The 127,798-nt window shown below is 40.6% G+C and overlaps 7 protein-coding genes, 1 long non-coding RNA gene and 1 other non-coding gene across 12 annotated transcripts; 4 read left to right on the top strand and 5 right to left on the bottom strand.

Annotated features, from left to right (window-relative positions):
• Positions 1-4,977: 4,977 nt before the first annotated feature.
• sid1 (secreted immunoglobulin domain 1) lies at positions 4,978-8,794 on the bottom strand. Of its 2 annotated transcripts, XR_005608436.1 has the most exons (4): positions 8,170-8,794; positions 6,954-7,280; positions 6,592-6,659; positions 4,978-5,932 (listed from the first exon to the last, which is right to left on the bottom strand). XR_005608436.1 is itself a non-coding variant. In XM_039599251.1 (2 exons), the coding sequence occupies exons 1-2, from the start codon at positions 6,773-6,775 to the stop codon at positions 5,547-5,549; spliced, it is 570 nt and encodes a 189-aa protein (XP_039455185.1). In that variant the 5' UTR covers positions 6,776-6,922; the 3' UTR covers positions 4,978-5,546. The 2 variants fall into 2 exon arrangements, 1 of the variants encoding a protein (XP_039455185.1); XM_039599251.1 differs by lacking the exons at positions 6,954-7,280; positions 8,170-8,794 and having other exon boundaries at positions 6,592-6,922.
• A 3,765-nt stretch (positions 8,795-12,559) lies between these two features.
• si:ch211-1a19.3 lies at positions 12,560-30,411 on the top strand. Its single transcript, XM_031756246.2, has 5 exons — positions 12,560-13,170; positions 19,308-19,404; positions 26,573-26,726; positions 26,817-26,962; positions 29,023-30,411. Coding segments are annotated over exons 1-5 (726 nt in total). The 5' UTR covers positions 12,560-12,843; the 3' UTR covers positions 29,025-30,411.
• On the bottom strand, positions 29,701-32,921 carry LOC116333040 (cocaine- and amphetamine-regulated transcript protein-like). The gene is made up of 3 exons (XM_031756166.2): positions 32,265-32,921; positions 31,171-31,254; positions 29,701-30,745 (listed from the first exon to the last, which is right to left on the bottom strand). Exons 1-3 carry the CDS (start codon positions 32,394-32,396, stop codon positions 30,638-30,640), a joined length of 324 nt encoding a protein of 107 aa, XP_031612026.1. The 5' UTR covers positions 32,397-32,921; the 3' UTR covers positions 29,701-30,637.
• Positions 32,922-33,054: 133 nt separating this feature from the next.
• LOC116333100 (survival motor neuron protein-like) lies at positions 33,055-45,152 on the bottom strand. 3 transcript variants are annotated; one of them, XM_039599232.1, is made up of 10 exons: positions 45,081-45,152; positions 43,259-43,336; positions 42,115-42,246; positions 41,596-41,784; positions 40,095-40,289; positions 39,182-39,292; positions 37,272-37,415; positions 36,514-36,666; positions 35,303-35,339; positions 33,055-33,345 (listed from the first exon to the last, which is right to left on the bottom strand). In XM_039599232.1, the coding sequence occupies exons 1-9, from the start codon at positions 45,135-45,137 to the stop codon at positions 35,304-35,306; spliced, it is 1,095 nt and encodes a 364-aa protein (XP_039455166.1). In that variant the 5' UTR covers positions 45,138-45,152; the 3' UTR covers positions 33,055-33,345; position 35,303. The 3 variants fall into 3 exon arrangements, with proteins under 3 accessions (XP_039455166.1, XP_031612111.1, XP_031612110.1); XM_031756251.2 differs by lacking the exon at positions 45,081-45,152 and adding an exon at positions 43,601-43,645; XM_031756250.2 differs by lacking the exon at positions 45,081-45,152 and adding an exon at positions 43,519-43,643.
• A 127-nt stretch (positions 45,153-45,279) lies between these two features.
• Positions 45,280-45,352, top strand: trnak-cuu. The gene has a single exon. It is a non-coding gene; the product is annotated as a tRNA-Lys (tRNA).
• A 3,786-nt stretch (positions 45,353-49,138) lies between these two features.
• Positions 49,139-49,781, bottom strand: LOC116333094 (growth arrest and DNA damage-inducible protein GADD45 beta-like). Its single transcript, XM_031756241.1, has 3 exons — positions 49,681-49,781; positions 49,367-49,586; positions 49,139-49,252 (listed from the first exon to the last, which is right to left on the bottom strand). Exons 1-3 carry the CDS (start codon positions 49,779-49,781, stop codon positions 49,139-49,141), a joined length of 435 nt encoding a protein of 144 aa, XP_031612101.1.
• A 1,815-nt stretch (positions 49,782-51,596) lies between these two features.
• LOC116333057 (growth arrest and DNA damage-inducible protein GADD45 gamma-like) lies at positions 51,597-52,775 on the bottom strand. The gene is made up of 4 exons (XM_031756187.2): positions 52,682-52,775; positions 52,270-52,371; positions 51,944-52,163; positions 51,597-51,749 (listed from the first exon to the last, which is right to left on the bottom strand). The coding sequence occupies exons 1-4, from the start codon at positions 52,696-52,698 to the stop codon at positions 51,597-51,599; spliced, it is 492 nt and encodes a 163-aa protein (XP_031612047.2). The 5' UTR covers positions 52,699-52,775.
• Positions 52,776-67,605: 14,830 nt separating this feature from the next.
• On the top strand, positions 67,606-69,289 carry LOC116333084 (growth arrest and DNA damage-inducible protein GADD45 beta). Its single transcript, XM_031756229.2, has 4 exons — positions 67,606-67,864; positions 68,083-68,184; positions 68,300-68,522; positions 68,644-69,289. Exons 1-4 carry the CDS (start codon positions 67,821-67,823, stop codon positions 68,755-68,757), a joined length of 483 nt encoding a protein of 160 aa, XP_031612089.1. The 5' UTR covers positions 67,606-67,820; the 3' UTR covers positions 68,758-69,289.
• Positions 69,290-119,322: 50,033 nt separating this feature from the next.
• On the top strand, positions 119,323-122,643 carry LOC120432991. Its single transcript, XR_005608249.1, has 3 exons — positions 119,323-119,590; positions 120,504-120,635; positions 122,431-122,643. It is a non-coding gene; the product is annotated as an uncharacterized LOC120432991 (long non-coding RNA).
• The last annotated feature ends 5,155 nt before the right edge of the window (positions 122,644-127,798 follow it).

The following is a 127,798-nucleotide window of genomic DNA, read 5'->3' as shown; positions in this document are numbered from 1 at the left end:
CTTTCTGTATAAAAGCCTGGATTTATTACTGATTAACCCATTAATTAAATTCAAACTGAAGATGCTAAAATATCACAGCCTGACCATCATGTCCAGTAAAAGAATTCGTTTAAATTATTTGCTGTGATTTCCTCTGTACACCTTCATAGCAGAGAATCTGAGAATCTGTAATCGTAATATTACAATTTTACCATTTGTTTTATGGTTTCATGAATTATTCCTCATAATTATGTTTGTTTGTTTTACCTTACATAACAGTCCCCATCAGAAAAATACTGAGTTTAAGTAATGTGAGCTCAAATCGTGATCAAGGAGCGCCTAAATGTCATTGCAGGAATTGAACCTGTGGCCTCCAAGTCATTAGTCAGTCCTCTGAGCAGAGTTTCTGTCTGTACATTTTCCCTCCTTGCATTGTTCCACACCAGTATGAAGATGTGAGCCTCCAGTCTGCTGTTGACACCTCCCTCACTGAGGTGGCACTGTAGCCCCGCTTTGACTTCTTCCATGGCTGCTCAGGGCGCACTGATGTCACCACCATATCGTTCAGGCCCCACAGGATGTGCTGCTGAGGAGAGGTTAGTCCAGTCAGAAGGCAGACCAGGAGTGGAGCAGATCGTGGATCCTGAGAGAGCCGGACGGATGACAATAACTGAATAGACGGAGTGTTGGAGGAACCTGAAAACAAAGAACATTGTAGTATTTTTTCCATATTTGAAACTTGTTAACAGAAAAAAATGGCAGAAGTGGTTATATTTTGGATGGGTTTAATATTTTAGATGAATTTCCAAACTTCCATTATTAGGTAAAATGGACTGAAACAACAGATCCCAGACAGGCGTCTTTGTACTGCTTACTGTGATATTTACAGTGCCATGAACAAGTATTTGCCCCCTTCCTGATTTTTTATGGTTTTTTCTTGTTTGCATAGTTACATGTGTCAGACCCTCAAACTTCCCTTATTAGATAAAGCAGGGAAAGTGGTAGCTACTCAACTGAAAAAGTTCAAAGTTGTTGTCTGTGGTCCCTCAGGGATTAATGTAGACTTAAAACATATTTTAAGGTCAGAGCCACATAGATTTTAAGATTATCCAAGTCAAAGCAAAATAGTTTTAAAATGATTATTTCCGTCTATGAAGGGTGGAAAAAGCTCTCCTAAATGGCCCCCATGGGGGATTTCCAGGGTCATCTCAAATTTTCCAATAAAAACATCAACATCTGTAAGATTTTTGGGAAAATGTTCAGTAGACTCTCGAGACAAAAGTTGAACTTTTTGGAAGGTTTGTATTCTGTTATATCTGGGGTAAAACTAACACAGCATTTCATAAAAAGAAAATCATATGAAGAGCCAAACGCGGTGGTGATGTCTCGGGGCAATTTTCTTTCCTGGACATAACCGTAAGTTCTACCAGAAATTCCTGAAGAAGAATCTCTGGTCATCAGTTTGTGAACTGAAGCTCAAGCAGACAGACAGTGATACGAAACACACCGCAAAGTCCAACCCCTGAATCTGTGGCTCCAAAGAGAACCAAAATGAAGTTTTTTAAGTAGCCAAAATCTGGACTTAAATCAGACTGAAATGTTTTGAATTGTGTTTTGAATTGTGGCTGAATTAAAGTAATTCTACAAGTAACAGTGGTGCAAAATCCTTCACAACACCTTGAAAGATGGCACGAGCAGTTATTAGGTTTAAGGGGAAGTTTCTTTTCACACAGTGCCAGGTAGGTTTGGATAACTCTTTCCCCTTATTCAATGATATCATCATTTAAAAACTGCATTTTATATTTGCTCTGGTTATCTTTGTCTTATATTAAAATTTGTTTGATGATCTGAAATATTTAACAAGCCATTCATGGCATTGTATTTTCAGTTTTTTAGTTCTAAAGTCCAGAGAGGCCTGGAGTCAACAACATTAAATCCCTGACATACTGGTCTTTGGATTAAATCTAAAGGGAAAAACAAAGAAAAAAAGAAGATCTTTCATCTTATTTTATGAATCCATGTTTTTGTTATCTTTTTTTTTTATGCATATGTTGCTAAAGAGAAATCCAGACTGAAACAATTGCAATTTGTCTAGCATAGCTGTACCTGTTGACTTGTTTTGATGGTTAAGAAGGTCATCATCAGCATCAAAGTCTTCGTCAACATGCACCACCAGCCGGGTCCCAGGGCCAAAAACCATCGAAAAAGAGAAAGACTGTCTGGTGGGAACTGAGCAAACAGTCCAGCAGCTGCAGCAGCAGCAAGAAGCAAACCACCATTACTAACAGTGAAACAAACGTGAGTGTTAAAGGAACAGTTCACTATTCTGTGCAGCGTCTTACCTTATGAGGATGATGAAAGTCACTGCAGTTTCCATGACGATTCCACTAAAGATTTAGCTGAAGAGAGAAAAATCCTGGTAAACAAAGACTGGACATTAAACTAAAAAGCCTACATCACTCATAATGCTGTTGAATAATACCTAAACATCTTTCAGATTAAAGTCTGGTACTTCAAGAACATTTCTAAACCATATAGTTTTCCTTAAATACTGATATTAGTTTCTCAGCTGCCTCGACCTCAGATATTTACCTTTGATAAGTGTGTCCCTGTGGTTCCTGCTGTCACTCTGATGCCCACAGATCTCCTGTGTCGTATCATCTCTCATCAGTGAAATCAGGAAACTTCAGGGTCTGGAAAATAGAAACATGAGAAACTGCTGGAGCAGAACAACAACAGTCTCCAGAGGAGAGAAACTGCTCTTGGATCACATCGACCGTTGGTTTAGTCAGTTGGTGAAGGACAGAAAAACAGGAAATTTTCTGTTTTATCTTAATTCAACTGTTGGACCCCAAATAAGATCCCAGTTAAACCGTCAGTTTGCATGTTCACAAACACTGTTTTTATGATTTATTAGCTGAACATTTCCCATAAAGATACACTGTAACACAACATATAATATAATATGATATAATATAATATAATATAATATAATATAATATAATATAATATAATATAATATAATATAATATAATATAATATATTTGAATCTACAAAATTATGTTCCTTTTCTTTCCAGTGAAGTTGCTAAATATATAGACTTCAAGTTATACATACGATCTTGTTACATTTAAATAAAATGTAACCAATGCAAGAGATTACTGACAGTTTAAGGAGACTGACAATAAACACAGCGGTCATTATAACTATGACAATTATGTTTTTGATTATAATATTCTTGAGATGCCTGATGTCGAATGTTTATTTCCTATTTCAAGTAAAAAAAGTTGATGAATATTTTTAAAATATTTGACATAAAAACATAATACAATTACTTTGGGGACCTTAAGGACAAAAATAGTTTTTCAGAGCAAATAAAACTGAAAGACTACGTGTGACTAAACATTTCATTTAACATTTCACTTTGGTTGATTTTTGTTTTACAGCACAAACACAAAAAACACCAGAACTATAACAACTCTGCATCAAACACATTTATAATTTTATTTCCATCTTGTACTGAGTTTTTAAAATGGTGTAAGATTGTCTTGAAAGAAAGTTTCATGTTATATCAGCTTACAGGGAAAAACATCTTTAAAGGGTGCATCCACTTAGAAATATGATTTTGATGCATCCTTCACTTTATGACATCTGCGCAGATGTTGTTCTTCTGAAAGAGCTTACTTCAACACCTGCAGCTTTTATGACCTCACAGCTATTTTTCACTCACTTTATTTTTCGAGCTTTAATATAAAAATATGAAGCCTTTAGGTTAGGACAATAGAAGGGGGAAAATTAAGTTGTAATAATGCATTTATAAGTCATGCCTAATCTGTTTTTTCAATTTCAATAATGTAAAAAATATCTGGTTAGATATTAAATGATATGAGGTGCGTCAGATTTTGACAAGAATGACAAATTATCAGCTGGCTAGTTGATGGGTGGAACACCTGAAGGTAAACATGCTGTAGTTGGGCAGGTGAACATGGGAGTCAGGGGATTGACTCAGAGGGACTGCAGTTTTTCATTTTTTCATCTCTAGAGGTTTCTGCTTAATAATGAGAAGTTTGACCCCATTTTTCTTTTTTACTTTAATAACTAATAACTCTTTTTTTAAAAGACTATTCTTCGTTAGGTCAGAAAATGTTGTTGCATGTGTTTTCCTGTGCATATTATTAATATAAAAGAGAATGTAAAAAAAACCTTTCAGATAACCTCAACATTGGTGGTATATATTTATGAGTGGCAGAGAAGTACATGAAGGTTGTGCAGTACATGTATGAGGATAGGGAGGCAGCGCTGAGGTGTGCAGTAAGAGTGACAGATGGCTTTGAGATTATGCCAAGGCTCAACTCTGAGCTGCTTCTTGTTTGCAATGGTGATGAACAGGTTGTCAGATGAGGTCAGGCAACAGTCTCTGTGAACTATAATATTTGCAGATGATATTGTGATCTGTAATAAGAGCAAAGAGCAGGTAGAAGAAAGCCTGGAAGTAAAAGGAATGAAATGCCCTGGTATTACAGCACACATCTGTGAATGAGAAAAAGGTAGGTGTAACAGCGAAGCTGCACGGAGCACAGGTAGAGAAGGTGGATGAGTTTAACTACCTGGGGTCAGCCATCCAAAGCAGCAGTCAATTCACAGGAGAGGTGAAGAGGAACGTGCAGACAGGGTGGAGTGTGTGAGTGCCAAGGGTGGAGTGTGACAGAAGGACAATAGCAGGAGTGAACGGGAACGTTCATAACCACCAAATCAAAAAAAACTAAATTATGCTGAAAACACAATAGACACCAACAAAAACACATCACTGCTGTGGGAGCACACCAGTACAGCTCACCACTCTCAAACTAATCCACATTCACAGACCAAACACAGCCTCGATACTGTTGGGTGGCTAACTGCTGCAGCTGTGCAATGGTTTCTCAGGGGAAATGGGTGGCAGAGGAGTTCAGGGAAGAGACAGGACACAACTACAGACACACAAGGCTTAAACGTATGTTTGGATCAACAGTTTTTATTGCGGAAGGTATCGACAGGAAGCAACCATTCTTGCTGGGTGAGCAAGTGTGTTTCCTATATTTGGCAAAAACAGAATCAAAGAAAAGGTACTGCAGTGTACAAGAAATGCAATTTTTATTTATGCATTTTTAGCTTTGCTGATGCTATAATCTAGCAATAAATCTGCCAGCAGAAATGGTGGGGGAAAGAAAAAGTAGTGCCACAAAACCAAATACCTTTACAGCAACAGCTTCATTTGGCCGGACTGTGGAGCAGGGGAAAGCACAGCCTTTAAATCACTGTTAATTCAAACACAACTTAATTAAAAATCTCAAAAAATTGCAGTTGTACATGTAAGCTCATTGTTTTCAGTCACTGAACAAAAAAGCAAAGCTCAGCCACATTTATCAAACTGTGAGATGGGGTACAGGTATTTTTCTGGAGTATGATGTTCAAAGATGAAGCTTAACAAATGAGGGAAACTTAAGAACAGCCGAGAAACAGTCTGAACAAGCAGCTAAGTAAAGCCAACTAATTCATGACCAACTGGCCGATCTTCACTCCTGACATTATTTCCTTCTGCGGGTCCGTAGCCTTGGTTCTTTCTTCCGGTCATCTCCCCGGCTGATTCCACAGTAATAAACCGCCGAGTCGCTCTGCTTGGAACCTTGCACCACCAGTGAGCCATCGGCCGCTATAGAGACTTTACTGCGGGGAACACCGTTGCCGTATTTCACTTTGAGTCTATCCATAGACCTGAGGGAGACAAGAAGCTGTGGTCCCTGTCCTGGTGCTTTTCTGTACCAGCTGAGGGTGGTGGGAGCGGTCGGGGCAGTAGTGGTGGTGAGCACGGTGAAATTGGAGGTGTCCAGCAGAGGGCACTGCAGGGTGGCGTTCTCTCCAAGCCTCACCTGGATGGTCGATGATGGATCGACAGCTGCATGGTTCTGTAAGCCTTTAAATCAACAACGTTAGAGCGTTTGATATTACTCACATACAGAAATGTTGTGTAAAATAATATGAACACGTGAAAAAAATACAAGCTTGTAGTGGAAATTCAAAACCTACAAAGTGAGTGTTAAAAATAAAAAATTTACGTGGGAAATTTTTTATAACATGTTATAAAATCAAGAACAAAATAGCTTAAAAATTAAACTATGTTAAAAATGTCAAAATATTACCATTATGATCAAAAACTTCGCTTTAAAAAAACATAAAAAAATCGCCTGTTTTCTTTGCATTTAACTTTAAACAGCATAAGTGTTTAATTTGTTTGACCAAGATTTAACACCCAAAGAAAACAGAGAAAAACCTTTTAAATTATTAATAAATAAATGTAACTAACTAAATAAATTAATAAATGTTTATTCAATCAAACCTGTAAGTCTGTAAGCCAATAAACATTTTCTCTTTTGCAGTCTAATCTTTTAATCCTGCTCAGAGGAAGCTTCATTTTGAAGAGTTTTTCACCATAAAATCCCTTTAAATTGGCCTAAAGTGACAAACAGATCTTCAGCGTCTTTGTTAAACACCCAGTTTTAAAGTCGGTGAGTCAGTGAAGTGTGAATTTGAATTCATTAATTGATGACAGAAAAGACAGAAAGTAGAACTCACCACTGAGAGCGAGCAGGATCACCCAGACCAGCAGAGACTCCATCATCAACTGACTGAGGAAGCTGCTGCTGTTGTTAATGAAACCAGCAGAGTGTTTCAAAACAAGACTAACGGATAACAACACGTGGCTGACAGTATGTGAATGCTGGATGTTTTTCCCCTGATGTGAGCCTTTAGTTCTCATGTATGTAAATGTGGTAACACTTCATTCATATGTTAGCTAAATAAAAAAAATGCAGAAAATTTCAAAGAAGGTTTTTGTCTAATCAGAAGACAGTTTGGGGCTAATTGTTATTTTTAACATTTAACATAGTTAGGTCCATATATATATTTGGACACTGATACAAGTTTAGTTTTTTTACCTTTTGACTGAAACATTCCAATTACAGTTGTATAATGGACATGGACATAATTTGTAGACTCTCAGCTTTCGTTCGATGCAGGGTTTAGGAGTTTCAGCTCCCTAACATGTGCTACCCGCTTTTTAAGGGCGCCGAAAGTAATTAGACAACTGACTCAAAAGGTACTTCATGGGCAGCTGTAGGCAAGAAAGAAAGCACTGTCCATGTCCATGGAAGTCAACAGTGGTGGACGATCACAGAATCATTTCCGTGGTGAAGATAAACCCGATCACAACAGCCAACCAAGTGAACACTCTTCAGGAGGCGCAGGCGTATCGATATCCAAATCTACCATAAAGAAAAGACCGCGTGAAAGTAAACACAGAGGGTTCACTGCAAGATGCAAACCACTCATAAGCCCCAAGAAGAGAAAGGCTGGATTTCACTTTGCTAAAAAACATCTAAACAAGTCTGTAAGTTCCACACTTCAGACTTTCATCACCAGCAAAAGGTTTTCAACCAAGTATTAAAAATGAACATTTTATTTTCAGTTATTTGATTTGTCCAATCACTCTTGAGCCCCTGACATTAAGGGACTGTGTTTAAATAAATGCTTTAGTTCATCATATTCTTGTTCTTTTTGTTCAAACCCCTGAATTAAAGCTGAAAGTCTGCACTTTAACTGCATCTGAGTTGTTTCATTTAAAATTAATTAGAAAAAGTTTGTCTCTGTCTAAATATTTATGGACCTAACTGTACATATGCTGGTAATGAAGCAAATAAATATTAATGTTTTTTTTAATGTTTTATTTAATAAGAAGCTAGATAATTATTTAAAAAGTGCTTGTTAGTATAATGCTCTCTTGTGCAAGATTAGGGTCTTCAAATGTTTCAGCTTGTTTATCTATCCCCCAGTAAAAGCTTTTTACTGTGATATAACACAGAAAAATATTTCAGACAGCTTTAAACACTTTGTGAGAGAACTTCTGCTTTGTCCATGTTATTCTGTTTAAGCAGCCTGAGTCTCATGTATATTTCAACTATCTTTACAATAATGGGAAAATGTGTAAAACTGAAATAAACAGAATGCAATAACTTGGAAATCTCAAAAACCAATATTTTATTTAGAATAGAACACAGAAAGTATGAAATGCTTAAACTAAGAAAATGTACTATTGTAATTTCAATTTGATGGCAGCAACACATTTTTAAAAAGTTGCGACAGGGCTATATTTACCTCTGTTTAGCACGCTGTCTTCTTTTAACAAGTCTGTAAACATCCCCAAACTGGGGAGACCAGCTGACTTCTGGCAGAGAAATGTTCTCCTATTCTTGCTTGATAAAGGATTCGAGCTGCTCGACAGGTCTGGGTCTTCTTTGTTGTATTTTTCATTTCATGATGTTCCAAATGTTTTCAGGTGGTGAAAGGTCTGTGCTGCAGGCCAGTTCAGCTCCTGGTGTATCTACAAAGCCTCGCTGTTGTACGACAGGTGTAGTGTTCAGTTTTGCGTTACCTTACTGAAATATTTAATGCCCTCTCTGTAAAAGTCAAGACGAGAGCATATATTGCTCTGCACACCTTTCAGTACTGATCATGCTTATCCAGACATGCAAGCTGCCAGTTCCATATGCACTAATGCACCCCCATACCAACAAAGATGAGGGCTGTGGACTGAGTGCTGATTACAAGCCAGATGGTCTCTTTCTCTGACCTTTACCTCGACTGATGCAGCAGGCATGTTTTACAAACAGAATTACAAATCTCGATTCTTCTGACCACAGAACAGGTTTCTACTTCCCCACATTTCATTTGAACCGAGCTTTCGCTCAGAGGAAGGCAGCATTTCTGGATCATGGTAACAAATGGCTTCTTCTTTCCATGATAGAACTTTAACCTGCGTTTATTGATGGCATGGTGGACTGTGTTCACAAACAATGATTTCTAAAAGTGTTCTGGAGCCCATTCAGTCATTTTCACGACAGAATCATGCCTGTTTTTATTGCAGTGCCGGCTGAAGGCCCAGAGATCACGAGCAAACAATACTGAACGAATACCCAGATCACTGTTGATGGTCACTATGTTTTTAAATACAATTTTAATAGAATTTTGTTAAATGATCACACTGTATAAAATAATACTATGAATAATTATTGAACTCTTGTCTGTGTTTCAGTGGGAGATTAAAGGTGCAGAGTCTGTGATTTTCCAGCAGGGGGTGCTGTTGCTCTCATTCAGCTTTGGAATCAGTCTGAGGTATGAAATCATGAGATGATGAAGCCTCAAGGGGCACACAGGGACTGGAGACTGTCACAAGCCAAAAACAACTTCAAATCTGAGAGCTTGTGCAAGGCGTTGCACAAATCATTCAACTTTCTCTCCTCTGACACAAAGTGACATTATTTCACTCACTGTCGCACCTCGGACATGCCGGATTCTTATGTGTTCTGTTAAACTGAACCACATTATCTCATTAGTGATGTCTTAGTGTCAGCAGTAACACAACACTGAACGAAATAATTAGAAACAGAAATGAAAACTTTGGTTGTATTTAGTTAAAGTGCAGACAACACAATCAGCTGCAGAGCACAGCACTGCTTTTATTGGTAAGCTTGAATATGAAGCCACTAACACACAGCCAGCATGAAGTGTGACAACATGGACTATTACTTACAGTATGACACTGTTTTAGTTTAACTGAGTCACCCTCGATTACCCACACACTCACACACACATTCATCCAAGCACACGCTCACACTCCTGGTGGATTGGGGGCGTTTCAGGGTTTAGAAACATATTCAAGGTTACTTTGGCAGACAGGGAGAGCTCGGGACTGAACAACTGACGTTCTGATGAGTAGATTAGCTGCTCTTCCTCCTGAGCCTCTGTTTCTGGTATATCTGCTGCTAACATCAGCACCATTGTTTCTGGTTTGAATTAGCTCACTTTGCTGAGACTGCTTTGCACTAAACTTTAAACGTGTTTATTTGTGCTGTAAAGTTGTGCATTTTAAAATCAGAGTCAGTGGAGATTGATTCACTTTTGACACGAACACCAAGTGGCCATCAGAGGGACTGTAGATTTGTGGCACTGATGGGCTCATCTCTTTTACATCCAGGAAAGGGAGGAAAACAACCTGAACCTTATCAAAAAACACATGTTAAAATGCATTTAGATTTCAAAGGTTTCACAGAAGTTTAAAATTGTAGGTTTGAATTGATGCAACCGTGTCTCTGACCACCATGTTTCTACTGTTGGTTGATACTGCTGCACCATCAATACATGATTCATAAGACAAAATTCACATTTAGATTATCCCAGAGTGACAGAGTACAACACTGTATATGCAGTTGGGTTACTCTCATTATATGGAACTACAGGGTTAATTTAATAAAAAAAAATACAATCACTTACATATTATTTCCGGTCTTGGCTTAGTATTGCCATGCTGTGTGAGAGTGCGGTTAACCCCTGACCTCATCTGAATGCACAGCACTTCCTATGTTTGGACAGTAGAAAGGAGGGTCAGAGATCAGCTGGCTGTCTGCCTTCAAGCCAAAAACATCAGATCTGAGAACAGAGGAGTGTTTTCTTTCTCTGTTCTCATGTTTTCTCTGCATTATTGGGTCTTTACCTAACAACATGAAGCCCCTCGAGGAGACCGATGTTGTGATTGGCCCTGTATAAATAAAAAGAATTGAATCGGTTCACAAATCTTTATATAGTGGCAAGAAAGTGATGCTGATTAAACATTTCCTGTTGGTTTTTGCAGCAGCTTTTGAAGGTTTGAAGAATTCAGATAGTTTTGTGTTGCCATTTGTGTTTGCAGGTGGTTCGTATTTTTAAAACATACACATCATTTGGCTAAAGTGATAGCTACTCTCAGTTTCTTAGTTTAAACGGTGATTTTGAAAACCTGCATTAAGGGTGTCAAAATGAGAAAAACATATGGTAATTTTAATGAATGATTTATTGCTTTAATCAAGAAAAATAATCAGTTTCAGCTTCTCCAAAGTGAATGGTTGCTGCTCTCAACTGTATCGTTGTATATTTAATATTTTTTTTGGCCCTAAATGAACTAAACCTGTGAATGTAAATGTCTCTTTCATGGCACTTACATTACATATAATTAACTAGTGTACCTGAATTGTAGCTACCAAAGCATGCAGAGGTGCACAGCATTGTTAAACTTGACTTCCTTTGAGTCTCGATTTCTAAAAAAGATAAAGTTCAAACTGGACTGTAGCTCTGATGTGACTAAATGAGTGTAGCTCTCATTTGAAAACTAATTCTAACGGGACAGTAGATTGCTGTAAAGCGCAGAGAATTCCTAACATATTTTACATTTTTCAGTCGGTTCTTTTCTCTTTTTAACAGAAGAATACACAAAACACCTGCAGAATAATAACAATGGGATTGTTTTTTCAGTATGAAAATGTGCATGTTAAACTAAAGCATCCTGTATAATGAATATAATTCAATACAGTTCTAGGATTGAAACAAACCAAACCTGTTGAAAATCAGCTGAAATTGTAGAGCAACCTATTTTGTGTACAGATGTCGTTGCTCATAGATGCACTCAGCCACCCAGCACTATGGCAGCTGTGCTGATGCAGCGTACCGATGAACAGGCATATTTATCATTGACAATGATGGCAGAAAGCCACTGTTTCCTGCTCACTGTTTTTCTCTGCTATTTATGGACTTGGCCCAGGACACCTTCACTACACTAACTGTTTATCTGTCAGAGCAGTTAGCACACACAGAACTACAGGCAGAGGTCAGTGCATTATTGTTTGGACAGGAAAATTAATGTTATTTACAGTCAGATTTGAAAAAAAAAGAAGCATTTTTCTTTAAGCTGTAATGCATTTTGATCCTAAGATCTCTCTAAAGCTCTCCCATCAGCAACAATAGTTTTGTGTTTTCCAGCTGTGAGCAGCTGCTCCATTTACCAGAAGTCAGTGGTGTTTGGTCTTAAGGCTCTTTGCTTTCAGTAAGTCTCCCTGTTTCATCTATTCTGCAGACTCTGCCCGTAAACCTGCTGAGAAGTATTATCCACTGGCTTCTTTATGAAAACAACCTGCATGTGTTTGGCTCCATCCCTGAAATGTCTGTCCTGACGGGGCGTGGTAGGTGGGTGTTGTTAAAGGAGTGGCTAACCCTAGGTGATTCAGGGAAATGGAGCCACAGCTGGATTAGGTTCCCTTAAAGCTCCTGGTAGGAGTCAGCCACAGAGACTGTTGCCCCTGAGCCAATCACAGCGAAGGTAGACATGGTGGGTATTAACGGCTGTGGTCTTGTGAATCAGAGGGTGGGGCTTGTGGGATCTATGTGCCAGCAGCTGGCAGGTGGTCATGAAAACATGAATGCGACTGTAAAGTCGGTTTTCTTTCTGATGCTACGTTTCTTTGTCTTTCTTTTCTGTCTGTTTCTGTTTCTCTTTTCTGAGTTTCATTTCTCTGCCTGGAGCATATTTGCAGTTTGAGTTCATCCAAGTTCATCACTGGCAGGCTGGGAAATAGAAACAGAAAGCTTCAGTGTTCGACACACACCCACCCACAGACACACTCCCTCTCTCTTTACATGTAACTTTCCAAGTTAGCTCTGTGTGAGTGTTAAACTCTGCTGGCTTCACTCTGATATTGTAACTTTCCTGTTGATCGCTGCATGCTCTGATAACACCGACACAGAGAAGGAGGAGGGCGAGGTTCAGGGTGGGATGGTTCCTGGGGGTGGAGATGGTGAGGTTTGCCGTCCTCCTGTCATCGTGTGAGGGAGCCCCTCCCTGTGTCCCTGCCCAGCCTGAAGGGAAACTCCAGCTCACTTCAACCTGAGAGACTCACTGAGAGCAGCTGCTCACTCCACCGTTCTTCATCTTTGTCATCATTTTCATCACCTCCAATCCCCCCGATGGCGGCCGCCTCCAAGTCCTCCCAGAAGGTAAAGAATGTGGTGATTGCCCTGCTGGCGCTCTGGTCCATCATCTCTCTCATCGTGATCGTGGTGTGGGCGACATCTCCCGGCATGAAAGGCGCACCCCAATGCCGCGCCGAGCTGCAGGAGGTCACCGAGAAGATGGAAGGGGCAAAGGTGGTGTATAACAAGAACAAGGAAGCTCTGGAGATGATGGTGTCGGAGGAAAGGAGGAAGACAGACCAACAGAGAACTGAGAACCTGGTGCTCCTGGGCCAACTCAATACCACCAATGCCACATTGGAGGAGTGCCGGCAGGAAAACGTGAGTTCAGTCATTTATTTATTTATCATTTTAGCACCCCCTCTGCTACCCATGGGTGGCATTTATGTCAGACTGATTATGTAGTTTACAAACAATGATGTAGACTTAGTTGAAGAAATAGAATAGAATAACAGAATAACAGCACACCAGTTGGATCAGTTATCAGAGCCATGCAAAGCTGCCCTCCTGCTGTACCTATCTTTGCATAGTATGGTTGTTTCATTAACCCTGGAGAACCCATGGGGTCAAATTTGACCCCATGGGTTCCCTTGAAAACCAATGGGGTCGGATCTGACCCCATTGGTTCTCCAGGGTTAAAGTGGTAAGCCAGCCTTTGCTTCATATTAGAAAATGTTCATATATCGTTGGACCAACGAGTAATTTTCTTTGAGGTTAGTTTGCACGATGGTCGGTTAGCCTTACTACACTCTTAACTCCACAAACCCTTCAGAAGCTTCTTATTGTTGTATCTGAGACATTATAATAATTTCCAGCTGCAACATTACAGTCATATGCACATGAACGAATTACTAAATATTATCCTGTAATATCATGTGCAGGACTTTTCATAGAGGTTTCAATTAATAAGCTCTACATCTTTTTAAATAGAAATATGTTGTGTAGGTTGGCCTGCTGCTACAGCGGTTAGCACTGTTCCCACACACCAAGAAGGCCCTGCGTTTCTGTGTGGAGGTTCATGCTCTACTCATCTCTGGGTACTCCTGCTTCCTCCCACAGTTTAATGATGATTCCCAATTGAATGTTAGTGTAAATGCAAGTGTGAATAGTTGTCTGAAGGGCATACCTGCCTCTTGCACTTTGATAGCTGTGATAGCTAGGCTCCACAAAGTGGAAAGGGGGGAAAGGTGGATGTTTTGGTGGCAAATTTAAACTACATTAAATGACTAATATGCTCCTTTCACTTTTGAGAATTTTAAACTGGTTTTTAAAAAATGCTCTCTTTATCTTTAATACTGCGGGAATAAAGGTCAAAATCTTTTTGACTGGTTCCTTTCATCACAACCACCAATAGAACCTACGGGCATACGTCGACACTGCAAAGAGTCGTATAGAAATGCATTAGATTTACCTCGGTTTTTTATTCTTGGCAGCTTTAGACTGAAGCTGAAGTTGTACTTAACTCACAATGAGTACCAAACATCAGCAGACTTCCCAGCATGCACCGGAAGCTCCCAAGAATGATAGTTTGACTTAAATTACAAACTTAATACTGATACTGAAAATAGCATCTTTTTTTAATCCAGCTTGCAAAATTGAAACCAAAGCCGCCCCACCCACCTCACCAAAACACTAATGGCTTCCATCTGTCCTCAAAAAGAAAAAAAAGCTGAGACATATCAATAAATCTCATCAGAGAGGGTAGACAGAGACCAGAGTTTAGCATGTTTAGGCGTCAAAATGTAAAAGTTGCAAATATCCACAGTGAAGGTGCAGAGCTGAGTTTGACGCAACAAGGATTTCTCTGAGTGTGAAAATGAGCTCAGATATGAACAGACTGGGATTCTCTCCCTCCTCTTTACTCAACTGTTTCCATTTCGGGAGACCTGATTTTCCTTCGCGTACAACAACTTTTTCCTCCCTGCAGGCTTGACTCAGTGTTTATAGGATAAGAGGCATTCAGTTGCTTCCAACATTTCCAGCTCTGTATTCTGAGAGTTGCTGGTTGGAAAAAATGAGTGTTTGCCTTCCCTCTCCCTCCTCCTGTGGTTCGTCCTGACTCACTCCTACTCTCCACTTCTTCCTCTCCTTCACTTCTGCCCCACTCCTCCCTCCCTCCCTGCTCCTTACTTTTCCCTCAGTCTAACTTCTCCCCTCTTGACTCTGACTTTTCTACTCATCCAGTAAAAATGTTTGGCTTGAGCACACATTTTTGTGCTGAAGTAGCTGCAGGCGTCATTGCTGCTAGCTGTCCACAGCTATTGAGATCATGGAAATTGATGCATGCACAAATACACACAGCATTTTTTAGAAAAATGAACCTGAACAGCTCACCACTGTGATGTGTGCAGATCAGATCCTCGCAAACATAAAAGGAAAATGAGGAAACAGAATCTTATGTTGAAGCTGCTTTTAGGGCTGAGTGACAATGAGCAAAGAGCTCTTAAATATGCATGTTTATGAGAATTATAGCAAGATGTTCATCTACACTGACAAAGCAGACATTTTGGAAAGTACCAAAGAAAAAAAGTTCATTCTGTTCTTCCTGTGAGCTTCCTGTGCTCAACTTCAAGCTGGTAGAAAAAATCCTGTCAGATATCATTTAGCTCCTTTTCAGAGTTTAGCAGTTATTCTCAACTATCTTCATTAACATATCCCCATTGCAGGCTTTTTCTTTTTGCAGGTGTCCTGTGGCATCCCCACACAGACTTTCAAAGTTTTAACAAAGTCAATCTAAACATTTACATAAACAGGGTTACCATTGTGAAGAGTTTCGTTTTACCCCAAAGTGTAGTGGCTAAACCCTTCCAGGAAATGAAAGCAAAAGTAAAAAGTGAGGCACACCAAACAAACAAACAAAATCCTCTTCAGAAGCTTTGAGCCTTGGATGCAAAGTGCAAAATACAAAGTTTTCAAAGGGACCTGACAAAGTTGCACCGCCTCTATCCCGCCAGTCTTCTAATGTAGATTTTGTCTGTCTATAAAAAGGAAAGGTTATCTTATATCACTGCAGCTGGTTAATCAGGACATTTTGTGAGTCACAGTGAATATGCAGAGGGCATCTAACAACAAAGGGGACTGAGAAACAAAGCTGGAATTTCTCCAGCACACTTACGACCTTTTGGAGGATTTTTAAAGGAGATATCTGAAAGATAATTCTTAACTTTACTAACATGTCCAAGAAGTTTGGGCTGAATTCATAGTAAATGTCAGTCTGCCCCAGGGCAGCTGTGGCTACAACCGTAGCTTGCCTCCACCAGTGCATGAATGTGAGCGTGAATGAATAATGGCATTGTAAAGCGCTTTGGGTGCCTTGAAAAGCGCTATATAAATCCAATCCATCATTATTATCATTATTATTATTATTATTAAATGAAATTATAGTGTTTTTTATTTATTTGTTTTATATTTTATGTATTTGTTACTTGTTACTATACACTGTATGCATAAAACACCCACACAGGCGATGGATGCAGCTTGCTAACAGAGGCAGCTAGCACTGGCTGATAACGCCATCCTCTAAATTAAATATGGTCCTTTCTGACTCCATAAAACCATCACTGCAGCAGCTACAGCACTCATGCTGAAAGTCCAAAACCCGTGGCTCCACCGTGCTTGGATTTTTCTTGATTCTGATTAGTTCTTTGGGTGTGACTGTGCAGAGTGACGTGCAGTAAAGTCTGTTACCTTATATGACACAAATTTATGCATTTGCCCATTACTTCTACCCATCTAATAAGCAATAATGTTAACTGCAGCTGAGTAAGTGAAAATCTTATTAGAAAAACTGGTTAAAAAAAAAAGGCAACAACAATGTAAGAAGTGGGAGTTCCTTAGGATTTGGCTAAAACCTTTTTCCAGGATTAAGAAAGACAAAAACGTCCTCTGTGGAAGGAAAAGCCTGGACGTATCAGTTAAACTCCACTGCCATAAACACACTTTCTTCTTTTCTGTATGTAAAGAACAACTGTCGCTCAGTCCTTCCAGTCATGCTCTGGGCTCTCAGATGTGAAACGTTTGGACTACATGTGATATTTGCAGTTGTTACGTGAAATTTTGAGATCTGGGTTTAATTTTAGTTGGTGTGTTTTCATGTTAATCAGCTGAGGCTGTCTGTAATGTTTGTCTTTTGACTTGGGTATTAACTCCCTTTAAGTGATTGTTATTGCACTTTTTTTAAACTGTAAAAGTTATCAATGAGACCAGCAACATTGGAAGCACCTACCCTTGATCCATTTTTGCACTCCTTGTCTATCAGAAATCAATAAACAGTATGAATGTGAAGCCGTCCAGTCATGTTAAGGCATTGGTAAAGATCAGAAACCACACACTTAGCAGAAAGGAGCACTGCTGTGACTGCAGAAGAACAGCAAACAGAAAGTCATCCAGATCCCCACATCGAGTCTTCAAAAAATGTTCTACGAAAACAAGAAAAAACCAAAAACTGATAAAACGGTAAAGTGAACCACTGAAATTGCATCAACCTGAGTCATGCACACAGATATCTTTGTTAATGTTGTTATGCTAAAACCTACACATAATAGTCTAACAATCCCACAGTGCACTACACCATATTTTACAGATGTCAAAATAACCAGCGCACAACTCAACTTCCGACCAGTGACGATACAAAACCACTGCAGTTTGATTTTAGTTCTCACGTTTGAGAACTAACATGAAAGTTCTCACTTTACATACTGAGGAGTCATTGTGATAACAATAGGGAGATTTTGGGAACCTGTCCTTATGTTCCAGGATTGATAAGAGATTGATCTAATAAAGAGCTCTGCCTCTGCACAGCATCAGTATCATTATCAGTGAAGTCTGAGTGGACAAGTTATGTTATATTGTATGACTGTATCAAAAAGCCTCTCAGGATGGAGAGATTTATTTGGACTGGTCCTTTACGTCTAATAATAACTGTTGCCTGTGACGAAAGGAATTCTTCTAAAAGCCAGCGCTGTGCTGCTTTCAGTCACCAGCTTAGCTCTGAGAACACAAAGTTTGGTCCAAGTTGATGTCGTACCAAAAATGATATGTGGCAACACTGAATTGTTGCCACATAGAAGCTCTGTTCATTACAGAAAACAAAAAAGTCATAGCTATATATCATTTATGTGACGTCATGTATTTGGACTAAAATATCTAGATTTTTTTACTGAAAAAAAAAGGTCATAATTAAATTAATGTTTCTACAACTGATTTAAGCTTTGCCACATTTTCTCAATTGCTCAAAAAGTTCATGTTGCATGCTCCCAAAGAGCAAAGAGAAATCCTGCCATCACACAGCAGGAAGAAGCCAACGAAAATGGACAAAACCTTCAGTCGGAGAGTCTGAGTCATCATGATGTGTGCCAAACCCAACAGTCACTGAGATGGCATGAAGCACAAATTTTAGCAACTAATTTACAAGTTTAACAAATCATATATATAAAAACAATAAAATTGTTGGAAAGAATCAACTTCACTGAAAAACTTTGTTTACAAACGAATAAATCTTTTGTTAAACTTGAAAATCTTCACTGCATGTACAGAGATTCAAACTGTAACTTGACTCTTGGTGAGGCAGCAGTTCTACTTGTTACACATAAAGAAACTTGTCATACTGGTTGTGAACATTTGAGTTTTCTACTAAAAGACTAGTTGCAGTGACTAGTTAGTAGAGGTTGTCCCGGTTCATCTATTTGTCAGTTTCTTGGTTCATTGCTTCCTTTGATCCAAAACACCTGTGAAGTTTGCTTACTTCCACATACTTGCCTCCTAAGAGGACGAAGCACCTTGTGACAAAGTGGATGAGCAGTTGGAATACGCTCCAGCCAGACTACTTCACACACCTAATCAATGCCCCAAATCTTTAAAGTTTCTTGAAAATAAATGAGTGAAATCTTTCTTGTGATCTTAAACTGTCACAGTACTCAGAAAGTCAACAATGTCTCAGACAGGAACTTTTTTAAACTCACTAAATCTAAATATGAATCCTACTGTATGATTAAAAATGGACATGGACTTAACCCTCTTGATGTCACCCAGAGGTTAGTGAGGCTGCATGTTTTTGTCCACACCATCGTAGCCTCAGGATCATGTGTACTCGGGCCATTAGGTGAGCAGTTGGATCATTTCCCCACAGATTTCGATCAGAATTTTGCTGTAAGTTTTAAATTATTACAATATATATAACATATATGGTTGATAATGATGGAGGTATAAGAAAATAAGAGCGTAGTCTTAAACTAACCACTGACCCTCTTGCTACAAGTTGCTGATAGCTGACAGAACCACGGTCAGACATCTTGCTGTTAAAATCACGGGATTTGTGATATAAAATGAAATATTATTGATAGGAAAAGCTAAACATTACACAAACATAATGCAATGTCACACAGAACTGTTAACTCACAGTAACATCAAGGTTTGTTTTTCTTCTTCTCCCTTTGGGGTGTGTTTAATTCCTTCTACAGGTCCTCCTGAACAGGAACATGACCATCATGCAGGAGGACATTGAGGACCTGCGACAGAAAGAAGCGAACCTCACTGTTCAGCTCGGCCTGCTGAAAGGTAGGAAAAACTCCATCACTGCCATGAAAGGAGACTTTTCCCCAGCCCTATTCTTAGCCGTATTTTCCTCCACTGTTACCATGAGGACAGAGTGTAAATAAATACATGATTGGTCGGTCAAAAAACAAAAAGAAGTGGAGGGCTGGTATTACCAGCAACAGCCCAAGTTGTAGGTGTTGTTGTCTCAACACCTAAAACACCCATTACTCTGTCTGTATCTCGTTGTCAGTGTTGTTGCCATTTCTGTACCTTGTCGCCTGCGTCATTGCAGTAGATTTGCCTCATCAGTAGAATTTATTCTTTTTTTTTTACGTTTACTTTATCAGGAATTCTAACTGAGATAAAAATCTCTTTTACATAGAGACCTGGCCAAGGTAGCAACTTTACACACAACACTGGTGCATTGTTCCTTTGTTGCTGGGTCCTTTGCCCTGTTGCCGGTGTAATTACTTTCAGAACAAACAGCGGGACTCGTCAGGTCTGAGGAATGTGGGTTTCCCTGTATTGAAGGATCACAGCGCTATGCCAACAGCTCGCAGGGCAGAAGTGACTTCACAGTGCAGCTCAACATGTCACAAACTCCAACACCTGCATTTTAATTTAACTCTTACATATCTTCATGTTTCCTCTAATGATCAGGGTTAAAACTTGGTGCAACAGTTGTCTTTGATTCTTTGTGCTGTTTGCAGCAACACAAACTATAACATTCTGTCTGATTCCAAGTGCTGGAGATATTTCAGTACTAGCAGGGTTGATGGTTGACTGAACTGCATCAGCGTTGTGTGGAGCTTCTAAAATTAATTAGATCATTTTTTGTTGTTTTGTTTTTCTTTCCAAAGCCAGGCAATGTCTCATTCTAAAACAGCTGCCCATCTGTGTTTTCATATCCTTTGTTATTCTTTTAAAGCTGATGAAACAGTTATGTAAAAAAAAAAAAAGAAAAAAGAAAAAAAAACTTTGACTGAGGTGTTACAACAGGAAACTGCATGGTTTTGAGTTTAGGAACCATTTATGTTTCACTTCCTCTTTTGTGCACATTCTCTGACGGAGGCAAGTGGTTCACTTTGTGGTGTTTTTGGTATATACACTACCAGTGAAAGGTTTGGACACACCTTCTCATTTAATAGTTTTTCTTTATTTATACTACTTCCTACATTGTAGATACATACTGAAGAAATCAAATATTTGAAGCAAGATATATAGAATTATGTAGCAAAGAAAAGATTGATAAGATATTGATGTATTTTAGATTTTAGATTTCTTAAAGTAGCCACCTTTGGCCTTCTCCCAATGAGCTTCATGATGTAGTCACCTGAAATGGTTTCACTTCACAGCTGTGTCTTGTCAGGGTTCATTTGTGGATTTTCTTTGCCTTGAGTGGGACCATCAGTTGTGTTGTGCAGAAGTCAGGTTGGTGCACAGCTGACAACCCTATTTGACAACTGTTATAATTCATATTATGGCAAGAACCAGTCTGCTAAGTAGAGAGAAACAACAGTTCATCATTAGGGATGGGTATCGAAAACCGGTTCTTGTTGAGATCCGGTTCCCACTGTTTCAATTCCTTGGAATTGTTTGCCATTTTTGCAAACGATTCCCTTATCGATTCCAGTCGCCCCAAATGACGTCACCACGTTGCGGAGCGTCCTTTACCTGGCAGGGCGCCTAAGCGGCTCAAACGCTAAAAAGTTTGGTTATACTTTACGAGAACGGATGACAACAGGGCAACTTGCAATACTTGCAAAGTAGATATTTCATTTAAAGGAGGAAACACTACGAATATGCAAAAGCATTTGCTCACAAAACACGCGATAACCTTAAATGAATGTCGTGTTTTTAATTCTGCTCCGGACTCGTGAATCTCAACCCAGCAGCAGCGGTAATGTTTGCACGTCCTCTCCCGTTAATGCGGCAGGTAAATAATCATTTAGTGTCTCCTTTCAGGCCAGGATAGACGAATGTCACCGAGCAGTGTTTGTGGTCAAAGGCTTGCACCCATTTGCCACAGCAGATGCCCCGATTTTCCGTAAGTGAATGTGTTTAATTGTAGGCAGGGACATTACTGGATATTCTTGTGTAATTGCTACAGAATAATTTATGTCATACTTTGTTATTGCTACAGAAGAATATTTATTTTATTATTTTACATTTACAATTTTTTTTCCTGGGGACCCTGTGACACCCCATTGAAGAGCTGTAGGCTGGGGATCTCTTAAGATCTCACTGTTGGGTTTGTAAGGCCATGTTACTCCTAAATTTCTGTCTTGTTCAAAGAGAAGATATAAAACAAAGTTCTAAGCTAGTCGACCTTACGGTGCGTTCACACCGGACGCGAAAGAGGCGAGCGAAAACGCCCAAACGCCCCTAATGTCACGCGTGCACCTCAACGCGTGTCCAGGGAAAATCCACCGCGCCTCAAAATTGCATCTTTCCACGCGCGTGAACCGGAAATGTGGGAGGAAGTTGTGCCAGATGTGTTATGCTGCAGATGTCCTCTGAATAAACACATTATCTTGTTAGCGGAAAGGTATTTGTACATCAGTGGGAAAATATCGGGACAGTAGGCGGGCTTGCTAGCTTTTGCACGGTTTCATCGGGTCAGTCTGGAAATTAAAAAGCAGAATGAATGAACTTACCAGGTTGCCCAATCTCCTCACTAATGTGCCTCCAAGCTAGGTCCGTTTTATTCCTGTCTCGGTAGAAGTAGCAACTAGCATCATTTAGCTCTGGATGATTAGCCACAGCACAGATGAGCTTTTCCTCCATACGGAGTGACTGGATCTGCCCCTTTGACCTAGTTACAGCCACGTCACCAGGCTCCTGATTGGTTGTCGGGGCGTGATTTGACACCGGAGTTCATATTTTCCAACTCAGCGTGTGCACAAAATGCAACACACAACCTGACGCGCGTGGTTTTCTTTCGCGAGTCACACGCGCCCCACGCGGTACACTGACGCGCGTTTCACGGGTTTTGGCGTTTTCCCGACGCAAATCTGCCTCTGCATTTTCGCCGGATGCGCAATCGCGTGTCATCGTGCTCTTTCCATTGACTTTACATGTGAACCTGACGCTCTGGCCGCCTCTTTCGCGTTCGGTGTGTGCGCACCGTTAGTGTTCTCCTTTTTTAAAAAGAATCGATAAGAGAATCGATAAAGAATCGAATCGTTAAACAGAATCGAAAATGGAATCGGAATCGTGAAAATCTTATCGATACCCATCCCTATTCATCATTACTTTAAGAACTCAGAGTCAGTCGGTCCGGAAAATTCCCGAAACTTCAAATGTGTCCCCAAGTGCAGCCACAAGAACCATCAAGCGCTACAACGAAACTGGCTCACATGAGGACCGCCCCAGGAAAGGAAGCCCGAAGAGTCACCTCTGCTGCTGAGGATAAATCCACCAGCCTCAGAAATCACAAGTTGACAGCAGCTCAGATTAGAGCCCAGATAAATACCACAGAGCGTTCCAGTAGCAGACACATCTTTACATCAACTATTCAGAGGAGACTGTGAATCAGGCCTTTATGGTCAAATAGCTGCTGAAAAACCAAGACTAAGAAAAAGCTACAAGTAGAAGAGATTTGTTTGGGCCAAGAAACACAAGGAATGGAGATTAGACCAGTGGAAATCTGAGCTTTGGTCTGATGAGTCCAAATTTGAGATCTTTGGTTCCACCTGCTGTGTCTTTGTGCGATGCAGAAAAGGTGAATGGATGGTCTCTACATGCATAGTTCCCACTGTGAAACATGGAGGAGGAGGTTTGATGGTGTGGGGGCGCTTTGCGGGTGGCACTGTTGGGGATTTATTTAAAATTGAAGGCACACTGAACCAGCATGGCTACCACAGCATCCTGTAGCGACATGCCATCCCATCCGGTTTCTGTTTAATTAGTCCATCATTAATATTACAACAGGACAATGACCCCAAACACACCTCCAGGCTGTGTAAGAGCTAACTGACCAAGAAGGAGAGTGATGGTCTGGCTTCCACAGTCACCTGACCTTAACCCAATCAAGATGGTTTGGAATGAGGTGGACTGCAGAGTGAAGGCAAAAGGGCCGACAAGCGCTCAGTCTCTCTGGGAACTCCTTCAAGAATGTTGGAAACCATTTCAGGTGACGACCTCATGAAGCTCACTGAGAGAATGCCAAGAGTGTGCAAAGCGGTAATCAAAGCAAAGGATGGATATTTGGAAGAATCTAAAATATGTTTTGAATTATTTCACTTTTTTACTACATAATTCCATGTGTTCATTCATAGTTTTGATGCCTTCAGTGAGAATCTACAATGTAATCGTCATGAAAATAAAGCAAAACCATGAAATTGGAAGGTGTGTCCAAGCTTTTGTCTGGTAGTGTATATGTGATGTAGGATTTCTTTAAGCAGGTGTGAAGTCTATATATTGTCATTTTGAGAGTTGCACTCATGGAGATCTGCTAATTAGAAAAAGTTTGTTGAGGCAGTCGGGCTTTCTGAGGGTCTTGGAGATGACATCTGGATTCTCTGTAATGTTAATCTTTATTGTAAAAATGCAGTTCGGTGCTCAGAGTGTCCCGGACACCAAATATGCAGAAAAGAATCGGCTAAGGTTTTGGGTTGGTCATTTAGTTTAGGATCACAATAGTTTCACAGCAGCTTAATTCAAACCACATATTACTGACTAACCAGTTAAGTATGACGTCATCTAAGATGTTCTAATCCTGGACAATGAAAACATGCATTTTTTAAATTCTGATCCAAAATTTTACCTGTGCCCAGTGTTGATTTTAACCTATTGATTTAGCCCCGGAGGGCCTACTTTTGGTAGCTAAAGATGCTAAAACCATAGCGTAGCCAGAGGGGTGACAGCTGTGGCACATTTTTTCTTTGTCAAACCAGTTTGAACTAGTAAACGGCAACAAGTAAGATAACCATCTCAAAAGAAAATCTGCTTTTGTCTTGTTTGTCTCATTTCATCATAAACTGAAACTGAAACTGAAAAAAGTGTCTCTGAGGTACAGAAGCACCACTTTGTGGTGACACATAGATGTCTTCTCTCCTGCTGATCACTTTTTATTCAATGAGATCAATTCTTAAAGCGGTTCATATTATGAGTTTTGAACAAAACCAGCAGGACTTGGTTTAAGTAGTTCCTTTTTTAAAAAGAGCTTATTAAAAAAAACTGATGTCAAACTAAAACTTCATTAAAGGACTCTTTGTATTGTTTAAGTGATATTTTTTTATACTGTACAATAAAATACTAATCTTTATCATACGAATGAAAGCAATTTTTCTTGAGTAGGAATCTCAAAAAATAACTGGGCAAGAACAGTGGCCTGATGGGAAGTGGAGACATACATTAATGGAGGTGACTTCCTGTAGCAAGCGGTTGAAGGGAAACAATAAATTCCTGTACGGAGGAGATATGAAAGGAGCATTGTGTTAGCAGGGAGAGGGTTGCTCTGATAAACATCAGTCACTATTTAATATGAACAAGTCAGTGTGGAAGAAATCAGTCACAAAAACATCTGACTAGGAAAAAACATGTAGCCAGGGCGTGTTTTCGTTTAAAATGTGTACTTTTGATCCCTGAAAATTATTCTGTTTGCACCAAACACTGTATGTATGTATTAATGCTAATTAATGCTAAATGACAGACTAATAGAACCCCACTAATTGTTTTTCACCAAAACCAAAGCACAGATGTCTTGGAGAGTTATTCAGCAAGCCATGTTATTTATCACATAACTGCATTTGAGTCATACTAAATAAAAAAATTAAGTTAAGTATTTAAGAATGCTCATTGGCTTACAACTTTCCAGTCTCTGGTCATTAGCTAATGAGAAAGCGGTTTCACAATCACACCTGTGCGTCTTTGTCACTTCTGGTTTTTGAAACCAAGATGACAATGGGAAAAAACCTAATCTCAGAATCAGACACAAAGAAACAAATGGATGATGTTAGGTAGCTATTTTCATCATTTACACTATCTATGAACCAATGACTGTAGAAAACAGTCATTACTCTGAACCTACAGCTACAGGCCCCTATGTCTCTAGCTACCTGTCAGTCAAATCCGCCAAATGCCTAATAATGCAAACTTTAAGCTATAATATAATTTAAACTGGTAAATTACTTAAAAGTTCACATACTATACAGTTGTTATGAAGGATGGGATTTGCTACAAAGTCAAAATTGTTGTTTACCAGGTTTGGGCTGCAGTTTTTTAGGCTTCTGATTTAGGTTCATTTTTCAGCTTTAGATGTTGCTGCTTTTTTTCAAACATACTGAAATAATTTTGCTGTTTCTCAGAAGACTTTAGGAGCCTGATTTTTAGAAGTGGGAGAATGTTGGAAAGAATTAAGTATGAAAGGAAATAGATGAATGTGTGTAGGAAACAAGTGAAATGATGCCACAACTCTAGAAAAAAAAATCAGGTTGTAGCATTGAGTTCTGATGATCTCACTGAGCCTGAGTAACATTCTGCAAATGAACAAGTCAAAGTCCAGACAAGACGAGCGCTGGCAGCACAGCACAGGTCATTCCTCACATAACTCCCACTGGAGGCTCTCTGATACACCTCCATATTTCCTTATAAGCTAATGCAGGCGCAGATGTGAGCCAAACCCTCAAAGCGTGTCCGGACTGAGGAGGTCCCAAGAAAACAAATTTAGGATTGGTTAGTTACTGTTGCTGGGTTGGACAACTGTGAGGAAAAAACGTGACCATGTCAGCCTGTTAAAGGGAAATCTACAGGTCCAGAAAACTAAGCAGAACATTGACTTGGAGTTTTATTTCTACTTCACAGAACTACATTTTTTTTAAAGCACCAGTTTAGTTCAGTTCAGTTCAGTTCATTTTTATTTCAAACATTTCAAACATGTGTCTTCGCAATCATTATAAAATATCATTTCATTATTTGTTTGAAAAGGAGTAGGCAGAAGTATTTACTTATTTGTCCCGTTTACAACCGCAGTCCTCTCAAGATCCTTTATATTGTGAGACAATATAATAAGATAACCTCAGCTATCAGGTAATCCCATGTAAGGAAGCACTTGGCGACAGTGGGGAGGGAGAATCCCCTTTTAACAGAATCTGGAAGTATCCTGTATGTGTGCTATCTGTGTGGTTCATCTGTTTTTGCATTGTTCCTTGTGTTCACTGGTGTTTTACCTGTTTTCTGTTCTCAGATCAAATTGACACCCTTGAGCAGAACCTGACCCAGGCCATTCATAAGACCGAGGCTGCAGAGAGTCTGCAGATGGCTGCTGAGAACAACATGAAGGCAGCTCAGGCTCAGACCAAAGTCTGTGAGTCCAGCAAGCAGGCTGTGCAGAAGCAGCTGTGAGTCCACACTGTGAGCTAAACTGGTCATTGGGGATTCTCCTGAATGAGGCGGTAGTTCTGACTCTGTCTCTGCTTTTGTGTTAACAGTCAGAAGTGTACAGCGACCAAATCTGAAGCTCCTCAGCTGACACAGCCACGGGCCCCCACCTCTGCCCCGAGTTCCACTGCTCCTCTGTTTGCTGGTATTCCTGCACTGATGTTGCTTGTATGCAGTGCTCTGCATCTGATAACCTGTGAGTGGCAACAATGCCTACACATCTGTCTCACTGCAATGTTAATCCCTTATGCATGATGCCAAATCTGATCCTAAACAACCTGCTGCACCCAAACACGTTCTGCACAGGGTGTAATCACGGTTTTATCTTTGTTAGATTTAAATCTTTTATTTAAAGTTGAGTAAAGTAGATTTGCTTATTTCAGTTAAGAGTTTATTGTTAAAAACACTTTAAATTTTACTTTAGTTTTATTTATTTTGCGTGTGTGTGTGTGTTAGTTTCTATATGTCTTTAGTATTTACCAGCTGGCATCCTGCAACAAACACAGATGAAAACTCTTTTGCTTAAAAATGTAACAACATGGAAATGAATGATCTATTATCACTTGCAAAAAACTTTCAACAAAATAAGCTCATTAATGGTGTAAAATAAACGATTAAACATGTAATTATAATATGCAACAACATAAAAAGATGACAAAAGTCTGCATGAATCTGCAATTACTAAAATACCATAGTTCATTACACAGGTTAAGTTCTCATTAAGAAAAACACACACTCACAAAATAAATAGTTCTCCATCTGCTGGCTGGAGTTGCTCACTGCAATGAACCAGCTGCAGAAAAGCCGTAGAAAAGAGCTTCCTTAAATTTTAATCAGCGGAGTCCTTTAAATGTTGGGGTGGAGCTAGACACTTCAGTTAAATTCAGTTTTATATATATGTATAGTGCCAAATCACAACAGTTGCCTCAAGGAGCTTTACACTGTAAGGTAAAGATCCTACAAAAATACAGAAATAACACAAAACAAACGGCCCCCTATGAGCAGGTACTAGGCGACAGTGGGAAAGAAAAACTTCCTTTAAACAGGAAGAGAGCTCCAGCAGAGCCAGGCTAGGGTACAGGCGGCCATCTGCCACAACCAGTTTGGGTCGAGGGGCGGAAAATGAGACAAAAGACACACTGTGAAAGAGATTAATTAGTAGTTAGAATGTGAGATTTCGTATATCTTCGTTGTTTTACACATTTTTGTTGTCCTAAATTAAATTCCATTTGCTAAGTTTCAAGCAAATGGAATTTAATCTGGCAAATTTAGTTATTCTGAGAGAAAAACACTGTTTTTAGGTTTGAATATATGTGGAACTTTTTTCCATGTATTTTTTCTGTATTGTTTTTTAATGTGAAGAAAAACTAAATTCAGTAGAATGCAGTGCTCTGGTATTTGCTTTGTAAAGTAGATTCAAATGTCTTTACTTTATTATTATTATTATTATTGTTATTAATATGACCAAGTTTCTTTTGTTATCTTTTGTTACGGGGAAGTAAACTCTTAATCTGCATGTGACATATATCTATGTCACTGTTTTAGTTAAATTTCTTCAGTCTTTTTTAATCCATTTGGGAGATTTTAACGACCTCAACAACTACTGATCAAAGACCACTGTTCAATGGCCATGAGTAACATTCATAGAGAGCTGGTGAATGGCTACAATCAAAGCATTGTAAGATGGCGAAAGATGTATCTTTGCTCAGTAGATGTTGATCAATGGTCATGAGAATTTGAACATTAATGATCAAGAAACTGACCTCCCAGCCCATTGTGCCTTCAGTGGGCTGGTTTCAGTCATTATGCAAATGTACTGTTTATAAAGTTGGGGAAACCTGCAGTCAGCTGAGACTGAAGAAGTCACCTGGATGAGTGAGGGAATGTTTCTCCCACTGAAAATGTCCAGATAACAGAATCAACCTTTTGGGATTTACTTACCTGGATGGTTGAGCACGCATCAAGACACACAGGAGATGTTTATTAGTTATTTACTGTATTATGCAGAGTGAATAGACACCCACTTTATTGGTGGTAAGGTGACAAAGGGTTTAACACTGCCACCTCTACAGCAAGTAGGTCCTGGGTTCAACTCCCATCGTCCAGCTACAGTTTTTTGTGTGTTGAGTCTGCATGTTCTCCCTGTCCTGGTGTGGGTTCTGTCTGGGTACTCCAGCTCCCTCCCACAACCCAAACACATGCATTTTAGGTTAATTAGTGATAACCATCACTTAACTTGTTTTTTCTGCTTTTTAGGAGTTGAACATGGAAAACGGTCGTACTAACAGCGAGCACTGCGGTCCAGAAGGAGGAGTGGAGCCTGGACTAACATACCGACTGCTGTACAAACTTTTTGCGTAACAAACAAACTGGTTACCGTGGGGATGCGTCACGCTGAATGACTGGACACAAACCTTGCTTTTTGTTTTTTACTCCACAGCTGAGACGTTTACCGTTCACTGGACGCTGCTGACTGTCTTTTTGACTTTTACATATGACCATTTTTAGAACAACCATTTCCATTAAATGAAATCAGATAAAGGTCAGATTTTACTGTTAGCTGCGATCAGGTTCAAGTGTGTGAACGATGTTTTGTTTTTTGCATGCCTTTTTGTGCGCTTGAAGCTTCACTCATCCAAAAGACTTTTACAGGCTTTTCATGACTTTCATTAGATGCTTTTGTTTTAGGCAGAGGGGATGGGGGTGGGGGTCAATGTTTCCATTTAAATAAACCTGAGGACTGTTTTAGGTTAACACCGTATTTTTTTTCTCAGTTTTGGATTAAAGTAGCTTTTTTGTACATTTCAAGCTTTCCTCTTGCAGACTGAAATAACCTGAATGTTACTTAGTCCAAATCTGAGGATCTATTTCAGTATTTTAATATTGCAGCTGTTGGTTTTGCAGGATATCCTCAAATGTTACTGTTGAAATGGAGGTTGAACATCTGAAATGTTTGTTGCAGTAAAGGTTGAGGCACTTGGAGCAATGTAAGTGTTCTGGAAATATTGCTGGTTTTAATTTCACTCAAGTACTTTTAAAAACATGTAAGGTAAACATGACAACATGTTCAGTGTGCAACTTTTTTCAGGTATTAAATGTTCTATTTGGTCACAACAAATTTTTTGTCGCCAGAAATTTTAATGTAACTTGCAATTTTCAAGGTAATGCAAAAACTGGACCCTGTCTGATTATCTGGTTTTTGTACATACTTCGTGTTTTAAATGTTAAACAAGTACAGACAGAATTTTGATTATCACAGATGTTACTTTGTTTTTATTGCTTTTCACACCGTCAGCTACAGTTTCATTAAACACCACACATTCTGGCTGTTACTAAGTGATCTTAAAATCTTTTTAAGTTGACCTATTCTGCCTTTGGTCATTTTTTCACATGTACTGTTTCAGTGATGGATGCTCATATTAAAAAGTTTCAAAGTCAGTGTTTGCATGTATGCAAAAGGTAGAGGTCAGACTATGTACAAATAATCCCTGTAAGGCAAAAGTACAAACTTAAGATTGGTCTAAATGCTGTGTTTCAGAAAATCTTTACAGATTTTCTAGAGGATGTCCCCGATATCGTCCCATCTGTTGTTCATTAAAATAACCCAGAAACTGTTTGATAAATAAAGATAACTTTGAACTGTGATCATGTAACCATGCATTATAAATACAGTAGTATCTGTGCAAATTGAGTGAAAAAGTTCATGTTAGTTTTTCTTCATAAAAAAGCTAAAAAAGAAACAAATTTTGATTGTCAGTACTGACTTTTTTTTATTTGAGGTAACGTTTGTATTAAAAACAAAAAACAGACGAGAGGCAATTTTAAAAACGTGTCTTTATTCTCTGAACAACAGGACTTTAGAGTTTGAGCTTTACAGACACTTGAGGACACTGAAGTTACAAACGGTTCCTCCGGGACAGCCACACAGCTTCCCGATTCTCGAAGCCTTACGAATTGCACACTGCTCACCTGCATCACACTGACATACAAAAACACAACATGACTTTCAGTCTGGATACAGTCTGATCATGATATTTGCCAGTACAGTATTAGTTGGACAAAAAGTCTGACAAGTACATTGTTACCATCTGATTCATATAAAAAGAGATGTGAATCAACAGAAACCAAAAAGGTTTGTGTCTGTAATTCTTTCGTTTTTGTGGAAGATGGGAGGCATTTCAGTTTGGCACGAGGCCGATTGTCTTATCCACTCATGATCAGTGGTACTTTATTACTTGGATGGCATGCTGTTCTAGAATAGCAGTGTGAGAAATGTGCATGCTTACTCTGGAAGCAGAAATCTGCTAACCTGAACACCTAAAATAAATCCCAAGCTATCTGATTCAGCACTGGAGGAAGGAGAAAGCCTGTGTTAATGTCACATAAATGAACGATTCTACTTACAGCAGCTAGCCAGCCGAGTTTTTTCTCTGAGGATGGCAGCTGTTTGCCCTTTAGCTTCTCCAGAACTTCCTGCAGAGCTTCAATCTAAGGAGGAAAAAGAGATCATGTTAAAATCTGACGCAGGAATCAGAAGAACTGAAACTAACATCGTATTGTGTTTATGGCTACGTCCCTCGAATTAATTTGAAATCCTAGAGGAGCATTCACCATCATCAGCCTTGGATTGATAATGATCAGTGGCACCTAGTTTTTTAAGGGCTGTAAACATTGCATGAATTCAGACTTGGCTTCATAACTATTACATTTCTTGTATATCTAATTTTCATACTAAATGTGGACAGTATTTCAAATAAAGAGATAAACATGTAAACTAAATCCTGCTGCTTGGCACCAAGTACAGCTGTCAAGGACAGGAGCTGTTAAGGAGGTTTCTGAGAAATCTGGCTTTTAGGCAGAGGAGGGGGGCCTTAAAGAGGCAAATGCTAAAGCATTAAGCTTTGCCCATGATAATCATTAGCATGTCAGCACCAATACGGTTAACTCTAAACTCCTTCAATTAAACTGGTAACATTTTCAAGTCAACTTCTCATGATGAAGAAAATGCTAGCATAATTTGACAGGTATAGATGATGATGTCAGCTTGATGGCTGAATAACTAAGCCTCCTTCTCTCCTACCTCTCTCTCTTTTACTGCAAAGGAAGCCTTTATGATACAGCCAATACAAGAAGAGGATGTTTTTCCCCCAGCAGGTGGCTGGGGGAAAAAGTTTGTACTGGATTTAGTTTATATCAATCAAAGCTGACTACTTTTTAACATTTATTGCAAGTCCTGTTTGCAGGAAAGCCAAATAAAACAAGATAATACAAGATTGACCAAAACCTTATATTTGCAAAACTCAAACTGCAGGCAGCAGCTGATGGACAGCTGCTCTGGACGACAGACTTAGCTTCAGATTTTCTGTTCCCAGAGGTGTTGCTGTTGTGGGTTAGTACAGACAAAATAGTTCAGTTGTTGCAGCCCCCAAAATCAGCTCTCTTTGCCTTTATAGCATCATCATGACCCATCATAAGCCAGCTATGATGTCGCTACTCACCAGCTCTTTCTCTTGTTGTGTCTCGATGGCGTCGTATTCGGCTGACCTCTCTTCGATTGGCTCCTCGCAACTCCCTAAAACAACGAGCAGCCAGCAGGAGGCACTGAGAAGCAGCATCCTGCTGCTGACCATTGTGCTGAAGGACTCCCGACAGGTAACGGACACTAAAAGATGCCGGTCAGTGAAGCTCAGCGTGCTCCCTGATTCTGAGGCTTATTCTCAGATGTTTTTAAGTGAGCAGCTCTGACGTCACTCAGACAATGTTTAGTCTTCAATAATGAGACAATCAGCCGTCTCACATCTGAGGTCAACTGTGAGAAGAACCTTTGCTCCGTCAAACAGGACATGAAAGCAAGATTTTCATTTTTTAATATTGGTTTAAAATCAGACTTAAGAGATGACACGATTCCTGCTGCCATACAACACCACCATACATCAATTTTAAATATTTTCACAAATCAAATTCATCAGTGTTTCAAAATGATCAGTTCTTATTGCTGTGATTTATGGATAATGCCTCTTGAAAAACAGCAGCTTGATAGGAAGAGGTGCTAAGCCCAAGGGTCTTCATGTGTCACCATTTACGTCAAAGCACATAAGAAGCATTAATATCTAATCAATGGAGTCAACATGTGTCACGCAAGCAGAGCAAAGGGGTTAGAGTAGAGTTCAGTGGCATGAACGAGGAGCAAATGTCAACCGGCAAAAATAAAACCATGTGCAGGATCAGAGCCCACTACAGGAAGTTGATCTGTTTTTTTAAGACACAGAACAAGATGACGCTCAAAGGTAGGCTCAGAGGTAATCCATCTTTCTTTTTAATAACAAAATACTCTTTTCTCCAAATAATCTGATTTAATTTGTCAACAGCTTCAACTTTGAAACAAACACTTCATATTGTCTTCAAAAAAGTAAACAACAACAAAAATTCCACTACATGCACCGTTTCCATGACAACATTCAACTAAGAACAAATAAAATACTTGTAGAAATACAAATAATAATCAAAATACAAATGAACGTGAGCTGTGAATGAAAGATGAAGATCCCAACTGCATCTTGTTCCTTGATTCTCTCGGCTCTACAGCAAAGAAACAAAATTAATAAATGCAAGCATTTAAGATCAAACGTGCTGCTCAGATTCTGCACTGATTCAAACTTTGTCTTTTTCCTTTTAATCAAGTAAGTCTGTAGAAACACAACTGAAGAGAAACCCTGCTGTCCGAGAGATCTTCCAGGAACAGTGACACCATTTTCTGGAGAATCGATTGGTCAGCAGGCCGTGACTTCATATCTGTTTACCTGTAATCTGGAACCTAACCTGCTCCTTAGGCCTATAGCATAAGTTTCCAAGATGATTTACCCCAGTAAGAAGTGAACCACTTTCACAGTACAGAAAACCCAGGGTTAACCCCAATAAGCCAAAATTATGCTTATAATACAGGCCTCTGGTCTATAACTTGCAACTGTCATCTGAGCCAACAAAGTAATTAGGAAAATGTTTACTCAGGTCACAAATTAGTTTGTTCATTCCGATGAAGCAGGGGTCAAACGAGCCCTGCAGCTAGCCAGAATCAGCCTAGTAAACAATCCAATCTGGCCCACTAGAAGGATGGAAAACGCAAAGGAGGACATAAATGTTGGGACTTTTAAATCTTTTCCTATTTATAAAGACCTCCTCCATGGCCATTTAGGCTAAACAGAGGAATTAAGTTACAGATGAACAATTAAATGACTGAAAAATAACCTCTATCCGGTCTTTAAGTCTGACGTTATTAGTCGTTCCTAGGCTCAAACTCTGCTTCAGGTCCCAAAGTCACACAATCACTGTGACATCACTGAGAGTTAAAAACTGTCTAAATTCTTCCATCTTTAATAAAATAATCAGCGTTGCTGCTTTACCAGGTGTAACAATTAAGTTTAACATCCAGAATTTAATAAATAATAATAAACAGAATTTATTAAATTTAACAGAGTTAGAAGTTAGCAGGAAGTTAGCTCGCTAGCTTCCACCTAAACATGATATAGCATGTTCTGACTGAGAGATTTCTGAAACATTCAAACGTACAGCTCTGCTATCACTTCCAACATAAATGAAGACAGAAAACTAAACAGCAGTGACGTTTGTAGGGTTACTGAAGTTGGGCTAGCTGCTATATAATGATGTGCTACGTGATCGCTAGCGACACAGCTATGTTAGCATAGCATAAACACAGTGAAGCTGGAGGATGAACGCTAACTTTTTTCCACTCGATAAAAGTTAGCGTGAGGGTTCCTGATGGTTAGGGACAAATGCAATCGCATGGCAGGATGCTGTAAACGGACCAAACTTCAGTCAGGAGAACAACTGAGATAATCCATCCACAATACCAGGTTAGTCATTAATATACTGCTGCATGGGCTGGGCTGTAGTTACAGCGTAAGGGTTTAAACACTGAGCTTTAAAATGAACAGTGGTGATAAAAACCCAGAGAGGCCGACAGTGATCACTGACTGTTTTTATGAGCCTGTTGAGATTAAAGAGAACAAGATACAAAACATTAAAACATGTTAAAAACACAACAGCCTTAATAAACTCAGAATAGTTTGGACCCGGAAGCAGGATTCATCAGGTCATCTTAAAGACTGGACAGAAGTTTTGGTTATAAAAAAAAATATAATAAAACAAAATGAAATGATTTTGTGGCAGTGGTGTAAGGAATTAGCAAAAACTATGTTTTATAAATAGAGGACAGTCTGGGCTATGAGCTACCAGGGCTTTTTGTGTCATTTTACACATTTATCATGTGGAAAAACTGAGACATGCTGTTGAAATCGCATGACTTTGTCTCTCCCGCTGGTCTCGAACTGGAGATCTTTCAAGTTAGAAAAGTGTAAACCACTACACTATGAAGCTATGTACACACTCCATAGCATAAATATACCTTAAAAAACTTATATATGCACTGACATGTTTTCCTGTGATGCCTTTTGTGTGAATCACAAAATGCTATTCCTGCATGTCTGAGTCTGTGCACATGTTCAGTGTGGATTCTCACCTCAGTCTCTGGAGGTCGGCTTGAACATCTGCTGAGCCTGAAACAAATTAACAGCACATAAGTGCAAAAGCAAGTGTCACATTCTTATATTTATAACTGTGATACAAAACATTAATTTAATGACACAAGCAAAGTCCTGAGTGTTTCTAAAAAAGCCTCGTCTCACCCCCAGCTCTTACACAGTGTTCACTACTCAGAGTTACATTTCAATGCAATCAGTATCATTTACTGTTTTTTTACTACATCTCTACAATCAATAATTCATTTAAAAATGATGCTTTCTACTAGCGAGCATCTACTGGGCTTCACCTCAGGTCATGTTTGTGCTGCTGGTGACTTTGTAGCATTTCTGATGCAATTATCTGACAACTAACACAGCTTTCAAGATTAACCCAGCCCATTGTTCCTTCAGTCATTATGCACATGTACTGTTTATAAGGTTGGGGAAACCTGCAGTCAGCTGAGACTGAAGAAGTCACCTGGATGAGTGAGGGAACGTTTCTCCCACAAAACGCTACGACCAGATGAACAGAATCAACTTTTGGAGATTTACTTACCTGGATGATTGAGCATGCATCAAGACGTTTCAAGATTAACTGCACCACTGTTTTACTGAATGTACCATTATACTGTCTGTTACTCACTTAATGCCAAACAGTTTATGGATGAAGTTGCTAACTCGGCACTCCACCCACTTGTCTTAATATTGTCACTTCAAAAAAAAAAAAAAAAAAAAAAAAATAGAAACCAGTAGGTGACGTCAAGTAAGATACAACATTTTGATGTTTGGCTGTTCTTAGGGAACAGATTTTATATCATTTCAGCACAATGAGTTGCAGTTGTGAGATTAATATGCAAAATATTACTAGAGGTCAACTTTTTAAGGTTTATTATAACCTCCCCTAACACTATATCTAGTGATACCCTTAACTGGCAGTTCATTACAACTGTGCCAACAAACCAACTGGTCACATGGTTTGGATAAAACATGTGACCTCTCAAGCGCTGCGTACTTCAGAGATACAGACCTCGTATATAAAGACAACAGAGAGAGAAAAGAACAGAGGTGGATGAAGATTTAATTTCTTTTGGTCACAATTGTCAACTTTTTTTGTTTTGTTTTTTTAAATGGCAATCAGACATTTTGGGATTTATCAGTTCATATTCATTTCTAAAGAGCTTTTTATACTATCTAATAACCTGCTACTGACCATGAAGCTGCCAGTGTGGAAGCCACACATGTACCACAACATCAACATGCTGGATGTGGAATCAGTGCCAGGAGAGCCATCAGACTCTTTCCCACCAAACATCCACATGGGAGGAGGAGGAAAAGGGGGTGGAGTCAGGAAAGACAAGCGATCCTGAAGAGGGAGACAAACACCATGAGACACCGAAGACAGCCTGGCAAAGGAAACATTATTATTACATTAAAAACAACATTAATAAACATTAACTTGATCCAAAGTAAAGAGATGTCAACAGAGTAATTTGATTTCCATGTGTCACTGAAAAAGACAACCTGAACATTGTCCACATTAAGCAGATAAAGATTAGAAATGGCAGAAAAAAAGTGGATACAGCACAGTATTGCAATATTTTGTGTATCCATGTTGTGTTAACAGAGACAAAATATTGCTATATTATCATTTAAATTGTTAATACAAATTTAACTTTAGTACTAAATTAAAATCACTTCCTTTTTTAGTCACTAGATGGTGCTGTTGAGTGTTATGCTAGTTGGTTCCTACAGACAGGTTTATAAAACAAAGACTGAGACATTAGTGAAAAATCAGAGCATTTAAAAACATATGGACTTATTTGGTATTTTTTTTTCTTTTTCAAGAATGGGCCAAAGGAGATGGACATGACGAATGACACATATGCAGCAAGAGAGTAAAATACCCTGGGAATGACCACTTACATTACAAATGAAATCTCATAAGTTGAATAAATGTAGGAGGTTTACCTCTGAGCCCAAATGAGGAGGAGGAGGAGGAAAAGGAGGGAAGCTGTGACTGGTTGTTTTTTCTGCTCCTACTGTCTGCTGGCTTTCTTTCTTCTCGTCAGCTTCTTTCTCCACTTTGCCCTGATCACCAGATCTCTCCTTATCCTGCAAAAACACATATGACAAAAAACACACAAAATATCAGAGGAATCTTTTCTGAAAGGAGATACTAGCTATGAGACAAATTATAAATAAATTAGGCTATACTGAGTGAAAACACAGTGTATCCATTAAACTTTTCTGAACTGACATTAAAGTGAACAGTGCGATCAGTAATCCAACCGGGATTTAAATTTTTGGTTATATGACTTTTTAAGTTAGAAGTAGAAACTAGTTATGTTCTTCGTTTCTGGTTCTTGGTTGCTTAGTCTGCAGTTTATGGATACCATCAGTAGTGCTAGTGTCTTGATGCATGCTCAATCATCCAGGCAAGTAAATCCCAAAAGTTGAGTGCATCGTGTAGTATACGTGGGGTAACGAGAAGTGATTAACACCTCACGACCAGCTCCTGATCATCAATTGTTTGGTCGTAAGAAAATCAAACCTGTTTGAAATCCTGTCGCCCCTTCGTGAGGGTGTGTCAGCGCAGCCTCTCACACTGCACACGCGCAAACACAGAAATGAAAGTGAAAAGACGGAGCAGCACGGCAGTGCAGCGCGTGATGTGGACACAAGCAATGAATGCCCAACTTGTAGAACTTTGGAAAGCTCATCTGAGCCTTTTCAATGTGGCCTCACAAAATTATCACGACCACAACAACCGTGAAAATAGTTGGATGGTCACTGCTGCTCAATCACAGCTGCCTGATCAATGTTTTTCATTAGCAATTTAGCAAAGTTGATGGTGGTGGTGTGAGTCTGTGTGAGTGAGAGACAGACAGGGAGAGCGAGCGACAGAATTTCCGTTATAACCTTCATTTTATGGACGCACAGTGTGAGCACTCAGGTCACATCAGAGCATCGGGCCATATAGTGTGAGACCCTGCATCGTGACCTACGAACTTATAACCCCTGCGAGTCAATCGTGCAGTTTGAGCAGGAGCTGAATAACGCGACTGAAAAAAATCACACAGTGTCTGCCCAGCTCAAGTGAAAACCCGCAGTGATCCCGTACGTGTCAGGAGTATCACAACAGTTGAGATGCATTTTTTCTAAACACAGAGTCTCATGCTGTGCCAAAAACTGGTCCACCCCAAGGATCGGGTCCCCCGACACAAACAGAGTAACATAGTGTACGCTGTTAAGTGCCAGGAGGATTGCCGGGATTTATACATCGGGGAAACCAAACAACCTCTAGCGAAGCGGATGGCACAACACAGAAGAGCTACCTCGTCAGGCCAGGACTCTGCAGTCTATTTACACCTACAGGCCAGTGGACACTCTTTCAATGATGAGGATGTACACATCCTGGACAGGGAGGAACGCTGGTTTGAGCGCGGAGTCAAGGAGGCCATTTAAGTGAAACGGGAAAGACCATCTCTGAATCGAGGAGGGGGCCTAAGGGTACATCTGTCACCATCTTACAATGCTGTGATTGCAGCCATTCCCCAACTCTCTGTGAATGGTGCTCATGGCCATTGATCAGTGGTCATGAGAATTTGCATATTAATGATAAAGGAACTGACCTCACAGCCCATTGTTCTTTCAGTGGTGCGAGTTTCAGTCATTATGCAAATGTACTGTTTATAAAGTTGGGGAAACCTGCAGTCAGCTGAGACTGAAGAAGTCACCTGGATGAGTGAAGAATCGTTTCTCCTACTGAAAACATCCAGATGAACAGAATCAACCTTTTAGGCTTTTATAAACCTCTAGAATGCTTTAATATTTTGATCACTCACCCATGAATCACTCTATTTAAATGGGAGACTCACTCTGGAGTAGTTCTGATCATCTTTCCATGCAGGCCTCCTCTCTGCTCCTCGTTCTCCTTGGTTCTCCCCCCTTCTTCGCCTGCTTGTTAAATTGGACTTCCAGTTGCTGGCCTACAGGAAAACAACACAACACCTTTTTTTCTTTATGGGGCATAAAGACACTGATCAATGCAATTAAAAACACAAAAGAGAGCAGAACAAACAAAACAACCCCAAAACAATCATTTTGAATAGTTAAAACAGAAAGACTGCCCCTCCACTTCATATTAACCAATGATTTCAAACCATCTCTGTCCAAAATGTGAACATTGGCATCCTCGAAAGAGCCAATGTTCACATTTTGGACAGAGAGGACAGATGGTTTGAAAGAGGAGTGAAAGAGGCCATCTATGTCCACTGTGAGCGACCATCTTTGAACAGAGGCGGTGGTTTACGACACCAACTGTCTGCCATCTATAATCCAGTTATGAGATCCCTTCCCAGACGCCTTAACGCCCACTCACATCCTGGGCCAGCTGACCTCAGGAAATCACATGATAGGGTGGGGCTAGGTTTCACAATGAGCTCACCCAAAACCCTGGCTGATTGTGACCTACACCCGCTTTCACACCTTGGCTCATGTGATTAGGTGGAGGATCACCAGGGGGTCCTTTGTCCCTCTTTGGGGGGAAACTCCCACAGGGTATAAATCTGGGACTCTCCACCATTTGACCTTAGAACTGAAGAAGCTTCTCGGACGAGAGGTGAAACGTCTTCAACCAACTTAAAGAAGTCCAGACGCTTTTCTTTCTAAGCTCCTTAGACTACGATGACCTGGATGACTGAGAACCTTCACAGACATCAGGAAAGGTTCTTAGGCTTAGACCCTTTATAGACATTTCCCCATCACTCAGAGCCTGATCTGGACCTCTACCTTGATTGTGGCGGCTCTGCTGGGTCCATAGAGCTCATCAGGACTCAGCAGGCAGTTAACATCTTGTTCCTCTTCATTGTTGTAGTCATCAAAGCGAACGCGGCAGCGCTGACCTTTTACCCACAGAACCACAGCAGGATAAAACAAACCATCTTCTGAATACACCGCCCGACATTGAGAACCAGGCTTCCAGTCCTGAAACACATATAACCAGTTACTGAATACAAATTAAAATTTTCAGTACATTAAAAAATGATGTACTGTGATGTATATTGTGATTCCAAATGATTTTCTGTATTCAATCAAGTGGAAAAGAAAAACTACGTTTATTAAGCTAAATTTACACCATGGAGCACTACTCTAAAAAACTTCCAGATTTATGGCTGTTCATGAAGCTAAATTTAAAAAAATAAGTGTTTTAGGTTATGGTACTTAAAGCATGTATACCGCCATCCTGCCTAAATGGCATCACTAGGTTGGCTGATTGTCTATAGTCGGTAGTTTATGTTAGCTACCTAGTGACAGAACCAGTGAGTCAATGGAAAACAAGGAAACTAAAACTAAAAAGCAGTTTAGGGTCACTCTTGTGTTGGCCCTGTCTGCAGCAATACATTTTATGTTACGGGAAAAAACAGAAGGAAAACAAGGATAACCTGTCCACTTTCACTCTTAAGCAGGAAGTGGCTCTTCATTGTTGGCTAGCTGAAACTGGAGAATCCACAGGTTACCTGTAAAGCTGGTGTTTGCAGAGAACTAATAAATTACAAATGTATTGAGGACTGTGAGGAGGGGGTGCTTGAATTAGATGCACTGTTGGTTCGCCAAGCCAACAACGTGAGGTTGATGCTGAACCCTCTGAGTCCTCATTGGGTTGGGTGTACAGAGAGTCTGATTTCCCACCCATTACACTGGGGTTAAATGGGTTCCTAAATGGGTCATTGTGACCATAGGACAACGGAAGGAATAGTCAATAGTGAGGAACCACTTACTGTTTAATATTTTAAATATTTATAATATTTATTATTATTACTATTATCATCATCATCACAACAACAACAACAGATATTCACAATGTGTGATGATGTATTTAAGGAAAGTTAACATACAAACTATGATGAATCATTCTTCACTCTGAATGTGTTGCTTAAAAAAACTGAATTAAGAAATTTCCTGGCTTTTTTCCCATCAATCTTTTGACTACATACCACAGCCAAGCAGAGCTTCCTCAGCTGTTATCATGTGCCTTTAGTTGTTCTTGACAATAACTCATAATGAGGTATCAAAAGAATTTTTAAACCCCAATTTTAAAAATACTGGGAACTGCCAGTGCTACCCCTCAACAAGACTTTCAGAAAACTTAGATCAAGGTCACTGAGCACGGTGATGACACCACCTCATCAGCTTTTTACAGCTGAGGAGTAAACACTAAAGCATGAAAGCCAACCACTGACTTACACTTTAACCCATTAAATATTGCCATAATATGTTAAGGTGCATTAACCTGAGCATGCGAGTTCTCCATCTGTGGTGTAGCATTAGGACTCTTAAGCGCACTCAGCTCCATGTCCTCCTCATTGCCATAGCCAGTGAAATGAACTCTGCAGTTGTTGCCATCCACAGACACCACAGTTGCTGGATACTCCTTCCCATCTACAGACCACACTGCTCGACACTGAGCTCCTACGACCCACTGTGAGACATAACAGGTTTTTTTTTTTGCACAACATATTATTTATTGAAATCACCAAAATTGCAATAGGTGTGTTTACTTAATTTTTAATTTTAATTATTCAGGGAGTAGTTTGTTAGTTGATCCTGCATCAAGTTATATAAAGACAGAACAAATTCTGAGACAGTAATTTAAGTGACAAACTTATTGTTCTCTCAACTTCCTTGCAGCTGCAGTTCTTGATCTCTGTCTGCAGAGTGCAGCAAAGTCACATGTATCTGCTATGAACCTCTGGGCTACACTTAAAAACTGCTTCTGCAGATTAGCCTCACCTGTCTGTGAGGTCATTACCTTTGACTCAGGGTCGGTAGAGTCACCTGAAGATGGACAGGCCTTCTGTCCGTCATTCTGTCCATCTCCATGTTCTGGCTCCTCTCTGCTGTCTGCCTCCTCTGAGGCTTCAAGCCCTGTCAAAGTCACATCCTGTGTACGTAGACACACACACACACCTTATCCAAAATTTGTACAATTTTTACTATGACATGGAGGCCACGGTATTATAAAAGTTGGGAAAAGACCATTTTACCGCATTCTAGTCGACTTCATAAAGCAGTTATCCACTGGTTATGGTGGAAATGCCTATTTGTTTAAAGCTATAAAGCTTTAACTTTGGCCCTGCTGAGTTATCACATACTCAGATTCTGTTTTCCTTTGTGTCATTTGTTTTGAAAAGTAAAATCCTTAAAAACAGATATGCCCGTTACGCTGAACAGATGTCTTCTTTTTAATTTGGACGCTCCCTTTAGGGGTCACCACAGCAGACTATCTGCCTCCATCTCACTCTATCCCCAATATTCCCCTGTGTGTGTCCTCCTTCACTACGCCAGTCAATTCTCTCTGAGGTTTTGCTATTTTCCTCCTTCCTGGTAGCTCCATATTCAACATCCTTTGTCCATAATATCCACGATCCCGGCTCTGCACATTTCCAAACCATATCAGCCAATCTTCTCTAACTTTGACTCAAAACTGCTCAACCTGAGTTGAGTCTTCATCTCTGCCACCTCCAGCTCTGCCCACATCTCTTTTTTCCCCTCAATAAAATATACTGTAAAAACATAACCAAGTTGAAGAACAAATCCTTCAGTTAAACTGTCAGAAACTGCAGAGGTAACTCAGAAATTTACAGTTAAAAAAAAAAAATCATATTTATTATCTATCATGCATTGCATACCCTTAACTTTGAATATAATTTAATGGATGGTCTTTGCAGTTTGGTGCAATTTTGTGTTAAAAAAAAAACAAAACAAAAAAACCCCTTATTTTGCTATATTAGGATATCTTTGGGAATAAATGTGGAATTGTAACTTCTGTATGGTGACATAAGGGGAGTTTCACTGGTCTGGCCCGCTTAAGATTGAAGTGGGCTGTATGTGACCCACAATGTGGAATGAAGGTCACTTGTGGAATAATGTAGATATTTAACTTTCAAACCCACTTGGGATATTTCCAGGACGTCACTGAAAACTTCTGCCAGAGAATTTTGGTCTTTCAGAGCCGCCATCACAGACTCCTCCTGAGGACAGAAAACTGTTAGCTACTCCAGCAAACAGGCTAAACTCAGCACATTATAAAATCGCTTGCAGTCGTTTGGTGTGTAGCTAGCTAGCTGCCTTTGAGGTTTGTTGTACTGTTATTAGTCGCCGTCTGGCTGTTTTGTTAATTAAAATAGCTAATACACATAATATAAACACGTACCAAACGCACAGTATCGAAAACTCCGTTTTCGGTCAGTTCAGTCATGGCTGTAAATAGTTACAGATACAACCATTTCACAAACCTTAAAAAAAACGCGGCAACACCTGTGTTGACTAAACAGCTTCCGGTCCCGCATTTCAAAATAAATGTGGGACCGGAAATAAATCTTTTAATAAAGAAGTGTCTTCCAGCTGGAAAAAATAGTAAGAACACATTTTGCGTTTGTTTTTTGCTTGTTTGTTTTTCAACGTCATGAACTTCTACATAAATCGGTTTATTATTATTATTATTAAGTGCATAATACACTGAAGTGATGAGTTTGCTATAATTACTTTCATTGTTTTCCTTATCATTTCCCCCATGCTGCGCGAGGACATATTGGGAGGTCATCTCTGATCTTTGTCATTCAGCTTGTTGTAAAATGCTTAGAAACTAAATGAGTGTGTGCAGCTGTGAGTAACGTATCCTATACGTTACAGCCAACAAAAAATATATTGTTTGTTGGCAAACCTGGGAACTCACAAAAGGTCCACACATACACAAATAGTTTAAAATCACAGAAAAGAATGTTAAGAAAGACACTTGCAATAAAACCTGAAGAGATTCATTTTTTACAGAAACATCGTTAACTATAACCCCACAAATCTGATAAATTCCAAAAAAGAAAAGGAAAAAGAAAAAGAACCACCTTTGTTCACTCATATGTCTACATCAGGATCAAGTTCCAGTAGGCTGCTGGTACAAAACTGTCAGAGCCTTTTCACATTTTTTTCCTTTAAATTGAGCATCTCGTCACTCTTCAATTCTAGATCCTCTGAACTGACGCGATTAGCTTTGTAAACCTAATTATGGTATTTGAGGTGCTGCAAACAAACCCACATTGTGCATTTGGAGATCACGTTTGATTATTTGTTGTTGTTTTTTTTTGTTTTAAACTGCTTTTTCTGCCCCAAGTTCACAGGTGGTCCACCTACGTCTGATGTTTGCTACCTTTGCAGCAGCTAATCATCAGAAGAAGACTCCACGCGTATTTCCTCGTTTTTGCCTTTGTCGCTGTGAGGACTAGAAAAGTTTGTTTACAAGACCTGTGCTGGCAAATGGTATGGGGGCAGTAATGAATTTCAGTTCACTTTAATAGGTAATTGCACTACTGAACATCAGGATAAATAAGTAGAAAAGTTATAGATTCACATGATTTGAGACTCGTGTGTGTTCAGAGTTAGTGGGAGGCTTTGTGCAGGAATGCGGGAGTGAACCAGGTAAAGAAACAATCGCTCTCACCGGGGCTAAATCTAAACCACGGTCCCTTCTCAACAGTTTTTGACCAATCAGATAGACGCACATTCTCTTTCATAAATAAAAAGAGAATGTGTGTGTAAAATAAAAGAGATGCAGAGAGACTGCAATGACTCTTAATTACGCATTGACAGGATGTTCCGATCCCATTTTACACCGATTCTTAGAGCCAGTTACTGACCTGACCTCTATTTCCGGTTATTTTTCGCATATTTAGTGACACAGCACCAGCCGCAGAAAACTATGAAAGTTTTCTTTTTACAAACCCATCTTGGTAAGTCATGGTCTTGCGGTCTTGACTCCGGTAGACACAGATAATTCATACTGCACACAGAAGCCGAGTCCTCACTTAGAAAAGTGGCACACTGCTGTTTTCCCAAGTAGTTTAGAAATGTCTTCTTAATTTAACAGATGACGTGACGTCTTGTGACGTTCATAATACGTAGTCTTAGCGGCTTGTGCACCGCCCGGCTAGCTCAGTCGGTAGAGCATGAGACTCTTAATCTCAGGGTCGTGGGTTCGAGCCCCACGTTGGGCGACACATCTTTTTAGAGCTAGCAACTTTCTCACGTGTCTTTGCAAAGTCTTTGCAAAATCACGCATCCACGGGTTAGCTCAACCCACTACAACGTCCTATTTAGCGAGACTTATCTGTTCATGCTAGCATTAACAGCTCCATTAATATGCGGCCCACACCTACCACATATTCACAGCATCTAGACAGGCGTAATTATGATAATAATGAACTAAAACACAATCAGAAACTTCAGGGTGGATAAAGATAGACAGATATAATTAGTGTTGGAAAAGGAATGACACCGACCTCTCTCACAGGGGAACTGAAGAAAAGGGAGAGGCCAACCGGGTACCCCAAAGTTATAGTGTTGCACCAAAGAAGAAGAAAAGGATGAGGAGCGGCTCTAAATGATAATAAAGATAACTACAGGCTTGAAGGTCCTAAAGGTCATGTATACCAGGAGCAGTTTGGGGTTCATAACACATTTTGTGTAATTATAACAATATGTAATTTATGACCCGCTTACACTGAGTTATTTTAATAGTGTCACATTTGACGTTGGCTCACTGTCTCCAGCAACTGGTGATAGCTAAACTTTCTTAACACGTTAGTTGTGCTGCTCTGCTCACTTTTGTTTTGAAATTTCTTAATGACACCCCAGAGTTTGCCCCCCCCCCCCTTTTTTTTTGGTGATACCCCGAATGTCATTGTCATTGTTTGTAAGGCCAGAAAGGAGCATCGGAGTCTATTCAAAAGCAACCGAATTAGTTGGATCACATAGTGTGTCTAAGAATAATTCAGTCTTGAGTCATATAGTCATCAAACCTGAGGCAAAGGATCAGTCATTAAAGAAGTTAAACAGCTGTTTGTGGCTAAGCAGATGAGAAAAATACACAACATTATTTCAGTTAACATATATGAGGCAGTCCACCAATCATCAAGCACTACAGACGCTGGGAAATCACTCTGCCACTCCATAAACCTGTACACGAAGCAAACTGGTAATAGAATTGTTTTATATTAAAGTTTTTGAACTCATACAAAAACCTCCCTTTATAATGCAGTGTGAGCACAGAGCATCATATACACCAATTTTATGAGTGGAGAATAGATTTGTAGTCCGTGGCATCAATGAGTGGCCTCGCTCCATCCTCACCGAACTAGGATTGTATTCATGGAAAATAACAAATATGTAATCTTATAGTAATTAGAAGAGTAGGTTGGGGATTTATAATTGATAACAGTACAACACACTGCTTACTTATCCTTAAATCATCATCAGTGAACGTTGATAAAACAGAAGCTACAGCTTTATCATTTTTGGTGAATTTGACTACAGGTCCACTCGTGCCCGTTTATTTTTGCTCTCACTTTGCGATCTTCATCCTCCTCTCTGTCTTCCTCTGTCAGTCTTTGTGCCCTCGCCCAAAAGTTAAATGTTACAGTGAATAAAAGGCATAAAGTGATCCACATCAGTTTATACCAATATTCAAAGTGAAAGAACACCGACAGCTAACATCAGATTGGATATCTCCAAAATCTGTTCATCTGGACGTAGCGTTTTGTGGGAGAAACGTTTCGTCACTCATCCAAGTGACTTCTTCAGTCTCAGCTGACTGCAGGTCAGGTCTCTCTTCACTTGCATCCCAGTCACGGAAGCGTTGGAGGTAGTCCGTAAGAGATTACAGGATGACACCAACCTCAGCAACAGGACCACTCTCAGCATCGACCAAGTGTGTTTGCTTTTGGAACTGTGTCTTCATTCCACCTACTTCACATACAAGGGTCAGTTCTACAGGCAGAAACATGGGTGTGCCATGGGCTCCCCAGTTTCACCCATCGTGGCCAATTTGTACATGGAAGAAGTGGAAAAGAGGGCGTTGCTATCCTACCCTGGAACACCACCAAGCCATTGGTTCAGATATGTGGATGACACCTGGGTGAAAATCAAATCTCAGGACGTACTACATTTCACGGATCACATTAACTCGGTGGACCGACACATCAAATTCACCAGGGAGGATATGAAAAGTGGCAGGTTAGCCTTCTTAGACTGTGAGATTTCCATCAGTAATGAGGGACATCTAAAAGCTGACGTGTACCGTAAACCTACGCATACGGATCAGTATCTAAGGTTTGACTCTCATCATCCACTGGAGCACAAACTGGGTGTCATCAGGACGCTACAACACAGAACGAACACCATCCCCACTGACACAGCAGCCAGGGAGGCAGAAGAACAGCACATCAAGAAGGCCCTGAGTAAATGTGGTTATCCCAGCTGGACTTTTGTCAAAGCTGGGAAGGCACCTAAAGAAAGCTCCAGCCGATCCAGGAGAGAAGGACAACCGCTGCCCAGGCGAAAACCTGTAGTGATCCCATATGTGTCAGGAGTATCGGAACAGTTGAGACGCATTTTTTCTAAACACCGGGTCTCTGTGGCTTTTAAACCCCAAAATACGCTGCGCCAAAAACTGGTCCACCCCAAGGATCGGGTCCCCCGACACAAACAGAGTAACATAGTGTACGCTGTTAAGTGCCAGGAGGATTGCCAGGATTTATACATCGGGAAACCAAACAACCTCTAGCGGCGGATGGCACAACACAGAAGAGCAACCTCATCAGGCCAGGACTCTGCAGTCTATTTACACCTACAGGCCAGTGGACACTCTTTCAACGATGAGGATGTACACATCCTGGACAGGGAGGACCGCTGGTTTGAGCGCGGAGTCAAGGAGGCCATTTACGTGAAAAGGAAAGACCATCTCTGAATCGAGGAGGGGCCTAAGGGTACATCTGTCACCATCTTACAATGCTGTGATTGCAGCCATTCCCCAACTCTCTGTGAATGGGACTCATGGCCATTGATCAGTGTTCTTTGATCAGTGGGTTTTGGTCAGTGATTGTTGATCAATGGTCATGGGAATTGCATAATTATGATTAAGGAACTGACCTCACAGCCCATTGTTCCTTCAGTGGGCTGGTTTCAGTCATTATGCAAATGTACTGTTTATAAGGTTTGGGGAAACCTGCAGTCAGCTGAGACTGAAGAAGTCACTTGGATGAGTGACGAAACGTTTCTCCCACAAAACGCTACGTCCAGATGAACAGATTCAACTTTTGGAGATTTACTTTCCTGGATGATTGAGAATGCATCAAGACGATCGGATTGGATATCTGTTAATTTTCGTTCAGAAAGAAACTGTGTTGTTCAGCAATGTATTTATTTTCCGTTCGGAACATGATGCCTTCATTTCAACATCAGATATCAGATTTAGACATCATACAGTAAATTACAAAAATGATGTTTAATCAACATCAACATGATTTTTATACAATATTGTGTGAATGAAACACTTTAGATTTATTAGTAAAAAATACAAATAAAAAGAGGGGAACGAGTGAAATTGTGTTAGCTGACCACATTACATCATGTAGGAGCAATGTTGAAGTACATTCTTTCAGTTGACAAAGTGCATTTTATTTTGCATGCACTGCTTAACAAAATCATTCCGTTTTAAAACTAAATCGTCCTCAGCTGCTCTATTAAATCTGACACGGGTCTGGATGAACAAGGTACCAAAACACCTGGAGCCTCTGCGGGCTTCTAGTCGACTTTCACGAGCAGTTCCTCAGTTTTCCACTCGTGCACTCAGGTCACATGTCGCTGTCTCACACACCTCTTCATGGCCCAAATCTTCCCGTCCTGAACCAGATCAAAGTAAACTCCCGATAAAGCAAAACCCCGTTACTCTACTTGGGCAAGTTTCCATTAATTCGAACCGCTCTGCAGCGGTCTGGTTTAGGTCAGCGGTCCTGCAGCTCAAGGTGGGGGAGCCACTCGTACCTGTGGCGGCTCTCCTCGCAGAACTTGGCGAGCTGCTGAAGAGCCTGGCACTGCAGAATCTGCTCAGAAGGGTTCTGCAAAACAAAGCGTAGTTGGACATTTATGTTAACCAGAGTTTATCTAGAAAATAATCCACACTGGCAAAGTTTGACAAACGCAGTGGAGCAGAATGAGGCGTTTGGACTTACAGTGACCAAGATGCAATGCAGGTCCCTGGATTCGTTTCTGTTGCTAGTGTTGGTGTCCTCCAGCAGCTGAGCCAGCTGCCGCATTCCCGTCACTCGCAGGATGTCGAGGTAATTGTCGTAGCAGAAAGCCTGCAGCAGTTTGAAGTGAATCTGCAGCGCAGCGTCATCTTCATCCTCCTCATCAAGGGCCAGCACACACAGCACCGCGCCATCCGGATCTCTGCGGGCAGGACAGGAGAATAATAAACCACATATAGCGTCAGAATCACTATTATTCTGACAGTACAAATGAATTACTGTACATTAATACTTACTCATTCAGGAATTTTGCAGACTCATAAACTCCCACAGTCAGACAGTTCTGATGATGAGCTGTGACCAATACATGTTCCAGCGTCTGGCTGATGGTCTCCATACTGCAGAAACACGAAGGAAACTAAGTATAATACAGGCTCTAAACAAGGGAATAAAAGCGTTTCAAACTGCACTGTAGCCGGATTCAAAATGTAACTTGTGTCGGTGCGTAATTACGCATTAAACATGTCTATCTTACCTTTTTCCGTGTGCTGCTGGATCCCAGAGAAGAAGAAATAGGAGTCGGAGACAAGTCGGTGGTCACTGAGGAATGATGAATCTCTGTCTCTTCAGGTCAAAACTTTTATACCTGCTCTGGGAGGTCACACCTTACCACTCCCTCTCTTACTGGCCAGCTGCCCGCCCCCCCCTTTCAACTTCGCTCCCCTTGTCTCCCTCTTCTTTCTGCACACAAGTTTGTTTGCTTGAATTCTTCTCGTTAAAAATAAATAAATAAATAAACTTTCTGTGGAGAAGATGATTTTAGCATAGGAATAACCTCTCAAGATAAGCCTGTATATTAGCATTGTTTTTTTTATGGATGAAGTCACTGCAATGTGAAAGAAGAAGCACGCAAAAAATATTCAAAATAAGTTTCTGATATCTATATTTCAAATGTATGTATGCAGCGTCATGCATGCTTCACATCACGCATGTTCGACAAACATGACTGGAAGCTCCGTTCTCCCTCTTTGATCAAGTCACGTAGACCTGGATTGGATCTTTTGGAAATGTGCACAGTCAGTGGGTTTAAACGGGTTCTGCTCTTCTGTTTGCTGAATTCGAAAAGTGTTAGACATTAAAGAGGCTGCGGTGGACGTGTGAAGGGCTCGCAAACAATGCAGGAAGCTGTGAGCTGTAGCGGATAGCTGGTTGAAAGTGCATTGATTTTTTTTTTAGGCTGATTTACTCAAACATTAAGGACATCATGTGTTCACTGTCCCTGCAGGCATAAGTCCCCCATAAATATCTGGGCTCTGTACTCAATCACTGGACTGTGTCTAAATGCATTTAGATAAGGTTTAGGATTTCAAATGTCTGCAGTTTCCTTCACTTGTACGTTTTTCCTTCATATTCAATGTTTATTACATTAATACGTTAATATCAGATAAAATTATAAGATCAAGTGAAGGAATCCACCTTGCACAAGATGTGGGAGCATTTTATGTTAGTTTGTGTCAGTTTTTGAGTGATTTGGGTTTTTCTGAAAATATCTCCAGGAAATTTTTCAGTTGTATCATGGCTGTTGTGTTTAATGAATGAGAACATTAAACTTGATGAAGCCCCTAATGAGGTCTCGTGCGGAAAACACCTGATTGATTAAAGACTTAATCAGTGGCGCTGATAAGGTGACGCTGTGAAGTTTACTAAAGGGTTCTGTTTCTGCCGGCAGAGAAAATGTGTGATAGTTAGACAAAGGTTAGAAACATCTAAGAGACAATAAAAATTCCGAGATCACATGAAAACTAAAACTAAAGATTTTTTCTTTTTACATTTATCTTAGTTACATTTGCAAGCAGAGAATAGCCCGAAGTCTAGTTTGGTTTAATGTTTTTTTTTTGTCAGCACTGACAATGAAATAAACTGCAGAGATGATAAACATTATTGGGTTTTAGTTTTATTTGAATTTTTTTTTTTCTGTTATTTTTGATTAAGACAGCCCCAGGAGGCTTTGGTGCATCCGTTTCATTGGCAGGGATATGACTTTGTGCTGTTTTCACTTTGAGAGGCAGTAAATCTCTCATTTTTAAAATAGTAAATTTAAAGTCTGAAACTGAGGATTTCATCTTTCCCCCAAGCATTTTTTTTTCTCTTTACAACTTTAGAACGTGGATTCAGAAACAACGAACACGCTGAAGAATTTAATCCTTCACTTTTATTTACAGCAACGACAACAACAACAACAACTGCGGCTTGGGTAGCGATAAGAACAAAGGCAATGCACCGACGAGTCCCTCCGGCGGCTTTCTTCGCAGAAGCTGCTGAGGATCTGCAGGGCCTGGCGTGGAAGCGGCTTCACTGGAGGGATCTGCGAAACACAGCGAGGAAGGACGGTGAAACTCCCGGAAAACACATCACTTTGCTTCTTATTCGAAGTAGCCTGTCATGAAGCCAAGTGTACTAATTATAACGATTTTAATAGAGATAACTGGTAAACATGAGCCATTTGTTAACTGCAAATTGAGCTGAACTGAACTGAAAATTAACTGAAATTAAGCTTACAGTGACCAGAATGCAGTGCAGGTCCCGCGAGGCCTCGTTGCCGCTGATGTCATCCACGTTCACCAGCTCTGCCAGCCGTCTCATGTCTGTCGAACACATGATGCTGACGTTCTTCTTGTAGCACATATCCTTTAGCTGGATTAGATCCATCTGTAACATAATGTCACCCTCTGTTTCTTTTTCGCTGGCAAGGACGCACAGGACGACTCTGTGTGGGTTTCTGCGGGACACAGGACGACAGTAATGTCACCATTGCCACGTTGTTCCACTATTAGATCAACTACTGCATTTGAACTGCATTTAAACTTAAAAATTAAAATACTTACGCTTCCATGTATTTGTAGGACTCAATTACACCGATTCTAAGGCAGTTCTGGTGATAAGTTTCCACGAGCAGCTCCTCCAAAGCCTGACCCACCATCTTCATCCTACAAATACGCAGACGGTTAGAAATGCGCACAAACTAAGACAAAACAGCCCCAAAGTCAACAAATAACCCCAAACAATGAGAATACACCCCATGACTCAACATTAGAAACTGCTATAAAAACCAGAACTGGGATGAAATTTGAGCAAACTTACAATGTATCTCTGCAGTATTTGGAAAATTGAGACTTAAAAAATCAATTTAGCATAACGAAATATAGTGATTAAAGAAATCAAATCCTTTTACACACAACGCAGAATGTTGCACTGAACTGAAACACAAACTGTGAAAAAAACCCCGTGAAGTCTTACATCCACTGTTCGGTCATCCTGGATGTAGCAAAAGTGCAGAAATCTAAAGCAGGAGCAGAGTGTATGTCTTTAAGAGAAAACTGAGCCCAGTGGATCAGGTCCTTCATTTATACTCAGGTGTGGTGGGCTGGCCCACCTGAACACAGCAGGCGGTTTCATGGGTTTGAAGGTAGACAGTTTTGAATGGTTTTAAAAATGTATTTGCAAGTCACGTGTGCGAATGCTTGGTACACAATTCAAAAGTCCGAAACAGAAAATGTTTTTTGAATTTGAATTTTGAATGGGAGGTTCTGACACTATTATACACCTGTTAATAATCATGTGCAATTAGATGTGGTCGACGGAAGCAAAATTTTAGACCAGGCCACCCAGTACACCATTATTCTAATATTTATCGAAAATTTGAAATTAAAAAGTAAAATAAAAACTTTAATTGAGGTCTAACAAACATGTCTGGGCGTCCCCCTTTACCCCCTCTTTTCTTACAGACTTGACCTGAACTTCGTACACAGCAACACCAGGTCTCGGACCCCTACCCCCACCCTGCCGGTGGTGGGGTGTAACTGGGACAGAAAACCTTGTTCTCTGCATTGTCTCTGCAGATCTCATTTCCTCTAAATAATTTAGGCACCACTCTTGCCTTAAGTGCGTAGAAACTTAAACTCGAAATTGAAGAGTTGCAGTTTCCGTAATTACGTGTTGATTATTTTTTTGAATTGTGAGATAAACATATGTATAATTAAATAAAAGAGTGTTTCATTTTTTTTCTCTTTTGTTGTGCATTTGTGGACTTCCTGAGGTTTTTAAATGGTTTGGGGTTTCCCGGATTCAACTTCAGGAGGTAATGATGATTTACAATGATATAAATAAAACACCCCAAGAGAAAAAACAACTGTTATGTTTAACATCATGTTTAAACATTTCCGTTAGGACAGGGGTCTGCAATCTTTAACACCCAAAGAGCCATTTGGACCCGGTTTCCACGCAAAAGAAAACACTGGGAGCCGCAAATACTTTTTGAAATCTAAAATGAAGATAACACTGTATATATTGTTTTTTTTTTTACCTTGATGCTTTGTGTGAACAACTAAAGTAAGTAAGTAAAGTTTATTTATTAAGCGCTTTTCACAGACAGGCAGTCACAAAGCGCTGTACACAAATATTAAAATAAACACTACAATCAACAGACATTATACACAATGTAAAAGATCAAATGTAAATAATGTAAAGAATATAAAATACATAGATCAACAAAAGGCTTGTTTGAACAGAAAAGTTTTTAACTGCTTTTTAAAAGAATCTACAGAGCAACTAAGGTGTGATGCTTATGAAATCCATGAAGTGCTACAGAGAAAATTACATTTTAATTATGTAATTAACACATTTTGAACTCGTAAAGAAATATAACAAAAGGAAAGACACCCAGCTGAACTAAAATGATCCATGTAGCAAACAAAAACTGTTGTGAGCCGCCACCCTTATATCGCCTTTGGGCTGTTGGAGCCTTGACCTGACTTTTAAAAAGTAATTGGAAAAAAAGCACTATGCTGCTAAAATAAATAAATAAATAAATAAAAAAATAGATATTTGCAAAATTCTGCCTAAATATGTATTTTACCTGGTTAATGTGTGTGGCGGGGCGTGGTTTGCAGCGCCGCTGCATGGGAGTCGGACGCACCTGAGCGGCACCCGCAATCACGCCTCGCCGCCTTTACGTCTGTGCTATCTCTGCTTTTGTGTTGTCGGGCTGTGAGCTGAAATCTTTACGCAGGACCGTAAGCTGTCATCTGTGATACGTGAGCGGTGTTTGTTTTTAACATAGTTCACGGTGGAGAACAGCTGCCGACATAATGTGGATCCGAAGATCCATAATTGGCCTACCTGGGGTTGAAAGTCTCGATAAATGCACGGAAAAATAATAAGATATAATTTTATTTTTATATTTCAAAATCACAATAATCTTCCAATTTAGAACTACAAGTTTAAAAAAAAAAACTAAACACAAATAAAATACACTTCAGCTAAATACTTCTAATTTATTTTCCCAAACCACGCGGAGCCGCAAAGTAAAGACTAAAGAGCCGCATGCGGCTCCGGAGCCGCGGGTTGCCGACCCCTGCGTTAGGAGAATTAATCAAACCAAACCTTACAAGTATCCATATTTAGACTTCCAGAGAGCAATGTAAAACTCTTCAGTTTTAAAATAAAAAATCCAAAACGCAATTTTTATAATGCACGTAAAATAACATTTTATTGCTCTTATTTTTTCTTAGCCAGTTACTTGCCACTGGGGTCAGAAAGATCATTCTACAGGTTAAATAATAATTCAAACATTACGTTTGTTATAGAAATTCTGTATATATAAATATTTAACCCCCCCAAAAGGGAAAAATGAAACAAATCTTTCCCCTGACCCTGAACATAGCGCAAACACCGAAAGTCACAGCAAATATTAAGCATTTTCCTTTAATTTGTCACGGGTCTTTCAGTAACAAATTCAGCCTAACGACTGTTTTCACAATGAAAAACACTCCACCCACTTATTAACGGTTCTTTTATTTTATATGTTCTGTATATAACTTGTGCATGTCCTTTTGTGTAGATACTTATTGTGTTATTGTGCGTCACATACATTCCAGGTACCTCTTAAACTTATTTTATCTTTATTAATCTTATTGTCTTATCCGAAAAATCTGAATGTAAAAACCTACAAGCTGCAGAGAGATGCCAAACAGTGACAATAAAGATCTATAAGACAGATAAGAAAACAGGTTGGAAAGTGTCAGACTGTTACAGGGATTCACCTGAGAGAACCATCAATGGTCACCGTTCACCCACAGTTAGTGAGTCTTTGGTTTTTTTCAGGGGCTTGGAGCCAAACGACTCCACTGGGTTTTGTCTCTGCCTATAAATGTCTGATAGCTACATATGTGCGACAGACATAAGAGCTGATAAACGGATGATTAAAAATGGATTTCACCTCAGTGAAGGAAGGTAAGTTTGTGTTCTTTCAGTTTGTGTTCGTTCTATTTAAAATATCCAGTGTTGGTCGTTTCGATCTTATTTGTATTCACTTTGTTATAGCCATGTAGGCCCAAGAAAAGATTCACGAAGTTCAGAGTAGACATTCAAATAAAAACCTCTGGAGAAAATTGCGGGGCTGTCGGAAAATGTCACCAAAATGGGAAATCCATTGTATAAATATCTAGTAGTTTGTATTTTTATCTACTTAATTTTCGTCACCTATTTAAACTAAAATGCTTTTTCAGATCTAGTTTTCGTTTAGTTTTAGTTCACTGCAGTAACCTTTAGTGTGAAATTTCTGCACACCTCAACGGGGATCACAAACACGCAGAAGTGCTACGAGTGCCTCGTAGCTCGTTCTGAATATCAACCCCCGGACATGCAAACGATAAAAAGAAAGCGTTAAACTTAAACATGTCTGGATGCAAATCCCACAAAGCTGATTCTGTTCGTCTGGCCGTGGCGTTTTCAGTGGGAGAAACATTTCGTCACTCATCCAGGTGACTTCCTCAGTCTCAGCTGACTCATTTCCCCAAATGAAAACGCTACAAATGCAAATATTTATGCAAATATTTGCTTGGTTGTGTTTTTCAGGAAAGATGGACACAAAGCCCACTTTGAGGAGCAATCACCCTTTGTACTTTATATATATATTTAAAAAAGACAATCTGTTAGTCACAGAAATTAATCCGCCTTAGGAGAGAGCATCGACTTCTCTGTATCATTATTACAAATAATTTTTGTTTGTTTTGTTTTTCTTTTGTTTGTTTGTTTATTTGTTGTTTATTTTTCCACCTCTGCTTCTCCCACAAAATGTTATCTTTCTGCCTGACCTCGACTCAGTCCTGGCCGCTCCTTTTGGAAGCTACAATGGGACACTCCCGGGTTCTTTCCATGTGAAAAGCTTCTCCATTTGTTCCTTAATCAGGCCCATTAGCAACCATTCAACCTGTTATCAGAACCAAAATGAGGACCTGATAAAAGAACACGTGCATTATCATTACCGGAACCGATTAGCTTAACAAAAGAAAGGGCGAGGAGCACAGGAGCACCGGACTTTAGGACTAAAAGGACTTAAAAAAAACCCATATAATCTTCCAGTTTGGAAGATGTAGAAACATTTGCTTTCCTTCGAATATAATGCGACGTAGAATACGAAAAAAAACAAAAAAACAAAAACGGAGGAAAGAGACCAGAGGAAAAAGGTAGATTGTATTTTGAAGCGGGACTGTTCCTTTAAATAACTTCAAGATCCAGTTACACACACGTAGGCCCAATGCGCTTAAAGGTGCGATTGTAAATTATAATTGTAACTACAGCTAAAATGTCCCACTCGTGTTATTAAGAATCAAATTCATCCTAATGGTGAGGACTTGAATACAACCCCAATTTTTATCTTAGTGAGTCAGTGTGATGACCAGTCTGCTCTAAGCCCTGCAGAAGAGGGATAAGAAACACCAAAGGAGGATAGGGTCCTACAGTGCAGCACCTGGACAGGAACAGGAAGTTTGAACTCAAACCCGCTTGGAGTAAGTCAACAGTGCCAGCCATTACAACGGTGTCAGGGCAAATACTTGGTTTTCTTAGGCCCCATATTAAAACATTTTGACGAAACACTGCCATCTAACGGTGACTCTTTTTTGTTACATTTGGCAAATTGCAAGACCTTATTTGCTGAGAACTTCATTAAAGGTTACCTGTATTTGAACCGCCCTCACGTGCCAGTATTACTGTATTTTATCACTTCTATCATCAGTTGGTCATTGGCTGTGCACTTGATGGAGGTATTTTTTTGTTTTGTTTGGATCAGCCTGCAATAATGTCACAAAAAAGAGAGAATCCCAAAACAGGATAAAGACCAGGGTAAAGTCCAGAATCCAGATGTTTAATCAACCAAATTAAGATCAATTTCAAGTCCATTTTTTTCAGTAGTTACCCAGAGCTAATGACCATGGGTAATGGATGGCATGTAGACTAGTAGATCGAATATTTCAGTGCCTTTACTTGGGGCAACCCCAACTCAGGGGAAGCAGTCTGCAGTTTAACAACAGAGAACCCTGCTAACCTAAGGGATCAAACTATTTCTTCCAGCTATTCCAGCCGTCACAGAGTGAAAAGCAGGGCAAACCCTGGACAGGTTGCAAATCGTTGTGTGTGTTAGCCTTAGAGGATCCTTTGGGGTTGATCAGAATCTGAATCAGAATCAGAATCAGAAAGACTTTATTTATCCCCAAGGGGCAATTAAGATATTAAGACAACAGAGCAGCATGACGTTGAAGATAAGGAAAGGGCATAAACAGGCAATAAGAGTGAGATAATAAATACACAGAATATACAGTATATACACAGTTTTAAAATTGAACAGTTTTAAAATTAAAGTGAATAAATAACTGTAAGTGAGTAAAAGTGTCCGCAGTATAAAAAGAGTGTAGAGTAGTTTATCTTTCTGGTGTGGGAAATTGTCATGGTTCTCAAGATCTGGAGAGGTCGTGGTGTGTACCTTTTGTCTTAGCCTCTTCCACCAGGGCGGAACTGGGCCCTGATTCCCCACCTCTGAACCCGCCCTGAACACACACCTGTGGCTCATTCACACAGATCCTGGCAAACTACTTAAGATGGAAAGAGAGACTGCTTCCTCGCTGGATCGTCACACTACCTAGCACCTTCTTGATCCCCTGCCCGTCTTCCCTGCCGTCTGGATCTCTGTGGACAAGTGTGAGTGAGCGTGAGCTTTTGGAGTGGACATTCGGAGTGAGCTGAAGAGGGGCGTGTGTGTGCCCCGTCTTGGACCTTCCTTTGAACCCCGCTTTACTCCCCGGGCCCCGTGTTATCCGTTTCACTGTATATATGTATATATTCTCACTTGGTGTCACGTTGTGAATAAACCCTCACCTTCTCTCCGTACTTCAGAATCCTGCGAGTGAGTCCTTTGCCTACTACTCTGTGACAGAAATGTTCTTATCGGCTGGAGTTAAAAAGCAGAGTGGCTTTGGGGACAAAGGTGGCTCTCCTCCTCTCAGTCCTGCAGGAAATGCAGCGGAGGCGTCGCCCAGAGGGGAGCCATTGAAATGCGGGGTGAAGAATGTGAGAGGGGTCGTTGATGATTTTGGCTGCCTGTCTGAGGGCCTGTTGGCTGAAAACCTGTGCCAGAGTTCTGACAGGCAGCCCAATGATTTTAGAGCACACTGATGCCGTGTGCTGCAGTCTGTTCCTGTTCTGAAGGCTGAGGGAGTGGAACCAGCAGGTGATGGAGAAGGTCATGATGCTTTCCAGGAAGGCATAGTAAAAAGTCATCATGATGGGTGTGCTGACTCCAAAGGAGTTGAGTTTCCTAAGGAGGTATAGCCGTTGGTGGCACAGTGTTGGCAGAGAATTTCAGGAGGTTGTCAAAGATGGTTCCCAGGTATTTGTACTCCTCAACTACCTCCACTGGTTTCCCATGGATGGTGGTGGTGACTGAAGCAGCCAGATCCCTCTGCCTACTGGAGAAAGTCACCACCATCTCTTTGGTTTTGCTCACGTTCAGTTAAAGTTTGGAGCTGTCACACCACTACAAACTCCTGAAGAACAGGCCCGTGGTGTTGTGAGGCCCTGACAGCAGTGACAGGAGAACTGTGTCATCAGCATATTTAACCAGGTGACAGTTGGGCTGTGTGGATCTGCAGTCATCGGTGTAGATGATGAAGAGCAGGGGGGAGAGCACACAGCCCTGGGGGGAGCCAGTGGAGGTGGAACGGAGACCGGAAAGAGAGTTGTTGACCCAAACTTTCTGAGTCCTGTTGGTCAAAGAGTCCAATATCCACAGGATTAGCTGATCATCCAGGTGAAATCGGGAGGAAAGTTTAGTGGCCAGGATATGAGGCTGCAGAGTGTTGAACGCTGATGAGAAATCAGCAAACAGAAGTCTGGCGGAGCAGTCAGGGAGCTCCAGATGTTTGTGGATGGAGTCCAAGATGAAGATTTTGGCATCATCGACACCTCTGTGTGCACGGTAAGTAAACTGGAGTGGGTCCATCAGGGGGTCAGTTGCTCTTACGATGTGCTGTTTTATGATCTTCTCCATGGCCTTCATCACCAAGGAGGTGAGGGCCACAGGACGAAGATCACTCAGACACTTTGGGTTGTTTCTTTTGGGGATGGGGATGACTGTGGAGTGTTTCCACAGCTAGGGGACGGTGTGACTGTCAATTGAGTGTTGAAATAGTAGTAATGTAATGTAGTAATATGGGACAGTGGGTCCATTTTTACAAGTTGTCTCGTGCTCCATAAACAAAACATGGAAGAGATGTTTGTGTTCCTGGGACAAAATCATGTATGTTTTCTTTTGTAGCTGATTTGCGAGCATCAGTGCATGGCGTCCAGTGGCCTGGGTCACTCCTTCAGGGAGGTACAACAAATATTCAGTTGTACCTCTGTCATCAGGCTCATACATGCATTGTTGTTATGTATCACCCTACTCTCAGCACCACTTGATCAATTATATTGTCCCAAAACATAGCGTTAGTGTGACAATTTCTATTATACAGGGAACTTCAGGGGGGAAAAAATCCTTTTTTTGGACTGTACTGCGGTCTTGAGGCACTCCAATTTCTTTCTTTTTTTTTCTATTTTGTTTAAAAGAAGCTAGACTTTTGTATAATTTCTAAAGCTGCCGTAGTAATTCCACAGATTTTTCTTTGGACTTCCTTTTCACACATTTTAACTCTAGTCCTTACCTGACCATTTTTTGTTGAGCTATTTAAAACTGAATCATTCAAGCATAAATAGAACTAACCTAACCCAAGGAATGAACCTGTGCCCAGGAACTTTGTTACAAGCAGTCTGTTGTGGAAACAAAATTTCTTCCATTTCTTTACTTGAATCTATGAAAAATGCCAAAGATAACACAAGTCCAGGGACGTAAAATAGTATTCTTAGACCAAAAGGTGATTCCTAAAGAGGTATTCACTGAAAATATCTCAACATTCTATTCATTTTGTCCTTGAATAATTTGAGGAAACTGGACAATTGGAGGACAAAATAAATGTCTTTAAAAATCTACAGCATATGAACAGTATCTGAAAATCCTTAATAGAAAACATCTAGCAAAGACCTGACACAAGACCTGAGAGATACATCTGATCCTTTAGTTATTCCATCTGTTTGCAGAAGTCTCATCAGAAATGGTCTCAGTGGATGGGAGGCTGCAAGGGAAACTCTGTTAAGGAGAAAAGACTGAGGCATGAATTCTACAAAAACTGGACTGAAAAAGAGAGGCAACACCTCCTACAGAAGTTTTTTTTGGTATACTTTTTAAATCCCCTGTAGGGAAATTACTCTCTGCATTTGACCCACTCACTCAGTGAAGCAGCGGGCAGCCACCAATCCAGCCCCTTGCTCAGGGGTACCTGTTCGCTTGGATTTGAAACCTGACCTTCCGATCATATGGCGAACACTCTACCCACTGAGCTATCCCCTTCCATATGAATGCAGACTTGACATTTTTGGTCCAAATAGTAAATACAGCAGAGACTCTGTTGTGTTTGAGTCGTCTTTTAGGCCAATGTTGTTGGATCTTGTCAAATCTGATGACACTATGAACACAAAAGCAGATTCAGATTTTGATCCACCTTGTAATTCCATCTTGAAAGCATCTAATTGGCAATGGATTCATTTCTCACTATGGTGATGACCCTAAACATACTACAGATGCAGTAAAAGCATACATGGACAGGAGAAAAACAAACAAACAATGGAACACTTTCAGTCATGGATTGGCCTCCCCAGAGCAAAAGCCACAATCCAAAGAATAACTTTGAATCACCTTCTAGAAGCCTGGAGATGATTCTTGTAAATATTTCATTAAGTATTTCTTGAATAAGTATTATTATTTATTTGAATTTAATGATGTATTCTTTAGATTTTTTTAAGGTCTATTTGGTCTTGCACCAAAATGTATTTCAGTTCTGACGCCGATCACAATCTGAGGCTCTGATGGCCGTGCCACAGTGCCACAATCCAACATCCTGTGGAACCAAAGCTGACCAGGCCTTTTCTGTTAGGGCAACAACCTTGCTGAGGGCATCAGATTGGAGAGCTCTATCTTGTCATTGAAGTATTTCTTTCTTTTTTATAAGGAGGCCTTTTCTGTGGCTATGAAAGAAAGAATTGATAATGATGACAAAATGAACCAGTGAAGAGAATCTAAACTAGACGTGTTTGTGTGTACTCTGTATATAGACTCAGTGTATCTTTATAGTAGACTAATGTACATTTCTGGAAATGTTAAAATTCAAAGAGAGATTGAAGTACAGAAAAAAAATCTATAAAAATCTTTTTTTTCTGAGTGTGGGAGACATGTTGAGGACCCCCCCCCCCATACATTTATACTTGCTCCTCTGCTTTGGATACTTTCTAATAAAGCTGGTACCCTGAATACAGTGTAATTAGATCATAAGAAGGTGAGAATTTTGGATGCTTTATAACAGACTTTGCACTTATCGTAGTATTGTATAATTACTGATGATGCACTTGAAAGAATGAAAATACTTTGCCCTTAGTACTTTATTTAACATTAAAGCTATGCTGTGCTTTATTTAGCCTCGTGTTCGATTGCTCCGATGACCTTTATTCCACTGTTTCATGGATATTTCAGTCTCATGCAGAAATATCGTCTTTAAAGTAAATTGATCAACAAATCGATTTACTCTGCCTTACAGAAACCTGGTTGCAGCAGGATGATTATGTTAGTTTAAATGAATCAACACCCCCGAGTCATTCTAACTACCAGAAACCTCGAAGCACAGGCCGAGGGGCGTGTGGCAGCAATTTTTCACACCAGCCTATTAATCAACCAAAGACCAAGACAGACTTTTAATTCATTTGAAAGCCTGATGCTTAGCCTCGTCCACCCCAGCTGTAAAACTCAGAAACCAGTCTTACTTGTTATCATCTATCGTCCACCTGGGCCTTACACAGAGTTTCTCTCTGATTTCTCAGACTTTTATCTGATTTAGTGCTCAGCTCAGATAAAATAATTATTGTGGGTGATTTTAACATCCATGTAGATGCTAAAATGACAGCCTCAACATGGCATTTAATCGTTATTAGACTCAATTGGCTTCTCTCAAAATGTAAAAGAACCCACCCACCACTTTAATCACACTCTAGATCTTGTTTTAACATATGGCATAGAAACTGAACATTTAACAGTGTTTCCTGAAAACCCTCTGCTGTCTGATCATTTCCTGATAACATTTACATTTACAATAACTGATTACACAGCAATGGAGAGTAGACTTTATCACAGTAGATGTCTTTCTGAAAGTGCTGTAACTAAGTTTAAGAATATAATCCACCCACTGTTATCATCTTCAATGCCCTGTACCAACACAGAGCAGAGCAGCTATCTGAACGCTACTCCAACAGAGGTCGATTATCTTGTTAATAATTTTACCTCCTCACTACGTACGACTCTGGATACTGTAGCTCCTGTGAAAACTAAGGCCTCAAATCAGAAGTACCTGACTCCGTGGTATAATTCTCAAACACGTAGCCTAAAGCAGATAACTCGTAAGCTGGAGAGGAAATGGCGTGTCACAAAAATTTAGAGGATCATCATTTAGCCTGGAGAAATAGTTTGCTGCTTTATAAGAAAGCCCTCCGCAAAGCCAGAACATCTTACTATTCGTCACTGATTGAAGAAAATAAGAACAACCCCAGGTTTCTCTTCAGCACTGTAGCCAGGCTGACAAACAGTCAGAGCTCTACTGAGCCAACAATCCCTTTAACGTTAACTAGTAATGACTTCATGAACTTCTTCACAAATAACATTCTTATCATTAGAGAAAAAATTACCAATAATCATCCCACAGATGTAATATTATCTACAGCTACTTTCAGTACCATCGATGTTCATTTAGACTCTTTTTCTCCAATTGATCTTTCTGAGTTAACTTCAATAATTACTTCCTCCAAACCATCAACGTGTCTTTTAGACCCCATTCCTACAAAACTGCTCAAAGAAGTCCTGCCATTAATTAATTCTTCGATCTTAAATATGATCAACCTATCTCTAATAATCGGCTATGTACCACAGGCCTTCAAGCTGGCTGTAGTTAAACCTTTACTTAAAAAGCATCTCTAGACCCAGCTGTCTTAGCTAATTATAGGCCAATCTCCAACCTTCCTTTCATATCAAACATCCTTGAAAGAGTAGTTGTCAAACAGCTAACAGATCATCTGCAGAGGAATGGCTTATTTGAAGAGTTTCAGTCAGGTTTCAGAGCTCATCACAGCACAGAAACAGCTTTAGTGAAGGTTACAAATGATCTTCTTATGGCCTCTGACAGTGGACTCATCTCTGTGCTTGTCCTGCTAGACCTCAGTGCTGCGTTTGATACTGTCGACCATAATATCCTATTAGAGCGATTAGAACATGCTGTAGGTATTACAGGTACTGCACTGCAGTGGTTTGTATCATATCTATCTAACAGACTCCAATTTGTACATGTAAATGGAGAGTCCTCTTCACACACTAAGGTCAATTATGGTGTTCCACAGGGTTCAGTGCTAGGACCAATTCTGTTTACATTATACATGCTTCCTTAGGCAGCATCATTAGAAGACATAGCATAAATTTTCACTGCTATGCAGATGACACGCAGCTCTATCTATCCATGAAGCCAGGTAACACACACCAATTAGTTAAACTGCAGGAATGTCTTAAAGACATAAAGACCTGGATGGCCGCTAACTTTCTGCTTCTTAATTCAGATCAAACTGAGGTTATTGTACTCGGCCCTGAAAATCTTAGAAATATGGTATCTAAGCAGATTCTTACTCTGGATGGCATTACCTTGGCCTCCAGTAACACTGTGAGGAACCTTGGGTCATTTTTGACCAGGACATGTCCTTCAACGCACATATTAAACAAATATGTAAGACTGCTTTCTTCCATTTGCGCAACATCTCTAAAGTTAGAAATATCCTGTCTCAGAGTGATGCTGAAAAACTAGTTCATGCATTTATTACTTCCAGGCTGGACTACTGTAATTCTTTATTATCAGGATGTCCTAAAAACTCGCTGAAAAGCCTTCAGCTGATCCAAAATGCTGCAGCAAGAGTCCTGACAGGGACTAGAAAGAGAGCAGATTTCTCCTGTTTTGGCTTCCCTTCATTGGCTTCCTGTTAAATCCAGAATTGAATTCAAAATCCTGCTCCTCACATACAAGGTCTTAAATAATCAGGCCCCATCTTATCTTAATGACCTTGTAGTACCATATCACCCTATTAGAGCACTTCGCTCTCGCTCTGCAGGCCTACTTGTTGTTCCTAGAGTATTTAAAAGTAGAATGGGAGGCAGAGCCTTCAGTTTTCAGGCCCCTCTTCTGTGGAACCAGCTTCCAGTTTGGATTCAGGAGACAGACACTATCTCTACTTTCAAGATTAGGCTTCAAACTTTCCTTTTTGCTAAAGCATATAGTTAGGGCTGGACCAGGTGACCCTGAATCCTCCCTTAGTTATGCTGCAATAGATGTAGGCTGCGGGGATTCCCATGATGCATTGAGTTTTCCTTTCCAGTCACCTTTCTTACTCACTATGTGTTAATAGACCTCTCTGCATCGAATCATATCTGTTATTAATCTCTGTCTCTCTTCCACAGCATGTCTTTATCCTGTTTTCCTTCTCTCACCCCAACCGGTCGCAGCAGATGGCCCCGCCCTCCCTGAGCCTGGTTCTGCCGGAGGTTTCTTCCTGTTAAAGGGAGTTTTCCTTCCCACTGTCGCCAAAGTGCTTGCTCATAGGGGGTCATATGATTGTTGGGTTTTTCTCTGTATCTATTATTGTACGATCTACGGTACAATATAAAGCACCTTGAGACCACTGTTGTTTATATAGCACCTTGAGACCACTGTTGTTTATATAGCACCTTGAGACCACTGTTGTTGTGATTTGGTGCTATATAAATAAAATTGAATTGAATTGAATAAAGTGCATACCTGTTATAAGGTTATTGGTGAGCCCTCATACAAATCATATGTTATGGCCTTCACGGTCACTGGATCTCAACTGAAGCTCAGAAAAAATGAAACAGAAAAAGAGATTTTATATTAAACTCACATTCTATAATTTGTTAGTTACTGCTTGTAAATCTATTTTATTGCTTTCTTTCATTTTATACTGTTTTCTTCCATGAATATCTAAATATAGCAATAAATATAATACTTTAATGTATTTAACTTGTATCTATTTCTGTAAAAAAAAAAAAAAACTGTAAGAAAACACTATAAAATATAACAAAACCATGACATAATTATTTATACACGTAAAGTGTGAATCCTTAGATCGGACCACCAGGTGGCGCAGTAACACCAGAAAAATCTGTTCATACAGCAACTCCAACAGATTTTCTGCTATTTCAGTGGACAAGTGCTAAATCAGTTAAGTGCTTACAATGTAACCGACAATACACAATATTTCATTGTTTATTAGATAACCCTATATATTTGTGGATGTTCCTAATAAATAGATTTCAAACTGTTTAGCCGTGGCTGCCAAATTTCCCTTCTACCTATGCACACAACGTCTTTTATGTTTGCACAGATTACAGGCGGATTTTGATATATTTCAAATAAATTGCTGCACATGGTAAAGTGAAGCCTGTAAATAGTTTCATTTTCAATTTTATTTTCGTGGAAATTCAGAATCAGGAAGTCCCCGAAAAACAAAACAAAACATCAAACCCCCTAAAAATGTTTTTCACTAAACCTCCCCTTTAGGAATTCCCAATATTTTCCAAAGACCGGGACTCGCTCTTGCTCTGCACGTGACCAAACGGTTGTTGCAGGGTGCTGTTCCAACAAGCCTTCTCTGGGGCTTTCGCCGCTGACAGCAGATGCATTATGGAGCCGCTGGAGGGAGTCTGAGACCTGGTTTTAATGGGCAGACAGTTCATATCAGGCTCGGTGAGGTGGACCTGATCACACAGGGCCACCGATCAGACGTGTGACAGCTCTGCGTGTGATGTTAAAAATGCATGTGACAGAAAAAGGGAACCTGCATTCATGAATGTGAAATATGAAGGTTATAATAATAGTTTTGAATGTTGTTGTAACATACTTCTGTTCTGCACGCTGCTGTTGCAGGCTTCAGCAGATAAACAGCTCTGCTCCTATATATAGGGATTATTTTTATCCCTGTTGGAGGTAGTGGTGCTGAGCTGAAACTTCCAGAACAAAACGTGCTCTGCAGCTGCAATAGCGCCTCAAATGGTTTGCAAGAAAACAAAAAGATAAATTTATGTGTGATATAAAAGAGAAACATCACTGTCATCTGAGATTCTCGTGAATTTCGCCTCGTGCTTATCAGACAGGGCCTTTTCCCATTTCAAATAACCTTGCTCTTGCACAACGCCGTTACACAATGTCCGCCCAGCGCGTGCTCGCACACGGGGCTGGTCAGCTGGTCCAGCTTCCTTTTTATAACATAATTTGAAATACATTTGAATTTCATGTACGTCTCCGCGGGTGTGCAGGTGTATTTGGGGGGTTTGTGCACGAACACGATGCGAGAGCATTGCCACGGTGAAGCTTTCTTTTATTCGGCCAGCTTCTACCAGTGGGGACGAGGGAGGGGGGGGGGACAGAGATCTGGAAATTCCTCCACTCAGAAAGAAAAGCTGCCGGTAAACAAACCGAGAGAGAGGGAGAGAGCGGCGCAAGAAGCGTAGGAAGAAAAGGAGGGAGAGAGCGGGGGATTCTCCGAAACCACCAACGTGGGATCACCAGCGTCTTCTGGGGCTCAGCAAATGGGCGCAGAGAACGGGGGATGTATTCATAGCGGCAAACCAATGAACGAACGAGAGACTGGGCGTGGCCACGCCTACGGTCGGGAAGGAGTAATATAACAGAGAGTTTCGGCTGACACAGGCAGAGTTTCTTTCTACTCACGGACTCGCAGTAATCGGACTTGTTACTCAGTTTGACCGTTAACGGACTCTGAAAGGACCTTTGTACGATCTGGAATACCACTGTGTTTGGACGTTGTATCAGGAATTTCATAGTACAGCCGCATCTCCGCGCTGTGGATATTTCTTCTTATCCTGGATCTTGTGGATTATTTTACTGACTTCAACATGACTTTGGAAGAGGTCGTTGGATCAAACAGCACCGAAAAAAAGTAAGTTTCGGCTGTGTGTGATGCGCAATTACGCACCGACACATTTGATCTGACATTACAGATCGCGTTCTAGTTGAGTTTATAATGCCGGCTTGTACTTTAAAGGTTGCATCTGCATGCTTAGTGTGTCGCCGGAGTTTATATGTAGACTTTAGAGTTGTTTGCCACAGTTTAGTCGTGTCGTTCGCACATTTCTAACCGCCTCCGCTTCTCTGCAGGATGGAGACGGTGAGTCAAGCTCTGGAGGAGCTACTGGTCGCTGCTCAGCAGCAGGATTGTCTCACGGTTGGAGTCTACGAGTCCGCCAAACTCATGAATGTGTAAGTATAAGTTTGATTTTCCTCACCTTAATTAACCACGCCAAAGCTTTTGATATCAGAAATATGTAATGACGCTGACATTAACCGGGTCTTTCACCTTCTGTCCCACATGCAGAGACCCAGATAGCGTTGTACTGTGCATCCTCGCAACTGATGAGGAGGATGAAGACGACATAGCGCTGCAGATCCATTTCACGCTGTTGCAGGCTTTCTGCTGCGACAACGACATCAACATCCTGCGGGTGTCAGGCATGAGGCGGCTGGCTCAGCTGCTGAAGGAGGACACCGAGGACAGCAACAGCAACGAACCCCGGGATCTGCACTGCATTCTGGTCACTGTAAGTGTGAACTTCCTTTGAGCTACTCGAGAAATGATACAAGTTCATGATATTATACTGTTGTAAGTTTTAAAAAAGTGTTTCCGAGAGTCTAACCGTCCGTCTCCACCGTGTTTTGCAGAACCCTCCAGTGCAGCCTCTGCAGTGCCAAGCCCTGCAAGACGTCGGCAGCTTCTGTGAGGAGAGCCGATGCAGCAATCAGTGGGTGCCCTGCCTGGAGCTGCAGGACCGTTGACTGGAACCGGGCCAAGCCAAACCGAATCAGACCGCCGGGGAGCGGTGAGAAAGAGTGAAAACAATCAAACCTGCGCAGAAGTAACGCGGTTTGAGTTGTTGTGCTGTGCCGGACCGACCCAAACCGGGAGCCCGATGGGGGAGGTCGTTGTGACCTCGTGGAGCACGTGAAACGTCGGTACTGGTAGTGGCTGTGGAAGCTGGACCAGACTGAGCAGGAAGTCTCAGTCATGGAGCTGCAGAGGGGGAAGTGAAGATGAAATACCAGGACTTGAGTGACGCAAATGGATGTCACATGAACGAACTGAAGAGCTGCACGTAAAGCTCTAGACTACCTGCGCTGCAGGTGTGGCAGGTGTTCTGCTTACCTGTTTGCTGCACAGGAACTTTTGTCATGATGTGATTTTACACACTGATGTATCTAAATACATTAAATATGAGTCTGCTTGATGTAATAGAATAGCCACAAGTGAGAAGTGAAGCCACATTGTGTCTTATTCTGTTTGGTCAATAAAGTTTTGATGGAAATATAATCGATTTTTGTGTGGTTCATCTAAGAGAAATGTGTATGTATGTGTGTGGGTTTTTTTTACTATCTCTAAGGGGTCTTGTGCTATTTCTAACGCATAGGAGGACAATCTGTCACAGAATCTAGAATTAGCTTCTAGGAAAACTATAGTAGCATGCAGTGTTGGGCCCATCAACAAATTCTGGCCCCATGAGTTCCACAGGAAACTTACCAAGTTCTGTTCAAGGTCCTATATTTGTAGAAAGACAAATCGTTCTGTGTCCAGTTTGATTCATATAATTTTTGTACTTGGGCTGCTGCATGGACCTCAAATTATGAGCTATCCCTGGCCCTGTGAAGGGGACTCTTTAAAGGACATTCCACTAATTTTGCACAAAGTTCAGTTCTCTATTCTGAGCCCGTCCTACTGTTCTAAAAAACATGCAGAGGACATCTATGGTATCATGATCTTGTCATCAGAGAACTGATTCAGCTATATTAAATGAAACTCAGTTTCATTTATTATATTTATACAGCACATCTGTGAAATGCTGACAGTGTTCCAGTGCAAACAGTGCAATCAATTACAAATAATCTAATCTTTTAATCTTTTATATTTAGCTGATGCAGCTCAATGGGAAAATGCTTCCTTGAAAACCTTCTTAGAAAACTGTTGCATCCACTTTTCAGACAAAAAAATGCGTTTGATGTGGAAATGTGGTGTCGTTCTGTAGTTAATCCAATTTAAGCTGTTTACATGATACATGTAGATGGTTTATCTTGGCTGTGACTCTGCAGGATAAAAATGGATGAAAACACGGAGGAGTGTGTCGGTGGACATCTTCACACCATCTCGGTTTCCATGGTGATGCCTGGACTATGTATAGATTATTCCTGTCCTCTGGGTTTGTGGCTGCTTTGTTTGAAAAAGAAGAAGATAATATATAGACAATAATAGGGTTTTTTGATTGTTTGTTTAAGCTTTACTAATGCTGTTCTTTTACAGAATTTACAAAAAATTGCAGCATTAACTTTCCAAATCTGACCAGGGGAACAATGAAAAACAAAAACAATAAAAAATAAGAAGTCAGTAGTATAAAGCACTGACAGACATTATAAAATGTTATACAAACGCCAGTCTATATGAGTGGGTTTTGAAGGTTTATGAATGGAGAACTTATTGAGTTGATCTAATAGAAGAACCTTTTCCACAGCATGGGTCTGAAACCCTGAAAGTACTGACCCTCTTTGTTTTAAACCTACACCGTAGTACTATATCAAATATCAGAGGTCTGGAGCATGTTAGCTCATGGGCTAACATGATACTGTTTTGATAACATTTGTAGTTTATTTCTGACATTATTTATATTTCAGGGCATCAAACATTATTTAAAATAGATGTGAACAGCCTGTTATTGCTTCTCTGGAGTTTTCTTGACTTCTTTATGTGTACTGAACTTTTTCTGTGAGACATTGTGTGTATGAAAAAGAACACTGAGTTCTTCCAGTTGTGTGCCTGTGTGAAACCGGAGCAGTAAACTAAAGCCGGGCTTGCAGCCAGTTCTGCCCATGATGTCACATCCTGATGTCACATCCTGCTGTTACTCCTCCCGCTTATGGATTTGATGGGGACTCCACCACTTTGCTGACGCCACAGGTTTGATTGTTTTGGCAGCCGACCCATCCCTGCTGGGGCCTGAAGGCCAGACACAGCCAGCACTCCCAAATTCTTCAGGTGATTGACAGCTCAGCTCAGCCAGTGTGCTGCAAGGATTCAGTCCTGAAATGATCAGCTGGTTGCTAAAGGCAATACATAGCACTGTACGAAATGAATTGTATGAAATGTACTGACGCACACAGTGTAATAATACAAAATGTACGGTTATAGTACAGTTAGCCTCTCTGCTTGCAGACATTATAAGACGGGGGTACGGCATTCTAAGAATCATGAATTGAAAACCTCTAATTATAGCTAAACATGCTGTATGAAAATAACTGCCAAGATAAGAGAGGCATTTCAATGGGGTTGCAAAAAGGGAAAACCTGCTTCTAAAAAGGCTTTGTAACCTTTGTGCTATGCTAGCTTAGTTATTGCCTCTGTCCTGCTAGTTTACAGTCAGCTTCTCTGACTGGAAGCCAAGTTGCATTAGGCAAAACACACGAGGCATATAAACGCTTTCAAACTTACACAGTGTTTTGCTCACACCGTCATGGAGTGGTTGTGACGAAGCTTTTTTCACACCTCCTCTCTGATGGTGTCATCCTTGTTTCAATCTGAGCCGTGCAATGTAAAAGTATCGCTTTTGAAAGTTTTAGTTTCTCTTGATGTTACGCATCTGCTCTGTGCTGTCCGCTGTCACCCACACTCATTTGCAGACCTTTAATTGAAACTATGCTTCCAATAAATGTTGACCCTCTAATCTAATCATCTAATCTGAGAGAGTCACAATGAGTCAATCCTCATAGACTACCATTATAAAATCTCCAAATCAACATCAGAAATAAACATGGATAGTTTCCCCCTTCATAAAACTTCTGTACAGGAGTGATTTGATTCAGGTGAGGCTGATAGATAGGTGTCTTGACACATGCAGTTAAAGCACCTACCTGTCTGCTCTCTGCTGAGTCACTGATCTTAACAACTGTGTTGTGGTGATCCAAACATGAATCACCAAGAAGAATATCCAAGACGTTTAATCAGTGAATTTTATTTTCAGCATCTAGAATAATTTTCTGCAAGTGCAGCTTAATCTAGGAACATTTGGAGCAAGACTTTTTTCATGTTAAAAGTTAAGATGTTTGTATAAAGATGTTATAATTTGTTTTATTCATAATTATCTTTAGAGGTGCCTGCCATGCAACAAAGGATTGTCATCCTTGGTTATGAAAGCAACACTATGTAAACATTAACATTAGGCAAGTGCATTTGCAGTGGGTTACATATGAGGAGCTCACGCCCTGAAGCAGACAAACTGATCTGATCCAGAGACGTCAGTGGTGGCAGCACAGAGGTCACTGCGTCCCTGATGTGAATATGAAATGTATCCGCCTGCATTAATCATTTTACACACCCACAACGATATCTCTGTGCGTGTGTGCAGTAAGTAAAAGAAACTAGGAGTGTAAATACCTCACAGCAAGGACACAATGAAATACTTTCAGTGCAGTAATCCAGTTTGACTGCAGTATCAACATGTTGAGACTTCCAACTCCTCCACAACTGTGCTTATCTGATGACACTACATCAAATCCAAATCTTTTAATCCAAGGCTATGCATATATGCATGGAGGAAGTCAGACTGGCAGAATACCAGGCATAAAGGCAGAAACCTAAAAACAAGCAAAATGGCATATCCTGAAATAATCGATACGTGATTATTTCAGGACATTTTCCAGTAATAAACAAATTGAAATGGCTTTTTAAAAAAAACTGTACATAGTTTTGAAAAGTATTTCATATTGATTCATATTTTTGTACCGGTGTTGTAACAAATGTGAGGTTTTTGTAAATGTAATAAATGCTTGAGTCTCTTACAACTCCAAGTGTGACTCCACAGGGAGTCTCACACATCACAACATCAGGTCAAAGAGGACACAATGGAAACGGGCCAACGTCAGCAAGTAGAACAGAATGAAGTGAAACAAGTTGAAGGACTAAAGAATAAAACAGGAAATGTTTTTTTTTGTTTTCCATTACACAATATTTCTGTCAGTCTGTTATGACGATCACAGATTAAGCAACTACTGATAAAATCTTGCCTTTTTGTGTCAGACATATACCAGATTATATATTACTCTCCATCCAATAATGCAGGTGTGCTATCATAAGCAAAAGAATGTAAACACAAAACTGAAGTTGTCCCTGGTTTTTTACCTCGAATCTAGAAAATTCTGTTGCTTCCTATGAAAGCTTGATGTTCTATTTGTGCCATTTACGTTCAGCATTCCCACGTCCCCCATGTGCAACGTTTGATATGTGCGCTCCCTGATGGCGTTGGTGGCGTTGACCTGCTAATCAGATCACCGAAGCTCAAGAATAGCAGTGTTATTTTTAGAAGACTTAAAAAGAAGCTCAGTGTGTCACTCTAGCAGCTATTTCTGTTCACAAACGGTGAGGAAGCTCCCTACTCTCTACATCACGTCACCCTGGAAACAGATGGAGTGCGCTGATTGGACGCCTGGGCAGGCGGCGGTCTTTATATTAGATAAGGTGCCGAAGCTGTGCTGAATGGCACGTTGGTGCGTTACGTAGGGAGATCCTGCCACCACGTCACTGACCATGTAAGGTTGGTTCAGGAGCAGAGGAGCGCATCAGAGAGATGAGTCAGAGAGAGGAGGAGAGGGATGATGAGTGTATGAGAGACAGAGATCGCTCCAGCATCACAAAACACACAAACATCTAAGTAGTGAGAGAAAGACAGCAACAAAGCTGCAATCACTGGCTTTCTGACATTGACTTAAACACAAAAAATACATCTTAACATTATTAATTCAACTTTTTACTATAGTAAAGGATGCAAATTTGACTGAAGTCCAGGTTTGGATGTCTGTCATAGCCATCCAGCATGCAGCAGGACACAAAAACCTTTAAAAAGCGCAGACAGTCTGTTATTAAATTCACTTCTTGATCTCTGCCTTGAAATTCTATGTTCTATGTTCTGCAGGCCTTTTCAATAATATGTTACAGCCTCTTCTTTTTGTCGAGGTGTCCAACACTGCCGGATGTCAGATGCACAAGATGTCCCGTGGCATCGGCCCGTAATGGACCAGGTTTAAACTCTTTTCCCAAGTATGACATAAACTGCAATCAGCTGGCTGACGATTTATTATGTAGTCCATTACTAATAACCAGCAGTTATCTGAGAGAACAGCAGTAACTGATGACCTGGGATGAGAACATTTCTTATCTGTTGCACAGTTATTGGCTAATCAACAAGGATTTATTCTGTAACTTTTTTCATTTTGTTGCACCTACTTACCCCCGTCCACTGAATTTGCTTGCTTCAGCTCTTAAAATCACTCTTTCTTCTTTTGGAACATACTTGTGGGCCTTACACCAGCTCAAATATACTAGGATCAGCAGCCACAACATCCCCACTGAGACCTGCTATGGGAGGAGGCATCTGTGGTTGATCATTCCACTCAGCTCTCATCAGCAGCTGTTTGGCCGATGAAGCATGCTGTACTGTGACAGAGAGCTCTGCTTGTGTTTGAGTGGTGAATCAGTGATTTCACCCATTTGCTCCTCAACTTTGTTTTCCTCCACATGAAAAACACCTCAGGATGACGGCACAAAGAAAATTCTTTATCGCTCTGTGGTTTGGAAATGGGTCAGCATGTTTGTTGCCTTTTGGATCCTGAACACAGACTTTTGTTTCTGTGTCACAGCCTTTGTGCCTGTCAGAAGCCACCTGTCATGAAGACGAGATGCAAATCATTTCATCTGTTGTCCCTGAGGTATTTCGGCTTTTCTCATCATAAGTCCCCATTTCACAGACAGGAATTCACAGCACTCTAACCACATATCGTTAAGGAATGTCAGGAATGTAGCTTCGCACGTTTTCGTTTGATGGTTGACTTTGATCTTTTTTTTATTCCTGCTGTATGTATGCTTTCTGTTTGCATTAAAATCAAAGTTTGCTTTATTACATTCATGGTTTTTTTTATTCTTTTAATTAAGTAATTTGTTGAAAAGAAGCTACACAATCCATTGAATGTTTCATGAGGGACACCTAACACAAAACAGGAACAAATGGCTCGTATGTGCCATACGAAAGCAGGTTTTTAAAAACAACGTATTTCTCCCTCAGCTAACCTTCACTTCTCACCCCTGACTCTCACCCTCATATGATGTCATCACGCCGCACGTGTAGTCTGAAGTGGCAGGATGCTGCAGACTAGCAGAGAGAGACCTCTCACCTCAGCAGTGCTGCAGGTCCTGAACTCGAGGTGCTGTGATGCTACGCCCAAACACACCAGCAGAATCTGAACTCAGGAACCTTCAATGAATTTGACTCAAAGGGGATTAAAGGGGATTTGGGCTTTGTTTAAAACTTGGAAATGATATTTATGTTGCACTTTTAATTACAGGTGAAGTCAGTGTGCTTCACATTAAACAGAACTAAGATTTATGTTAGGCAGACTATACAGAAAGGCCCCACCTGACCACTGGGTGTAAGTCAGCCTTCAGACATGACAAATGAAGCTAACACTTATGTGCTGTTACTTGCAGTTCCTCTTATGGCCACTTGAGGCTATCTTAAACATTCTAACCAATTCCCACAGACTTTAATGGTAAAATTAAACATATTCAACTAAAATAAAAATACATAAGAGTTCACTACCATATCGAATGTGATACAATCATCATCTGCTGGGGAAACATGTCTAATCCCAACATGGCAGTAGTGCCTGAAGGTTCCTGGTTCTTACTGAGTGAAAGTGCTTGCAAGGAAGGTGCTGTACTAAATCTCTCCTAACAATATCTATGTTTGCTAGCATGTTGTCACAATTGCCTTTATGCCTCATGCACATACTGAAAAAGTATGACTACAAACTGGAAATGGTAGTAGTAGGTAGTAGGTAGTGCCTCAGCACTATCACTGTTTAAAAAAGTGCAACTTTTGCTTTGAGGCGCATGGTCTCTGTTTCCAGTTTAGCTCCATTACAGTTTGGAGAGTAGCTGTTTGTCGACTGTCACCTGTATCCAAACTACGACCATGGCAATAGGCTGGTGACCAAAGCAATCCCAAGGAGGTTTTTAACAACCAGCTTTCCCTCGTCTTCAAAATTTTTACACAGATGAACATTATTCTGAAGTTTTTCCTCAATTTGCAGGTGAACCTCGGCCCATCTTCATGTCTGAGAAACGTTACCTCTCTAAGATGGTCTTCCGCCATATTATTGACCTGTTGCAAATTAACTTGATTAGTTGAAAAATGTTCAGCCTGTTTCTTTTTATTGACACGTAGGTTTCCAGCCTTTTGTTGCTCCCATCCCACCTTTTAAAAAAATGTGTTGCTGACATCAAATTCAAGAACATCTGTACTCGAGCTTTCCTGTGCAATACTGAGCCATTATGACTGCTAGGCTTCTAAGATTTGCCGGTCATTGCTTTCTGTTGTTCTCTCTGTTTTAAACAGCATCTGAACTCTGTTGCTGTTGGACATGTAGTTTTAAAAAAAATTGCAGAAGATGTTGACCCCCCCGCCCCCGCCTCCTTTGCAGGTTACAGACTCTTGTGTCATTTTGTTTCCTGGGTAGTTGTAAATAAAGTTCCGGCCTGATTGTGTGAGTTAATGATTATATGGATGTTTGTGACCTACTGAGTTCATCACTCTGTGTTCTCAACAACACAAACCAGAAATGACACCACTTCCTGCATGCATGTGTGTATGTGTTAACAGCTATCTGTATGAGGACCAGTGTGTGTTTTAGACCTTGTAGGTCGTCACCATAGGAGCTTTGTATAGCTGTTTAAGAGGTAAGATTCATCTTTAAGGTTCAGGTTAGAATCAGGATAACAGTTATGAGAATTTGCATTATGCAAAGGAGGGTTCTCCCAAGAACAGACATACATGCATGTGTTCAGGGGGCGTGTGTGTCTGTGGGGGGATTTACTGGCAGCAAAACCAGAAGTTGACTTTCTTTATCACCCCTTACTGAAATCTTTCCTGTTTGTAACTTTTTATCAGTTTCCAGTTGTACTTGCAACTTTATCTTTTGGCTCTTAATTCCATTCAACCCACTCATGACACAGATGAATGCAGCTGAAAAACAGATGACTTCCAGTGAAATATTTTCATTCTGTGGTATTTAAAGTCAGGGTCAGGTTGATCTTTCAGAAACCACTGAATATATTAATGTAGATCAGATATTCATTTCAACTGTGGATGAACTGTGAGAATATATATCTGCAGCTTTAGACAGCTACTAATGTTTCAGCGTTGCTTGAAACTGAAGTGACAGAAGCAGCTAATCAGAAAGTAACCTTTGCTGGACTTTGTTACTTTTTATAGTGATATTCAGACTTGCAGAGCTGCAGGTATGTCAGCTCAGTTGTAGGTAATAAAAACAGGATCCTGCATTAGGACCGAGTAGCAACAACATTAAGCTAAGACACAAACTGCAGGTCCTCTATCAGCCACTCTGCAGGCTGCAAAAGTAAGCTTATCCCCGCAGTCTCCCATGTTAACTTGCTTAACCTTACAGCAGACATAAACATGTTTACAGTCTGCACAAATACAATTTTAGTCTCTGTGGCTAATTTCATACAACAGCTCAGATAACTTTAAAAAACAAAACAAACAAACAAACAAACCCAAAATGTTACCTCTAACCTGTTCAAACTGAATTTTGCATTAAGCCTGCCAAATCACGTAGCTGTACCTTTTAGCTGTCTGTTAGGCTTCACCTCACGTTATTCAGCTCACTGAACTGCATCTGTTGACTGAGTGTGTGATGTCATTGCCTTTTTGAACATTTCATTGCAATTATGTGACAAATAATATAACTTGCTTTGTACTGTACTATAAAGCGCCTTGAGGCGACTCTTGTTGTGATTTGGTGCTATATAAATAACATTGAATTGAATACTGTGAAATTCTAGTAGCAAGTTATAAGGTGTATGTGTCTATGTGATGCACCCATGCAGTTTATGAATGCAGCTTGCTAACCAACTATCCTCAGCATTTCATCCCGTGGTCCAAATTTAATCTCTTTGAGCTCCAAAAACCATCAAGATGCCAAAGGGTGTGAGATAACACTGCATATTTACAATAAGCAACTTCAAATAAAGTGAATTTTGATGGGACTCAAAGAGTAAAATGCATTTTATATGCATTTAATAGGGGGAAGAAGGGAAAACACATTCAGCAAGCTCATTTACATTTATTAATACATCAATTTTACATTCTTGGATTTGAGCTTAGACACTTTTAGATGTGTGCTTCTATTTGACCCATTTCTTTTTCAGAGCTCCCTTTCAGCCTCACTCAGACTCTGTGACCTCAGCTCTCTGGTTTGGCATTTGACCACAGTGGAGAATTGAGAAGGAAAGGAAAAGGGAGGGGTTGGGGGTTGTTCTGTGGTGGGACGGGTGGGGCGACGCCCGGCTCGGTAAATTTAGCCTCAGTTGGGATAAAAATAACTGCCGGTGTCCAGAGAATCTATTTATAGTTGAGACATTTTGAGCTGCAGAGAGGAAAACCCTCCCTGAAAGGAGCCAACCTCACTTTCCACACAGATGAAAACAAACATCTGCAAAGGAGAATAATGCAAAAGGCCCCAGCTTGTTTTGATCAACTCATTTATGTGTTTATATTTAGTGTCACCTTACTGTTCCATCTACAACCCTCATTTGTATAACATACAAATCACATTCAAAAAATAGACTTTATGCTTTACATGGAGAGTTTGGTTCAGCTTGCTTGAGTTAAATCTTTCATACTGTCCTCTCCTTGCATTTACTATGTTTCTTCACAATGCTCTGAAAAGTTCTTATTTTTTAAATAAAGTTTTAGCATTTAACAAAAAGAAACTTCTTAGTATTCAATTAAAGCTCAAAGTTTTTTCTCTTTCTTTAACCAGAGCTCATCAGTGGCTTCATGCAAACACAGCCTCATTTCTCTGAATTCACCAGCCCACAATTACAGGCCATGTGCTGAGGTAACTTCCATTTGCCCACCGCCACTCTAACCCCACCCACCCAAACCACACTTTGATCTCAAACCAAATGTTCCCTCCCTCCTGTGGCAACGCGTTTCTCCTCCAGACCACAAAGCGGAGGGATTCCAAGTGGAAACCTGCACTAACCCTCTGAATGACTGGAACCACGCAGAGTCCAGACCAGGGTCTGGAAAAGTCTAATGAAGCTGCTGCATGCAATGAACATGCACCTCTGAGTTTGAAGGGATATTTCACACCAGCAAGTAAAATAATAAAAATCAAGAACACTTGTTTGCATTTGTCTCAGAGAACTTTCAGTGAACAAAGTTGCTTTAGTTGTTGCCTTAGTGGCAATAGTTGTGGTGTGTCGTTCCACGCTGTTGTAGGTAAAGTGTTTGGTGTAGTTGCAGCATTTAGTTGCAAGTTGTTAATTTACTTGTTGGTCCAGCTGCTGTAATTGGAGCAACTGGTTTAGTTGCTCTAGTTGCTGTGTTTAACTACAAATTGCTGAATATTGAGTATGCAGAAGTTTCTGTTTAGTTGCAGGTGTTTCTGTAGTTTCATTAGTTGGAGTTGCAGTTGTGACTGCAGCTAAATGGCTAAATTCACTAGCTGATTGAGTTTAATTTCTAGTGTTCCTGTAGTTTGTAGTTTATTTGCTCATTAGTGTATATTTTTTGAAGGAATTTATAAAGCAATAGTATTTATTAAGAATCATTTATAAAAAAAAGATGACCAATATCAAAAAGACAGGACAGGTACTTTCTGCAGAAGGTTTCAGATGCAATGAAACCGTCTAATTTCTAAACTCTTTGAAATGGACAGCAGCCTGTAATGACTGTAAATGTGTGCATGAATGACTTTTTCCCAAAGCAGGTTCTTTGTCCGTCAAGAGCTCACATCAGTTTATACCAACAGCATAAACATTCGTAGTATCAGTTTCTGTTTCACTATGCAAAACTCAGCTGAAGGGACAAAACCCTGAGAGCAGAAACAGTTTCCCTCCACGTCCAGCTTGAACCCTCCAGCTCTTTGTGAACAATATGCAAATGAGACTGATTCATGCAATCAGCAGCCAAGCGCCCACTGAGAACAGACTTTGTTATCACAGCGCAGACAAACTCCAGCACCAAAATCCAGGCGACACTGTGGGATCAATATTTTTAAAGAGCATTTTTATTAGGAATGCTAGTTTGTGATTCTTTTTGTCTGTGTTAATGCACAGAATCAAACTACATCATCTCTGTAAAGAAAGTGTGACTCACTAGTTTCTGTCTGACTCTTGTAGAAAAATTAGCTGAAAAGCAGACATGCAGGCAGCTGCTGCAAATACACCCAACGCTTTATCTAAGTTGCTGTCACTGTAACTAAAAGGACAACTGTGTAAATAAAGACAGTTAATATTGTATGTGTTGCAATAAAAATAACTGTATTCACTGGATAAGGTTTCTTAAACAGCATGTCAGGGTTTTATTTATATCTGGTTTTGCACAACAGTCCACTCTTTCCATGAGCAAACAGACAATTTGAGTCACATCTCTATAATCACAAGGTCAAAATGAACAAAATTAGTCTGCATGGATCAGAGACACTGTAGACAAAAATATAAAGACATTTTTACACATGCATTACAGCCCCGAGCCTTCAGTAAATGACACAAGTGCATCAGAAGACTCAAATACAAGAATAAGCAATGCAGGACAAAGCCTGCAAAATTTAGTTAATAATATATGCAAAAGTTGTTTGTGCATTCAGTACTGCTGTAATAGTATAAAGTAAGCCATTACTGTAAGTACCTAACATTTTTCTGCAACTGTATTAAAGTCAGTAATCACACAAGTTCTAATCAAAACACCGTGTTGTTACTTTATTATAGTTCTATGGTCATTTCAGAATCAGTTTTTATGGTCAGCTGAACTCTTTAATGGTTTGATAAATGGATAAGATGATGGACTCTTTCTAATTTAAGTGGATTAATGTGGAGTCTGAGCTGGACTCCTGCTGCTCCACTGTGAATGAAGGAGGGTCAAAGAGAAGTTCAGGTGATCCTCGGTGTTCCCTGCTTCTCTCGGACCATTGTAACAATGATGTGAGTTGTTTCCTCCTTCCAAGTGAGAAATCACAGCAGAGAAACCATGTGAGGCAGGTGGTGGTGTCTGATGATTATTAATTAAGACAGAATTAATTATTTTGCAAGAATGAGTCATTTTTTCATGTTGACTTTCTTTCTAATTTTTACTCTGTTAGAGCCCATCACTAATATTACTGTATGCTGCTGCAAACAGCTAATACTGTTGTTTACATGTATACTCTTCTCCAGCTGTGTAAACTGCACCAGGTTAAATTTATTTATAAATACTGAAAATAATTTAAATATCAACACAGCAGCAGGCAAAATAATTCAATAAAAACAGATTCAAAGAATTAAAGAACTAAAGTGGAATAAAATAAAATACCATTTATTAATCTCTAATTACAATACAAAAAACCGCTTTTACTTTAAAGCAGTAAAATATGCTCTCTGATTCATCCCAGAGGTCACACGAGTTATTACACTAAATGTTACTGGAAAGATTGATCAGTGACGGGGAGAGCTGAATAAGAATGAAGAAGCTGGGAACACAAACAAACAGAACTAAAGTGCAATTGTCATTTAATCAGATAGCAGTGGGACACTGATGCTAATGCTAATGCAACCCCAGCCACCTGCAGTGAGGCAAATGTATTTACAGCAAGAACACTGCATGCAATGTTTTTCTCCTAATAATCGTTTTCTCCTCCTTTTACCTGTGACCACTAAAGACAGAGATCTGTTTAGTGTGTCGGTGATAAACCTTTTATTCATCAGCGTCGCCTGCTGAGTTCAGGTGATCCAGTCTTTTGCCCTCACCCTTTTCACCATTCACATGCTTGTGAAAATGGTGACGTGTGATGCCTTCCATGTGACAAATCATAGTGGCACGAGTCAGGTGGAGGAGTCAGGTGAGCTCAGGTGAGGTTTTATTTAGCCATGTGATGAAGTTCTTGTTGATGAACAGAGAATGTTCTCTTCTATATTTTAGTATCCCATGGTGAGAAGGACAGATGAAGAAAAGTTAGCGAAGCAGGAAGTGCAGAGGAGGAAGTGTTGAGGGCAGCTATAAAGAGGAAAAGTGGTTGGTCCAGATGACTTACCTGTGGAGGTGTTGTTCCATGTCAAGCCAAGACAAGGAGAGAGGTGATGATGAGCAAGCGACAGTATGGCTTCATACTGAGACAGAGCACTGCAGATGCAGTTCTTGCTTTGACAGTGTTGACTGAGAGCTATTGAGATTCATGGATGTAGTGAATGATGTGACAGACGGGACACCAGGAGACAGAGAGACCAGGGATGGGATGAGATGAAATGAGATGATCAGAAAACCATAACATAATTTAAAAAAAAGAATAATAAAACAGAAGATAACTTCATTTAGAACAATTCCAATAAAATATGTTGGACTGTAATTGAATTAAAAGAAATATATTATCTTTTGATATATGTTGATCAGGTGGGTGATCACACTAAATGTTATGAGCTGGGAAACTGCGATCAATAAGCAGCAGATGTGAATATGAATGAAAAAAAAGGGAACAAACAGAACTGAAGTGCAAATGTCCTGCAGTCAGCTGACCGTGGGACACTGGTGTTAATGCTAATGCTACCTGAGGTACCTGCAGTGAGGCTAATGTCTCTGCATCCCCACCTCCCTCTCTGTGTTTTTACGCAAACAATGTAATGGTTGTGTTACCTGCTCCCTGATGTTAAAACAGGAAGAGTGGTGAGCTTTTAACTTAGACGACAGGAAGGAAAAACAGGAAGGAAAAACAGGAAGGAAAAAATAAAACAGAAGGAAAAGAAGAAAGCTAGAAAGAAGAAAGTCACATGTGAGGTGAAGATAGCAACAAATTTCTGACCTTTTAGCCAACATTGAATTGTCTCAACTGAAGATCAAATGTGAAGCATTTTTTAAAATGAATTTCTGTACAAGCAGAGAAACGAGAGCGACGTGGAAACCTTCCTCTAATCTCTTCCTGCTAATCCTTTTCTCCTGTTCCTCCTTTCTAACACTCACTTGTGAAAATGCAAATGTGTCTGTGTGTGCTTGTGTGTGTGTGTGTGTGTGTGTGTGTGTGTGTGAAGGGTTTAGAAGAAATAAACTCGGTTGTAAGAAAAGTGAAGCCAGATGTAGAAGCTGTAACACGTGTTTTTTCTGCTTCCTCTTTCTTTGAAATGTAGCGTGTGTTACTTAGCTGTGCGTGTGTGTGTTTATATCACACTGACAGTCGACTTAATAACTCATGTTTGCTGGTGTTAGTGTTTTCCCCTCAGTGAGGTTCACTTTCTTTTTCTCACTTCAGCCTCTGATCTGAATAAAACAACCTACTTTTCAAGAGTCTGTAAATATTAACCTGCATTTTGTTTTCATTGACAGAAAAAAACTTTCCAAGATGATGCTGTTGCTGTGCAGTAAGGCTCACAGGTGTGAGACAACAGCACTGTGATATTGCTACTTTTTTAAGGTGGAAATTTAATCACAGAGTAGAAATACATAATGCAAAAAAGATTTAAATGAGCAGGATTTAAAGTCTGTTTGATGAGAGCAGTCCAGAATGATTTAGTCAATAGTAGATTGTTATTTTCATCTGCATGAATTTATAGTTGGTGGTAAAGCTCACTTCTGAGACCTCTGACTCGGGAAAGCCTAAAGGCAGCGAGAGAAGCGGCAAGACTCCCATAGCAGGCATCTATGACAACATATATCACCATATACGAGATTTGTCAGTTACAGTACTAAATGGAGGTCCTGAGGCGCAGTCAATTTAAAAGCATTAATATTTGAAGCATGCATGAGCTCTTTTTGCTCTTTGTTGGTGCTGTCACACATTCAGTCTCGGATTCTTCACCACTTAAATTAATTAATCAATGCAAGGTCCGTGGTGAACGAAACTTTCATATACCGTGACCTGTTTGGCTCTCATGGCTTGGACTTTGTTTTTATGACTGAAACTTGGCTACCCACTGATGATCTAGCTGCTTTTGTGGAATTGACTCCTGAAAACTGTAACCTCCCTAACACACCTAGGACCTGCCGTCGTGGAGGCGGCTTGGCAACAGTTTTCAGAGATCACTTTAAATGCAGAATGCTACCCAGAAGTGACTACACTAGTTTTGAACTGCAACAGTTTATGCTGGACCTGTCCTCTCTTGTACTCTGTGCTCTAGTTTATAGGCCTCCTCACCTTAACAAAGACTTGATTCAGGACTTTTCTGATTTTCTATCTGTGACACTGCCAACCACTGATAGGCTTCTAATCCTTGGTGTCTTCAATATCCATATGTGTTGCCCCTCCAAACCTTGGACTCATTTAACCTGACCCAGTCTGTCAACGGCCCGACACACAAGCAGGGCCACACTCTTGACCTCATCTTGTAATGGTAAATGGTAAATGGACTGATTCTTATATAGCGCTTTTCTACTCTCCCGGAGTACTCAAAGCGCTCTATACAACATGCCACATTCACCCATTCTCACAAGCACTTTATCTGTAATTAGTGCTTTTTCTAAACTACATTCACACACATTCATACTCCGATGGATGCATCGGAGAGCAACTTGGGGTTAGTATCTTGCCCAAGGATACTTGACATGCAGACTGGAGGAGCCAAGGATCGAACCACCAACCTTCCGATCAGTAGGTGACCTGCTCTACCTCCTGAGCTACAGCCATCTTGTCATCTGGGCTCTCAGTGATCGGCGTTGAGGTGAGTGATGTGTGTCCATCTGATCATAACTTCATTTTGTTTAATATTCCCATTCCTCACTCTTCCTCCAAACAAACCCAGGCCCCCTCTCTTATACGTCCTATAACACAGGACCACACAGGATCAGACCTGAGTGCAGTACTGTCGACCACACAATCCTATTAAACCGTCTAAAGACGTGTTGGCATCCAAGGCTCTGCTCTAAAATGGTTTGCCTCTTACCTGGACAGCAGATCATACTCTGTGATGCTGGGTAACAAATACTCTTCCCCAGCTAGACTCACTTGTGAAATACCTCAGGGCTCTATTCTGGGCCCTGTCTTATTCTCCTTATACATGCTCCCTTTAGGCTCCATTTTTCAGAAACACCAGATCTCCTATCACTCTTATGCAGACGATACACAGTTCTCTCTCTCTCTAAAACCAGGTGCTGATAGTACACTGCAGAAAGTCTCAGAGTGTCTTAGCGACATACATTGCTGGATGTCTCTGAACTTTCTCAAACTAAATCACGACAAAACCGACATTATAATTTTCGGTGAGCAGGACTCTGTTAGTCTTATGAGAAACAACTTGGGCCCATTATCAGCTAATGTACATCCCCATGCAAAAAATCTTGGTTTCATTTTTGATTCTACCCTCAAGCTGGACAAGCAAATAAATTCAGTTGTTCGTGGCAGTTTTTTCCAACTCAGGAGCATTTTTAAACTCAAAAATATCCTGTCATCTAAAGACCTGGAAACCCTTATCCATGCCTTCATATCATCACATCTTGACTATTGTAACTCTCTCTATTTAGCCATCTGACACTCAAGCCTGTTCCGCCTGCAAATTGTTCAAAATGCTGCAGCAAGGCTCCTGACGGGTACCAGAAATAGTGAGAGTATTACTCTGATACTCGCATCTCTACATTGGCTGCCAGTTAAATATAGAACAGATTTTAAGGTTTTATTATTTGTTTTTAGAGCTCTCCATGGTTTGGCTCCAGGTTACATTTCAGATCTTCTTAGCAGCACTTACCCACTCGAACTCTGCGCTCCTCCAGTCAGATGCTGTTACTAGTTCCACGCTCCCAGTTCAAATCTAGCGGTGACAGGGCTTTCTCCATCGCCGCCCCGAGACTCTGGAACAGTCTTCCCTCTTTTATAAAATCCTCTTCATCCTTGGAAGTCTTCAAATTGAATCTGAAGACCTACCAGTTTTCCAAGGCTTTCGGATCTCTCTGACACCACTTTTATTCTGTTTTATCTACTCTGGTCTTTTTTCTCATTGGATGATGTTTGCATGTGTAGACAGGTATACATGTATTTTATGTTCACATATGTGTGCTTGTGTGTGAATATGTACATTTTTGTATATGTAGTTGCATATTTGCATGTACACATATACTTTTTACAAACATATATGGATGTCTTACATGTTTCTATAATGTTTTCATTTTATTTTAATTCTTTTTATCATATTATCCCTCTGTTCAGCACTTTGGCCGACACTTGATGTCTTTTAAATGTGCTATAGAAATAAAGATGACTTGAGTTGACTTGACTCTTTTTCACAGTTTTGTGTTCTGCAACAAAGCAAGAATATTTCTTTGTTAAATGACTTTAAAACCTAACAGCTGTCACATGATGATGGTTAGTAACTTAGAAAGGTAAACCAGTAACACGGACGGTCCCAGCATAAAGAGCTCAGCTCCTGAGACTGGTGCATAGTTTATATGAAACAACTGAATTCTAAACAGAACTTCCATTACTGGTATATAGATAAGGATGGAGTGATAAGGAATGGTGGATCTATAAACTATGTTCTGCTGTTCTTTAACTCTATATCTAACTGATATTCATGCTTTGTCTGAAGTAAAGGATCGGAGTATTTCTGTCACCACAGCATTAAAGAGCCCAGGTCCTTATATTCAGCTCTGATTGCTTTGTTAGTCTGTGTGTGTTATAGGTGTGGCTTGATTTCTGTGAGTTCAGTAGCTATGTGTGAGTGTCTCAGCCTTTACTTGAGAAGCACGTGGCAGGAATCACTCACTGTGGTTAACCTCGCCACAATAAAAGCATCCTCCCTGACTCCAGTCCTTGATGAGTCTCTAAGCTCTGTAACGGACTCTTATTGAGCCTTTCATCACTTCACTGCTGCAGATGACTCATCCGGCACTCGCCTGACTCCCCGCCGTCCTGCATCCTCCTGTTAAAATCCTGTGTGACTTCACTCACGCCGACCCTTCCTCAGCCAGCTGCAGGACAGGGGAGGGGCTGCTGGGAAGGAATGAGAGGCTGATGCATAAAGAGGCTGATAAGGAAAATGCTTCAGTTTCCTGTGATCTGAAAAACTGTTTGAACACACAACAAAGTTTGTGGTTTGGATGGAAATTAGCACAAAGTAAATCTGGAGCCCCACAAAGGAGCTGCAGGGGTCCAGTGGCTGCTGAGTAAAACCCTCATCAGGGGGTTTTATTTCAGTCCAAACTCTACACCTGGGGCCTCATTTATCAACCAAGAACACTCAGAGTTTTACCCTTAATTCACGTGTACACTCATACATAAATGTCAACTGCTGCCTGCACATTTTCAGTTTCTCAGTTTTTACATCTGATTCTGATTCTGATTCTTAGTGAACTGTTTGAACTAATGTTAAGTAGGATTACTGTCAGAGATGAGACAGTACCTAATGTGAAGTGATTATGAGGTCCCAAAAGGTTGAATCTGTTCATCTGGACGTAGCGTTTTCACTCATCCGAGTGGCTTCTTCAGTCTCAGCTGACTGCAGGTTTCCCCAAACTTATAAACAGTACATTTGCACAATGACTGAAACCAGCCCACTGATGAACAAAGGGCTGGGAGGTCAGTTCCTTCATCACTAATATGCATGTCCAGGATGTGTACATCCTCATCATTGAAAGAGTGTCCACTGGCCTGTAGGTGTAAATAGACTGCAGAGTCCTGGCCTGACGAGGTAGCTCTTCTGTGTTGTGCCATCCTCTCTGCCAGAGGTTGTTTGGTTTCCTCGATGTATAAATCCTGGCAATCCTCCTGGCACTTAACAGCGTACACTATGTTACTCTGTTTGTGTCGGGGGACCCGATCCTTGGGGTGGACCAGCGTGAAACTGTGTGTTTAGAAAAAAATGCATCTCAACTGTTGTGATACTCCTGACACGTACGGGATCATTGCGGGTTTTGCTTAGGCAGCGGTTGTCCTTCTCTCCTGGATTGGCTGGAGCTTTCTTTTGGCGCTTTCCCAGCTTTGACAAATGTCCCGCTGGGATAACCACATTTACTCAGGGCCTTCTTGATGTGATTATGAGGTCAAATTGAGAATTTAGCTAATAAATTACAAATATTTTTGGCTCCTGCAGAAAACACTCGTCAGGAGATGTTTTTTTTAAATTAATTGATTCTGCAGCTCCATTAAAAAGACTTAATTCATAGATGAGTTCATATGAACTCAATGTGCTCCTGTGAATGACGTGCTGGACAGTCACTGGAGACTAAGATTACCCAAATGCACCACTAAACGACAGAGGAAATGATTCCTGACATGCTCCACACGCTTACTATCGTCACATCGTCTACAGAGAAAATAAAGTACAGTATGATCAGAGGGGTATCTCAGTGTCCACCATTTATGCTTAATTTTGTGTAATATACCTAATTTATATTAGGGCTATTAGTATCTATTAGAGCTCTTTTGTTATGTTTTGTAACACAATTTGATGTGAAACTGATGTCCAAAGTTGTCTTGATTATATTAGAAATTCTCTGCCTTGGGTTAAAATTTCAGCAAGTTCAGTCTCCACAAACCTTTCTGCAGTTTGCAGAGAAACTGGAAAGATTGTTTGTGCCAAAATTTCTGTCCGTGTCCACCTGCATAATCAGATGCTTATACATCTGTTTACAGAGATTAAAGCATCATAAAACCAAGGATTCTAGAAATTCATTCAAATTCTGCAGTCTTGTTTTCATTGTGAATTCGATGTTATTCATTAGAAACCTGCAGAACAGTAAATGCGTTTCCACAAGAATATCTTTATGTGTCAGAGGTTGAGCAAAATAGAAACGTTACATTAGAGTAAGTAGATCTCTCCTGTCCCTGCCACCACTGTTTATCTCTATTATTAAAAGTCACATGTTCAATTCCACCACCTACACAAGCTCACTGTCAACCTACTGCTGTAGTTTACGCAGTAGACACATGATATATGCAGTTTACAGTGAGTCATGTAGGTGAGCTGGAGCTGAGCAGACAGATTATATCACTTTCTCACCGATGATGACTAAGAGCGCCAACTGAGATAGATTTACACCTCTCTGCTTTCTCCTCTGACATGCTCAGTCTCACTCCAGTTATTAAACACACATAAAAGCATCCTGGGATTGCACTGTCACTACGAAATGTTCTGATTCAAATCCCTCGCTGGGGTTTGAGTCATTTCTGTGGTGAATGCCTTTGTGTTGTTATGTTCAGCTCCAGGAGGATTCTGGGAAGTGAACTGACAGTTTAAGAGCAGTAAATTCTCATTTCTGATAAATGTTTTGGCTCAGAAAGAGTCAAGCTGATGACACATCTGTGCACTTTCTGTTTTTTGGATGTGTCACTCTTGTAGTTAAAGCTAAATGCTCTTGTACTTCAAAGGTTGGATGATTAAAACGCAGCAAACCCATCAGGGTCCATTTGTATAAGCACAGTGCATAAAAAACATGTACCTTTCTCTAAAAAGAATAATTTGGGTGTTGGTGCATAATTCAGTCAGTCAGTGTATACATGTGTGAGATGGTTGATGGAAAAAATGACAAAATTTAATATAAATCAAAGCGAGTGAGTCTCATATTATCACAAGACCTTTTCTTTTCTCAGATTCCAACACACCATCCTGTATTAACAGGCAGAATTTATCACTTGGACTAAATATTCTTGTGTCTTTTAATGTTACAATAACGTCGAGCTTTAGTGACTGTAATTGTGGCTGCTATAAATAGCTGTGTCTATGCATATGACTCCTTGCTACTCTTCTTTTTCCCTCAGTGGTTCCTGCTGCTTGTAACTGAAAATATGACACACATTTCCTTTTTTCCACTTCCCCAGTGTCTCAGTTTTGAATTTTGCATTACAATGCTTTTGCTCCTGAGGACTTTACACTAGCATGTCTAACAACTTTGTGTATATTCACAATTCCACAGTCTTCCCAGGAGCATATATCCCACCAGATTCACCATAAAACCAGACTTTGCACTGCGCAAAGAAACTGCAGAAAATCCAAGTGCTTAGACCACTTTAGTGACTCCAAACTGGGGTAAAGCCAGCAGCTTGTAGACACAGCATGCTGTGGGAGCATCCAACTCTCAGTCAAAGATGCATGCACTTGATAATGAAAATCAAAATAATAAAATTATAAAAGGTGAGTTATGTAAAAAAAAATGCATTCTTGTAAAGGAACTTTCAGCATTGTCTTTATTTCCCACCCCAGCCGGTGCTGCTCAGTGAACAGTCCATAAGTATGTCCAGTCCTCACAATCTCTGACTTACAGTGTGTCCTCACAGTATCAGTTATACACACACACACACAAACATGCATGTTTATCTCCTGCCTGGCTTCCTTTTTTTGGACCATCAGCAGGAAACTGCACAGAGCTGCTTCATCCAGAATCAGTGATGTTGTCTGGTGAAGGTTTGGACTGTTATGAAACAGTCTGACTGAAAACATCTGCTGTCTGTCCAGATGTTAGAAATCAGTTGTTTATATGCACTAAGGAGGGTCAGACTTGTATGTGAGTGAGTTGTATTGGTGTTGCTCAGACAGTAAAGGAAGCCAGTGTGTGTGATTAGTCTAGTTCCTGTCTGGGTCTCTGTTGTGTCTGTCCAATCTGGATTTCCCCTTTTGTGACTCAAACACAACTCTCCTGTGAAGTTTTAGCATAAAACTGAGTCATTGAAGAACTCTCTAACTGAATGTTATTCTTGTTTTCAGATATTTTAATGGGAAACCAAACTTATTTTAAATCGCAAAGATGAGTGTGGCTACATGCAAACGCCCGCATGCCTTCAAACCTCTACTAATCTTAGTTGCTGTTTGTGCAACAGTCATGATATCCGTAGCTAATGAAGCCATTTGCATGCAGTTTCCTCCTTTGGTAACATCAATGTTACTCATGCTTCAATACACAACAACATAACTGGAAAAAAGTACAGGGAAATTTTACCCAAATCAAATCAGTTCTAACTGCTGGAAATATTCTATTTTTATTCTATTCTGTGATATGTTCACACAGCAGGGCACACAAACTGTGAATCAGTGCTGCAAGGAAACCAAAAGGAAGAAGAAGAGAACTGTTGGAAACTTGAAATGCAAGGAAAGGACATCAGACCAAAAGAGATGAGTCCAGCCTGATGAGTCAAACAGCAACTCCTGAGACTGAAAACTGAAAAAACAACAAAAAGTTTAAAACTAAAGAGAAATTCCCACTCCCACTCGCCACTTGAGGCGAGTGGGAGTGTAATTTTTTGTCAAGCAGCATGACTTTCTATGCAGTTCATGTCACAAACTATCCAAGACATCTGTGCCATGCTGAAATTCTGCTAATTTATTTGTATGTGTTTGTGTGATGCTCATATACAGCATTGATGCAACTTGCTAAACACGCTAGCAATTGTTAGCTGATAAGTCACCGTCGTATCCAAACGTGGTCACTTTTGGTTCCAAAAAAACAACGTGGCAGGGGCCAAAATTCTGAAGTTGAAGCATCAAAGTGGGCCTTCACAATCCTTCTGTACACATAGGACATGAGCCAGTTGTGAGATTTTTTGGCGGTGGTAGTGTTGAACATTTGGGCAACACTTTAAAGAGATATACTGTGCTATCTGGTTGAAACTTAATGGGTCCCTCATTACTTCTTCAGCAGGCCGACTGCCATCGAGCACAAAATTTCAATATGTGTGAGAACTGAAGACGTTTGGAAAGGATCCAGGTAATAGCCTTGTAAGGCAGCTGGAGGAAAAAGAGTGTGCTTACATGTAAATGTGATGCAGCACAGATGGAGGTTCTCTGTTTTAAACAGTTAAAGGAAGGAGACAGAAAGTCTTTATGCAACTGAGATGCAAACTCTATGCAAATGAGTTTGTTAACAGCAGAGTGGTGAGACATCTTAAAACAGATTATCAGGGTGCAGAGAGGGAACTGTCTCCAGTTGCAGAGTTGAATATTTACTGGCTATTGACATTTCAAACACTCTTCTTGCAAGGCATTAAAACTCTAGAAAGTTAATTACTGAAAAAGATACTTTTTAGCAAACTCTTTATTTTATGTCTTGCCCTGCAGAGGTGCAAAGGTGCAAAGCCCTAAAATCTTAAATCAACCAGAATTGAAGGGGGTCAAAAGCCTGAAAGTCTAAAATAATACTGTTTGTTAAAGTCTGAATCTATCTCACTGAGTTGTGGTCGTTCAGCTCCACACTGACTCCGCCCGTCTCTGCCTAAATGAGGCTCCTCTGGCTCCAGACATGTGGTAAACCCGAAGTGCAGACTTTAATCCGTCTCTTCAGAAAACAGTGGGGGACCACACAAGACTGCAGACCGGATTCATACAGTCTGACTCCTACTCAGAATTTACAGACAGTGATTCAGGCGTCTGAGAGGTGTTTCCACCACGCTTCGCCCAGAAATCTGTTGCTTTTGCAGTATTTTCAGGTTCGGCCTGTGCAGAGTTTTCCCTCCTGCTTTCCCTCTGTCTGCACAGACTGTTCAGGATGTGTGGAATTATGTCTGCACGGATCCAGACTCAGCTTTCTGTCTGTCTGTTTCTCTGTCTCCCTACGAGCCTATTGAATTGTGTGTTTCCTCTCAGGCTGCTGCTGTCAGACATAGTGTCCACATTACATGCTGCAGGCCTCATCAAACATCAAACCTTTTCCATAAATGGATTCTCTGCTCCAGAGTCAGAGCCGCTGCAGTTGGACGGTTTTCTGGGTGTTGCCACTGCGCTGCATTCCTGAATCCTGAGCAGCCTGAGAGGAATGTGAGAAATGCAGGAGGCATGTGACAACACTTGACAGTTCAGGAGCGTCTGCATCCGCACAGATAATATCATGAGACTCGCGGTGGGCAGATACTGGCACACCTCTCTGTCTGTGCAGCAAGGGCGACAATCTGTGAGTCACAAGTTGTGGTTCAGGGGTCACAGAAGCACATCAGTGGCTGTCATCAAATGATGTTAATAATAGTCATTTAAAAGTTGTAAAATAAACACAGCAAAGAGGAGCAGACAATAAAATCAAATGAGTGAAGTTTGGATTTTTTTTTTAACCATAGCCATGCCCAGCTTCACTGAGCTAATGAGGAGAACAGGAAGTCGGAACTCAGTTCAACCGGAAATGCACCCCATAGTTTGTGTAACGTCATGGGGATGCTGCTGCTGCAGCCAGGTTGAACAGACAGGTGTGCAACTGCCAGTTTTCACAGTCATTTTAATGATGTATCAGTACATAAATGGTACGGACTGTGGCGACATCGCTGTGGAACTCAATCAATGCACGGTTACTTTTGTAATGGCCGTATTTTAACTTAAACCACAATCTCCAAAACTAACCATGTGGTTAAACCTAACCAGCAAATGGGAAAATAAACCACAAAGGTACACGATGCCACAGTCTCCTAGCTGTTAAACACGGCTACTCACGTAATGCAGACAGGACACATCTTTTAGTGGCTGGCTATCATTGCCACAGTGGGTGTACCAATTCACCAAAAAGCAAATATAAGTGACCAGGCAGTATTTGACAAAGTGCTCTTTCTCTGATACTGAAGGGCCTTTCCTTACAAGATAAAGTGCCATGAGCTGAGTGTTATTGTGAAGCGGCTCTGTATTAAAAAGTTGAGTTTTTCTCCAGGAATACACCTGGAAGGAGCTTTTGGCCACAGTTGCCCTGTGTGTGTGTGTGTGTGTGTGTGTGTGTGTGTGTGTGTGTGTGTGTGTGTGTGTGTGTGTGTGTGTGTGTGTGTGTGTGTGTGTGTGTGCGAGCAGCAGAACGTAGACTCTGGCTGAAACAATGTGGAGAGCACCCCTGCTGGTCGTGGATGATGTTCACGTGATTGAACACTGACTGGCCTTCATGGAGACCCTGATTCTCAGAAGCAGAGATGCACCTGAACATGACTAAAGTTTTTGGGAGGCGTGACAGGCAGCATGTGTTGAGCTGTCTCGTTTTCCGAACCTCCTCCTCCCCACAGAAAGTCTGAGCAGCAGCTGTTAAAGTAACCCCCCTCACGGTCTGAGAGCTGCTGCAGGTTTTCTATCTTTGTCGTGTTTGTGCCACAGTCTGCAGATTCAGACTGGCTTTATTATGTTTAGTCTTATGTCCACACAGAGGCATCCAGAGGGTTGCTGTAATTATGGAGGCTTTCATTCAATTTGTTCCCATGACACGCTGCCGTCTGATGCCTTTATTCCCCCAGAAGCCTGCGGTTGCAGACGTTTTCACTCTGCATAGTAGGTCTGAGAGTTTTTGCTGTTTTCCATGTGTGGTTTGTTTTGTATTTTAAGTTGTTTATGTGCACTCACTTCTCGACCCCTTTCTGACCCTGCTTCTGTGGGGTCAGCGACTGGGGTGAAAATTCACACCTTGAGTCCTTCAGAGAAACTGCGAGCATGAAGGTGTCGACTTGGAAACACACTTCACTTCTCAGACGGCCCAGAAATCAAATGATGATTCTTTTTATTTGTTGTTGTTAAGAGATTTTTACATTTACTTACTTTGATAACTTTTATTTTGCTTAAGTATAATTTCTTGTGAGAACATGATGTGCCTGCAACCTACAGATTAAGGAACAGAAGCATGCGTGAGGAAGTTACAAAGTAACACACTCTCAGGCAGAGACAGTTCCAACCTGAAGCTGATATGACAAAAGATACTAGTTCTTCTTGTCTTATGGATAACGGCCACTCATGCGATAACCATATCTAGAGATGTTTTTCTATTACATATGCTCCACCTAGAGATGCTGTGTAATCTATTCTCTGCTATAAAATAAAGAACGGACTGAGGCTCTGCGCGACTTGCCTGTGTCTTGCCACACAGTAAGCCTCGCCCATGTACATGCCATAACTTGAGTTTGTGTTTCTTGCTTCTCTAAGGTTTTTTCCTTTGACAGTTGTATTTATACAGATTTGTAAAACACCACATATGCATTTGTTATAAATTTGTCGACAGATGTTTTAAGCACTTTGTAAATGTTTAACTTTGCAATAATTTATTTCATGTTATATATTGTCCAAAGGGTAATACTACTCCAGTAAAAACTGCATTTCTGATGACATAACATTTTCCAAATGGTCGCCCAAAAAACAAAAAACATCCGATAAAAAAATACTGTCATTAGCTATGAAAGCCATTAATGCAGCGCTCTTCTTTGCCATGTTTAAACCTTTATTGTGAGTCTCTTCTCTACTTCACTGTAACATCATGTCTTGCTGACAAATTAAAGTGTTTCAGGCTATAAGTCAAACTTTACCACATATTCATATAACACTCCACTCTGTACACTTCAAGTACTTTCTACCTCACATCCATGGCCAGTTTGGAATCCCTAGTTAACCCAACAAGCATGTCTTTGGGCTGTGGAGGGTAGCTGAGGAAACCCACGCAGGTACAGAGAGAATATCCACAGAGAAAGGCTGGAAATGTATACCAGGAAACTGCTTGGTGTGACACAACAGTGCTAATCCAGTTTGCAAAAAGATCCCTTGAGTGTATTTATTTTCATGCACACGCATTGATGTGGTTAACATGGACATATAGTGCTTATTTCCATTTCCAAATTTTAATTCCTAGATTAATTCCAAGTATATTTGCATGATTCCCAGTTTGGAATAATCCCTGTGTGTCTTGTACTGCATGTGGGTTCATCCTGTCTGAAATGATTCATTTTAGCTTATCCCACTTTAAGACCTCCCTTACTTTACACCGACTGTTCCCTGATTTCAGTTCTTTCAGCTGTTCTTTGGACATTGGCTGCTTTGTCACTCATTTTCAGTTCAGTCTTTGTACCTGCTCATTGTCAGAGGAATCATTATTTTGTTAAACCACTTAACTCTGACCTATGAATCATTCAGGAATGAAAAAGCCTGTTAAACCACAGGTTAGTAGGGTCGTGTCTAAACATAATAGATAACTTAGAAAACAATAAATATTTAATTGTATCTTTAGGCACTTTTGGTACTAGCAACCTGTCACAATAACACATCATTTATTCAACTGATACAGTTGATGCAACTACTGTTTGCAGAAACCTCATCAGAAATGTTATCAGTGAAAGGGTCAAGGAGCCATTCTTAAGGAAGGGAAACGGCAACAAAAGGCTGAGTTAAAGGTCTTAAAAATGAGAATTTGACACTTTTGGTTTAAATCATCACCAGTATGTAACCAAGAAAGAGGTTCAACCATTTACAGACACCTACAGTAGAGGTGCAGTCACAGTATTGAGCTGCATTTCAGCCACTGGTGTTGAGAATCTTCTTAGAATTATGAATGCATTAAAGTTCTGTCATATTTTGTTCCCCAACGCAATACCATGTGGAAAACATCTGATTTGCAGTGTCATTGTTTTTCAGCGTTCCAGGGATCCCAAACACACTGTCAAAGCAGTAAAAGCAAACATGGGCAGAAAACACAGTGGAGCACTATCAGTTCTGGATTTGCCTTTCCAGATCCTGGACCCCAACACTAGTATAGTAGGATCATCTTAAAGAAGGGAACAAAAGGCCTCCAACACCCAAAGAAGAGTTTTGAATGTCCTTCCTTTATTGCTTTCAGGGTTTATTTAGAGTTTATGTGCCATTATGCAGAAGTCTGTTTTAAATAAATTACATTTTACATTTAAAATGACATTTTATTAAGTAAGTTATTCTGTAATATGAGTTAAGAGGTTGATTGTTAAAGTTTAATATTTTGAGGAATTTGCTAGATATGAATAACTTTGTCATTTTCATAATCGTTCTTCTCAGTGCACTTTAAATGTGTCATATACTTTTGTGTCACTGGATCCAGTGAAACCTGCAGATTCATCCATCTAAGTTGGTATTTTTGGTTTTACATCACAGATGTGTTCAGTTACTTCCACCACTAAACCACATTAGGAGCTCAGTGTGGCTTAGCTACCGTGTGACCTGAGTGGTCCTTTATCAGTTCAATTTAATCAAATTACCACAAACTTTAACAGGGTCAGGGCGCAGGACTGGATAGGTGGTATGTCGGGGGTCAGTGGGGTCCCAAAGCAAACATTTTCCCAGAGGATCCTGAGCAGGTCAGCCTGTCCATCTTTGAACTGTGACCTCTCAGTGGTCCGAAGTGCACCTGTGGTTGTTTACCTGAGGAGGTGTGAAATGCTCACCAAAGAGGTCACGACCTTCAGAAGCCCTAGCAAGCTGAGTAGACTTCAGGCACCTGTCACCGTTTAACACACCAGACAACCACACACACACACACACACACACACACACACACACACACACACACACACACACACACACACACACACACACACAGATGCATCAGCTACTTAATTAGTGAAGCGTGACGGGAAACTGCACATGTGCAATATTCTCAAACAGGCTATAATATGCTTGACTAGAAAAAAGGATGTTATTGTCCATCTTCATTAGCAAAACACACGAGAAATAAGAGTAGCATGAATAATGCTATACAACAGAATGAATAAAACTAATACAAGTTGAATAAAATGAAATGAAATGAAATAATAATAAAAACCAATAATTGTTTTTTGAAAAGTTGTTTGATGAACACGGTTAAATAAAAATATGGACATCAAATCAATAATTAGAAATAAAAAAATGGTACAGCATGAATACATTAATTCAGTGAAATAAATGAATGACTATAAAATGTTTAACTTTTCATCAGACTCCACTGCCAGAAGTTTTTTCATGATGGAAAAATTCTGCCTGCTCTTATTTCTAATTACCTGACACAGATAAAAATACAAACAATTTGCTAAGTTGTGGGACATAAGGACATAAGGACACTGAACCAAATGACTGTTTTGGAGTAAAATAGGCCTCTGGGGGCCTCTGAGGGGTGTCTAGCAGATGCACGAGTGTCTGGAAATCAACCCTCCTGGCAGTTCAGACATTTTGGGTGGGCCTGTGTGGGAAACAAAGCTCTGACTTAGTGCCAAACTCCAGCCAGGATTTATAATTCTTGTTTATGAAGATGACAGTAATTAGAGTAGCTTTACCTGCAGCTGAGCTCCTCCCACTGCTCTACATTTACCTAAACCCCAATATTAAGATACCACACACACAGTGTGTGGTAAATATATTTATATATATATATATATGTAAACCGGCTGATCGAGCTGAGCAAGCTGCCCATACCTGAAACTGCCAAGCAGTGCCAAGATTGAAGAAGTATACCAGAGAGATGGAGAGTGACAGGAGAATAAACCAGATGTTTTCCACTGAACCATCCACGGTGTTCTTCCAACAATATGAGAACAGCAGTCCCACCACAGCAACCTCCCTGGACAGGGTCCAGTAACAATCATAGTGACAGACATCCAAAAAGGACGTCCTTCAGTATGAAGAGTTGGACAGCACCATCAATCAATCAATCAATCAATCAATCAATCAATCAATCAATCAATCAATCAATCAATCAATCAATCAATCAATCAATCAATCAATCAATCAATCAATCAATCTTTATTTATAAAGCCCTTTTCATACAAAAAAAAAAAACTGTAGCACAAAGTGCTTTACATGGTTAAAAGCAGCCCACCCCACCCTCCCACCTCCCACTCATTCCCCACACTCTCATTAACAGAAACGGTCATGGATACACACATTCTCCCCCCCAATATAAATATAAATATAAACAGAGTAAGAAGATAAAAAATGAATAAGAATACAATCAATAAATATTAGGTAAAACTAAATTAATAATATAAATAGAATAACAGGATAGAATAAATAAGCATAAAATAAATAAACGTTAGTTAAAAGCTAAATTAAAAAGGTGGGTCTTGAGCCTGTTCTTAAAAACATGTACGTTCTCTGCGGCCCTGAGCTCCTCCGGCAGGCTGTTCCACAGACGAGGACCGAACCACTGAAAAGCTGCCTCTCCGTGAGTATGTGTCCTGACTTTAGGGACAATCAAAAGGCCAGTACCAGAGGACCTCAGGGTCCACGAGGGTTCATACGGTAAAAGCAGATCTGAAAGATAAGGCGGCCCAAAACCATTAAGACATTTAAAAACCAATAAAAGAACTTTAAAATCGATCCTGAAACACACGGGGAGCCAATGCAGTGATTCTAACACCGGTGTAATGTGGGCCCGCCCTCTGGTCTTCGTCAGCACACGAGCTGCAGAGTTTTGCAAAAGTTGCAAAGGTGAAATATTCTTTTTGGGGAGACCAGAGAGCAGGGCATTACAGTAATCAATGCGACTGGTAATAAAAGCATGCATCAGCATCTCCGTGTTGGCCCGAGAGAGAATAGGGCGGACTCTGGCTATATGTTTTAGATGATAAAATCCAATTTTGGTTACGTGTTTAATATGTGGGATAAAACCAAGCTCAGAGTCAAGAATAACACCCAGGTTTTTCACTTGTAGTGAAGGGCATAGTGAAAATGCCTGTAATTTAGACAAGAGTTTCTCTCTCTGAGCCTCAGGCCATGACATGATTCACACCTGCTGGTTGAAGAAGCTGACTGCTCCCCATGAGCATCTGGCAGCACGACTGAACCAGCTCTAATTCATGAGAGACAACCAGAAATGCCGAACAGTCCTGATCCCCATGGATCCTCAGAAGGGTCCCATCTAAAGACTGACCAATAACCTACCCCAGTACCACATGGAAACTCCTCTCAGGTATCATAGCAGCTAAGACGAACAGGCACATGGCTCAAGAGTCGACTACGGATACCGACAACAGAATGGAGCAATTGTCAGCCACCTCCTCTACATGGAAAAGTTCAAGCTGCATGTCAGGAGAAAACAAGACATGATTCACTGATCCACATCACTAGGATCTAAAGCAATGACATCAGAATGTCATTTGGACTGGAGAAGTGTGGTAACACTAATCGGATGGTAACAAAGAGAAGGAAGGTAGTCAGAACTGAAGGGAACTGCACTATCAGAAGGCACCATTGCAGACATCGAGGACAGGTACCAGCACCTGGGAATCCCACAGGCACACAACAGCAGCATGCAAGATGCTAGCAAGCAGGGCATACATGGAACACCATAACCAAGTGGCCAGAATAGTGTACAGGAACATCTGTGCCAAGTACGGCCTGGAAGTCCCGAGGTCAAAATGGGAGACGCCCCCTAGTGTGATTGAGAATGACTAAGCTAAGATCCTGTGGGACTTCCAAACAAACTGGTGATGGCTAACCATGGTATTGGGAGACAAGCAGAGGAAGACAGCCACAGTGATAGATCTAGCGATACAGAGTGGTAGCAACATTAGGAAGGAGGAACACAAGAAGCTCAAGAAATACCAAAGGCTGCGAGAAGAATGTGAGAAGGGTGAAGGCTACAGTGGTCCCAGTGGTAATCCTGGCACTCGATGCAGTGACCACCAAGCTAGGAGAGTGGCTCCAGCAGATCCTGGAACAACATCTGAGATGTCCTAGGAACAACAAAGATACAGCAGTATATTCCCCTTTCACCGCTCTGGGCGGTCTTTATTCTCAAGCTTAGCTACCAGAGGCCTGCTTGAGGGTCCTGCACAGTATCTCTGCTGTTCCCAGAACTGCAGAAGGCATTTCAAACTTGGCTTTATTTTTTAGACCTTAGAGGTATGCCAACTGTTTATACAGTCTCGGGTGGAAACAAAGATTTTGTGCAGGACAGTCTCAATATTAATTAGGAAAAAAAAAGTGTGACTTTCAGTTGACAGAAAGTTTATCCAATTTAAATTTGATGCTTTGATGGTGTCGGAGAAAGCTAGTCAAAAACACAAACTGGAGGAAAAAGACAAAAGCACTAAAGATGATGTAAAATTGTCTTCTTTGTACAATCTCCGCTGAAAGCTTGGCCTGCCATCTCAGCTATATCAAACTGCACGTTTACAGTTTTCTTGCCTGCAGCCACGAAGGCGCACAGCAGCTGCAGCAGCATCCTCCGCTAGGGCTTGGTTGGTCTGACGGTGCCTCTCCTCTGCGTCTGGCGTCAGACCGGTCTGACATTTGGATCCAGGCTATTTAAAGCAGGCCGACTCTGGTCTGAGTCAGGGCTCAGTGTCGACGTATTTGCTGCATGTGTGTGTGTTTGCGTGTTTGTTTGCGTCTGTCGGGCAGCAGGGCGAAGCCTGAAGTCTGCTGTGGGAGTTTTCTGACTTTACAGTAGAGTATGTGTGTGTGTGCTTGAGTGTGTCTTCACTCTGCAGATTGATGAAGCCACTATGAGTCACACCAACACTGTCTGTGCGTATTTTGCACATCTATCTTTGTGAGGACTGATATAAGTTGTAAACCTAAGGTAGAGATTTTTGGAAAGTAAGGTTGGAGCTTTGAAGGACTGATTGAGGGTTTAGATCTGGCTTTAGAGTTCATGTTAGATTCATGTTTAGGTTTATTGGTCCTGCGTCTGCAGATGTCATACAGGGCTCTCACAAAGATAGAAGTACACGTGTGTGTGTTAAAAGGTGTGGGCTCAGATTCCTGCAGCTCTTGTTTGTTGTGGAACATAATTCTGGATGAGCTGCTCTGTGTTGCACACTATGTGCACATTTTCCTTTTCCCACTGTCGAGACACGCCTCATCATGCTTTCACAACATGCTGCCTGTGTGTGTGATGTTATGCATATGTGTCTGTTACGAGTAGTGAGACCTGAAGCTGACTCTGCAGCTCTTTAGCATGTTAAACAGTTTGAAATGAACATATTAGCGACATCTCCTCCCTGTGATGTCACAGATCCAAGAATAAATCTGTCCTGTTACTCACCAGATGACAGTGATTCCCACACAGGTAAGAGCTGAGGTATGTTTAGGTGGGCGTATGTTTTCTTATTTTGCCTTTCAAGTAATGTTAAAGCTACATAACTGAGTTTTCTGAAAGCGAGGGAGTGGTGGGCACAGCCAAAGGAAAAACTGAATTGAGATTAAAATGTATAAATAGGGAGAGAAAATGTTGAGCAGCCAATGTTTTTTCTTCTTTCAAGATAAAAAGCAGAGAAATAATCTGGTAGAAAATCTATTTCAGGAACTGGGGTTTCATTCTGTGGAAGCAGGATCTGTGGTCTCCCTGTTGGGGTAGGGGGTCTGCTGCTGTGATGGGTCGTGGTTGGAGCCCCTCCCTCTGAAATGGGAGCAGTCTGCAAGGAAGGGTCTGCGGTAAGCATGGTTTGTTCTTTTTGGGGGGTGGGGGGCTTTCAGGATGCAGTTCAGAGAGCTTTTTTGGTTTTTTTGTGGGGTCAGGAAGGTGGAGGGTGTGCTGGGATGGGTGGAAACTCCTGTGGTGTTGGTGGTGGTCAGGATACCATTTTAGTCTATTTCTAAACTAAAATCCAACCAACAAAAAGAATAGAAACAGAGGAGATGAGTATGTGGTGCAGTGGAGGATGGGCATGGGGGCCTTCTGTCAACCAGAGATCTGCTGTTTGATGTAGGAGCAGGTCAGTGCTTAAAGCTCCTGACCCCAGAATCAAGCAGCATCTGCATCGTCTACCTGTAACTAAGTGCAAAGAACAGATATTCCAGATATTTGGGGGAAATTACACATTACACAGTAACATGTTATTGTAATCACATTACATTTTTCAGTAATGCAGGAATGTAACGTTACATCATGGTTACAGTTTTGTTGTACTAGCATTACAAAACCTCTTCAGTTATTCACACCGTGCAGATATTAAAAAAACACATCACGTGTGTTTTGGTTTTCTTTCCTCTTCCTGTGCATTTGGGTTACAATCAGCTGATTTCAGCTCATGTGCCAGAGTGGGAAAAGCGCTACAGTGGTGCAGCTTTTCAGTAGCAGAGACGTGGACATTGCTTTTCTTTCATTGCACAAGTGGGCATATTGTGGGATGTTAAAGTGGAAACAGCAGCAGAACACTGCTAACACAACTTTGGCTCTTTGCAAACCTCTGCACAGACAGCATGCTAACGCTAACCTAGCCAAGAACCCAGAGTGAGTGGGTGAACCGTAGACATTCAACCTACTGAGTTCCTGTTTCTTTATTCTTTGCTGCTCAACTTCTCCCACAGTTTTTGTGCTATTTTCACCATTTAAACTGTGTAAACTGTTCTGCTATTTCTGCTAATGCCAGCTGTATCTGTTGGTGCTCAAAACGTTTATACTTATATTAAAATACTTAAAATACTTAAAATTAAGCTCTTTAACATTTCAACTCGTCATATCTCCTAAACCGTGGACTCCAGAGACACGAGCCTTGTACCAATATATCTTCAGACACTCCTGATGCTCACAGTGAAAGAATTTTTTTATACTGTTTACCGTTTCCCCATGAATTACGTTTGTTTCACGATAGGAAATTTGTCCTTCTCTCAGATTTCAAACTCTGGAATTGAAGCCATTTTTTCACTCGTCATATCTCTGGGACGAGTGCCGGTTTGCCTCACTGAGATGAACAGGCGCCCCTAGAGTGGGCCACGCAGGTTCGATTCCTACTCGTGGCTGTTGCTGCATGTCGCCCCTGCTCTGGCTCCCTCTGCCTTCTTGACACTCTTCAGTGTACCCTTTCTAATAAAGACATCTTCAGCAGACAGTTCAGCTTGTTCAGCTGTTGTAGTGGAAGCGCATGCTAACCACAGCCCAGCAACTAGAATCTAATCTTCAACAGGTAATAATGCAGTGATGAGCAGTGAGATTTGAAGCCTCTGTTTCTACCTGTTCATATTTCTACAATAGCATCACTGTAGTAACCGTTCTGAAATCTCTGTGCTGGTTTGTCAACTTTGTGTTCACACCTAACAACTAAAAGATCATGACAGGGATTTGTGTTGGTGTTTGGGACTGTAGCCTATAGGTTTATACTGTTAACTGCAAATTATGAGACAATGCGTTTCATGTCATTTTACAGGTCATTTGGGTGGCAGCATGATGGTTGGGACAGTTTCCTCACAGGAAGAAGGTCCTGAGTTCAGCTCCAGCATGTGGACAGGGCCTTTCTGTGTGAAGTTTTCATGTTTTTCACATGTTGGTGTGGGATCCCTGTGGGGACTCTGGCTTCCTCCCATAGTCCAAAGACATTAGCGGGGTTAGTGGGGTTAGGCTAATTTGTGATTCTAAACTGGTGAAAAATGATCGTCTGTCTCTCTGTGACAGACTGGCGACCTGTCCAGGGTGCATTCTGCCTGTTGCTCTGTGGTAGCTGGGATTGGCTCCAGCCCCCCTGCAGCCCTGATAAGGATGAGCAGAAGAGAATGGATGGTTGAGAAAGTAAAGTAAGGATGCAAGTAATTTAATGAGTTATTTTAACAGTATGAACAAACAGAGCAGTTCACTCACAGCATGATTAATACAGGTATGCACACAAACACACACACTCTCTCTGACTCTCTCTCTCTCACACACACACACACACACACACACACACACACTGAAATGTCATCAGTGAAGCGTGAAGAGCCGGCAAAGAAAGGTGTTTATCTTTCTGACCTTTGACCTGTCTGGACTTCCTGCTAACCCCCACATAACAGGAAGGGGCTGACGTCAAATAATGGTGCTAGTAAGGAGGAGGTGAAGGGGTTAGTTGGTTAGTTAAGTTAGAGAATGTCAGATTGTGTGTAGAGATCAGTGATCAGGCTGTACACGTATGACGATTTCTTTGTGTGTGTGTGGTGGGGGGAGGGGGGGAGGGGGGTCTACCGATTGGGACTGTGTGAACACATTTATAATTTCTAATTGACTTCAAATTCACTCCCTCATTAACATGTTAGGTCAGCGCTGCCTATTCTCACGACTGGTAAATATTTGCAGACGTATTTTTAGCTGACAAACAGAACATGTGTGTGTGTCTATTTTTAACTTGTCAGCTGGCCTGAAGCCTGTTATTATCTGCAGCAGCTGTTCAAAGTACAAGGATTTGTGTACTCGCTGGACTGAGTACTGATAGAGTACATAATAACAGCACGATATTTAAACCATGGAAATAAAAAAGACAATTTCCATGACGTTCAGGTGCTTTGGTGTCTCAGCCTCACACTGCTCTGCTTATAGTTCAACTCAGTGGAGAAGAACATCCACCTCAGTCCATGACTGTAGAAAAGCTTTCTTGACTTTATTGTAGTTTTCCTTATTTGTATAGTAAATTTTATTGTTTATTTTAAAAAATATTACTACATTTATATTTTTATGTGCTTTAAACAGCATTACCTTATTTGTGAGTTGTCAGTCAACGGTGAAGCGATTTGAACTGCATGAATAGTGCAGTACAAATGTATTTTTACTGAACTGTCCTCACTCCTCCTGGAAGCTCACCTGAACCACCTTCACTCTACCACTTTCCTGTGAGTATCAAGTAACACTGAAGTGCCAAAAACTCTCTAGTGGCTGTTTAAGGCAAGCTCCTAAAGTCACATATTATTAACCTCGTTTTGCTCTCTAGTTTCATGATCAATGTATTTTTATTACAACCCACCTTTTTATAATTGCATTGAAGCTTTAAGTTAGCATTTCTAGGTGTGTGGCCTCTTTTACTGACCGGTAAAGGAGGCCACACAGTGCTCACACATTCACAGCAGGTGTAGCTTTCTGCTAGACCCTGAACTCAACCTCTTGACTGTGTTTGTGGTGCTGGTTGCAAAGCATTCATTGCAATTATTTGATAAATAAGATAAACTGTGCAGGTTAATTGTACTAAAAGACCATCCAATAAGTCAACTTTCCACTTTTGTTGAGTGAAATTATAGTAAATTATTCATCTGTTCCTTGGCACTAATAAGAAGGTCTTTGTGTCTTTGTGATGCACCCATGCAGTGTTAGCTGCTGCACTCTCCTCTCTGGCCTATAGATGGTAAGTTTGGCGCTAGCAAATATACAAGTAGTCCCTGTGCTTTTTTAACTCTATTCAAGATAAAAACCCTTTCATGTCATGCTGTGCCTCACCTGCAGCCAGTCTCAATGTAAACACACGCTCATGTCATGACATTAACAGGGATGGAGGCGTGACATCAGTAAAATGTCACCCAGAGGCAGGTGACGATCAAGTTTGTTTGTGCATGTAAAGACTTTTGTAACTTTTAGGTCTTGATCCTATTAAACTTCATAATTCAACCTCAAGTACCCTGCAGCAGCTCTATGCTTGTACAGAGACGCCGTATATGCTGACACAGACGGAAGTCAGCCAGTTGTAAACAGAAACTGATTCAGATCCAGATCCTGGGAGCCTGTTGCATGCCAGCAGGGTTCATTTCCCAGAAGTTTGCAAGACTGAGCGGCTGCAGATGGAACAGAGTGTCCACATGAAAGGGAACAGCCATACATGGTCAGTGTGTCTGTCTCTCTGTCTGTGTGTCTGTGTGCGTGTGCATGCACTATTTCAAATATGCAAGAAAGTCCAAACATTAACAGAAGCAGAGGTTATGAAACCTGTTTGGAACCTGCACAGACAGAAGAGATCAGAAGTCTGCAGGACCCCTGCAGTTCTGTCAGGACCACTGCAGTCAAAATTAGACAGTTATTCCATCTGCAGTAATTTATATTTGGTAGTATAGCTCCCTTCTGAGACCTCTCTGCCCTGCCTTGTACACGTGTTTAAAGCCAGAAGGTAGGGAGAGGAGATGCATGACCCCCTCACTGATAAAAGCAAGCTTTGTACACAACGGACATGACACTAATTAAGCGGGATGTGACACAGCTTGCAGAGATGGCAGCAAGAAACTGTATGAAAGCTGAAGCACTAGACTGTAATAGAATTACCCATCGTAACAATACCTAGTGTTATTTTGGAGCCTGAAGTGATCACATCTTGGCTAAAGCATGCACTGCAAAGTTAACACTGATAATCTTGGTTAATACGTATTTCGCACTATTGTATACTACTGTATTTATAAGTGTACAGGTACAAAAGACAAACACATTTGCTTTTTAATGCTAACTGACAGTTTAATAAGTCAAAGTGGTGAATTTCAGCATTCAAAGACATGCTTTAAAAAGGTTGCAACAGGCAGTTAAACTTGAGTTTATGTGACGATTATGTGAAGAAAGGTTATGGTACATTTGTTGGCTTTGTGTTCCAGTCCAGGAGATTGCTGCTTCAGTACACCTCAAAGCAAGATCATGAGCTCCACTGACAGGTATCGCCTGAGCTAATAGCTGATGTATGTTGATGCATTTAGATAAGATGATCTGGCAGGATTGCTAGTTACCAAAACTAACGCCATATTCAGTGTTAGTCCAGTACCCCTGAGGCAGTGTTTTCCATGCTTACATTGGTACCAACTATGCAAATGTCAACAGAGTAAACTTCCAGTAGACTAAGCCTGGTTCTGCCGGAGGTTTCTTCCTGTTAAAAGGGAGTTTTTCCTTCCCACTGTCGCCAAAGTGCTTGCTCATAGGGGGTCATATGATTGTTGGGTTTTTCTCTGTATTTATTATTGTGCGATCTACTGTACAATATAAAGCGCCTTGAGGCGACTTTTGTTGTGATTTGGCGCTATATAAATAAAATTGAATTGAATTGAATTGAATTGAATTGAATTAACAATTACTCTTGCCGTCACACAGACTCTAACATTACTGTCCTGGACAGCAGCTGGCAACGGTAGGCTTTTCTCTGCTCTGGAGGTTTGCTGAAGGGTCACTATAACCAGGCCAAGGCAGAACTGGCTCTGCACCTGTAGACCAGCTGTCGACATACCAAAAAGAAGAGTAATTGTTTTATTGTGTTTGTTTGAATCTGTAAGGCTGCCAAACATTGGTGAACCTATTGCACAAGCCCTGCACGTAGACAGTTCCAACAGTTTTAAGGTGGCAAAAATCTTTCAGTCGGTTTTGGGTCAAAATGGAGGAGCTGATATCAGGTCAGTCATCATTTTTAAACAACTTGTCATAGAAAAAATCTGCAGAAAACATCTTCTATAACAGGGGTGGGCAACTCTCGAGAGCTGGTGTCCTGCAGGTTTTAGATGCGTCCTTGATCCAACACAGCTGATTCAAATGGCTAAATGACCTCAACATGTCCTGAAGGTCTCCAGAGGCCTGGTAGTGAACTAATCATCTGATTCAGGTGTGTTGACCCAGGGTGAGATCTAAAACCTGCAGGACACCCGAGGCCTGGAGTTGCCCACCCCTGCTCTATAACCTTTTGAAGGTACATGGACAGCCCACTTTAGTGCAACTGTCAGGGACCTGGGTGTGATGACCCGGGGTCCATGAGCAGCTTTGGACTTGTTTATATGTTGCAACCCCACGGTCTGCCAGTGCAGCCGGGACAGTTTTAGTCAATTAAATGTTATTTTTGTGAGATAATTCAGACTTTTCTGTGACCGTAGGGTGGAAGACAATCAAGTAATCCAAAATGTGTGAGAACAGAGTCAAACAATGCTGTGAATGTGTAATGTGTACATGATCCAGCCTCTATTCATTCTTCTAAAGAAAAATTAAAAGTGATAAGACGATTAAATAATGCCATATTTCAAACTCCAGATCATTGTCTGCGTGCTGACTTTTGACTTTTGTCCCACTTTGTCCTGTACAATTTTTCCTTGGGCTCATTTGTGCTGCAGCGTCTGGATGATAAAGACGTGGAGGAGGAGAGGAAATGTCCACTGTTCTCTGGACAAAACACTATTGTATCAGCGGAGTCGACCTGAGAAAGGCTGTGACAAGAGCCAGTCAGTATTCATGAAGGCAACAATAAAGGCATGAACAGAGCGAGGACAGATCAGAGTCAGAGTCAGTTCTCACCAAGACAAAGACAGGAAGGCATTAAGACGCTGCTGGGAGAGTTTTGTCTCTCACCAGCTTCCAAGACACACCTGGATTTCACTCAGACGTCAGAAAGTCCCAAACTGTGACATGAACATTAGTCAGCTCAACACTCGCACATCTTGTAATAACAATAACGACAGACTAAAAGAGCTCAAGCTTTAAATGTCTGTTGGAAACAGCAGCTTTAACTTAGGTTTGGCAAAGACAAAACCGGAATCACATGTATCAAACTGATAAGCCATAAAATCCATACTGTGTGTACATTTTTATTACATGGCTTTAAAATTCTACTGACAACTGCAAATACTCTCTTTGTATTCTTTAAGTGATACATGCACTTGAAATGGATGTTTATAAAGGAGCACACAGTGAGGCTCTGTGACACAGAGGAAGAAGATCAGTCAGGCTCGTAGTCCTCATTCTGAGTTTAAAGTCACAAGTCTTGCTTGATCAGGACTGTCTGATGTCTCTTCCTGTGGAACCTGATCTGTGTCTGTTTACTCAGCAGGAGAGAACAGGAAGCTGTCAGCAGCCAAAACATTAAAACTCTGGATGTCACGACATGCAAGGAGGGGGAGGAGGTAACGGCGGATTCCCCCCCAAACGACGCATGTATCAAGAAGATAATGTAGTTGAAAACATTTTCATGCCTAATTGTTTTAACACTTTGTGCTCATTGAGAATCTTTAATTAATATTGACTTGACTTGGACTGAAGTTTGTTTGGATCCTGTGTTGGCAGCAGATGGTAGAAAGAGAGAAAAGCTGAATTTTTGTTGCATGTTTACCCCTCTTAGAGACGGGGAGGGGAACGGCCATGTGCAGGGATGCTGAGAAATGCAGTCTTAATGTGAGCATAAACAATATATAGCTCCGCTTGCAGCCCTGCAAGCTGACCCTGCACACTGATGCAGGCTGGTTCATTAAAAACAGATGATTGGTTGCTAATTGAGCGTCTTCAGCCACCCTTACCCCCGCCTCTCCTCGGCTACTGGGCTTCGCTGAACCAGCTGCTGCCTGTCTGAGACTCCCAGAGCCTGCAGACAGACCAAGCGTAAACAGCAGCGACGCTTCCCAAGAGAACAAAACCAGCATTAATACTATCACACTATCATCACTGACTATTTATCCCATTTATCAACATAGTATTTAACACTGTGTAAAGTAGTACTTAAAAAACTTTTAAATTAAGATGTAACTTAAAAAATCCTGCACACATTCTTATGGCCTTGTTTATAATTGTTTTTCAACACTTTGGCTACAATATAAAAAAATAGCGTAGCTCGTATATCATTAATATTAAACTACAATAACTGTTATGTTAAACATATTGCTGAGGGTTAAAATATATTAGTCAAGCAGCTGAGTGGTCATCCAGAGGTCAGGGGTGCAACTCACCAATGTCACTGACTTACCATCGTGAACATAGTTATTTCAGAGGCAACAAATTAACACATGTTCACATGTCCCAGTAATTTTGGTCATGCGCCACTGTGTTCCCACCCAGTGTGACTGTAGCATAAGCTAATCGTTCAGTTAGCAAAGCAGTTGTGGGGTCAGCTTAGCAAATATTCCCCTTAAGTCACTAAAACACTGATGACCCTAGTTTAAGATCAAGAATTAGGTTTAGTTGGTTAATTAATGTCCAAAACAAAATTTGGTTAACCAGGTTTGTCTAACTTTAAACAATTTAGATAACAGTTAAAACATTTCAGTTGTTTAACATTAGCTGTTTAATAATTTAACATGTTTTAAGGTTACCTAATGCTTTCTTGACATAAAACTTTGAGTTTATAGTCTAGATAAAAACTTAAACACATGAGTGTTCTGCAAAAACTGAAAAACAAACAATAAAAACAACTGACTGAGCTTAGCCAACATTAATTTAACAGCCAGAATGATTTGAATCATCTTACCTCTGAGGTAAGCTGACGTACGCACCTTTTGTTTTTCGCCTCGTTTTGTTTGCTTTTTACTGAGCTCGCCTTTTGCTTTTTAAAAATGTGAAGCCAATTTTATAGCTTTGTGCAGAGACACAGTGTTCCTGCGTGTGATCAAAGTTCACATCTAAATTAGATGTAACTTAACAACGGTTTATCTGCTCAGAACAGCCAGTGCCTTCACTAAAATACCCGACGTGCCAGGACAAGTCCTGCAAAATTGAATAATTAAATTATGGAACAACAGAGCAAGAGAAAAAAGGACAGAGGCTGGGAAAATATGTGAAGAGCAGACAAATGTTAACGTCTTATCAAGATGTTTTAGAGTGAGACTTCCTAACAGGTGATTAATGATAAATGCATGCATGCATCTTAATGCATGCATGTCAGGTTCATTTTAGATCTGAGCCTTGTTTACACAATATACAACATGAAAGCTGTAATTTGCATTTTTATATCACTTCTTCTGCTCAATCTGACATCGTTATTATTCAAAATGAATAGCAATCTGTAAAACCTGACCACGGCAAGATGTTTATGATCAGAGGATGTAAAAAAAGAAAACTTCCTAAACAAAAGTAAATAGAATAACATCATTGGACAAATGAATATATTAGTGGAGAAACACAATGTTGAACCATTGCAACATCATAAATCACATTTTGACAGCACCATGTCACATTATGCAAACCTAGCAACAGCGCAGAAGGAAAAAACAAACAAAACAAAACAGATGGATGAACCAGTGGAGTGAATCCAAGCCTATAAGAAGAAATATGTTTCTGACTAATGTGCCACAGGTCACTCAAAGATTTGTCAATTTATTGGAAAAGAAAATGTCAAAGAAAAAGGGCGTGTGTGTGTGTGTGTGTGTGTGTGTGTGTGTGTGTGTGTGTGTTTGTAAAATATATAAAAGAGCAGAAGTACAAGTAATTAAACATCAGATATTCACATGTAGCTTTAAAGGCTCCCAGGACAGCTCTCCTGAAAGCAGCTGCTCCCTTACATTTGGGCTAAGGGGCTTAAAGGGGGCTGTGTTCATCGTTAATGTTCCCAGGGTCAAACGTTGCTCCCAGAGCTCACTGATTGAGGTACCCGCTTCATCAGAGTTCAGAATGAAAAAGGAGAATCCATATTTTGTCTCCACACACTTTTTTTAATCCAGAGTTATTTCACTGCATTAAGGTTTTAATTTAACAATAACAGTATTTTAACTCATTACAATACTTTGCATTGTGCATTCGTAGAACATTTATTCAAAGTCACTTTGAGACACTAATCTGTGAAGTCACCCGCAGCTTAGCAGGTTGTTGCATCAGTGTAGGAATGTTTTGGTGCAATAGCCTGAAACTTTTCCATCGCTCCCTCTGTTCGCTTCCTCCCCCTGCTCCTCCCCTCTTCTCTGTATTTCCAACCATTAGCAAGAAGCACTCGCCCCTTGTTCTCTCTTTCGTCCCACCTCTCTGCTATCTGCTCTAAACAAACTACAACTGCTGCCCTTTCTGCACCTCCAGCAGCTCTGAAACTAACAGAGTTCAGACCTATTTTGTCCCTTTTGGAACAATTTTCCATTGAGCAGAATTTCCATTGCATCATCAGAGCAGGTGGGAGCCGTCCTGACCTCTGACATGACATCCATGTCACAGCCAGCGTGTGTCCTGCAGTTCTTTCTGCATTCACAACCCGTTTGCTCTCATTGTTAAGCTGAAATAAGAACCAAATCGATAAGAAACGTTCAAAATAGGAATGAATATTTATTAATATCTACAGAGGATCATTTTCAGCATCCATCACTGCTGCGTTCCAGTGGAACACTGTGTTACTTCAAGCAAGCTGGAAGCCTTATTGAGCTGTACAAAAATCTTTTTCCAGTTATGTTAGCACACAGGAAAAAATGTCGCAATTAAGAAGCAATATATGTGCACAAACTAACTTCCCTGAGTTCATGTACAGTAACACATCTTTACATTTGTCCATTTTGTAATAAAAATGATGAAGGCTGAAAAAGAAAACAAGCAAAACAAAGTGATCAGTGATGTGACCCCATTTCAACTTACACTCCTTACATTCAACAATCCTGTTTGCTGTTACTGTAAATTAACCCGCTTCCAAACACGGCAGCTTGTTCAAACTTTAAGACAAGAGTTTACTGATAAAAAGGAAACAAGATTTAGTATTGCTGATGCTACAAAGGAGCAAGAAAAGCCCGAGTTTTACAGTTAAAGAGCAAAGTAAAATAAACTGAGCCTTTAAAACTGGATTCAAATGCACAACAAAGATGTCTCAGTTTCTGTTGATTACTTAAAATCCCAGATGTCTTTAGATGCTACAGGGAAACATTGTTTTTGCAGGCCAACCAGGAAGTTAGCGTCATCCTGCTTCCTTTGAGAAAAAAGCAGAGGATTTTATTATAGGCCTTTAGTTTATCACAAAAAACTGATTTTTGTAAGTGTAAATGCAACTGGCAAATTCTTCTGTACTTTTCTATAAAACGTGTTCAATTGTGAGAGTGTTGTGCTGTTATTCTAACCTGATGTTCTGGGTTAAAACGTAAATACAAAGAATGGGGTAGCGCTGTTGTTCTAGAAGAGTGAGTCACGAAGCCAAATGGACATCTCTCATGCTGGTGTTACACCTCTGTTGATACTGCACATCACCCTATCTAAAATGGTACACTAAGGTATTATCATGTATGCTTGATTCAGTAAACAAACAAATCGGGCATAATAAGGGTTCTTCCTAATGGTAGCATAGCAGGATCTCTGTTTGGGTCACAGCAGACTGGAACAGACTGTCTTACTTCACCCGCTGAAGCATTATTTGGACAATATTGCACTGCAGGTAGCTGTAAAGGGAGACAGACCATTATCTTTGACATTGTAATATTTTAGAAGGAAAAACCCACAAAGAAGGTTAAGTGGTCAGAAATTTTCCTACAATGGAAAGTGGAGGCTTCACAGTGGTTGATGCATCAGCTGCCCCAGATAGCAAATAAATATAGAACTAATCTATGGCACTTTGGACTCAGTGTGGTACTGACAAATGTTGTGCATGCCCAAAAATCATGAGCTTGATTTGGGCGAAATGTCACAATACACCTGACATTTGGCGAGATTAGGTGAACCTGTACTGAAGTTAAAGTGTCCAGACTCACGCTGAGTCAGTGCCATTAGTCAGTCTAACATGACTCAAGTAAAACTGCAAATATGGACCACATTCGTGCCAAACAAGTACTGCTACCAGGAAAGCACCAACACTGCTCTACAGAAGAACTGATGTTGAAAATCTGACTGTAACAAGCAGGATTTATTGCATCTTTTCCCAGATGCAGCATTGAGGATTAGACCAACACAATCTATGGCCATGGCATAACATGAGTCCTGTCTGGTGTCAGCTTGGGCGGCCATTCATTTTACAGAAAGATAGCGAGCCATAAGATATTTCCAGCTTTTTCTAAACTGACACAGAAGAAAAGAAGATCGCAGAAACCACAGAAACAGCCTGCAAGCTTCAGTCAAGCTCGTGTAGGGTAAAATGGGAAGAAGTTTGCAAAAAACAAAAAAAACATCATAGGTTTCATAAAGACCAGTATGTTGGTGTTATAAAGAGCTTTGAGCGCTCAAAGAGTAAGAAAGCACCAAAGATGAAATGGGCTTTTTAGCACATATATGCAAAAAGTGGGATTTTTAAAAGTGTAAAGCATGGATGTTTTAAATGAAAGGGGCAGTACTGTGAGCCATTAAATTATGTCAATTAAAACATGGAAAAAAGAATGATCAGATTGTATTTATTGATGCATCAGTGTTTGATTCATGCTGCAGGTAGCTTTGAGGTACTGCTCAGGTTGCTCAGTCTAAAATAATTAGACTGTACTGAGGCAGTAAGTCTGCAGATAGAGAGTGTGGTGGGTGTGGTGAAGTCTGGTGTGTTCTGAGCTCTTCCTGCAGAACTCTGTAATTGCACTTTAGAGTCTTGCTGGCTGCTTTCAGATCAGTTAAGAGCGCAAGATTCCTGCATGATGACATGTGACTATTTCCCGGGACAAACAGTCCTCAGGTTTGTGTTTCGTTAGAACACAGAGAGGCAGAGGGTGAGAGCCGAGCGAAAGGGAGGGAGGAGGGGTGGACTAGAGGAAAGTTCATGAAGGGAGGAAAGGAGGGAGGGAGAGTTTTTTTCACTAGCACATTTTTGTTTTTGATTTTGTTTGATCTGAATCCAGGTAACGTCCTGTCCGTGTCCCTGTCTGCAGCGTTATTGCTGGTACATGCGCATGCACGTGCACATGCACTCACATTGCTCATGCATGTGTGGGTGCGTGCATGTGCACATGCACTCACATTGCTCATGCATGTGTGGGTGCGTGCACATGCACATGCACTCACTTTGCTCATATTGTGGAGACTAATCTGTTTGCATGGACAGATTGCTCTTTTGGGGATAACAACACAAGGTCTAATCGGGTAAATCATTAGGTTTTAGTATGAGATGTGGAAAATGGATGCTAGTCAATATGATGTCCTTACGAACACCAGACTAACCCTCTATGTGTGCACTTACAGCATTTACCTATTTACATATTGATACAGTATATTGCGATTTGCGGTGATACTCTGCATTTAAAGATTCTGTGTAGATTTATTAGTGTGTTTTATGACTCAGGAAGAAGAGAGCAAGGTCAACCTGAAATAGAAACTAAGGGAAAGAGTAAGGGGGAGTCCTGATTCCAGGGAATCTCGCTCATCATTCCTCACATTCCTAAAAAGTTTAACCTTGTCTACAGCTTCCTTTGTTTCTCTGCATGAATCTTTCCAGTAAAACGTTGTATTTCCAGAAGAGGAACATAGTCTGGCCAGCAGCCTGTTTCCTTATATGGTCCCTCTGAGGATGAATAGGAATTGATACAACACACAAACACACACACACACACACACACACACACACACACACACACACACACACACACACACACACACACACACACACACACACACACACACACACACAAAACTGTGGAAAACTGGAAAATCCCCCTTAGTTACAGTCAGTTACACCGTAAATTTGTTATTGCTTTGTTTCTACTTTGATAACTTTTAAAACAAAAACAAAAAAAGCTGATAAGGCGACTCATTCCAAAAAGTTTCTCTAAAATTAATAGTAAACACTCAGTTAAGTGGAAATGACCCTCCTGTTATTTTAATCTCTACTGAGACAAGTTTCTCTTTACTGAGACAGGGCAGCAACAGTAACTAGGGGGCAGGTCTTAGTGGTCAGTTAGCTGCTGTAATAAGCTGTGTGCATTATCTTATGAGCGGCCTGTAGCTCTGACTAGAGGAGAAACACAATGCACAGGGCTGCATGTGTGAGAGGCTATGAGTGACTCAAGTTACCACAGCAACAGCACTGATGCGTCTCCCATAGCAGCAGAGCGTTGTTTGGGAATCCCTGTTAGACTGGGACGCCAGAAAAAAGGTATTAATGGCTGGAGAGAGAGTGCTGTCTCACTCTCTCTCTGTCTCTCTTCCTCACACACACACAGTAGATAAATAGATAGTTGTGCTATTATTCCTGTTGGCAGTTTCCAGAGTCTCAATTATGGTTTTCTCGCTGCACCTCTTTGCAGGACCGGTCTCTTGTGACGCCCTTTTGCACCTCAGTTAACCAACTGACATCTTTCTGAGCTTCACTGATTTTGGTTGCCAGCCTTCCTCTCGACTGGGGACTTCCTCTGTCTGCAGCATCAATCTTATGCCCAACTGCTTTTAGGATTACTATGGCAGTGGCCTATATGAGTTTGCTGGTTTCAGTGATATTTTCAGTGAGGAATATGCATAGAGCAGTGTTCACATCTCTCCGAGCACTTTGGCTTCCTCTCACAGTCCAAAAACCTAATGCTCAGTTAATGGATAAAGATTGATTGGTTATTCTAAATTGTCCATACTGCAGGTGTGAATGTGAATGTGAATGGTTGTCTGTGTTTGCTCTGGCAACCTGTCTAGTGTGTACCCTGCCTCTCACCCTGTGGCTCCAGCCCCCCCAGAAAATGGATGGATGAACTGACAAAAAAGCTCATCAGGAAAAGCCCCAGTTAGCATCAATGGGTTTGAAATAGAAAGCAGTTTTTAAACAATAAAAACAGCTGAGAGACTTCATGACTTAATGTTTAATCCTCTGAAAACCAAACTGAGAAAGAAGCCAAACTGTCTGAACACAGTGCTGTCAGAGCGACACACTCGCCAGCTGTCTGAGTGGATTAACACCAACACAGACACACACGCTCAGTGAATTCATTCATGCACATAATGAATATTATTTAATTAAATGCTTGTCAGAAACCATGTAGAGAGACACAAACTTTCTGTTTAACACATCATGAGGTGGCTGACAGTGCTCCACCTTCAAATTACACTCAGTTATTAAAATGTATCCAGTATGAGGAGTCAGCAAAACATGAGCCAAGACTGCAAACCGGAAGAAAGGAATATGCAGATTTTCTGGAAATCCAACTGTGTTGTTTTTTGTTACTTGTTGTGGTGTGTTTGTTTTTCAAAATAATTAGAAATATCATCTATAATCAGCATGAGTTTTACGCTACATAATCTGCAAATCACAACACATGTGGAACATAACATGTTGACCTGTTTACCAACAGTCGAGTTGATCTTCGTCCCTTGAAACTCAGAGTCAGTCAACAGCTGTGCTTCTGAACTTAGATGCAGAGCTTCATTGTTTTTCTGTATTTCTCCCATGATGCATTGCCTGCTATTCAGCATATTTACAGCAGTCTGTGGGTTAGTTTGTGTGCCTGTTAACTGTTTGTGTCCAGCCTGTTTCTATTTTTAACCCTAAATAAATTCAGAATCTTTAACTGCTGAAAAACAGCTGCAGGGGACAAACTAGCAGCTGATTGACTCTGACAGCCATTTGTCTGTTTAGATACTCTCACAATGACCAGCACTGATCAGACTGCATGTGACACTGTGACTAACATAGTCACATGCATAACATAATTACAGTTTCTTGTCTTATTTTGAAGGTCCAGCTGCTGATCTCTGACTTGCAGTGTGACCCTCAAAGTTTAGCAACAAGACTTTAAAGACTTTAATTTTCTCAAAATAGAAACATTGTTAAGTAAATGATCATCTTTCAGAGCAGAGTTTGTGAGCTGTAACATATGTGAATGTGATTTGTCTACAGTGGGTTTCTGCAAACTGTGATAAAACTATTATTCTTAATGCAGGGCCAATCAACAACATGCAAACTTAAAACATTAAAATATTCTCAGTGAAGATTAATTGGATACTATAAATGTTAAATGTGAGCAAGTATAAGATAAGATGAGAAAAACATGACAGCTGCAAACAGCATCTCTGTTCGCTCATGGTCAGTGAGTAACTGATGTTTTGTGACCTGTGACCTGCAGGTCGACAGGGAAGCCAAGTCCTTTGAGTATGTTGGACTCATGAGATCATGTGGTTCATTTTGATGTACAGTGGTCCCACACACATTGCGTTCTCCGTCCTGTAGACCACAGTCAGTCAGTCTCCTCCGTGCTGTGTCTCCTGTACAGTACAGAACGTGTGACTCTGCAGTGCAGTTTTCTCCCCAACAAACACAACAACCTTGATGAAACGGTAGCACCCAAAAGGCCGAGGAAGATGCTAACTATCGCACAAAAAGTTGGACTTCTTTACTCAACTCATTCTGCTTGCTTTCTCTGCTTCCGTACCATTGATTCATTAATGATTCATTTATGTTGAATTCTCTGGCAGCTGCTCTATTCTCATGTTCTGGACCTGAAAACGGGGTTTGATCTTTGGTTTCAGTCTATAATACTGGACTTATTTTTCTACGAAGGTTTGAACTTTGAGAGTTTAAACAAGAGAGAAAAGTGTGAAAATGTTCATCCCTGTCTGAGAAAAGTGTATAAAGTGTGTAGTGAGGAGTTTTACAGCCTTAAAACATCTATAATAATTGTAAAAAATAAAGTTGGCTACTTCACAGATTTCACCTATCGCGGGTTATTTTTAGAACGTAACTCCCACGATAAACGAGGGAACACTGTATTTATTTTATACCATATTTTTTGTAATTTGAAACATATTTCATGTGCTTTTTATTACCAAAATATATTTTTATCATTTCATTTTCTAGCGTGCATTATTTAAAATAGTTTATGACTTGTAATATTGTATCAATTTTAAAAACCCTGCTGTTATTTCTGAATTTGGACATCATAAAAAGTCTGTTTAAGCTGCTGTGTGAGCTCTTTTTGTTCTTTGTTCTCATTGTTTTGATCTGAAAGCTGTCGGCTATTTCTGACTGAAAATCAAAGTCATCAGAGTGTGTCAGAATCATGAGGCCATGGGACTCAGCACCCATTAACCTCATTACTGTAACACACAGTGGCTCTGTGTTCACACAGTGAGGGGTTAACATGCATGTGTATGTTTTCAGATCACATGACTCCTCTGTTATGTTGCTGTCACCAACAGTCGCTCACTGTTTCAGCACTGAATGAAGCACTTCAGTCTGACAGCAGAGCGACACCCCCACAGAGGCGCCTTTATTCCCCTGAAGTTGCCTCTGAGAGCTGTTCTCAGGTCTTCTGTAATGTTACCCCGCTCAGAGGTGTTTCCCCTTCAAAACAAACACGCGGTGACCATAAGGGACTGAGGAGGGAGTCCTGTTACTAAGCAACACTGACTGTAACAGAGCAGACCACTGAAAAATTCAGAAGAACTATGAGAGAAACAATGAACTGTGAGCAGGGAGGTGATTGGCTGCTGTTTCTGTATATATATTTGTATTTTTTCTAAAGTTCTGTCTGTGTCTATTTGTGCAGGAAACCTCTCAGAAAATGTGTTCAGAATATCCAACACAAAGTTTTTATTTGCTGATTCTGGACAAGCTGACGCTGACTCAGCTGATATCAGAGTTTCCAGGAGGAGGAAAGCTCACGTACGACTCCCACTGTTACAGCTGCTCCCTCTGTAACCTCACAATAAAAACTACTTCAAAAGTAAGTGTATGAAAGATCTGCCTGCAAATACAGAATTACAAGACTAACAGCTTATTTCATGATGATAAGTTCCAGTCTAACTGCTGGATTGAAGGATGACTGTCTTTTTCTTAGACTAATGGCATGTCAGGGGAAGTTTGCCAAGTTTCCTGACCTCTAAAGGTCTTTTCTCAAAAGTAATTTAGAAAGGGAGGGATGGTCTTATATTCAGGCAAGTAATTAGGCTCCTGTGGATCCACAGGCAAAAACTGGTGGGAGGATTTCAGTTCCTGTTTCAGCAGTTTAGCTTCGTTTCCTAGAAGTGTGCAGACAGAGAGCTGGGTGGGTGACTGACAGAGGGACAAAACTCAGACACTGAGCTGTGTGTGTGTGTGTGTGTGTGTGTGTGTGTGTGTGTGTGTGTGTGTGTGTGTGTGTGTGTGTGTGTGTGTGTGTGTGCGCGCACTTGTGTGAGTACATGTGTATATTTGTGTACCTGCAGGCTCAGCTGAAGGGCTTCTAGGAAATCCGAATGGGAAGGGCTACAGTGTGTCTCTCTTCTGTTGATGTGTCTGAAGTAGCCGAGAGAGTCTCTCTCTAAACAAAAATGGGGAAGAAAAAGAGATTTACAGCTCAATTACAAAACACCCAAGGACAAAATACTTTTAAATTGCTTCATAAATGTTGCATTTGGTTGAGGTTAGGTGACTGTAGGAAAGTTCAGACTCTTCTTTAGTCTACTAGTATGTTGCCAAAGCTTGTCCTTTGTTCACATTACACAATTTCAGTTTTAAACAGTTTGAGGATTTTTAGTGAGAAAAAATGTAAAATCATGAAAACATTTTTCCTGTAGTATAAAATTGCAGTTGCATTTGCAAAATAGCAGACAGACAGATTCAGTATGTGCTGCATGACACACACACTTTCTCTCCAGTTTCCAGATGTTGCTGGTGATGTCATTTTCTCAGGGCTTTCTCCAGAATGAATCATCATCCACAGACACACAGGACGTAAAAAAGCCCATAAAAGGAGCATGGAGTAAGGTGTAAGCAGTAAACTGTCTCAGGTAAAGCACATAAACCTCAGGCTGAACCTTTAATTACCTTCATGTGCAGCTAATTTTCTGTAATTTGTTCTTTTATTGTTTTACTGCACAGGTGTAGAAAAAAAAACTGGAAAGAAGACTGAATAAGTTGGTCAAACCTCAGATTCAGGATGAATAACTACCAGGTTGTTTTTATGCTAGTAGTGGAGTACTAGTGACTCCTAGCTGAGTGACTCATCGAGTATACTGAAAGGTGTTGGGACTTTGTCCAACCACAGATTGTAGACTTGGACCGGGCCTCAGACATACTGTTATAGATTATTCAGAGCTTGAAGGGCTCGAGGTCTGGTTAGACTGCTGACATGTATAAGAAGTAGAGAATGGATGGATGGATGGATGGATGCATGGATGGATGGATGCATGGATGGATGGATGGATGACTGTCTGGGTTTTAAAAGTTTGGAAAAGATGTTAGCACATCTGCAGTTGTTTCAGGTGTTTGATTAATTCGATTAATGTTTCTCTAAAACTCATGGTCTAAATCTCAGGTTGGACCATGCATTTACATTCTTTTTCTTTGTGCCTACTTATGGGCTCCTTGGGTTCTTCAAAATGACCACAAACTGTTTAGAAGATAAGCAAATACTGTCGAAGCAAGTGGGAATTCTTGTATGACAAAGTCAGTCGTCTGATTTAAATCCAGCTGGACATGTCTTCAACAGGCTGAGAAAAAACAACAACAACTAAGTTAAACTGAATCCCTGTAATAAAGGACTGGTGTAGGCTCCACAGGAGACTGAAAGCTACAGGAAGCTTGCACATTTTCCGCTGATATGCACAAAGCATTTTTGCATATTAAAGTCCTGCAGTCTAAAATACACCAGAACTATTCTTTACTGAATACAGAGGGTGTTGTCTTCATTTTGTGATAAAATGTGTGTGTATTATACAACATACTTTTTTTGCTGGCTGTAAGGAAGCTCGGATGCTACTTCCTACTTGGAAATGTTTAGGCATGGGCTCTATTCGCTGTTTTGTTCCTGAAAGGTTTTTTCCTGTAAGTTGTCTGTGAGAGCTTTTGTCCTTATTTGGGAAGTGGAGAAGAAACGGTGCTGTAAAGTATCTGGATTAAATAACCTGTAGCCTACAGACACACCCACACACACAGAAATACTCAGTACGGTCAGTGGGTGTGTGTCCTCCCTTATCAGCTGAAAGGGGAAATGATGCTCACAAACACGTGCACGTTCGCGCGCGCGCACACACACACACACACACGCACACAAAGCTTTTTGTCTGCTTCATGTATTTACTTATTGCAGGAAAAACACATGAACACAAATGAAATCCAGTAATTACTCCACTGTCATTGTTGCACTTCTGCTTTCTTCCAGTGTACAGTGAATCCAGGAAGTTGTGCACAAACATATAAAGTATTTTAGTTGCACTCACTGCCAAACTGTCAGATGACCAAACCCTAACAGCACAAGGCACCATTTAAAATTGTGCCAGTTTTAACCTCTAGATAATATATAGTTATTGTTGATTGAGGTATGAGACAAATGACCACTGGTCCAAGTGAGTCAAAACAATGATTTTATTAAACACACGTGTGGGAAGATACACATCACTACATTGTCAACACAGATCTCCGCTCAAAGCATACTTTCAAAATAGTTTTAATATGTCAGGGTTTACGCCCCTTCTCACGTCAGCAAAGAATATAACATTATTTAACCCTGTGATGTTCAAATATGAGTTAGATATAACCCAGTTCCTGTTACTGACCATGCTCATTTCTTTTTGTCCACCACAGAGTGTTTCAGCAGGATGATGCACCGTGTCCTTGCAGAACAGGAAACTGGCTGCACATTTGTTCTCAAAGGGAAGTATTCGGCCACTTATCATGAACTGATAATGAATAAACATGTGGAGCAGAAACCTCACGGCAAAACCTGAGCCCTTATCTAAGCAACATAGAGTCAGCCTTGGATCGTGTTAAATGTGCAAAACTGCAGTTCCTCTGATGCCCACTTGAAGTTGACTGCACAAAGACATCCTCTCTGCTTTTAACTTTCCTTTTTGATGAAGCTTTTAGTTAGGATTGGACCGAGTGACCCTAAAGCTTGCTTTAGCACCCTTACAGCAGTCTGAACAAAGATTAACAGCAGTTAACTGTCAGGTTGTTGCTGCATTTCAGTTTGCAAATAAGGAGTCAGGGAACGAAGAGGAAAATGTTGGCATCACAATTACCAGGATGGCTGAACTTTTTCCTCGAAGGTAATTTGGAGGTTTATCTCCCCCACAGCAGGAACACACACACACACACACACACACACACACACACACACACACACACACACACAGTCATGTGTCCATGACTTCAGAGGAATTTACAGTGGCTTGCATTCCTTTCCTGGGGTGTTATTCTGAAGGTCAGGAAGAGTGTGCTGTTTGGTTGGGCAAGTAGTTATTTTTAAGGTTAAACATGTCTTAGAACATGCAGTGTTAGGGGAGCATGTTTTTGCTCCTCTATGGTATAGTGTAAGTGTGTAAATGTAGATGTAAGTCGCTACAGTGATACCTGGACCACATGCACACAGAGTTAGATATGCATCACTTTAAGGAACATTCAAACCTTGAATCCTTATGAGAGTGTTAAACTCCCCCCAATGTGACTGTAATACACATGTCCTCCTGCACACACACAGACACACACATGTGCACCTAGTAACTGTGAAGAGAAAAATCTGCATGACAACCATGTGAGCGAATAAGTAAGAGTTGTCGCCTCGGTAGAATCAGCTGACCCTGTGTGTGTGTGTGTGTGTGTGTGTGTGTGTGTGTGTGTGTGTGTGTGTGTGTGTGTGTGTGTGTGTGTGTGTGTGTGTGTGTGTGTGTGTGTGTGTCAGCTGACTCACAGAAACAGGAAACACATGCCGATTGGCTAATTAAAGCTAAAAAAAACCTGCATTCACAATCATGAAACAGCAAATTTAAAATGTTATCGTGTTATGAGCTCAACACCACCAACTCTCCTGCCCCTGCAGACTGCAGTCTACATCACAAACAGAACAAATCACATCATGATAATTTCTCTATTCTTCTTTACATCCATCATTTAGGGGCAAAGGATGGTCTGTAAAGCAAAGTAATTTTGTAGAAAGGCCTGTGCTCTGAGGTAGGACATGGAATCTTGGCCCTGGTAACGTATCCTGCAGCTCCAACGTGCTCCAGAGCAGGTTATGTTTGACATAAGAGAAAGACACGCACAGAAAGATATTGGCAGAGTCATTTATCCTCCAGCCTACAATAGTTTACTCCCACAGTCCAAAGGTATGCATGATAGGTTAGTTGGTGATTTTGAATTGACCATGGATGTTGATGTGAATATGAGTGGTTGTTTGTCTTTATGTGTTTTCCCTGTGATGGCCAGGTGACCAGGATGTGCAGTCAGATAGGGCCTCTCCTATCTGAGGCCCCCCCCTCCATTTGGTCATGGACTGGATAAGTGGATAAGGAGAAGCACGAATACATGGCAAAAGCACTTATTCTGCAGAAAAATGTCACCTGTCAGTGTTTTTCTCTTATATGTAAAATGATTAATATTAATGTGCATGCTGCATTTTCTACTTTAGATATTCAAGGTTAAGTTCATTTTAAATATTTTATATTCTGCTGGGCAAGTTGTTCTGCAGTGATGCACATATTCTTTAAAATCATCTTATACTGTCCATATGTATATAGCGCTGCAGGACTGTACCCCCCCCAGCATGTTTGCACTGAGTAGGAGATGCTCTGTATCTCATTGTACAACTGTCACGGAAAAAAAGAAAGAGAAGATTTCTCATTTATCAGATCATAAAATCATAGAGCAGGGCCCCATGTTAGGAAAGTTTATCTTAACATAACAAAAGAAGTTCCTAACAGTTCCCAAGTATGGCTCGGTGTTTTCTTGTTGCTGAGCTGAGGAGAGTCTACACCCTCAGCACCAAAAAGGCCAGCTATTTACCCTGTGAACTCTGAGCTAGGTGGCATTTCCTGGCAGGAAAAATGTTGAATCTCCCATGTGTTTCCCCGTCCTGGACATGAATACACCACAGGCCTCCTCTCACAGTTTCCAGAACTATAACACTGACTTGCAGGAGTTTGAGATTAATGGTCACCCCACAGCACCACTACCAGGCTACCCCTGTTAACAGGAACCCCTCCCTCCACTCTTTTAGGGAGGACTTGTTTTCCATCTCTGGCTGCTTTCTGACTCACTGCTGACATCATTACTCAGCTTCAGCACAAAGCAATAGCTTCTATTGTTTTCCAGGGAACCCCTCCACCCCTAACGGAGACACACACACATACACGCTCGTCAGCATCGTCACTGCTGCCCAAGACTTTCCGTCCATATAAGGACAAAATAGCTTTTGATGCTGCTGATTAGTTTACAGGCAAGCATCTTCACACACAGCCTTTCACAGCTCAGTCTTGCAGGAACCAACTCAGGATGCCTCCTTTGACTCAGTCTGCCATGGCTGCGTCTGCTGCCTGGTCCCAATGTGTTTCTTCAGGCCTCAGCATCCTACTGTAGAAGCTGGTATACAGCACACGTGCCAGTCAACACCATTTGGCACTGCTCCCTGAACTACTCAGGCTGACCTCTCCTCTCTTGTAGCTGAGCTAAAACTCACCGCCACAGGCCCAAACTGGGGAAACTTCATGTTGTTAAAATGCAGTCCTAGAGTGGACAGCAGGTTTTTATTGTGTTTAAACATTATTTTTAACACAAATCTGAGCCTTGATTTACATACAGTTCATAAAATCACACAGCAATAGTAGCAAGCTTATTAATTTCAAGATTTGGTTTATTCTTTAATAACATCATTGGGAAGCGCTACAGGTGGCGAGAAACAAAAAAATATGAATACCAGGTGTGTGAGGAGGTTGTTTGGTTATAATAAATGCAACAACACTTCATCACCAGGTAAAAGTTAACTGTCTGCATTTTGAAAGAGTTCCAGTAAATGCAAAAGTGTAAGTGTTGAGAATGGGACTGTCAGGGTACAGGAAGTGGTTCAGAGGTGCAAAAGAGGACGACCCTGAAGAAAATAATGTGCGGTGCTTGATTTGTTTTGCAAGTTGCTGAAAGCTGTGATCATATCTGTATGACGTATATTGAAAGGCTTTATTAAAGAAAAATATATTTTGACCTTAGAAAAACGTTAAAGTTTGAGGATTACAAATAGGAAACAATGCTGAAATTAAAACAGCAGGTTCTCCTGGATGCATCTAAAGATAAATGGTAAAAAATATAAAATAGGAAAAAATAACAGTTCAAGATAAAATAAGACTCATGAAGCACAGAGGAATTTCCAAGTCTGCTGTGCATTGGAAGGATTTCTATGGGGGGTTGTTTTGTTTTTTGGTTCTAGAATGAGATCACTGCTAAAAATGTAGTCTGATATCATCCAAGATGAACTACATGATGTCACACACACACACACACACACACACACACACACACACACACACACACACACACACACACACACACACACACACACACACACACACACACAAGGTCGGTGTCTCTGTCAGCTGATGTGTTTTCGGGAAGTGTTAGACTATGGGATATGCAGACCTGGAGAGAGAAATGGAGAGAGGGAGGGAGTGAGAGACTGATCTCATGTGACCGGTGAGTCAGCTGCTGGTGATGACATCATCTCCTTCCCTCACACTGCCACAGGATTGGATGAGTCAAACAGTGAGCCGGGCTCAGCTGACCAATCAGAGGAGGCAGTTGGGGATGGAGTGAGAAGGCGGGTGATCAAAGCAGAGAGAGCGAGATGAGGCTCACATGATGTCAGTATGAGCTCGCTCTCTGTTAGAAAACACAAAAATGGATTACTCATCAATATTTACGCATTTGAGCCTGACAAACAACCGTTACCCGCTTAGTTTGCTCCTTTATTTCTGATGTCTTTGCTTAAAGGATTCTTTCAAATTTACAGGCATGAAATTGACTGTTTTGCTAAAACTGCGTAATCTGCACTAAAATAACAAGATATAAGACATATATGAGAAAAAAAGAAAGGAACCTCTGCAGTCGTATGAAAAGGAAAACCCCTGCTGCTATCATATTAATTAAGAGGGCAAGCACTTGCACAATTCATGAACAAGTGTGAGCCCCTCTAGAAAAGAAGAAGTGCCTTGTGGTGACTGTTGTTGTGATTTGGCACTATATGAATAAAACTGAATTGAAGTGAATTAAAACTTCAGGTGTGTGCTAACAATCTTCCCAGGAGTGAACATTACACCAAATTCACCAATTTACCAACAATTCATTAAGTGCAATTATAAAAGACTAAACAAGTATGGCTTGTTTGAAAAGGAGAAAGCCTCGCCTCTATAAATGAACCACGGTAGGACAACAAAGTTTGCAAAGCCGCATCTGAACAAACCACAAGACTTCTGAAACAATGTCCCCTGCACAGTTTAGATCAAAATTGAAAATGTCTGGCCATGATGCACCGTGCCATGTTTGACAAAAATCGACCACAGCATAGTGACATAAGCACTTTGTACCAGCTGATAAGCTTGGTGGCAGAGGTTTGAGACACAGGCCATTGGAGTCTTGCAGTCATTGAGTAAATGGACTCGTTGCTTTATAGCACTTTTCTACTCTCTGAGCACTCAAAATGCTTTACCTGAGCTACACCCATTGAGTCACTCAAGAACTGCTCTGTAAGTATTCTAGAGTCAAATGTGAGGTTATCTGTCCAACAGTACTGAAGCAAATTTATAACTGAGTTTCTGAAAAAGAAAACAAACAATGTGTCCAGGACCTAACAGAGCTGTGTATAAATGAATGACTGTAAACCTCTAGGAACATTTTAAAGAAGACTAGCCAAAATTCATCCACAATGACACAAAAGACTGATTGTCATACAGAACATTCACCTTATAACACTTAATAACTTCAACTTATTGTTACTGAAGTTGATTTTAGTACTGTGAAAGGTTTTTCCACATAACTGAAGGATGCATTAGAAGGACTGTTCTTCCTGTCAGGTGGCAACAAGAAGTCATAAAATAGTCTAAATTGTATGTTATGAATAATTTTGATGTAAATCAATCAAGAGAGCACAGCCAGCTCACCTGTACCTGTATGACAGTGTAAAATGCTGCTG

The sequence above is a fragment of the Oreochromis aureus genome, linkage group 15 (assembly GCF_013358895.1).
Source record: "Oreochromis aureus strain Israel breed Guangdong linkage group 15, ZZ_aureus, whole genome shotgun sequence".
Lineage (NCBI taxonomy): Eukaryota > Metazoa > Chordata > Actinopteri > Cichliformes > Cichlidae > Oreochromis > Oreochromis aureus.
The sequence above is the reverse complement of the archived record's forward strand: the minus strand, read 5'-3'. Positions and strand labels throughout refer to the sequence as shown.

What these genes read in the sequence shown, in the direction of transcription:
- si:ch211-1a19.3 (XM_031756246.2), top strand. Translation starts at nt 12,844, where the DNA reads ATGGCGGCCGCCTCCAAGTCCTCCCAGAAGGTAAAGAATGTGGTGATT. An exon ending in AGGAGTGCCGGCAGGAAAAC is followed by an intron (nt 13,171 to 19,307) that starts GTGAGTTCAGTC and finishes TTCCTTCTACAG; the next exon opens with GTCCTCCTGAACAGGAACAT. An exon ending in TCAGCTCGGCCTGCTGAAAG is followed by an intron (nt 19,405 to 26,572) that starts GTAGGAAAAACT and finishes TTCTGTTCTCAG; the next exon opens with ATCAAATTGACACCCTTGAG.
- sid1 (XM_039599251.1), bottom strand. Translation starts at nt 6,775, where the DNA reads ATGAGAACTAAAGGCTCACATCAGGGGAAAAACATCCAGCATTCACAT. An exon ending in GATCCTGCTCGCTCTCAGTG is followed by an intron (nt 5,933 to 6,591) that starts GTGAGTTCTACT and finishes GTTGATTTAAAG; the next exon opens with GCTTACAGAACCATGCAGCT.
- LOC116333094 (XM_031756241.1), bottom strand. Translation starts at nt 49,781, where the DNA reads ATGGAGACCATCAGCCAGACGCTGGAACATGTATTGGTCACAGCTCAT. An exon ending in TCTGCAAAATTCCTGAATGA is followed by an intron (nt 49,587 to 49,680) that starts GTAAGTATTAAT and finishes TCCTGCCCGCAG; the next exon opens with AGATCCGGATGGCGCGGTGC. An exon ending in TGCATTGCATCTTGGTCACT is followed by an intron (nt 49,253 to 49,366) that starts GTAAGTCCAAAC and finishes TTTGTTTTGCAG; the next exon opens with AACCCTTCTGAGCAGATTCT.
- LOC116333100 (XM_039599232.1), bottom strand. Translation starts at nt 45,137, where the DNA reads ATGAATTATCTGTGTCTACCGGAGTCAAGACCGCAAGACCATGACTTA. An exon ending in ACCATGACTTACCAAGATGG is followed by an intron (nt 43,337 to 45,080) that starts GTTTGTAAAAAG and finishes TTCTGTCCTCAG; the next exon opens with GAGGAGTCTGTGATGGCGGC. An exon ending in ACGTCCTGGAAATATCCCAA is followed by an intron (nt 42,247 to 43,258) that starts GTGGGTTTGAAA and finishes CTACGTACACAG; the next exon opens with GATGTGACTTTGACAGGGCT.
- LOC116333040 (XM_031756166.2), bottom strand. Translation starts at nt 32,396, where the DNA reads ATGGTCAGCAGCAGGATGCTGCTTCTCAGTGCCTCCTGCTGGCTGCTC. An exon ending in CACAACAAGAGAAAGAGCTG is followed by an intron (nt 31,255 to 32,264) that starts GTGAGTAGCGAC and finishes TTTCCTCCTTAG; the next exon opens with ATTGAAGCTCTGCAGGAAGT. An exon ending in AACTCGGCTGGCTAGCTGCT is followed by an intron (nt 30,746 to 31,170) that starts GTAAGTAGAATC and finishes TTTGTATGTCAG; the next exon opens with TGTGATGCAGGTGAGCAGTG.
- LOC116333057 (XM_031756187.2), bottom strand. An exon ending in TCCTACAAATACATGGAAGC is followed by an intron (nt 52,164 to 52,269) that starts GTAAGTATTTTA and finishes TGTGTCCCGCAG; the next exon opens with AAACCCACACAGAGTCGTCC. An exon ending in TGCACTGCATTCTGGTCACT is followed by an intron (nt 51,750 to 51,943) that starts GTAAGCTTAATT and finishes TGTGTTTCGCAG; the next exon opens with ATCCCTCCAGTGAAGCCGCT.
- LOC116333084 (XM_031756229.2), top strand. Translation starts at nt 67,821, where the DNA reads ATGACTTTGGAAGAGGTCGTTGGATCAAACAGCACCGAAAAAAA. An exon ending in TCCGCCAAACTCATGAATGT is followed by an intron (nt 68,185 to 68,299) that starts GTAAGTATAAGT and finishes TCCCACATGCAG; the next exon opens with AGACCCAGATAGCGTTGTAC. An exon ending in TGCACTGCATTCTGGTCACT is followed by an intron (nt 68,523 to 68,643) that starts GTAAGTGTGAAC and finishes CGTGTTTTGCAG; the next exon opens with AACCCTCCAGTGCAGCCTCT.